The sequence below is a fragment of the Salvelinus alpinus genome, chromosome 4 (assembly GCF_045679555.1).
Source record: "Salvelinus alpinus chromosome 4, SLU_Salpinus.1, whole genome shotgun sequence".
In the NCBI taxonomy this organism is placed as follows: Eukaryota; Metazoa; Chordata; class Actinopteri; order Salmoniformes; family Salmonidae; genus Salvelinus; species Salvelinus alpinus.
In genome coordinates, this window is record NC_092089.1 from 48,237,698 (window position 1) to 48,381,876 (window position 144,179).

Genomic DNA, 144,179 nt, shown 5'->3' on the forward strand with positions numbered 1-144,179 from the left:
TACGTACGGTCACTGTTTGGACGACGTCATCGATGCACTTATTGATGAAGCCAATGACTGATGTGGTGTACTCCTCAATGCCATCGGAGGAATCCCGGGACAAATTCCCGTCTGTGCTAGCAAAACAGTCCTGTAGCTTAGCATCTGTTTCAACTGACCACTTTTTTATTGATCTAGTCACTGGTGCTTCCTGCTTTAATTTTGGCTTGTAAGCAGAAATCAGGAGGATAGAATTATGGTCAGATTTGCCAAATGGAGGGCGAGCTTTGTATGTGTCTCTGTGTGTGAAGTAAAGGTGGTCCAGAGTTTTTTCCCCTCTGGTTGCACATCTAACATGCTAACATGCTGATAGAAATTTGGTAAAACGGATTTAAGTTACCCTGCATTAAAGTCCCCGGCTACTAGGAGTGCCGACTCTGGGTGAGCGTTTTCTTGTTTGCTTATGGCGGAATACAGCTCATTCAATGCTGTCTTAGTGCCAGCCTCAGTCTGGGGTGGTATGTAAACAGCTACGAAAAATACAGATGAAAACTCTCGAGGTAGATAGTGTGGTCTACAGCTTATCATGAGATACTCTATCTCAGGCGAGCAATAGCTCGAGACTTCCTTAGATATCGTGTACCAGCAGTTATTTACAAATATACATAGTCCACCGCACCTTGAGCATATAACCAGCCAGCTGTATGTTGATAGTGTCGTCGTTCTGCCACGACTCTGTGAATAATAAGATAATACAGTTTTGAATGTCCCGTTGGTAGTTTAATCTTCCGCGTAGGTCATCGATTTTATTCTCCAAAGATTGCACGTTTGCTAGCAGAATGGAAGGAAGTGGGAGTGTATTTGACCGCTTACAAATTCTCAGAAGACATGTACAAAATAAGTAAAAAAATAAGTTACAAACAAAAAAGCACAATCGGTAGGGGATACTAAAACGTCAGCCTTCTTCTATGGTGCCATTGAATACATGTAGTAACATGGTGTTATGTAGCCTATAAAAATGAGTGAACAATACATCTGTGCTTAGGCTATGTCGTTTCTTAAACATAAACAAGCATACGGCCATTTGAACATAAACGTCTGCTTATCATAAGAGAGCCATTGATAGCCTGGTCCTAGATCTGTTTGATCTGTCTTGTCAATTAGTTGTCATTGTTTGCATAACATGGAGCGGCAAGGACTGGCATGATGATGGCACAAACAGACTGGTATCCAGGAGTGTATCTTTGAGTCGCATTAGAGTTTCTATTGAACACATTCAGGTAGGTCCCTCCGTTTCATTTTTTCTGCTTTGTTTGCATCAGTCTCTTCTGTTTGGTTTCTTTTGGTTGCTATAGCTAGTGAATACAGGCTACCGTCCATATTTGGCTGTCTGTAGACGTAGATGGGATAATGGCAGTTCATGTGCTAGTCGGAACTAGGAAACTGCATTTCCGATTTACTAACTGGTTGAACTAGTCTGAACTAGGAAACTGACATTTCTGACTTCCTAACTGGTTGTAGTTGCTCAGGTGCTGCGTTCAGTCAGTTAGCAAGTCGGAAATGCAGTTTCCTAGTTCCGACCAACACATGAACGCGCATTAGCCTGTTTTTACAAGTTCCAGGGAGTTCTGCCTTTAGTTGCATGTTCAACACATTCACAGTGTATTTTTTTTAATCTTTGGGGAGGACACATCATCTGTTTAAAATTGCAGGCTACTTGCACAAAATGTTATCTTAGTAGGCTTGTGTGACAATGCTTTATTTGAACAAAACACATTTAATATTGAACAGTCAACTCAATGTATTTGAAATAAAACGTAATAAAAAATTATAAAACACAATTCATACACCATGCTGCTAGCATAATCAAAAGCCACAGTTGTTCACGTTACGTTTTTGTCTTCAGTGTATCTGTAGTTTAATAAAAAACACAGGATTTGGCAAAGACTCCTACTCCCTGCATTCATTGGGAGAGTTAGGTAACAGCACCAAACAAGCATGTCCGACCCGTTCTAATTATACCAAAGTGATCCGACCTGATTGTTGTCTGGCGCGGAACCTAGTGGGAAATAACACTGTCTGAAACTAATGAGAAGATCGACTGTATTTGAATAAGGTTAGTGCAATTAGTATCTTGTTAGCTCGATGCTTTGTTTACCTAAAACGCGCAAAGAACGATGCAGTTAGCCATGGAGCTCAGCTAGCATGATTTAGCTTCTAGCTATCCGGGTAATAAAGATGACAGCTAGCTACTGGTGTTCGTTCATAACACGGGAATAGTTACTGTAGTCACCGATTACATGTATGTGAGGTTACATGCTGTAGCTTTAATGCATGTGACAGTAGGTGTCAAATTAAGAAGTGCATAATTCCATCAAATATTGAGTACCACCAATCTGTTTCTACTATCATTCCACTCCTTATCAATCCCTGGAAATGACATGGAGTACAAGGAGGGGCATGTTAGCAAAAGTGGTTCTGTATTTCAGACTAGACCACTACCAACAAAATGTAAACAATGGTTCAAAAGCATCCCATGACCTTTTCAAATGCATGCTATGCTTCTCTATGCTAACAATTAAGTGTGGGAACAAATACAACAAGCAACATCATGTTTCTTGTCACTGTTGGGCAGGTGTGTGCTTCTGCGTGCCACCAGCAGAGATGAGTTACGCCATGCAGCTGTTGATTCACCGTGGGGATTTCTGTCATGGCCACACGCTGATCCCCCTGGCCCTCCGGTCCCTTCTCCGCACGCTGAGTTCTGGTCCCCGTGTGAGCCACAGCCTTCGGGAGAGCTACCAGCTGCTACAGCTTGAGCTTCCGGATGAGGGCGAGAGTAGCCCTGCGCAGGTGAAAGAAGCCTACCTACGCATGGCCAAGCTGTACCATCCAGACTCGGGCGCTGCTACGGCAGACGAGGTGCTGTTTGCGCGGGTAGAGGAGGCATACCGCGCCGTGCTGGCGCACCAGTCCCGGCTTCAGAGCTGTGGGGGTTCGATGGAAGACGAGGAGGAGAAGGTGAAAGGCGTGGCTCCTCAGCACCGCCACTACCTGAGCTACGAGGGCGTGGGCTCTGGGACGCCTAGCCAGCGCGAGCGCCAATACCGGCAATTCCGAGTGGATCGGGCGGTGGAGCAGGTCCTCGACTACCGCCAGAAGGAGCATGAGACGGCGGCTGCAGCCGAGGGGGCGCTGGTGGAGAGGGACGTCCGCCAGCGCAGCCGGCAGATCAAGGTCACGCAGGCAGTGGAGAGGCTGGTGGAAGACCTCATTCAGGAATCCATGTCCCGGGGAGACTTCCGCAACCTGAGTGGCGCCGGGAAGCCCATCAACAAGTTTGAGCACAACCCGTATGCCGACCCCATGACCCACAACCTCAACCGCATTCTCATCGACAACGGCTACCAGCCACCCTGGATTGTCACGCAACGCGACATCAGAGAGGACATCGCACAGATCCGAGAGAGACTGCTGCAGGGCCGGGCGCGTCTCGTCGACCCCATGAACCCCAGGGAGCATGCTCAGTGGCAGCAGCTGTGTGGGGTGGTGGCGGATGACCTTATGAAGCTCAATAAAACGGTGGATAACTTCAACCTGATTGCGCCCATGCTTACCATGCAAATGGTCCACTTCAATTTGGAGCGTGAGATCGACCGCGCAGAGAAAGCAGCCATTCAAGGCAGACAGGAGAGGAAGAGGGAAAGAGTGAGGGAGTGGGAGGAGCAGAGAAGAGAAAGAGAAAGGGAGCGGGAGAAGAGAAATCAACACTCTTGGCAAGGCGGCCTGCTGGCATGGATGCAGAATTTACTAAAATGAGCAATGGGCCTTGAAGCAAAATTAGATAAAAAAGGATATTTCAAATCAAACTTTTATTTATAATTCATTTACACAGGTGTCAACACACTTCGAGAGGATAAGACAGAGGTGTTGAATCATTTGTCTTTTATGTCATTTGCAGTGTTTTTGCTACATTGGGTTGATTACAGTAGCATGTTATAACACACAGAAAACTAGAACAAGCCACTACTACAACACGGTTACTTGACCTTACTGTAACTCAACTGTGCTTTACAATAATGCTACACCGTGTCAGTGTCTGGACCTCAGGACACAATGGTAATGGTATCGGACTACAATAATCCATTTAATGAAATAGTTTTTATCTACGTTTATAAGCTAAGCGATTCTAATTACATTGATTTGTTTCTTTGCTGAATGAAGGAATGAAAGCATAGAGTACTCAATGTTCGTTATGAATGAGCAGTTGACTGAAACTGCCCTGAACTCAAATATGGGGAAACAGAAACCTCTGAAGATTTTTTCGCACACTTCCAGTCAGATGAAAATCTCTTTAAATAGCACGACTGACCGAATGCTAAGCTACGATGAGTGGAAGTGTGTAGTGACTTTTTCCAGTTTTGCATTTTGCCTCCCGCAACTTCACTAATCGATTATGGGTATGTGCGGTAGATTCTGCCTATGATTGCATTACAATAAGAGGTACTGTAACTCAATCTCTTTCTCACTTGTCATCGTGACTATAATATGTTATATTAGGATTGAGAACATCAACACTATTATCTCCTCACTATCCATCCCAACCTATCCTGGGAGCTGCTCCAATGCAGCAGGGTTGCAGATGACCATGGGGTTCTTCCCATTGTCTCCAATACGTGTGTCTGCCCCATGCAGTGCCTGTGTGACGGCCCGTGGGAGGGTGAGTCCTTTGGTCCAGTCGTGGGCAATGTACTGGTGATACGGATCGTGGGAGCTCTCTAGCTTCTTGGAGCGGATGTAGCTCAGCATGATACCAAACGTGAAGAAACTAAACATACCTACCATCAGTAGAACGTACACAAATCCCTGAGCTTGAGCCTTAGGTATAGCTCCGCCCACTGGGAAAACCGCATGTTGGGTAGTGTAGTTTTGAGAGCGTACTGGGACCAGTAAACCTGTGCCGTTCAGACATTGCTGTAGGAAGGATAGCAGGAGAGTCTGCAGCTCTGTGCCATTTAAGTGCAGCATTGCTGATCTCTGCTGGTTGTGGAAGGGAACTGCTGCTCTGTCAACTGATGAGGGAGGAGAGCCTTGGTCAGTACGCTCGCACAATGAGACACAAACAAAAACACACATTGCAGAAAGTCTTAACACAGACACAGCACAGCCAATTTGACACACACAAACACACAAACTAATGCTGCGGAACTCACTTCTCTGTTCTCTTGCTGTGGATAAAAATATTTTATCTCTAGTTGCTCCGATGGCTTCTGCCTCAGTTTCTGTTGACTTACCTGTGAAAACATGGTATTACACATCTAAGACACAAGTGTGGAACAAATTAGCAATCATAGAAGAAATATGTCAAATGAAGAGTGCAAATACCTTTGGAAACTCAAGGTATTGTTGCTCAAAGGCGCTAGTAGAAGAGGATGATGGTGACCTTTTTAAATAGAGTACTCCGTTGATTTCGAGGTCTCCAGATCCCATAAGGGTATAAACTGTAAGGTAATCTGGTTCCACCTACACTTCCACTCCAAGACTTGTCTTTCTCTCGCTCGCTCTCTCTCTCGCTCTGTCTCTCTCCCTTACACACACATACACACACACACACACAGACACAAAGAGCTTAACCACGTCAACACGTTTAATGAGCCATAGATGTCATGTCAGAGGTCAAGGTCAGAACCTCCGCATGGTATGGTAGTGGTGCCGTGTGATTTACTCTTATGACCGCAGGACACTGTGGTTCAGTTACGGACACTTCAGTACAGTTAAACCTGTGTGGTAATAACTCTGTTATAGTTGTCTCCATAGCTATGATCACCTGGTCAACATGCTTCAGTGTTGTAAGGTGTATGGTCAGTTTGTGGTCACTTCTGGATTGTCATATCTGTATGTATGGTGAGTCTTATGTTCGTGTGTGGTTGTGATGGAGCTAGGCTGTAGAACAAAGCGGCATTCAGACTGGAGGGAGAGTGGCGAGATTAAGTTACAACAGGAGCAAATCACAAATCACCTCCAAACGTCCTAGCTATCCCACTGCTTTTCCGTGTGTGTGTGTGCGTGCATGCGTGTGTTACATAGAGACTCACCTTCAGGGGCCTAAGCAGTCCAGCGAACATTCAGCATTGCAGACAGAATGAACAACATATAATTGTGTCAATAGTCCATTCTACATGATAAACATATCCCAGTGACTAGACCCCAGGCATTCTGCACCTAAGGAGTCCTTGGGACAATCTCATAATTTGCAGATAAAATATTATTTGACTATGCCTTTAGATGTTTGGTGTAAGCCTATACAAAACAAATATCCTATAATCCTATTGTATCTTTTTCTGTGACCTCTGGAATAATTGTATAACTTATCATTATTGATCATATCTTACTATTTATTGCTGAATATCAAGGTTGTGTGGTCTAAATTCTCATCCGTTAGCAGAGTGTGCCACCTGCTGGTTATTTTGGATTAGTTTGTGCCAGGACCGCTGGCTCAGTTGCAAATGTTCCATTCAAGACAGATACATCCTTCAAACACAAAAGGAAAAGTCCCGAGTTTGTGAGCACATTTGATTTGATTTTCCTTGCTCCATATATGACAGTTCAAATTCTGCCTACAAACACTATGAAGAAATATACAGTGGCAGGTCAAAACGATCACACTCAACACTTCCACTGCAAATCAACATTCATTACATTCCTATAGGTTGATCATGTCAAATACAATTTTTTTAATCACTTTGGTACTACTTTCACAAGTGTGTGATGAAATTTCACAACTCAAAACAGATCATCAAAAAGGCTGGGTTTTTTTTCCTCAAAACTTTAAGTACATTTTCAATAGACTAAGTAAAACAATCTTACAGTAACTTTTTCACCAAACCTAATCAGTGTTTCATCTAGAAATACCTTTCATATAAAGTAATTGCCTTTCACAATGCAATGCTCACAATACTTTTAATATGACCCTCTTCTCATTTGTGTAATGAATACGATGGGAGACAGAGTGCTGGTTTCAAGCGCAGGGTGCAGCAGGTGTTTAATTGTAAAGGACCACAGGAAGAGGCAGGTAGCTGGGTCCAGGGGCAGGCAGAAGGTCATACACAGGGGCTCCAAAAATGTAACAGTACAGGCAGGGAAAGGCTAATAACGTAGTCCAGGAGATCAGGCAAGAGGTTGATGACAGGAAATCCGATAGGCAAAAGGTCAGACAGGGAATAGGCAAAAAGGCGTCGTTAGTGAGGATGGCCAAAAACTACGATACACGGGAGGACTCATACGGGAAAAAACAGCGCTCCAAATATAAATGTGTATCAAAACAAACAATACCTCACAATGATGGGGTGCCAAGAACTGAACTAAATAGTGTGTGTAAATGATATGCAGGCGTTTTTTGACGAATTTGGCCTCTTATGATGTTTGTGCGGTATACTGTGTGTAATACAAGGCTGCAGGGAGGCTACTGCATCCATTCATTTGTCTGTTCAGTTGATGTGTATGGATTTGTCCTGCATTTATTTTAGTGTGCAGACATGCAGGGTGTGTTATATACAGACCTTTGAATGTGTATGTATCATTTTGTATAATATGCTTGGATTCTGTGCTTTCCATCTTGTAGAGTCACTGTGACTTCAGTTTCGAAAGGAGCTGATGGTTTACCTGCTTTGTTTTGTCCTTATTCAATAAAGGAACATAATGTTACACATTGTGTTTTTATATTCATATGGAATGTGTATTTGTTTATATGACAGAGTACTAGGGCCACACTGAAGAAAAAGGATAAAGTCATAAATTTATGAGGCTGGTTCTTTCTGCAGAAAAGCTACATATTGTTTTTACAGTTTTGATACTTATGACAATGTGATACTTAATATTCTGGCACATCAGCATGTCTTTGTTTATGAAACCATACTGAAGTACAATTTCACGAAATGCCCCACATCTGTCATTTTAACAACTGTCCTCCTTTAAAACAACTGGTTACAATATTATGACTTGTGTTTTTTTCCCCTCTGTGGCCCTAATATTCTATCATTTTATATATAGCCTTATAGTCTATGGGAAACTGTAAATTATCTAATGATAGCAACATCATCTAAAAATCATTTTTTATCCAAAATCATTGAAATTAATGATCACAAACGTTTAAATAATAACAGTGGGTCTAGTTATATGTGATAACAATGTATAGTGAGCAGTGAAATAACTATTGGTTTCCATTTGTGGTGACTGCTGACTGACATTAGGGATGAGATTAAATAGATCCTGGAATTTAGCCTGGTCTGGAGCAGGCTAGCTCCACAGAATAAATCTCCATGGTAATTTATACCATAACATATCCTCCTGCCCCCTATCCATCTTTAGTGCAACCGGATTACGGATCAATTGAGCCAGGATCACCAAGATATCCTGGCTTAATCCCTTATCCTAGTTTTGTGCAACAGGCCCCAGGTGTGTGAACAGGTAATCAGAATTCAGGTGATTGGGATCTGGAGAGTGAGCTGCGTTCAGGGGATCTATATGTTTGAGAGTGTGAGTTGGAAGCAGACGTTACAATTTGTTTTACAGACATGCCAACATGCACGCATTTTGCGTACCAACTACGCAATTCTCTGTCCATGTACGCAGTTCGAGATCCGAGTTAAAAGTACGCAGAAATGAATAGGGCCCGATTTTTATTTTTTATTTTTACATATATATATATATATATATTTACATGTTAATAAAAAATACATCCACTGAGTAAATCTAACACCCCGATTGTCGAGCTGCAACACACAGACATGTACGGAGTTTGTGTCAACGGACATGGAGATTAATACATCATTATTCGACGTAGTTACCCTGTGTCTGCCCCTCCTGTTTGTTGTGATGCTGAGTTTGCCAACTGTCAGCTGTACGTAAACACATGGACAAATCCCTTTTCGACTCCATGTGTTGTGGAAAGGTGAACACATTGTTTCAAGCTAACGTTAGCTTACATAATATGGACATTCAGTGGGCTCCAAAGTGCCAGCAGTTCACTCGCATTTGCTAGTTCAAGTAATGAAATGCAAATACGAAAAATAACTGGTCGCATTTGTGCGGTTGTGATATACATTTAATTCTGCGTCCCATTAGTTGTGTTTTCCACGTAACATTACGAGGATCACGCAAGCTGATAGACTGTAACTGTAATTATGATCCACGTCACAAAAATATCACAAAAGTATAATAAAAAATAAATATAAACATCTTGGCATTAATTAAATGGAGTCGGGTGTTTAGAAAACTGCGCGATGAAGAATGAATGAGTGTCCGGTTTTAGCTATAGAGGCAACGCTTCTAAAATGCCTTTGCAGGTTTTATACATTTTGAACATCTGAAATGATGTATGCGCTGCAAAGAAATACAATAGGCACCTTTACATAGGCTGAAACACCGGACTCTTCTAGCGAACAGTGCTCAGACCATCAGATGCAGGCATCATTAGCCCAATAAATTTAAAAGCAAATTATTGAAATGTATGCTCATTCAGCTGTGCTTCACAAGTAATACAACAACTGATCTATTACCGGTGTGATCATATAGCCTACCTCAAATTTTGAAATATAATTAAACAAATGTCTCCAAATACAATGCATTCACTGTCAGGGCAATTCAAGCAAGGCCAATATGCGGTGATAATGTATTGGGCCTATAGCTTACTGCACAAACCGCATTGCTACAGAACTGTTTTTAATTGATTAATGTTGCATAGGCTTACGTTTTTAATTCATGTTAAAAAAAATCTGAGTGGTAGATCTCGGCTTGCATTTTGACTGGGATTTTGACTCAGAAAAGGTTGGTGACCAGTGTTCTAGAGTTTTCCCTGTTAACACTATCAACATTTCCCTTTAATGTGGCAATGGTGATCGAATCAACGCAATATTAGCCACTTTCAATGCAACATACCTAAACAAAATGTACTATGCAAGAGATTTTGTTGTAGGCAAAACGCATCAGAGTAGGATTCTATTGCATTGACATGCAATACTCAGCCCGTTATTTACACAGACCGGTGTGGCATAAATGATCAGAGCTGCAGTAGGCCTATATGCAAATAGACCATTGCCATATATGGATCTATCCCATTTACTTTGAACTAAACTGTGATTACAGCGTGAGCGGTCGTGAGTAGATGCACATGTTTTGAGATCAAAGCGAGAGCTGCATGTAGCCATGTGCGCATTTTGTTCTTATGCTTTGCTAGTTAGTGAGTTATTAACCCATTTATAGATCATTTGTAGTCAGCAATAGGGGAGTGATTGCTTCCTACAGGAGCACAAAACCTGTATAACTTTGATAAGCGAGTCAGGTAAAGAGCTTTTTTTTTTTTTTTTACTTAAAGGGGCAGTATTATATTTTGAGACAAGCTTGAATAAGCCAAGTAGCCAATAGGCAGAGGACAGCATAATTTGTCTCATTCTCTGTAATAATGGTATGGGAATAAGAATTCATTTTATTTTGTAAAGTGGTTTCTTGCATCAAACAACACAACATTTTCAGTCACCTCCTTGTCTGAAGGACAAGTGGATAAACATCAAGCCTTGTATGTTTTTTCCCCCGAAAATCTCATGGAATCTAGGCCTACATTGAAACCCACACATTGGCTACTACTGTAGGCTGAATGATAGAACAGCTATTAAAATGTTAAAATGTTATGGGATGCATTTTCTCCTTTGTTTTTGATGGAAGGCCACTCTGGTAGGACTACATTATGATCAAATAGCTACAGTAGCCTACATTACTTGGATCCTACAACACTGCACACCTTATTGAGCAGCACGCCTGTCAAGGTGAAGGGGTCACCTATGTCATTCTGTGGGATAATGTCAGGTTCAGTGGAGATTTTAGCATGTAAATCTTGGTGGGGAAAACGCCCCAATTTTTTTTTAGATGCATGCCAGCAAAGTCACTGAACAATACATTAATTGCACTATAACGGCGACAAGCGGTGTCCACAAACTGTTAGGGCCTACATAAAGCTGTCCCCAGGGGCGAAGATCTGATATCAACCTTGGAGGGGACAATTACATTCAATTTTCTCAAGAGCAATTCCTGAGGGGGACACCAAAAGTAGTGCTGTAACACATAGCATACGTTGTTAAATGTACAGTGGGGAGAACAAGTATTTGATACACTGCCGATTTTGCAGGTTTTCCTACTTACAAAGCATGTAGAGGTCTGTAATTTTTATCATAGGTACACTTCAACTATGAGAGACGGAATCTAAAACAAAAATCCAGAAAATCACATTGTATGATTTTTAAGTAATTAATTTGCATTTTATTGCATGACATAAGTATTTGATACATCAGAAAAGCAGAACTTAATATTTGGTACAGAAACCTTTGTTTGCAATTACAGAGATCATACGTTTCCTGTAGTTCTTGACTAGGTTTGCACACACTGCAGCAGGGATTTTGGCCCACTCCTCCCTACAGATCTTCTCCAGATCCTTCAGGTTTCGGGGCTGTCGCTGGTCAATACGGACTTTCAGCTCCCTCCAAAGATTTTCTATTGGGTTCAGGTCTGGAGACTGGCTAGGCCACTCCAGGACCTTGAGATGCTTCTTACGGAGCCACTCCTTAGTTGCCATGGCTGTGTGCTTCGTGTCGTTGTCATGCTGGAAGACCCAGCCACGACCCATCTTCAATGCTCTTACTGAGGGAAGGAGGTTGTTGGCCAAGATCTCGCGATACATGGCCCCATCCATCCTCCCCTCAATACGGTGCAGTCGTCCTGTCCCCTTTGCAGAAAAGCATCCCCAAAGAATGATGTTTCCACCTCCATGCTTCATGGTTGGGATGGTGTTCTTGGGGTTGTACTCATACTTCTTCTTCCTCCAAACACGGCGAGTGGAGTTAGACCAAAAAGCTCTATTTTTGTCTCATCAGACCACATGACCTTCTCCCATTCCTCCTCTGGATCATCCAGATGGTCATTGGCAAACTTCAGACGGGCCTGGACATGCACTGGCTTAAGCAGGGGGACCTTGCGTGCGCTGCAGGATTTTAATCCATGACGGCGTAGTGTCTTACTAATGGTTTTCTTTGAGACTGTGGTCCCAGCTCTCTTCAGGTCATTGACCAGGTCCTGCCGTGTAGTTCTGGGCTGATCCCTCACCTTCCTCATGATCATTGATGCCCCACGAGGTGAAATCTTGCATGGAGCCCCAGACCGAGGGTGATTGACCGTCATCTTGAACTTCTTCCATTTTCTAATAATTGCGCCAACAGTTGTTTCCTTCTCACCAAGCTGCTTGCCTATTGTCCTGTAGCCCATCCCAGCCTTGTGCAGGTCTACAATTTTATCCCTGATGTCCTTACACAGCTCTCTGGTCTTGGCCATTGTGGAGAGGTTGGCGTCTGTTTGATTGAGTGTGTGGACAGGTGTCTTTTATACAGGTAACGAGTTCAAACAGGTGCAGTTAATACAGGTAATGAGTGGAGAACAGGAGGGCTTCTTAAAGAAAAACTAACAGGTCTGTGAGAGCCGGAATTCTTACTGGTTGGTAGGTGATCAAATACTTATGTCATGCAATAAAATGCAAATTAATTACTTAAAAATTATACAATGTGATTTTCTGGATTTTTGTTTTAGATTCCGTCTCTCACAGTTGAAGTGTACCTATGATAAAAATTTCAGACCTCTACATGCTTTGTAAGTAGGAAAACTTGCAAAATCGGCAGTGTATCAAATACTTGTTCTCCCCACTGTATATTGAGGAACCATAATTCCTACAACTGGATAATTGATAGGTACAGTAGTTAACTGAAGGGTTTTCCCAACTTGTTCAAATGTTTAAATCATTATAATTCTACTACTAATAATAGTTATAGCAGTGCTGCTTACCAGTCCAGTATGTATGCAGGTATTCGTACTTACAACCAGCAATATCAAGAAAGGTCAGTAGGTGACAATGGTACTGTACACTGTATGGGTGTAGTTTTCATAAATACAATGAACATGGTGAGATCACATCTAAAAGAATCTCCATTGAGAACCATCACAAAGTTGGTCTCCGTATTGAATTGACCTTTTAATTTGACTTTTTCTGATACATTTATATAGTCATTAAATATGTGAACCTGGCCTGAGTCTACTACAATATCTTTGCAAGAACAAAAAGCTTAAAATAAGTACAGTTCTAAAAGCAAAATAACTACTTCAATGAAAAACCCAAATAAATCAAACAAAATATCCTTCAGTCAGTGTCTCAACTCTTCAAACAGCAGCTATGGACAAGTATGTCGCACAAAGTATGCAATTTTAAATAAAATAACATGAAATAAATAATTTGTAAGTGTACTGAAAACTACTAAACAAAAGAACAAATATCAATTACACCAGGGGTTCTCAAACAGGGGTCCATGGACTAATTGCAAGGGGTCCGTGAAATAAAAAAGTGTAATGAATGTAGTCAGTACCACAAGGTTTCCAGTAAGTTTACATATAATATAGAGGGGGTGGAGGTACCCCAAAAAGGTTGAGAACCACTGCTATACACACTACTGAACAAAAGAACCGAGCATATGTTTGCGGGTTTCCTCAACAACCCATCAGTTGCCACTTTCGCAATGCCCTCGCCTGTTGTCTCCGACACCCTGTATAGCCCAATAAACTCCTTGTGAGGGACATGGTCATGGTCAACATAACGCAGACAGACATTCTCCTGTTCAGCACCAGAGACATCTTGAGTACCATCAACAATTAATGAAAATTGTACAATCGGAAGAGACCTAATCTCAGCTGCAATGCCTCGAATGACTATTGGCCATGATGTTCAGAATTTCATTCTGTGCTTTGGGGCCTGTGTACATTGTGGTACGCTCTGTTAACCACTTCAGTAAAATGGGATCATCCTCTTCTGCCCTAAGTTTCAAAATCTGGTATAAATTCCCACTGTCATCCGTGTGGCCTCTAAAGGCTTGTCCCTGTCTTACTACATGCCGCACCGAACTAACAATTTTCATCAAGCAATGCCTTGCGTCATCCTGCTGTTTACCCCACGCGCTGGATAACTGGACACTGATTGGATTTAGCTGGTGTGCTGTTACAATTACAAAGTGGCGTTGGGTTTGGCAGTTTTGATGTGCTGTGAATTTTTCAATGGCTTTTCTCCAGTTCCTAAATCCTGCACTAATGAAGGCAGCATCTGCTCTTTGGCCAAAAGATGGCTGGCTTGAAAACCCTTGGCTACAGTGAAAACACAACACTCCTTTTATTGATGGATTATAATGTAGCCAGGGGAAATCGCGAAACCATCTCTCTTGAAACGTCAACACTCTGTTGGCAAGAGTTTGCGGTTCTATAAATTGTGGGTGTGGCTGATATGGTTTTGTGCCATCACTGTGGTAACTGGACAATGCTGTGCCACTGTCCCCTATACTGGTGCTGCTGGCAACAAGGGTGACACTTGGTCCTGCCGTGGCTGTGACACTGTCCTCTGAAGTCTCTCTCCCTGGCTCTTTCCCTTTCACCACCCTAACTGACTCACAGTCTGTCTCCTAGAAAATAAATAAGGTGTTTGCCGTACTCCTAACTACCGGTACCCAAAACTACACAATTAATCACAACAGCAATACCATTGCCGTAAACAAATCTTAGTTTAGTCACCACTTTAAGTTGAGAGTGGGGGTATCCATGGCATTTTCCAATTATGTCCCTATTTTACAAGTCAAAAAAATTGAGAACCTTTCATAATGTTGCCAAACAAAGACTCAACAAACTTACCTGAGACTCCCTGTCTCTGCCAATCTGTCCCTGCATATCTGTCCCCAGCTCTGCTGTCTGTGTGCCATCTGTTGCCTGCTCTGCCTAATGACATCATTGTGAAACATTTCCATTAGCATTTCACTTCTTTCTTATGAACATTTTATCAACTAGTCTTTGAGATATTAGGCTACTAGAGTTCTTACTATGCGTTTTGGTGTACTGACAAATACTCTGATGTCCGTCTTCTTACTTTTTTTCTGCCATTTTTCTACCTGACTGGCTGGCCTAGCTGCACACACACATTTACACAACACATGCTGCAACCTTTTGTAATTTTAATAGTTTGTTTCATATTGGCTGGCTTCCAACAATAGCTGAATTTGTAAAGCTAGCGAGCACCAATTCCGTTTCTGTGTGTTTGCTATAATCTTTGCTACCTGGTTAAATAAAGGTGAAATAAAATAAAAAAAAGTTCACTAGCGATAATTTATATTTTGCAACGAGATCATTATATATATTTAAGACAATGGTAGAAGAGAGTGTAGTTCTGTTCTGTTCAGTTTGGACTTCAGTTTATCGCTAACCTTATCACAGGGACGTCGAAGCACTACAGCTGCATGCTGATCTTGGATCAGTGTGAACCCTGCCAACATAAAAATAAATAAATAACAGTGCTATGGACCTGCTATGGATTGACTGGATTAACCTCACGTCAGTTACGTACATGTCCCTTTCGGACAGTAGATACGAACCCTCGATTACCTTGCCAGCTAAAGAACTGGCAGTGGATCAAACCATTGTGAGGCAAAGGGCGGGGGGGGTCGCAATCTTTTGAAACTTAAAAACGCGCTATTAAGTGTCTATAATCAGCACAAGTGCTTTCATTGCGTATTATTAATATTATTGAAATTACATAGTTATGTTTACAGTGATATATTGGGGGGGACAAATCATATTTTTCCCAAGATGGGGGGGTCGTGTCCCCCCCGTCCCCCCTGGGATTTCCGCCTATGCCTGTCCCAACAGCAGAGCTTTCTTTCCAGGACAATGGAGTGAATCCTTTCCACCGCTACACCTTGCTATTAGCGGAGCCTTGTCTGGCAGCGAAACAATTAATTCAGCCTCGTTTACTGCCTTTTTAAAAAACATAGCTGATATGGTTGAGTTGCTTAAACAAATGTGGTTTCTACTGACAATTGTGATGTACAAAATTTAGCATACGGGAACGATGAGCGGACAAGAGGCATTTCCTAATTTTGATTATGTCACGCCTGCTCCCGCTCCCCCTCCCTTGCGCTCGAGGGCGCCAGGCTACTCGTCTTTACACGCATGAGTCACCATCATTACGCGCAGCACCGCTCATTGGACTCAGCTGGGCTCCTTCACGTGGTTGATTGCCCCTGTATATCTGCCTGTTCCTCTGTGGTGTTCCCTGTGTCTGCATTAATCGTTGTTATGTGTTCCTGTCCAGACGCTGTTTTGTGTCCGTCAGTTAATAACCCTTCACTCCCAGTACCTGCTTCTCATCTCCTGCGTCGATCCTTTCAGATTAAGACATTAATGAGACGGACATAGTCAATATAACTATGTGTTCAGCACTTTTGAAATGTACATCAACAGAATGCAGAACATGGGCTGCTCTTACAGTATTTTCCCTGTACACCAAGTCAGAACCGTATGATAAAGGGGGCATATAAGCTGACAATGAAACCTCTTACAATATTAAATTACATTTTTCAAAAACAGGTTATAGGCTACGTGTGCAGCACCACCGAGTCAGAACAGTAATGTTAGGTGAAATTAAGAGGTGAAAATAGACCAAATTATTAGGGTGAGGCACATGGGCTACTTACAGCTTACTACACAACATACACTTATGTATACTGTAGCTAAGAAAGTAAAACTATCTCCCTTGCATATTATGTAATTTATGCAGCAGCATACAATACATTATTGGACTCACCTTGGCTTGTGATGTGTTCACTTAAACATGAAAGTGGCACGGCGGTTCTTTGTGGGCAAATTTTGTCATCAAAGTCTGGCATTCTCTGGATTTATGGTGGGAACTCGGGAAAAAACACAGCCACGCCATTGAATAGCAGGCTAGAGGTTGCTTTCCAATGCTTGCAGTTAGCCACTGATTCCTTCCAAACGACTCATTGTTGAATTTGCAATTTTCAACTTGTTGTGTAATCTTTATATCCAATTGCCGATGAGAACCGATACGTTTTATCTATAATTTCTCTTCATTATTTCTCTTCACATGACAAAGATTAAAAATTATTTGCCAGTGTATTGTCGACTTGATTCATGATGATGACGGCGAGCTAAGACTTTAAAAGTAAGATGTTGACATGATCAGTCCAATCAAAGCTACTGTACATATAACGTGATTTTACGTTATTTTATCTGTGGCCAATGACCTTGAGCCATCTTGGACGGGCACTTGTAATATATATCTATGGCAGGACCCAAAGGCTGCATTTTTGGATGTCTACCCTTACTAAGGACTTAAACTTGGCAATGACGTAGTGTCCCCATGAGTGACAGAACACTGAGCCAATCAAGGAGCAATGCTCCTAACTTTTTGCTGGCTCGCCCCACCACCACAGAAAGCACTGAGCTAGGCTGAAACACCTACATTTTGGAGCTGCCTTTCTCAAGAAAACAAAAAAGAGACCATTTGTGTATGCGGCTTTATTGACTCAATGATATTTGAAAAAAAAGAATAGTTGTTTATATATTTTAGTATTCTTTTTTTTTTCTGCCCTGAATGACGGGTCGCCACTGGTCAGGTTCCAGCATGCAAAGGGGTTCCAGCATGCAAAGGTGGTCAGGCATGGTTTCGGGCCCAAACAAAGATGGCGCCGACAGAGATGGTCGCCTCGCTTCTAGTCCTTAGGAAACTATACAGTATTTCATTTTTTTTATGTATTATTTCTTACATTGTTAGCCCAGAAAATCTTAAGTGTTATTCCATACAGCCGGGAAGAACTATTGGATATCAGAGCAACGTCAACTTACCAACTTTACGACCAGGAATACGACTTTCCCGAAGTGGATCCTTTGTTCTGACCACCAACCAGGACATTGGATCTGATTCCAGAGGCTGACCCAAACAACGTCGCCACAGAAGAGGTAGACGGAGCGGCCTCCTGGTCAGACTTCGAAGGCGTGCACACCACCCATCGCTTCCGAGTATATTACTCGCCAAGGTCCAGATAACAAGGTAGACGCAATTAGGGCAAGGGTTGCTTTCCAGAGAGACATCCAGGATTGTAATATTCTCTGTTTCACAGAAACATAGCTCTCTCTGGATATGTTGTCGGAGTCGGTACAGCCACCGGGATTCTTTATGCGTCGCACTGACAGAAATAAACATCTCTCTGGGAAGAAGGAGGGCGGGGGTGTATGCTTCATGATTAACGATTCATGGTGTAATCATAACAACATACGGGAACTCAAGTCCCTTTGTTCACCTGACCTAGAATTCCTTACAATCAAATGCCGACCATATTATCTCCCAAGAGAATTCTCGTCGGTTATTATCAAAGCCAAGTATATCCCTCCTCTCAAGGAACTTCACTGGGCTCTATGCAAACTGGAAACCATATATCCTGAGGCTGCATTTGTTGTTGCTGGGGATTTTGACAAAGCAAATTTGAGAACAAGGCTACCTAAATTCTATCAGTATATTGATTGTAGCACTCATGTAGGCAATGCACTGGATCACTGCTACTTCTGCGATGCATACAAGGCCCTCCCCCGCCCTCCCTTCTGCAAATCTGACCTAGACTCCATTTTGCTCCAACCGTCCTATAGGCAGAAACTCACATAGGATGTACCCGTGACTAGAACTATTCAACGCTGGTCTAACCAATCGGAATCCACGCTTCAAGATTGTTTTGATCACGTGAACTGGGAAATGTTCCGGGCAGCCTCAGAGAATAACATCGATTTTATACGCTGATTCGGTGAGTTGAGTTTATAAGGAAGTGCATTGGAGATGTTGTACCCAGTGTGACTATTAAAACCTACCCTAACCAGAAACTGTGGATGGATGGCGGAATTTGCACAAAACTGAAAGCACGAACCACTGCATTTAACCATGGAAAGATGACTGGGAATATGGCCGACCTATAAACAGTGTACTTATTCCCTCCGCAAGGCAATCAAAAAAGCAAAATGTTGGTATAGGGACAAAGTGGAGTCACAATTCAACGGCTCAGACACGAGACGTATGTAGTAGGGTCTACAGGCAATTACGGACTACAAAAAGAAAACCAGCTACGTCACGGACACCGATGTCTTGCTTCCAGACAAACTAAACACCTTCTTTGCCCGCTTTGAGGATAATACAGTGCCACCGACGTGGCCCGCTACCAAGGACTACGGGCCCCCCCTCTCCTTCTCCGTGGCCGACGTGAGTAAGACATTTAAATGTGTTAACCCTCGCAAGGCTGCCGGCCCAGACGGCATCCCTAGCTGCGTCCTCAGAGCATGCGCAGACCAGCTGGTTGCTGTGTTTACGGACATATTCAATCTCTCCCTGTCCCTGTCTGCTGTCCCCACATGCTTCAAGATGGCCACCATTGTTCCTGAACCCAAGAAGGCAAAGGTAACTGAACTAAATGACTATCGCCAGTAGCACTCACTTCTGTCATCATGAAGTGCTTTGAAAGACTAGTCAAGGATCATATCACCTCCACCTTACCTGTCACCCTAGACACACTTCAATTTGCATACCGCCCCAATGGGTCCAATAATGCCACTTTAATAATGTTTACATATCTTGCATTACTCATCTCATATGTACAGTTGAAGTCAGAAGTTTACATACACCTTAGCCAAATACATTTAAACTCAGTTTTTCACAATTCCTGACATTTAATCCAAATAAAAATTCCCTGTTTTAGGTCAGTTAGGATCACCACTTCATTTTAAGAATGTGAAATGTCAGAATAATAGTAGAGAGAATGATTTATTTCAGCTTTTATTTCTTTCAACACATTCCCAGTGGGTCAAAAGTTTACATACACTCAATTAGTATTTGGTAGCATTGCCTTTAAATTGTTTAACTTGGGTAAATTGTTTTGGGTAGCCTTCCACAAGCTTTCCACAATAAGTTGGGTGAATTTTGGCCCATTCCTCCTGACAGAGCTGGTGTAACTGAGTCAGGTTTGTAGGCCTCCTCCTTCTGCCCAAAAATTTTGTATGGGATTGAGGTCAGGGCTTTGTGATGGCCACTCCAATACCTTGAATTTGTTGTCCTTAAGCCATTTTGCCACAACTTTGGAAGTATGCTTGGGGTCATTGTCCATTTGGAAGACCCATTTGCGACCAAGCTTTAACTTCCTGACTGATGTCTTGAGATGTTGCTTCAATATATCCACATCATTTTCCTGCCTCATGATGCCATCTATTTTGTGAAGTGCACCAGTCCCTCCTGCAGCAAAGCACCCCCACAACATGATGCTGCCACCCCCGTGCTTCACGGTTGGGATGGTGTTCTTCAGCTTGCAAGCCTCGCCCTTTTTCCTCCAAACATAATGATGGTCATTATGGCCAAACAGTTCTATTTTTGTTTCATCAGACCAGAGGAAATTTCTCAAAAAGTACAATCTTTGTCCTCATGTGCAGTTGGAAACCGTAGTCTGGCTTTTTTATGGCGGTTTTGGACCAGTGGCTTCTTCCTTGCTGAGCGGCCTTTCAGGTCATGTCAATATAGGACTCGTTTTACTGTGGATATAGATACTTTTGTATGTGTTTCCTCCAGCATCTTCACAAGGTTGATTTGCATTTTTCGCACCAAAGTACATTCATCTCTAGGAGACAGAACGGATCTCCTTCTTGAGCGGTATGATGGCTGCGTGGTCCCATGGTGTTTATACTTGCGTACTATTGTTTGTACTGATGAACACGGTACCTTCAGGCATTTGGAAATTGCTCCCAAGGATGAAGCAGACTTGTGGAGGTCCACAATTATTTTTTCTGAGGTCTTGGCTGATTTCTTTTGATTTTCCCGTGATGTCAAGCAAAGAGGCACTGAGTTTGAAGGTAGCCTTGAAATACATCCACAGGTACACCTCCAATTGACTCAAATTATGTCAATTAGCCTATCAGAAGCTTCTAAAGCCATGACATAATTTTATGGAATTTTCCAAGCTGTTTAAAGGCACAATCAATTTAGTGTGTGTAAACTTCTGACCCACTGGAATTGTGATACAGTTAATTATAAGTGAAATAATCTGTCTGTTAACAATTGTTGGAAAAATGGCTTGTGTCATGCACAAAGTAGATGCCCTAACCGACTTGCCAAAACTATAGATTGTTAACAAGAAATTTGTGGAGTGGTTGAAAAACGAGTTTTAATGATTCCAACCTAAGTGTATGTAAACTTCCGACTTCAACTGTATATACTGTATTCTATACCAGCTATTGCATCTTGCCTATGCCGATCGGTCATCGCTCATCCATGTATTTATATGTACATATTCTTATTCCATCCCTTTACTTAGATTTGTGTGTATTAGGTAGTTGTTGTGGAATTGTTAGATTACTTGTTAGATATTACTACACTGTTGGAACTAGAAGCACAAGCATTTAGCTACACTCGCATTAACATCTGCTAACCATGTGTATGTGACCAATACAATTTGATTTGTGACCCTATACCTGCTCCCATACTCTCCTTTCCTCAACCCTATTGAGGAATTATTTTCAGCATGGTGGTAGGTGTACGATCGCTTTCCCCAGGAGCGTGCCACCCTCCTTCCGGCCATGGATGAGGCAGGTGACAACATCATTTCAGACCAATATGAAGCTTGGATTTGCCTTACCAAAAGGTTTTTACCGCAATGCATGAACAATGACATTCACTGTGATGTGGATGAGAATTTATGGCCAAATGCACAAGACAGGCTTGATGCAAATTAATGCATGCTAAACGTTGTTTCATTTTAATTTAATTTGTTTCATTTAATTTCTTACATTTGATTACAGACAGTACATCTATGTTGCAATTATATATATTTTTAAATGTGCATGAATGATTGTAGAGGATGTTTTCATTGATCACACCTTTGGTCACACATTGGATACATTTTCTGTCAATTTTGTTGGGTAATGTAAGTGTATTGCCTAATGTGAAAACTGTGAATCTACTGTAATTAACAGTACTGTAACATATTACTTTCAGAACTTCTGAGTTGCATTGTTTGCTATTGGATTAACTGGTAATTAAAAACACTCATTTGAAAAGATATTGTTGTGTTTAGGTTATTTTCAACCAATAAACATTTCACAATAAACTTGAATCAATGGCTGTGTGGTGAGAGATGTTTATAATCCAAATGGATGCACAATGACAGGTTTTGAATGAAAGACTTGCTGCATTACAAGTGTGACCAGTTTGGTATTTTGTTCTAAGAGTTGTGAAAATATACCACATACTTGTGAAAATATCTCTAAAGCGATTACATTTTTTTGTAATAACATGGTTGCAGATGAGACCTATGTAGATGCACGGTTGTTCCTGCCAAAGCTTTCTATGTAGCTCAGGTGGAACTATCTGTAATCAGAGCTTTGTCAGAACTGTTGATCTATCACGTGATGACATTCTCTGTTGAGTTGACACACTAAGGATATTCGGCACCATCTGTTAATCTAATCACCACTCACATCAGCTGCAACTACCTCGTACAGTAAATCAAGTACATTGTAAACTGCATGTGTTACACACTATGCTAAGACATTCAAATTATATTTCTATGATATAATAGCCTTGTAGTGTAATGGTAACAGTTGCTTGTGACAGAGTTCTCCATCTTTGATGTTTACCTGTTAGATACACACAAACAAAATACATCAAGATCAAACATCTGCTTTAAGAATAGCAATGCAAAAAAGCTTTTGATTCCAGTGAAATGTGTCCGAATTTAGAATAGGGAAAGTAATAAAATGTATTCTCCACAGTCAGCGGTCTAAAATCATATATACGGTACAATCAAGTCTATAAAATCACACTTTCAATCATGTGAGAGGATTTCAAAACAAACTCACTGAAACAAGTCACTCCAGAAGCACTCCATCACAATTGTCCTTTGAGTCTAAAGATCTGGAAATGTCAAAAAAATTGACTGAGTTAATGGTCAGGAAGTAAAAGAGATGGAGGGATGACGAGAGAGAAATAATGACAGAGAAAGTGAAGTTACAGTATCTGGTATAGAGTAGAATGGAGAATATGTACCATAGACATCCTTTGATTCACAAATTACACAATCTCTATGGCGTGTACATTTGCACATTATAAAGTATACATTAGCAAATACTTAAGACTGGCTCTCACTCTTTTATTAGGGCCAGTTTTTGGGCCCTCAAGGCTTTGCGGGCATCCCGCGCCTCGTGTTCAGCCCAGATCTTGTTGTAGCAGTGAATCAGCACCACGATCATCCACAGCTGCAGCACCACGATTAGCACGTACATCATGATCTCTGACACCACCGACAACAGCTCCCGATTGGCTGGGAGGAGGAAAGGGAGTGCTTTGCAGAGATCATGTGTACTTTACTGTATACATTCATTTCTATAGAGTGCATGTAGAGTTCAAGGTGAATCTGAATACTTTTAAGTATGGTTAACGGGCCTCATTTTTAAATAGGTAGGGATGAGGAAGTAAGAAAAGGAAATGTGGATATTTAACAGTATTTTGGGGCTCATCCTATTATCACATAAACGTGTGTTACATAAGATGCATTGTTTTTTTACTAAGAGGGAAAAGAATCTAAATATACAGCGTGGTCAGACTGACTGAAAAACATGAAGGAAGAACTTCAGGAGTTTGTCACATACACAACAAAGACCATTAAAGAGAGATTGATTTAAAAAGCAAGAGATAGTAGAAACATTGTTCACTGGGAGGGATCCCCATTACCTTCGGCCACCACAGTAAGCTCCACCTCCTTTTCCACTGTGATATATTCATTATCCAATGGGAGGAAGAGGGTGCGCTGGAAGGTGCAGTGGTAGGTCCCTGTGTCATTAAACGTGACGTTGTGAATGAAGACGGCTCCTATCTGTACATCCTTACTCCCCATTGTTCCCTGCCACTCTAGCCGGTCACTAAAGTCCCCGTGGAGGGTGTTGGGGTGTGGGTGGTCATAGTGAAAGATCTTAAAAGAAAGTAGAACACCCACACAGTGTTTATACACTCCCAGATGATAAATTACGTAATATTTCACCCACGGTATTATACATGCATTCCTCTATACCAAATTGTTCCATATTGTCATTTTTAGCCTTTCTATTGTCTTGGTAGTCACGTCCCATTTTATTTACAGTGCATTTAACAAGTTTCATTACACTTTACAAAAACATTATACACTTACATAATACACACTAATTAATACATAATACACTTTACAGCTAGTCAGTATGTAGTAGGCCTACTTACGTGGATATACTCCTCCTCTCCTGTGGCTCTGAAGTGCCAGTCAACCGTGGTATGGGCCTGGACCTCCTCTCTCCTCTTACAGGAGATGCAGCCCATGAGGAAGCTCTCCCCGGCCACCGCCTCTGTCATGGAGTCCACCTCTGCACAGCCCCCATGACAATGTGGCACTTGGGTAACCAGGGGATCATGATGCCAGAGGCAGAGTAAGAGGAGTGGGGAGTTGGGGCCAGAAGAGAGAAGAGCAAGGAATTAGACAGCAGTTTGACATGATGATGAAATACTCGCCCAAGATCAGTGGGGTTATAAATAACAACAACAATAACATGATCAGGAACAATACATCGTATTGATAATTATAATTATGTATAATATAATAACCAAGCTAAAATTTTAAATTTTTGTCGGCTACATATCATTTTATAACAGCAGTACACACTTGACTTTTGCATTAGGCCATAGCCTTATAGTATGTTATGCAGGCTGATTCGTTATCTTTTTGGTCTCAATTTTTTTAAGGGAAAACTTACCACAAAGAACAAAGACCAGGAGTGACGATAATAACTGTTGTATCATTTTTCTTCCAAAACTCTTGCCAGCAAATGAATTGAATAAAATCCCCCTATTTTAATTTTCTTGCTTTACTCCCCACGAGTTTCTTCTTGCATGAAACGGAGTGAACTAATTTCCAATAGGTTGCTATGTTGTTAACTTCGCCATTGTTAATCAATACTTTTTCTACCTTATTCTGGCATGTTCTGATTTCCCGCTTAATCAGAGTTAGTTTGACATTTCCAAATGATAACTGTTCAGATCAAAACGGATTGAAGTTTATGTATGATCTCTATCAATTAATCGGAGTCTATTACTTATTAATTTGCTTCAAGCTACGCGAATAATAACAACACAGAAGCCATCGATGCAGTTTCCAGCCTACACTCTAGTCTACACAGTATGAGTTCGTATTTTACAATGCTATTTTTAGACCGTGTGAATACATGCCTGTCTTGAATGTCCAACAGTTTTAGCGCACCCAGGCTAAGGCCAAAGAGAAGTTGAAATCAATGTACTATTGCATGATAGCCAAGCCAACCAAACCTTTCTAATGCAAATCATAGCCAACTAATTACCATATGGGGCTGTTTCTTGTACACATCATTTAAGCTTTGTTTTAACCAACAACCTATTCTTATTTTATCAATCAATTAAATAGTTATTTGTTTGGATTCTTTCAGTGGCCTATGGTTTTGATTTAATCAATGTCAATGATCATTCTGGTTTTAATCTCTGAGAATAGATGGACCCTATAGGCAGTAATGAAACTGCAGTTGTAATGCACATTGCCCAATTAACAGTTTGGTTATGAAGGATGGTTATTTTGATAAACATTTTGCCCACACTCTAAGTTGAGAGAAAAAAATCTACAAATAAGTATTCATTTCACTATCACTGACCAGGAAATGTGACATAATGTCAAATTTGTTAAGCAAATGAGGCAAGATACAGACATGCGTATGTGTATTCAAATGTGTGCCTGTCTATAGTTTGCTTATAGGACACACATGATGCACAACTCTATAATGTTCCAGAATATCAAACAATCCATGAATGTATTTGTCATTGTTGGCCTTTCCTAGTAGTGTCAGAAGTGGGATGGAAAATGAAGTTATTATATTATATTTCTAATAACTTCCTTGGCAAAAGCAACACTTTCTTCAACTGTCAGTCTGATGCACAGGCAGGGTTGACTCAGCATCAACAAGATGTATCAGATGTCATCAGATATCTGTTATCAGGAATCTGAAGCTCATTCAATGCAAAATTACTTGGAAACACAAGGCTATTGCAATAGAAGGCAAGGTCCACAAAACAGATGACTGAAGGACAACATAATGACAAAAAGACCCAAGGAGCAGATAGCCTATGAGGATCTAATACCATGCCATCCATCACCTCTCTACCTTGTCTGTATGTACACATGTCTACCTCACATGTTTTCAAGTGTATTTGTTATGTGAGGAAATCTCAGCTGGTTAATGAAATGTGCTCTATGATGTACAGTAATTTGATATGGGCAAAAACAAGAGATTCATGCAATTCATCTCTGTCATCGAATGTCTAGGTCTTATTTGTATGTCTAGGACATTCTCATGTGATGCAACCACACACACACACACACACACACACACACACACACACACACACACACACACACACACACACACACACACACACACACACACACACACACACACACACACACACACACACACACACAGGTTTACTTAGACCTTGAGGGTTGACAACATTAAAGCTTTAAAGCAAATATTGACTCATGATAAACAGTTAACAGTTGTGTATGAAAACTGATGCCTGTTGATGTAGAGGGGGGGGGGGGTATCCATTTGTTATGTTGCTTTCACCACTCCTGTATAGAACACACACACACACACACACACACGCGCACACACACACACACACACCTACCCTCTATTCCAAACCACACATGCTGGTGTTTTTTATTTTTAGCCCAGATCTGGTTTCTAGTTCCCCATTCTGCGAAGGGAAGCGTTCAGCAACACATCTCTCCGTGACCTGGTTTGCGCAGGCATAAACTCGGATTCTCCTTGAGTCGTTGGCACCATGGAACTGGAGCTGTCCAGGTGTTTATAACCGGATGTAAAATACCATGAAGCGCGAAGATGTAAAACAAAGAGGGAATTCTGAAAATGCAAAGTAATTGCGACCACTATTGGCTATTCTTCTGAATAATTGTCTCGTAAAATAGTCTGATAAACTGAAGCTCGAGTGAAACTAATAAACCCCTGTGAGAAGAGCAGCTTTTACCAGCAACATTATTCAGGTATGGACGTATAATAGTGTGATAGATTTGTTTAAATTTAAAGTGGTTTATTTATCATATTAAATGTAACAAACGAACACACCAACGTATTTTATTGATTTGATATTTCTTTGCACTTTACATACAGCCCTGTAGCCCATTTGTTCCTGAAGTATCAATCATGATGTAGACAAAATGTATACTGAGCAGTCTATTTCTTGAAAAACTTTTCACAAGTTTTTGAGGTAACGGCTAAGACAACAATGTTATAGCCTAGTTACACAGGTACTTATATAATATATGCCTACACATGGAAACGAGGGTGAGCAGAGAGAGCATATTGTAAGTAAATATTGTCACGTGCATGAACACTGTCCATGTCTCTGCCCCTGTCTAGATGTCATACACAAATATTGACCTGTTGTTGACCATTGCACTTTCATATTAACCTAAATATTATACATTTATACATACATCTTGTTAGGCTTCTAAAATTCTCAGTTTTATTAATTATTATTATAAAACATAGGTTACTGTATTGTCTGTTGTTTCTCTGATAGAATGTCCAAGTGGTGAAACCAAATGCTCTTGTTCCTTGTCAATATCCCCTTCTTGCTTTCAGTCTTCTACCAGAACAAGGTGACCTGTCCTTCACCCAGGCGCCTGCAGCCGCAAAGTATTCGACTGCATGGATATCGTATCTCTCAGCTCGGCCCGAAATTAATCAGTTACAGCTCAGAGAGAGAGAGAGTAGCCGATAGCAGCATACACACACAAGCGTTGCAGCAATGGTGGACCACTGTGACCTACCTCATAAAGGTGAGATCCGGACTAATAAACCTATATTAATCAATAATATCAAGGTTGTTTCATAATAATTTAAATATGTGTATTTTGTTGTACTTTTCCTCTGTGTGAAATTTTAAGCGTGCTTAAGTCCATTATTTTGCATATCATTATTGTGACTGCACACACTTGAATCACAAGAGGGCGCAACAAGTCTATTCCCGGCCTTCATCTATACATTTCTATCTGCATTATTGGACATGGTTTAAACAGCTCCCATGGTATTAAGTCATTAATTGAGAGGCATTACAGATTGACAGATTGTTGTGGGCGCTATCCATGCAATTTGTATTCTAGTGTTGATCGTTGAGATGGCGTTGATTCAGTCACCTGCGGCTGAATAAAGTTTCACCGTTTTAAGCCCGCCCTACTAGGATATAGCTTCGTTTGATTCGCTTAAAGTGCTCCAATCATCATGAGAACCCGTTATTTGTCATCCAGCGTTCTTATCACCAGACTGTACCACAAGTTTTGGGGAAAGGGTTATAATTAAAAATTATTATGTAACAATGTATTATTATTTAGCAATATTTTAAAGCATAAAAATCAACCCACAGTGAGATATTTGTGTTGCTTCGAATCATAATGTTACATTTTAGAAGTAGTCAGGAAATATACTAATATATATGACTGTTGATGCCCCCCTCTTCAAAGTTTTTGTTTGGCTCTGTTGAGATTCCGCTTCGATCGCTTATTGTCTTGCAGAAGTTATTTAGCCAAAAGTGCTAGACACAAAAATGGGAAACATTAAAGTTTCCCCTATAAGACAACAAGATAAAAGCACAATAAATACCAGCAAGCAATGTAGCTAGTGTTAGCAAGCCAGTTAACGTCAGACCAGCAGACAACGAACCGCGTTACCCGGTACTTAGCTAGCTGGTTTACGACGTCGTTAGCATAATTAGCTAATGGTGTTGTTAGCTAACTAGCCAACAGTTAGCTCGCTTCAACTAGGCAAATGTTGGAATAAACAATACGTTGACTGCTTCTATGTTCCACCAGTAGCTAGCTACGTGTATATTTAGCAAGGAAGTTTGGTTTTAGCTAGCTACCTATCTTGTCAGTCAGGTCTATTTTGGCGAGCTGCCTGGTGTGTTGGCAGCAGGAGTGGAGGGTTTTATATTTCAAAAGGATGCTGCTGATGGGATCCTGTGAAAATGTGGATTTTAATATCGCTCCTCGCACTGTCGCTCGGCTTGTTTTCGAAGCCGAGCAAGATAATCGAAATGGGGGAAATTCATCAAATGGGAGGTAGGAACTGAATGCAAATGTTAACCGGTTAAAGTGTGTTTTGTGCAATCAGTCAAATGTATTTACAAAGCCCTTTTTGCATCAGCAGATGTCACAAAGTGCTTAGACAGAAACCAAGCCTAAAATCCCAAACAGCAATCAATGCAGGAGATGTAGAATCACGTTGTTGGCAACTTCCTCATAGGCTCTGAAGATATTGAAAGCTTGGCAAGCCAGTTAGCTAGGCTACTTTTAGCTAACTAAGTTAGTTACAATAGTGTATTTTTATTGTACCAACCAAAGACTAGATATCTAACGTTAGCTAACTAGACAGACTGTATTGAATACAGACTGGATAATGTTACTGTATTGAAAAGCTTTTGAAGTTGACGTGACGACGTTGAAGTTGTAAATAATAGCAACCCAACTGATAACTTCTTGGCCCTGCCTGAACAAAATTGTTGTCATCTATGCCATGATCCTATTTTACCCATGCGTTTTGTGTCATCATAACTTCTAAGACTGGAGCCAGGCTAGTATTGCACCTACGGAAACATGATTTGGGGAAGTCCTTGCTGTTGATGATTGTTTATAGCCAATCTGAATCTCTGTGGTGTGTTTTTATTGCTAGTTTACAAGATATGGCTGTGTGTGAAGCAAAGATTGAGAGTGTCACACGAGTATTACCATGGATTAGCAAACAAGAGCATGCCAAGATTTCTCTTATGCAAACAGATGACCAAATAGACTGTAGGGCTTGGGCCTTGACTAAAACGAGTGCCTGCACTGCCGGGCGGCAGGTAGCCTAGTGGTTAGAGCATTGGACTTGGACCGAAAGGTTGCAAGATCCCTGAGCTGACAAGGTAAAAATATGTCGTTCTGCCCCTGAACAAGGCAGTTAACCCACTGTTCTTAGGCCATCATTGAAAATAAGAATTTCTTCTTAACTGACTAAGTAAAGGTAAAAACAAAAAGGTAAAGGTAAAAACAATTATACAAATTGAATTGGTCAAAAGAAGCTAGATAATAAACACACACACATATTATCATGTCTGTGACAATATAACATATGTTCTGCATCATCTGTGCTGTCTGGCTGAGAGAGTTGATTTTTGTGTTTGTCATTGTCGATTAAAATCGTTCTGCCATTTCCTGGTCGCCTAATTTCAGTTTGTGACAAAACAAGTGAGTATAGTGTAGAGAATCATAGTACCATCTAAACCGCTGAAATATATTTTTCATACTCAAAAATATTGTATTTTCAGCAGTTTGAAGCTGGTGTACAAAACCAAAAGTAAAAGATGCAAAAAACGAAACTTAAGAACGGGGAGCATAGAAATAGTGCACAGATCTACCGCTTCTTAGACATCCTATGTGATTTTTTGTCGGGTCGCCCCAAAAGTTAGGTATTGCAGCTTTTAAGAATGAAAAGAGGGGATGTTAATGTGGTTGAGCTGGACCTTGAGATTTGAAGGAGGGGCGGTGTTGTTGGGGTGTTTGAGCTAATCTTTGAGATGGGATAAAGGATTGTTGTACGTATTGTGTATGTTTTTTGTTTTTAAAAAGTGCTTTAATAGCGTAATCTCTCAGCATTTGACTCCAAGTGCGCACTATAATCACTTTTACTGACTTAATACCAGAAGGGAGCAAAGCTGCAAAATCTGCCTCACAGCAATTTCCAACCAAACAATGCATCGAAAGCAATCAGACACCACTGATATTGGACACGGAATACATAACTTCCATCGATCTGTCTCTCTGACGATCAATAATTCAAAACAAGCTGTCTGTGTCATTCAGTACTTCCTGATACCATTTGAGGTCAGCTCTCAAAACCAATAGAAATAGACATCAACATGTATCAAAGTAACCGGGATCATCTTTTGTCCAGAAAATTGATCTTCTACAATGTTAGTTTTTTTCTGTCTATTAAGGGAGAATTAGACTGTTAGCCAATACTACAGTCTCTCTTCTCCTCAGCCCCCTGCTACAGCCGGACATAGATCGTTATTTCTCCCACCGCAAGTTCAACTGTTGCTATGATGAAACCAAATGTGAGACTGCACGCCCTGTGAACTTGGCTGAAGGTAAGAGGGAGAGCAGGCACATCGACGGAGACATCGGACAGAGGGGAGAGTTGCAGAAGAGGAGGAAGTGAGGAACAAAACTACAGACTACTGACAAAAAGATGCAAAGAATCCCCACGCACAGAGCATGAGGTGGAGAGTTGGAAAATATTAGAGAGGGAGAAGACTGCATTGTATTAGCTTTTTTAATTCAATGAGGGTCCCACCCTGGTTTCCTGCTGCAATATTATTGACTGAAATTAGCAGGAGAAGCTAAACGGCTATATCCTAGTGTAGTACTGTCATGCCCTGCACTACCATGGAGAATAAAACCTGCCTTCCATAATGGCATCTTTCATACTGCACCATCTAGACGTCACTGGAAACATGAGGTACATTCACAAATGTTAGCCTAGCAGGTCTAGGACCAGACAATTGATTTGTACCAAAAAGCAGAAGTTGTGATCGGATCTCAGACCAACTTCCTCAACATCCTGACTTGGTGTCAGCATCATTTGCTTCGCCACAGCAAACCTTCATTGGGGTGTTTTGAAGTAAAACAATTGGTCTGAAGTTGCTCTGAGAATGATGACCATGTCTGTGCTGGCCACCGCCGGACCAGAAAGCGGGGTGAACCAGCTCGTCCCCATCCCCACGCTGAACATCCTCCCCCCGTCCTCAGACACCGAGGCCTGGTCCCACTTTCCCAGCCCCCGGCCTCCCCGCCGCCACCGTAGCAGAGGCCGGACCAAGAAGAGGAGCGATGGAGAACAAGAGGAGTCATCCAAACCCCGGGGGAACGGCACTGAGGAGGAGAGGGTGAAGGGGAGCGCAACTCCTCAAAGAAGCCCCTCACCTCTCCCTTCACCCCTCTTGCCCCCCCATGTGGAGGACGCAGTCCTGGGCCCTTCCCTGGACCTCTTGCTACCCCCGTCGTCTCGCACCTCCTGGTCACGTAGCTCGTCTCTCGGCCATCGTTCACGCTGGTCCCTCAGGAGTCTGCTCAGCAGGGAGTCTGACTGGGACAGCTGCAGGTCAGTGCTCTGCTCTCTATCTCCTCTCTAGGACAGCCAGGCAGCCAGAGGCCTCAGGTTCCCTGCAGACTCACCTCAGACCCCCCTCAAGGCTCTCCCATCTAGGGATGGGCTCAGTTATTTGCAAGCTGCAGCACATTGGTTCATGGCCTTGTAATGTACTGAATCAGGGAACTGTAACTTAAGGCACTTAGTGTATTTTATATCTAAGCATTAGGTTAAATGAGAATTCACAGGCTACATACTTCACTGATATTACATTAGATGAGACTGATAATGGTGTGTCACAGATAAAATAAATGTCACTGTTGTTTGACAGCGATTGGAGTGGAGTTTTCTGTAATGGCACACCACAAGCCAACTATTTGGAAAGGGCACAGCAGAGGGCTTATTGGTTAAGCACTAAAACCCGCAGAGGGCAGATTATGCTGTTAGTCCTGGTGAACTCCAATCTGGGTTATGTCACAGTTTGATTTGTTCAGGCAGGCAGAGGAGCATGTTCATTATGCTCTTATAATATTTCAGAGAACAAAATCATTAGCCCAGGTCACAATATAAAAGGTGCTACCTCGCCATAATTGAAGTAAGCCTGCACCTTAAATTCTATTCTAGATAAATTGTAAAATTTTGAGGGAGAGAAATAAGCATATGAAGACAAAGGCATGAGGCTGAAAAGAGAGTAGGCTAAATGAAATGTTAGGGAAACGAGAGATCTATATGTTGTAGCAGAGAGGGAGAGACACTTCTGCTTGGTCAGTCACAAGGATCAGGGAGGCGGGTTTGTGTGCACCGCTCATCCTGCTTAGAATCCATGACATCACCGCCGGCCAATAGGAGCCCACCCTTCGTCTGATGTCACCTCTGTCCAATTGGAGGGGGTCTCTGGTGGTGCTGCAGTGTCCTCGGTGAGCCTGTTAAATGACCATCCAGGCAGGCAGAGGGTGTTCCTCTCTCCGCTCCACATTAACAGCAGTGCCCTTGTCCTGTTCATTTACCAACCAGTTTTATTGGCCCAGGTTTTGTTTAATGAAACATTACTTAGATAGACCTCTGACATTAATTTTACAGCTCCTTAATGATACTGCCTGTATTTTCTATATAAGGTGGTTAAAGCTATATTAATTAGTTGAAACAATAACAAAGTGGCCACCCCGCCTCTGATTTCATAAAAAGCTAAGGGATGGGCCTGGATAAATGTAACCACTTTTAAATTCATAGCCCGTGCTATGGATATAAGGACTGACCATCAATGCTATCAAAATTTATAGTTTTGCTTTTACATGGTTTACATAAAAAAAAAAAAAAAGCTAATATCAGTTCTAATGGGGTACGACATAAGTTGTAATCGTCAAGAATCAATGGCTATATATACAGTTGATCAAGTTGTGGTGAAATCCAGGCATTTTCTGTTTCATTCCAGTGTTTTGTAACACTGACTCTAAATTGGAATATTTTTTTTGCTGACCCTCTGAGTGGACACGTGAAATTATTAGGCCTGAGACTATTTGTACTCGTTCCCATTTAGCCTGGACGCATTAATACAATGAGGCACAGTATTCTTATATCATTAAAACACTAGCCAGTTCATTTCATGTCTTTTGGTTACCATTGTTTTTGTCCTGTTGCATGAAATAAACCCACAGTGTAGATGAGAATAATTGACCATTGACAGCCACACCCCGACGGGAACGGATGATTAAGGCCAATGAAGGCGTTTCAGTTATGGTTAGGCTAATGACTTCTGCGTGGCCGCTGTGGTGGTCTCAACAGACGGCTTATTTCCATGGGGATCTGAATAACGATTTGCATTGGAAGAACATGGAAGGATTCTAATGCAAATAATGAGTTTTAATACAGTTGAGTATTCAGGGTGCTTAGTGGGGGTGGCAGTTGATTCGAATCAGAGGCCAACAACTCGTGTGCGAAACAGTCTGACGTGGAGAAATGCGAGATATGTTATGCGAGGCATGTTCCTACAAGATGCTGTGTAGCCACATCTCCCAGTCATCCTATTGTAGAGACTTGATAGTTAGGCTAAATATTAGCCTTAGTCTACTAAGGTGATATTACCTATACCTTTAACCTCAGATAGGCTACATAGTCTATAGGCTCCTTTTGTCTTACCCCAACACTTTGTTGGTTGGGGACAGCTGTGTTGTGTGTTTATCTATCAGAGACCAAGTTGGATTCCTCAGTGGTTTAAAAGCACTTTCCCGTGGTGATCAAACCTCAGTCACTTGCACAACACTGACTGCACAACTGTCTAAGCAGTAGCATAATTGTAGCGATAGTCTGAGCGACGGTGCGGAAACGTCTTCCAATATAAGGCTAGTAAATAGCCAACTGTTGTGTGTTGGGCTATCAGATCTCAGCACCACAGTCATGAAGTCAGTTAACATCTTAAAGATTGCACTTTGACGGTTTAACAAAGTGCTAATGTAAGACAAACATGACGTGTAAATTTCCTAGTAACATTTCTTCTTAATCTGTTGGGTAACAGAGGATGGATGACAATAATATGGTGGGTGGGGGAGGGGTTCATGTTTTCTTCAGTTCCACCACTGTTGCATGCACACTTGATACTGAACAACTAAAACCCATCACATTTCAAAAGTAGGTTAGGCATATGTTCTTCACCCTTGGGCTGTTTTTTTTTTTGTCAACAGTTCGTCAAACATTACCTGCAGAGTGGGGTTAAGTTAACTGAGGTGAAGGGAAAACTACTAGCTGATACATGTCCTCCCTGTCTGTTTAGGCCTGACCTGCTTGGCAGACGGATATCTAATTGAGTAATTGCCGTTGTACCGTCCCCCCCATTCCCCTCTCTGCTGGCCACATAATCCCAGTTGATAATCCACCGACACAGAAAAACAACTGCAGATCAATTGTCTTTAGGCCAGGCCATTGTCTCTCTGTAGCCTATATTTGAGGTGTTTGGCGTCGCCCACTGTTCATATTTATGTTTGGATTAACGTTGACTAATGAGTTTTGGCTCAGGTCTCCTCCCACTCAGCCATTTTTCTGCTAGATAGTTTGGAACAGGGCCTCACCTGCAAAATGTGCGGCGCACAGGCCTAAAACACCACTCACCTAATTAGCCCAAAGAACATTGATCTCTCCCCATCAACGATGTGCAACCACTGCTCTTTGGTAAATTACTTTCTGTTGAATGGGCCAGGGACCAGATTTGAGCATCCCATCTTCTTTGCCCCCTCTTTATTTTTCTCTCTCGTCTTCACATGTTCTCGTTCTTTCTCTTGCTCCCTTCTTCACCCCCCCCCCCTCTCCTGCCTGCCCTATGAATTGAAGAGATTACAGCAGGCACTCCTGGACCTCAGAAAAGCAGATTACAGAGAGAGAGGGAGCGAGCGAGCAAGAGAAGGGGATCTGTACAGCATGGATTATGATGTATCCTACTCAGTGGGTCTCTAATCCAGAGATGGACAGAGCGATTGAGGGTTAAAGGATTGGGTGGGCTTCGGCCAGGTGGACACTGCGGGCAGCACTGTTTTAGTACTGGATAAGTACAGTCAGTGTGATAAACCATGTTAGCAAACAGCTGTGATATTTTATTACACCATGTTAGGCCTATATATAATCTGTTTACAACTGGCCCTAATTCATGCTTGGATTTTCTCTTTTATAACCTTTCCCAATACCGTCTTCATTGATTTTAAAATAACTCACAAGTACTCTAAAAACCTATTTTATTTGGCTCTCTCAGTTCAACGCTACACTCTTACAAAAAAAAAATGGTTCCAAAAGAGTTCTTTGGCTGTCCAGGTAAAACTCTTTTTGGTTCCAGGTAGAACTATTTTGGGTTCCATGTAGAATTCTCTGTGGAAAGGGTTCTACATGGAACCAAAGGGGTTATACCTGGAACCAAAAAGGGTTCTCTGAAAAACCCTTTTAGGTTCTAGATGGCACCTTTTTTTCCCCTTAAGAGTGCACTGCTACTGTGCATGGGCCTCTCTTGTGCCTCCTCCTCCCCCCTCTCTCTGCTGCCTGTGTGTTCAGTACGGATTACTTATGGGCGCAGCTTGTCAACGCTAGCTTGCCCAGACACAGAATAGGAGACTGGTTGAGTTCGGGCTATCTGCCTGCGAGGGAAGGGTGTTAGTTATGGGGAAGTGAAACAGGTCGCACATGAAGTGCTTGTTTCTATTCCGGGCCCGCTGTGCGTTTTTATATCCGACAAAACAGACATCGGGATGGACAGTGTAGCGTCGGCTGGCTCGGCGCTGTGCACACAGGACCGGTGCCATAGTGATACAGATACTATGAAGCAGCGTGTGGACATCACGTCCAAATTGAAAACACCTCATGACATGGTAGAGTAAGTGGCAATATTATTATTTACGTAATAGGGCAGTCTGCCCTCCAAATTGAAATATTTTGCCCGTTTGTCCTCGTATTTAAATGCCTTTCATAAAGGTATAGGCGACACTCGTATCCATGTGGGTGGGGAACTGGGAGGGTCAGTAGTTGTGGGCAGTCAGTGATTGCCAATTGAAAGATGGATGGGCTGGTAGAAAGGATATGAACGTCGTTTGATTCGAATGGCCATTTCGGAACCCGTGTCTGCCGTACGTTTGCGTCTATAGCAGTCTGAAATCAGCGAGATGACTTGGGTAATTTCTGACAGCATCTGTTATTGTACTTGTATAATTCATATCTCACGTAGACAGCGCGAGTTCACGGAGTTACATTCTATCGTTGTTTACGTTCTGTTGTCTGACAGGCGCTATGAATGGCGGTAACGTTAATTTTGCGCCTGACTCATTTTTACAGTAGGCTGTACTTGGTTGAAAGTAATCTTCTAAAAACAGAACTCTAAATAAAATGTATGCAATATTGTGGTAGTTCCATTTAACAGTCGTTTGCATCTCTACTTTGCATGATGTGTGATTTAGTTTGGAAACTCACTGACAGCTTGACACGAACAGGATAATGTCCGGTTCGGGTTACACCAGTGACGTATGATGGGTCACACCCCATAGAATTAGAATACTAGAAAGGACATGATCCTTCTTATGATGGGATAAACTTAAACCATTTTGGTCAGGGAGTTGGTCAACCATGGTTTTCTATTTCTGTGATAAAAAAATATTTACAATTGAATTTATCTGCACTGTATGTTAGCTAGCCAGCCAGCCTTTTTTAGAGGAATGATTCCATTTATTTGTCAAATCAACTGCCAATATTGTAACATCCCATTCACACAATGCAGTCAATCCACAGCCATACACTGTCTGAAATGAGTTGATGATAGGATTTAGACAAGTTGTAAATGTAACAAGTAGGCCTACTGATATTGTATCATATAATAGCACTCTCAGCCTCCTAGAAAAACACACATTTATACCGAAAAGTGCATAAAACCTTTAACTGTATAATGTATGATATGATAATATTTTACGTTGACATTAATTCTCTCTCAATTTTTGATATCACATACCGTTTATTTTCCTGCTTAAGAAAAATTAGGATTATGCCTCTACTGCCATTCATTCCAATTAGACTTGTTTGGAATTCTCCCTGACCAATATGGCTGCCATTTTCCATTCTGGAACTTTGAGTGTTCAATTACAAATCTCCTCTAGTAATTTAATAGGATCTCTATGGCACACACTCTCCCAGACTGAACACAACAAGCTTATTAGTGCCCCTGGGTAGGCCTGTATGTGGATATAATTAGGCCTACTGTACTTTGACTGTGCACACAATTTAGTTGCAATGTCACTGAATCATCACTCAACTGTACTGCAGGGTTTCCCAAACTTGGTCCTGCCCCCCCCCCCCCCCCAGCACTACACAGCTGATTCAAATAATCAAAGCTTGATGTTGAGTTGGTTATTTGAATTAGCTGTGTAGTGCTAGGGCAAAAACCAAAACCTGCACCCAGGAGAGGGGGGGGGGGGCAGGACCGACTTTGAGAAACCCTACTCTACTGTACATGGATAAAGTGCTTTGAGACCATTTCTGAATGCACAAATCTGGCAGCAGGCATCGCCTCAAGTGTTGGCTCATTCCTATGATTTCATTATTCAGAATCACAGCTACTATTGGTGGGTTATTTCACACGGGGGTTGTTACCTTGGCGATAATGCTGATATTAACCCCTAGCCCCCCCCCTACCTCTGGTCACCATGACAACTGGCAGTTGGACCAGTGTGGTTTTGGCAGTAATGAGAGAAGAGTTAGAGGAAAGGGAAGAGAGACTGCAATGGAGAAGGGGAAGCTGACTGAACTGAGGCTATGGATAGAAAAAACAATGGGGGGAAAAAGAAGAGGGGAACACTGAGAAAAGAGAAACAGAAGGTGCAGGAAGAGAAAAATAGAAACAGATGCAAAAGAAGGGGTGAACAATATGATCTAGAGGTTGTTGGTAGTGTATAAATGCTTGTGGCTGTATACAGTGGAGTGATTAGTCAGTGTCTGTGTGTGGGCTATGAGTTATTGCTTGAGATGAACAAAATGATCAAATGAGCTCACACAGTAGACCACAGTGTCTGTTGAAAGAGACTGTTTGTGTGTGTTTATAGCTAGTTAGTACGATATGATTGTAAGAGTCAAAACAGGAGGCGGTTGTCTGTTTTCACCAAACTGCAAATTAAGCGCAAGTCTGCAACCATGGAAACTTTTGTTATGGCATCAATACAGCCATTTTTATGGAGCCGTGACCTGAACTCGAACATGAGCTGCACATATTATGGCAGCAATATAGGTTTGACCTTGTCTTTAAGTTCAGAATGTCTGCTTTCACTAGAAGGAAGACAACAGCATGGTTGTGTAAGCACACTACACACCTAACTTGATAAAAGGGCTCTTCATAAAATCCTCCATTGAACATTTTCTGCCCTAATGCGTTTCTCATGTAGGCGTATTCAAAGCAGTGCTTTTTTCATTTATGTTGATGGTAGAGGAAGGATCCACGAGGTTCATACCACTGCACTGCCACAGGTAGGATATCTAGGCTATATAGGAATGGACAGTGTCTGACCGCTCTAATCGCCACCAATCAGTTGGGAGAAAGGTTAGAGTTAATGGTTGGTGATTAGTGCGTTTTTAGCTAAATACAAAGCACAGTTATTCCATCCTTTCCAGCATGGCCAGATAGGCTTAACTACTTACATCCTTGGCCACCGTGAAACCTTGATGATGACATGAACATGAATGTCCATACTCTTTCCCTTAGCCTACCACTAATCTCTCCTCCTCTTCTATCTCTCTCTTCAGTACCGCCAGTAACTCTCCGCGCAGCACCCCTGGCAGCTCCCCCTCTCTGCGCCGCCGGGTGCTGGGGGGTAGTGGTGGGGGTGGAAGCAGGACCAGCGACGTGGAGGGTGGCCCGGTGGAGCGCAGTGGGGAAAGGAGAGGTTCGGACAGCCCCCTGCCCTCCGCCGCCGCTTCCGCTTACCCCGTGGCCTCACGCCATTTCAGCCGCAACGCCAAGGTAAGGGTACCCTGTCTAATGCCACTCTCATTTTGTTATGTCAACAATATACCGGGGCCATATTCAGTAGGAAAAGGAGGTGGAACGTTGCAGACAAATGTCATGAGTAGAGCTGAGGTGATTCCTTTGTCTACATGTCAGAGAGGCATTTGTGTATTTCTATACTATATTTCTATCTGAACGTTCCACAACGATGTGCCCTGCTGAACACAGCCCTGCTTAGAGATAAGGACAGACATGACGACACAGCCACGTAGTCATTGGCCGTGTCCGAATACCCATAATTGCTTTGTAAATAGTAGGCGTTTTAGAAAGGTGAGAAAAGTAACTTTTATAGTATGTGGAATGTAGTGCTTTAAATGTCAGGATGTCATACTCATTTTGGAATTTAATCTAGTAGAGTTCGCTGAACACTTGAGGAAGTGAATAGTCTTTCGAGACCCACGTGTGTCTGATAATCAGCTGATGGGATGCGCTGTACCAAAATTTATGAATGAAGGGAATAAATGCAATTGCCATTAGATACATTATCCGTAGGATGCCTAGTATGCTGATATTCATTGCTTACTGCATTTGTTTTTACTAAACAGTACGTTCTAAATGGTATGTGGTACGATTAGTACACAGTATGGAGTTTAAGTAATGGCGTCAGCATGCTTCAGTTCGGCTGGCGCCTAGCTGAACTCAGCTAACCGAACGAGGACTCCCTTAAAAGACCTTAGCTGGAAAAACTAGAAAAAAGCGGCAATAGTACTGTTTGTCCATTTTGACACACTGTAGCCAGTATACATTTCCTCAAAATAGTCAGAATTAATCTAAGGTAACTCAAGAATCTGTCATTAATTTTGACCTTTTTGCAGAGGAGATCTGTCGTGCACTTTGACATCTAGATTTTGGACACGGCCACAGTGTTAATTGGAATTGGAATAGATTGACTGTGGGTAGATTGTCAATGCATGAATCATGGGCTAGAAGCCAAATGTTAAAGGCCCAGTGCAGTCAAAAACATGATTATTACTGAGTTTTATATATATATTTCCACATTAGTTTGGAAAAATATTGTGAAATTTAGAGAATGATGATGATGCCATTTTAGTGTAAGAGCTGTTTGAAAAGACCATCTGGCATTTCAACCTGTTTTGGTGGGATGGAGTTCCCAACCTCTCTAACAATTACAGTTTTTTTTCAGTTTTTCCCTCCCCACTCCTAGACAGTCTTAGAAAAAAATCTTGCTTAAGGAATTGCTCTTTGCTAAGAAGCCATTTTTGTTTGTTTTTAATAAAAATTGTAAAAAATAATCACAGTAAGGTACTTCATTTTTACACATGATTTAATATTAAGATAAAAACGGCTGCATTAGACCTTTTACACACATAAAAGTCAGAGATGCTAGAAACACACACAGCAAGCTTGATAAATGACCAGAACATCAAGGAACGCCATACAGGCCTAATGGCTAGTTTTTCCGCAGTGTCCCTTTTTAACCTTTACCCCAACTACATGAATGTCAAAATAGATAAGACTCTACATTTACTGTTTAATGATGGAGAAACCTTTTGGATGCTGTTCGTCACTGATTATCTGCTGTTCTTTCTTTCCCTTGCAGAAAATGCAGAGCTGGTACAATGTAAGTATACTCTTCAAGGAACTGTTCATTCGGGGCTCACACTCCAGTGCACTTTATTCTGCTGATGGTAGCTACAGTGTTTCCTGGTTGGAGTGCACAGTATAGTATGAAATAGCACTTAACAGTGAAATGACACCAATGGATGCCGAAAACGGTTTCTGTTAAATTGGCACCCCCCCATTTAACCATTTCACTAAGCTTTGAACTTTTAGCTGATTTAACTGTTCATTCACCTTAGTGTTCTTCTCATTTACCTCGTTACCTTTTACCTCAGGGACATAGTATCTGATGTAACCTCGCATGCCAGATGTACAGTGGGGTCCAAAGGAATTTGGACAGTGACACATTTTTTTTTGTTTTTGCTCATATAATTTAGAAATTCTACAATGACTGAGGTTAAAGTGTAGATTGTCTTGTTGGGAGTCACAAGCTTGATGTAGTCATTGCATGCTAGGAATATGGGAACATATACTACACTTTTGACTACTTTAATACACATTTGTGAATTTGTTCAAATACTTTTGGTTCCCTAAAATGGGGGGGACTATGTACAAAAAGTGCTGTAATTTCTAAACCGCACCTGATATGCATGAAAATATCCTCAAATTAAAGCTGACAGTCTGCACTTTAACCTCAGTCATTGTATAATTTCAAATCCAAAGTGCTGGAGTACAGAGCCAAAACAACATTGTTACTGTCCAAATACTTTTGGAACTCGATGTATATACAATATTCATAGACACGACTGGTTCTGCAAGATTATATTTGATAAAGCATAGAAGAGCAACAAAGTAATCTGTCTTTCTCTCTCAGGTTCTCAGTCCAACTTATAAACAGCGCAATGAGGATTTCCGTAAACTCTTCAAGAAGCTGCCAGACACAGAACGCCTCATAGTGGGTGAGTGACGCGCGCACACAAACACGTGCTTTGTGCGAGTTTGCATCTCTGTGCTGACACTGTGGAAGTGAAGGGCCGATGATGTTGCTTTGTCAGCCTGATGTTTCTCCTCCGTCCTCCCCAGACTACTCATGTGCGCTGCAGAAAGACATTCTACTCCAGGGGAGACTCTATCTGTCAGAGAACTGGCTCTGCTTCTATAGCAATATCTTCCGCTGGGAAACCACTGTAAGTTATAGACACGCACACACACACATTTTGTTCTTCTATCCTCGTCGGGACCTAAATTTGATTTCCAATAAAAATCCTATTTTCCCTAACCTTAACCCCAAACCCTCAACCCAACTCCTAAGCCTAAACCTAACCACTTACCCTAACCCTAATTGTAACACTAAACCTAACATCTGAGCTTTAAATAGCCTTAATCCTGTGTCTGTGGGGGGGGGGGGGATTTTAGGTCCCCACAAGGATAGAAGAACCAACCCTCCACATACACACACACACACACTAACCCTCATGTTCTGTTCAGATCACAATCCTGCTGAAAGATGTGACCACCCTGACGAAGGAGAAGACTGCCAAGGTCATCCCCAACGCCATTCAGATCAGCACCGACCACGACAAGGTGAGCCAAGGGGCTCGATATTCAGTCACACAGCCTACTATGACGGTTCAGAGTAGTAGAAGAACAGTAGTTAACAGGTGTATCAATGATATGTGAAGGAAAATAACTTTTATTTTAGATTCTTGTAGACAGTATAGGTATTGTTTAGCTCAGTGATTGTCAACTGGGGGGTGTATTTTGAAAGGATACCGCTGCAGCGCTTACTGTTGCTGACTTTACACGTGCAGTGTGTCCGCAGTGGTGAAATGGCTAGCTACTTTCGGACTCGGAGGGTTTTCGCCCTGCACTCACTCGCTGACCAATCCAATAATGTTCTCGCCCCCCCCCCCGTTTTTAAAACGTGCAGCTCCCTCTTCATCCACTGCTGCTTCCCATATGAACACCAAGATTAATTGAACAAGATTAATTGAACAAGATTAATTGAAGAACGTATGCACGGTACAAGAAAAGGCGCTTCGCATCATACCTTGTGGCCCAGCGCATTGCTAAGTGCAAAAAAGCCCACACCAGCGCAGAAGATCTCATACCCCCTGCTGTGATTGAAATGTGAACTGAAATCTTGGGAGAGTCAACCGCCAACAAACTTAAAAACACACCCCTATCCAATGACAGGAGAATCCAGGACATGTCTCGGGGCATAATGCGCAGCTTGATGAATCTACGGATTTGGCTCAACATGCAATTCTAATGGTCTACGTTAGACACGCCTGGGATAATAACTTTGAGGAGCAGTTCCTTTTAAGTGCTGATTGGCCCACCACCAACACGGCAAAGCCTGTCTTTAACACAATGGATATGCACTTGGGCTCCGTGGGACTGGCCTGGGATGGGTGTGTCGGTGTGACCACTGATGGGGCAGCTGCCATGTCGGGAAAGCACTCCGGGGTAGCAAAGTGGATCCTGGGGAGAGCACAGAGTGCGACGTGGAACCACTGCTTCCTACATAGAGAGGCATTGGCAGCGAAGGACATGGTGCCTGAGCTCCACGTCACTCTCCAGGATGTGATCAAGCGTGTCAACTATATCAAAAAGAGTTCTAGGGAAAGCAGGTGTTTCAAGCCTTCTGCAGGGATATGGGGAGGGAGCACCATCAGGTGCTTTATCATGCAGAGGTCCGCTGGCTTTCCAGGTGTAAAGTGTTGGGTCGCTTTTATGAGCTTCGAGCAGAGATTGCTGCGTTTCTTTTGGTAAACAAGTCCCCTCTGCCCGAACTTTCCGATTGTGAGGAAACGCTCGCGCAGGTTCCCTACCTGGTGGATATTTTGGATCTGAATTCTCTCAATGTGTCAATGCAAGGGAGGGGGCACAATCGATTATGAACACAGGGACAAAGTGGATGCCTTCAAGATGAAGCTTACCGTTTGTGCAAATCATGTTTCTAACGGGAGGATTGACATGTTTCCCAATGCTGATTTCGATATTCAGAATCCGATCAACAAAGCGCACGGCGAAACACCGTTAAATAGCATCTTGTCAAGCTGCAGGGAAAGTTTTGCAACTACTTCCCGGAAGAGAACAGGAGACAAGATGACTGGATACGGGGACCCCTATCGAGTGGAGATGGGAAGCATCACGTTGCCGAGCAACGGAGAGGATCTGCTGGTGGAGCTGTCATTTGATCGTGGATTGAGTATGCGCTTCCCGGAAATGACACTGTCACAGTTCTGGTGCAGCGTAATGGGAGAGTATCCTGCTCTCGCTTGTCATGCAATCAGAATCAAGGTACCGTTCAGCACTACCAATCAGTGTGTAAGTGGCTTCTCTGCAATGGCAGTGCTGGAAACAAACTAAAATCAGAGAAAAACTGGACAGCCAGCATGACCTCCGAGTTGCCTTGTCAACCATCACCCCAGACTTCAATAATAAATAAACTTATCAAACTAAAGAAACACCCCCAGCTTTCCCACTGATAGGACACACACACACACACACACACACACACACACACACACACACACACACACACACACACACACACACAATAAATAAACAGGTTAATGAGTTATTGTTCACTATGTTAATTATTATTGTTAATTCATTCTGATTTTCATATTACATTTGTGATCTGGTTAAAAATGTACACCTTTAAAAAAAAAAAAGTCGTCAAGGTTGTGAAACTGTTGACATAGGAATTCTTAATGATCAATTACAAATGATGGTGTTTTTTTCTATTTGAAACACTGGTTTGTGTTACTTTTCATGAACATTATTGGACTGCATGTTGTGAGTCTGACCATTTATTACTCCCCACTCCTGAACTGGTGGCCTAATTAAATAGCTTATTCTCTTCAATTGGTAAATGTTTTCTTAGTTAATATGTCTGTATAATGACTTTCTTTTATTACCGTAATTGAGAGAGTCTATTTAGCAAGTGAAACCTGCCCAAGAAGGCAGCTCCAATACAACATTACAAAATGTAATAATCAACATTCCATAATATTGGGTCGCGACTCAATTGTCATATTTGGGTCCCAAGGCAAAACCAGTTGAGAACCACTGGTTTAGATGCTTCCAATGCTTGACAAATAACATTTTATTTTTATTTTAATCATGGCAAAATAGACTTTCTGTCATGGTTTTTGACAAGCCGAATCACTAGCCATCATTCCATTGTTCACTCAATTTGTTTTCCTCTGTGCTTGCTCTCTTTCGCTCTGTCGTTTCATCCAGCACTTCTTCACGTCTTTCGGGGCGAGGGACCGCAGCTACATGATGATTTTCAGACTGTGGCAGAACGCACTGATGGACAAGGTACCCACCTCCTCTCCCTCCTCCCACCTCCAGCTCTCACACTCCTGCCAGTGTGACATTAACTGGGCATATATATCACCGTGCCGGAACGAAGGCACTTCCAAATACTAAGAGGCGGCAAACAATATTATTTATGTTGTTTATTGGATAATATAACTATTCAGTGATGAAACATAACAAAATGCAACTGGACCCAAAATGCATATAACACTGACCAACACTATCGGTTACTGAATGATTTAATTACTGATTGACGTTTTAATGTCCTACAAGAGGAAAATCCAAGAAGTTATTGAGAAATTGAGACGGTTAATGTCTGTTTCCTCTCAGCCTCTGTCCCCAAAGGAGCTGTGGCACATAGTCCATCAGTGTTACGGCACTGAGCTGGGCCTCACCAGTGAAGACGATGACTATGTCTCCCCCACCGACGAGCACATTAACGGTCTACTGTGAGTGTACATGTTCGCTGTGTCTGTGAGAGTCTGACGTGTGTGTGTGTGTGCGTGCGACCATTTAGTTTGGCGATGTCCATTAAATTAGAACTGTCGTCCGTTAACTTTGATGTCTCTGGATTATCGATCCCTTCAATTAAAAGCCACTACTGGGATTGTGAATTGTTAATCATGCTGTTTCTTTCTCCTTTTTCTCCTCTCTGTCTTCCCGTCCTTCATTCTCGCGCTCATTTTCGCCCTCTTTCCCCCATACTGCCCTTTTTCTGTCCCCTTCATTTCTCTCCGTTTCTCTTTCTGTCTCTGTCTCCTTATCCAACCCCCCCCCCCACACATCTCAGGCCAGTGGACGAGTCAGTCTCTATCTCTGACCTGTTGGACCTCAGCTCCTTGGGGGCCATAGCTTCTCTGGGCAGCTCGCCCCCCTCCATGGCAGCCTTGTTCCCCAGTGGCCCCCTCCTAGCCAGCGGTGGTCTGGGCTCCTCTCCCCCCTCCTCATCCACCTGTCTGCCCGTAGACATCCCCGGCAGCACCTCCCTCGACCCCCCGGACCCCAGCCCGCCCAGCTCCCAGAGCTCCCTGCCCTCCACCACACACACCGCCTCCTTGTCCGCCCCCGCCTCGGCTGCTGCCTCTTTCGTGAGTTTTATTTGATTTCATGCCAGGGAACTACAGGGTCGTATTCATTAGGGTAAAATGTTTCAAAACGTTGTCTTAAGTGAATATGACCCAGGGCATCGGGAGGTGGGGGGGTTATAACTTTGAACTGACTTTAGAGATAGTTTCATAATTATGACTGTTCCGTGGTTTATCTTGATAGGATCCGTGGTTTATCTTGATAGGATACATATACCTCAGTAGATCAGAGTCGCTTGTTGGCTCTAAACGGCCATCCGTCTCGGATGTAATGCTAATTCTGTGTTCCAAATGGCACCCTCTTCCCTATATAGTGTACTACAGGGAATTAGGGTGCCATGGCCCTGGTCAAAAGTACTGCACTATATAGGGAATAGGGTGTTATTTGGGACGTGACCCATGCTGTGCCTAAAAGAGCCAGTGTTGTTGTCTGACCAGGGCAGAGTAGAGAGGCTTTGAGGTCGTACTAAGTCCTCCAAGGCTCCTCAGTTATGTGAGGGTGTTGGAATTGCTGTGTTTGTGTGTGTTTCTGCCTTAATGACCTCACGCGTGTGGTAACTAACTACCCCTTTCTCTCCCCTCGCATGCCATTTCCTAGTATGTGGAGGAGGGCGGGGACAGCCTGTTGGAGTGTACCAATCACATGATGCCCCCGTCTGCCGCCAGCCTGGGAAACCTCTCCTCATTGGACCAGCTCACCAACGACGACGAGCTGCCCACCGACCCCAGCAACTCCTCAGACACACAGGAAGAGGGTGAGTTCCTGGAGCCCACAGGAGAGTAGTTTCATGGAAAAACATTTACGTTTAGGCAAACATAGAAAATACATTTTAATCTGATGCAGATGTAGGAGAGTTGAGAGGGAAAGATTGGATTGTAGACACTTCACAAAGGTGAAATTCGAATAGTCCATAAGGGGGTTTTGTCTCCTCATCTCCTTTCCTTCATTCCCACTAATCTGAAAGAACGTGACAGGTGAAAGCGATTGGTTTCCACTCTGCTGCTTTCAGCTATCTTTTCTTCTCAGATCAGTGCAGATGCAGAAGAGAAAGCCAGTTGAAACTATTGCAAATACTCCCTTCCTATTGATACCATACTAGTAGTCTACCAGAAGTCTAGTAGGACCTACATTACTGTAGTCATGGACTCTCCTGAGAACAGACTGTGTGACTTGCTGCATTAAAGGCAAAACTCAAGAGGAACTCGAGACGTTTTGACCACAATACTCATTGTGGTCAGATGACAGAGTACTAGGAGCAAAAAACCAATATATTTTCTGAAAAGATTCTGATGTTTTAGTGACTATGATTTGACCGATAAAGTGCAACGTTCACGTTACAGAAGTCTGAATTGTACTAATGTTAGCAACCACAATGTATTTTCTTTGAGGCCTGTAAAGTGGGGAATCTTTTACAGTTCTCTTCTGCTCAAACAGAACTGTGTTTAACTGTGTCTCTCGTCAACAAAAAGGACATTATCCTCCCCATTATCGCTGACGTTTTTATATTTTATTTAATTGACTTGAAAAGCCATTTCATCTGACACTGGAATTGAAGTTGATTGACAAGCCAGCTTATCTAGGCCACATTTGTCAATGCAGTTGCAACAAATCCTGGGGGATATAAAAAAAAAAATCTATCATAGAAATTCTGATGATTAGACTTTCTCAACTGTGGTATCTCTGCTAACTGGTGCGTTACTATATTTGTGACTGATGTGTAACTCTGTCCCCGTCCAGACGAGGTGGAGTCGTTCTGTGCGGACCTGGCTGGCCGGCTGCACATCAACATGGTGGTGCACATGAGCGTGGACAAGCTGCACGACCTGCTCTTCTCCGCAGACACACACTTTATCCAGCATCTCTTCTCCCAGCGGCACTTCACAGGTCCGTACAGCGCAAACGCGCACACGTGTACACACTCGCACACCTGCTCTTCACATACAGTGCCTTGCAAATGTATTCATCCCCCTTGCCGTTTTTCAGATTTTGTTTCATATTTTAACTTATTTGGATTTCATGTAATGTGACATACACAAAATAGTCCAAATCGGTGAAGTGAAATTTTAAAAATAACTTGTTTCCAAAACTTCAAAATGCAAAAGTGGTACGTGCATATGTATTCCACCCTCTTTGATATGAAGCCCCTAAATAAGATCTGGTGCAACCAATTAACTTCAGAAGTCACATAATTTGTCAAATAAAGTCCACCTGTGTGCAATCTAAGTGTCACATGATCTCAGTATATTTACACCTGTTCTGAAAGGCCACAGAGTCTGCAACACCACTAAGCAAGGGGCGGCATCATAAAGACCAAGGAGTTCTCCAAACAGGTCAGGGTCAAAGTTGTGGAGAAGTACAGATCACGGTTGGGTTATAAAAAAATATCAGAAACTTTGAACATCCCACGGAGCACCATTTAAATCTATTAGTAATAAATGGAAAGAATATGGCACCACAGCAAACCTTCCAAGAGAGGGCCGCTCACCAAAACTCATGGACCAGGCAAGGAGGGCATTAATCAGAGAGGCAACGAAGAGACCAAATATGACCCTGAAGAAGCTGTCCATAGGACCACTTTAAGCCGTACACTCCACAGAGCTGGCCTTTACGGAAGAGTGGACGGAAAAAGCCATTGCTTAAAGAAAAAAATAAGCAAACACATTTGGTGTTCACCTAAAAACATGTGGGAGACTCCCCAAACATATGGAAGAAGCTACCCCCGGTCAGATGAGAGCCAAAAAGCTCAATTTTAGTATCAAGGAAAATGCTATGTCTGGCGCAAACCCAACACCTCTCATCACCCCGAGAACACCATCCTCACAGTGAAGCATGGTGGTGGCTGCATCACGCTATGGGGATGTTTTTCATCGGCAGGGACTGGGAAACTGGTCAGAATTGAAGGAGTGATGGATGGCGCTAAATACAGGCAAATTCTTGAGGGAAACCCGTTTGTCTTCCAGAGATTTGAGACTGGGACGGAGGTTCACCTTTCAGCAGGACAATGACACTAAGCATACTGCTAAAGCAACACTGGTGGTTTACGGGGAAACATTTAAATGTCTTGGAATGGCCTTGTCAAAGCCCAGATGTCAATCCAATTGAGAATCTGTGGGATGATTTAAAGATTGCTGTACACCAGCAGAACCCATCCAACTTGAAGGAGCTGGAGCAGTTTTGCCTTGAAGAATGGGCAAAAATCCCAGTGGCTTGATGTGCCAAGCTTATAGAGACATACCCCAAGAGACTTGCAGCTGTATTTGCAGTATTGACTTTGGGGGGGGTGAATAGTTATGCACGCTCAGGTTTTCTGTTTGAATTATTTTTATTTTTATCGTGAAACAAACAAACAATAAATATTTTGCGTCTTCAAAGTGGTAGGCATGTTGTGTAAATGAAATGATACAAACCCTCAAATATATTTTAATTCCAGGTTGTAAGGCAACAAAATAGGAAAAATGCCAAGGGGGTGAATACTTTTGCAAGCCACTGTACATACGCAGAGACACACACACACACACACACTCTTTGTTGATCTTACACATGGTTGGCATTGGCAACGTTCTCGTTTTTCTTCCTCTTGATCCCTCTCCCTTTCTGCTCATTCTGTTTTCATTACCTTTCTAAATATCTCCTTGCATTTTTTAAGTAGGAGCATTGTTCCTAGAGTACATTCCTGTACACACCACTGTTTCCCAGTACTAGTGATAGTCTGCCTAGAAACATGGATAGGCTACAACACGATAGGATGCAAAATGCTTAGTTCATTCCATGTGACTGATCGGCCCTTCCTAAAGTCCACTCCTCCAGGGCTTGTACAGTAAGCTCTAGGGCTGCGTCCAAGATGGCACCCTATTCCGTATATAGTGCATTTCTTTTGACCAGAGCCCTGGTCAAACTTAGTGCGCTATTTAGGGAACGGGGTGCCGCTTGGGACGCGGCCTATGAGTGTTACTGCGTGAGACGCTCATTGCCGCCTCTTCCGACCGACTATCTCCTGATGCACTGGTGCTCATCTGTAGGACGTCTCTGCTGCTCCACGCAGTATGGTTGTTGTCATGTATGGGGATGGAATGATTGTTATTATCCTCCTAGTGCTGAGACTGGAGCTGTCCCAAATAATGGCATCCTGGCCTATTCCCTACATGAATAATAGGGTGCCATTTGGGATGCGGTCAGGGTCTCCCCCCTCCGCCCCCTTCCTTCCCCTCTCCTCAGACATAGGCCAGTGTGTTGTAGCGCTAATGAGCAGTCCACGGTGTTTGTTTACGCTGTGTTAACCTTCCTCCATCTGTCTCTCTCGCTCTCCTCTTCTTTTCTTCAACACCTGATATGCTATTGTATGTTCTGAGAGAAGCAGTACAGGGCTCTGCATATTCGTTGTTCTTAGCACAGTTCCCTAAAGTTGTCGTTTATTAGATGCTGCCATAGAGGCGAGGAGTTGGTTGGTTGATGGCCTCCCTGGTTTGTGCCCCTGCCAGCTTTTGGGGACATTGTGTGGCTTTAATTAGTGCATTTTCCTCTGTGAAAGCGGTGCTGTGTCCCTCTCGCTTTTCTCCCTCTGTCTTCCTCTCATTCTGTCCTCTCACTCCTACTTTCTCTCTCTTTCTCTCACTTACTGTCTTTCTCTCCCTCTCTCTCCCTCACACACACACACTCACTCCCTCATTCTTTTCCACGTCCTCTCTCTCTCTGTCCCTCCGTCAGACCTGTCAGTTCGTGAGTGGCAGCAGGACAGCTGCAGTGGGAACACCAACCGGATCCTGAGTTACACCATCGCCATCAACAACCCCCTGGGCCCCAAGACCGCCCCCGTCGTGGAGACTCAGGTCAGTCAGTCAGCACGTTGGATTTTGCAGTTTAAAAAAACCCATTTGGTCGACATTAGTGGTAGCTGGTGTCACGTTAAATCAGATGACTGGCTCATTGTAATGATTGGAACCGGATCAAACATATAGATTTGATGTGTTTGATAGGGTTCCATTCATTTCATTCCAGCCATTACAAATGAGCCTGTCCTCTGATTTTTTTAATGTGACACCAGCCTCCATTGTCCTCCATGTTCTGGTTTGAATATCCAGTTCACCCAAAAAATAAAAAAAATCTAGGTCACGGCACGGAGACGTTGGAGTTGGGAGTCTCCACTGAGTGGGAGAACAAGACTTGACTCGCCTTCTGAGGATCGAGACACACCCCCGTAGATCATTCGCTAACGCTAACACCTTTCTTTCCCTCGCTCCATCCAGACGCTGTTTAAGAACAGTGCGCCGGGCGAGTGTTACGTGGTGGACTCGGAGGTCATTACCTCGGGCATCCCCTACCAGGACTACTTCTACACCGTGCACCGCTACTGCCTCACCGCCATCAACAAGAACAAGAGCAGACTCCGGTATACCTACTTTCACCACCCAGCACACTGAAGAGTGTTTGACTGCCTAATAGTTTGTGTACGAGTCGCCTGTGCAGATCAAATGGCAATAGAAACATTTAGTTGTTTGAAACGACTGTTTTGTGTGCTAACCTACTAAATGTTGTATGTATCAGGTGAACTCACTGCCTTAGAAAACCGCGAGCCTCAGTTCTTACGTCACATAAAATACACCCGATATGGATGAAGTGTCCTTTTAAAACTGTTCTATGAGGTGCAGTTTAACTCAATCGGATTTATTGGTCACATACACGTATTTAGCAGATTGCTATTGCGGGCGTAGCGAAATGCTAGAAGCAGGACTGCCACGTCTGTCGGCGCCATCAGTTCAGTGGCGGATCGGTGTTCATTATGATACGTTTCTAGCTTCTGTCGTTGGTGAACCGTGTGATCCCTTTAGAGATGTCATATAATACTGTTATATAATATGTTCTATTTAATTCTGTGGGGATCCCAGGTATGTGCAGTACCGTGCATTATGTCTAGTGATACAGAGTGCTTCAGGGATGGCTTACTGGTTACAGTGTGATGGACTCTGAGTTGTGGCTGCTTGTGTGTCTGCAGGGTGTCGTCAGATATCTGCTACAAGAAGCAGCCGTGGAGCCTGGTGAAGGCGCTCATCGAGAAGAACACCTGGAGCGGCATCGAGGAGTACTACAGACACATGGGTGAGACTGACTTACATTGTAGTCTTATTCTCCTACTCGGGATAAAGTAGTGTGTGTTCTTATTGCTTACCTCCTCTCTTTTTGGTTCTTTCTGGTTATGTCTCCTACCCTCTCTCGGTCTCTCCCTCCCTTGCTCTCTCGCTCGGTCTCTCCCTCCCTCTCTGTCTCTCCCTCCCTCCCTCCCTCTCTCTCTCTCTCCGTCTCTCTCTCCGTCTCTCTCTCCCTCTCTCTCCGTCTCTCTCTCCCTCTCTCTCCGTCTCTCTCTCCCTCTCTCTCCGTCTCTCTCTCCCTCTCTCTCCGTCTATCTCCGTCTCTCTCTCCCTCTCTCTCCCTCTCTCTCCCTCTCTCTCCGTCTCTCTCTCCCTCTCTCTCCCTCCCTCTCTCTCTCGGTCTCTCTCGGTCTCTCTCCCTCTCTCCCTCTCTCCCTCCTCTCTCCCTCCCTCTCTCCCTCCCTCTCTGTCTCTCCCTCCGTCTCTCCCTCTGTCTCTCCGTCTCTCCCTCCGTCTCTCCGTCCCTCTCTCCCTCTCTCCGTCTCTCCGTCCTCTCTCTCTCTCTCTCTCTCTCTCTCTCTGTCTCTCTGTCCCTCTCTGTCTCTCTGTCCCTCTCTGTCTCTCTGTCTCTCTGTCTGTCTCTGTCTCTCTGTCTCTCTCTCTCTGTCTCTCTCTCTCTCTCTCTCTCTGTCTCTGTCTCTGTCTCCCTCTCTCCGTCTGTCTCTCTGTCTGTCTCTGTCTCCCTCTCTCCGCCTCCCTCCCTCCCTCCCTCCCTCCCTCCCTCCCTCCCTCCCTCCCTCCCTCCCTCCCTCCCTCCCTCCCTCCCTCCCTCCCTCCCTCCCTCCCTCCCTCCCTCCCTCCCTCCCTCCCTATCAGAGAGTGAGGTGTGTAAGCTGGAGACCCTGCTCCAGTCTGAGGTGTCAGTGGTGACCTCTGGGGATGTGGTGGGGGCAGACTCTGCCAAGACACCCCCGGCCCTGCGGCGACGCAAACGCACCTGCTCCCGGCGCCTGGGGGACCGGGAAAGAGAGGGAGGTGGAGAGCGCGGGGACCGAGGGATAGGAGAGGAGCGGAGAGAGGCGGGTGAGTCAACAGGGTCGTGGTGGCGTCAGGAGATGCATCAGTTAATTTTCTTCTGTTTGACACCTGATAAATAAGACCCATATAAAAGATTGTCAAGCAGAGTTCAATGATTACCTCAAATGTGTCAATCAAACTTATTTGTCTCCAGGTTTATGATGATTCATACAACTAAATGGCAGATGCCACTGGTGCTCCTCTTTGCTTTATACACTGACATCTGCTGGTGTGATTTGGAACTGCATCCAGGCTCTTCTGGCAGTAAGTAATGTGTTTCTTCCCTTTGACCAGGTGGTCAGTACAAGCACGGAGAGCGGTCGCGTGGCGGAGGCAACAGCATCTCTACCATACTGCTCATAGTCAGCTTCATGTGAGTTCTGACCTCTCGGCGTGTGTGAAAAGAAACACTGATCGTTTCCCCTATCCCTTAGTAGGAGTAAACCAAGGGAATTATCAATGGCCTAATCTTGTCCAGCGTATGAGCTTTAGGATGAATCCAGACTTGAGATACGCACGTTTCACACAATCCTCCCATTGACATCAATACATAACCCACACTAAACTCAAGTCGGGATTGGACCTTTTGTGAGTGATTGTGAAAGTGTTTTTTGGGGACCTCTCATCCCTGTAGCGTTACTGTAACCACCACCGTGTGAGTTCCACTGTGTGTGCTAGTGTACAAATGAGTGAGTGCCTGTTTCTCTTTTTCTGTAGTCCATGTCGTCACTGTTTTGTTTTGGGGGGGGGGGGGGGGGGTTCAATGACATGAATATCTCCTCTGCTTACTGACGGCCTCCCACTGCCTCTCTCTCTCTATCGCTTCGTGTGCATAGGATCTGTGTCAGGTACCGTATAATAAGAGACTGGGTGTCACATCGTCAATGTCTCGTTGAATGACTGTTCGGTGTTGTGAAGTCTCCGCTGTCATTTGATGGTCTAGTATGCTTTGTTGTCCCAGAACATTTTGTGCTGTGTTACAGTTTGAGATGCGCAACCACTTTTCCATTCCTCCTCCAGTTCTCATATTCCTGAATGTTGTCCCTTTATTCATAACCCAGTCGCGCTCCCTCTGTTTTTGGCCCATACTTACGTCAAATCATTTACCCTCTCTCTTTTGTTCTATGCTGTTTGTTATATCACCTCTCTCTCTCTCTCTCTCTCCTCTAGTCTGGTGGTGTTGGTGGCCCTCAACATGCTCTTGTTTTACAAGCTGTGTTCTCTGGAGAGAGCTGCACACACGCTGGAGACGTGGCACTCCTTCTCTCTGTCTGACAGGTAACCAAACCAGGATAGATCTTTATATTGTAGCCATTACTACTTACCCATCAGAGGACACTGTCCTGTTCTCCGTTTCATTGAAAACTAGATTTAAACTAGAACCGAATGCGCCTCTGATTCCCACTGTTCTGTTTTGTTCTATGATTTGTCCTCTTCCGTTGCTCAAGAACAAACCAGCACTTTCATTGGATATTACTTACTACCAGAGATGCATTTTTAGCATGTGAACTAACTCCTCTTCTCTCTCTCCCTTTCATTCTTCTCCTCTCTTCTCTCCATCCAGTCCTCTACCCCAGTCTGCAGGAGAGTGGGCCCAGGTGTTGCAGCTCCAGAGACAGTTCCACCAGGCCCAGCTGGGCAAATGGCAACAGATCCTCCAATCCTCAGTCACTCTGCTAGACCAGGTGTGGTGTGGTGTGTGTGTGTGTCCAAGCATGTGCACGCATCATTTACGAAGCGTTCCCTAAGGCTTACAAACGGCGTCACTGTTCTTCGTGAATGAGTCATCATGGCTGTCGTAATGACATTAGCCTCCTCCTCTGTCCTCTCTGTCTCTCCCTCAGATGAAACAGTCGTTGGAAAAGCTCCACCGAGGCGTCGTCACTCCAGAAGTCCAGCAGGATCCCCCCTCGAACCCCACTTCAGAGTCTCTCACTGAGCACTGATCCTCCCTCCCTCCACCCTCCAACCTCCAGCCCTCAAGTGGGTATGAATAGACCACGGGGGGAGAGAGCCAAGGGGGTCCAGCTGGGCCATTCAGGGAGAGTGACGCTCTCCCACACGATCCCAAGCTCCGCTCCTGCTTCTCTACTCAAAACAGACAGGGAGAGATGTGGGGGGTGGGGGGGTCCCCACCCCACGCCTCAGTCTGAGCAACCTGCAATGGGGTGGGTGGTGAGTGACCTTTGGGGGGTTACTACACTACCCATAACTCCCCACACCTCAGTCTGAGTAACCTGCAATGGCAAAGTTCCACCTTCCGTAGTCACCACCTTCTCTCACGTCCAGACAGTTAGACTGGGAATGTCTTCAGGGCTGCGGCAATAACATAGCATGGTGAGCCAACCATATCTCCCACAGTCAGGGCTAACGGCTGGCCAGTTTGTATAGTACCATCTGCTCCTCACATGCAACCAACCATGCTGCTCACCCTGAACCATCTCCCCTGCCTGAGAATCCAAGAGACATTTTCGAAAGAAAACGGACGATCTACTGCATTTCATCATGTGCAGCCCTGCTGCTTTCATAATGGACTGACTTGACTTGGACCGACTGGATTTCTCAAAATGGGCCAACCCAGATTAACTTTGCGTTTCGAAATGGATGGAATCTGACATTTGGGAAATTGGGAGCTTTCCCAGCCCTGATAAACAGCTATGGCTCTGTTCCCAGCTGAAACCATCCTAGGGGACTTATGTGCCTCGTTGTGAGGGGTCCGCTCAGCTAAGTCCCCCTTGAGCCTCTGGAAATGAGGGACACATGACGAGAGAGGGGAAAGCTCTGATGGATTACAGAAAGTCTCCTGTTTCTAACTCTTTTTTCTTTTCTTTTTTTTTTCGTTCTCTCTCTCTTATTCTCTCCATCTGGGATGGCTTCCATCTTAGACCTGATCTGCTATTGGAGAATCATTTCAAAACAATACTTTATTTTTTATTTTTTAGATGTTAATAGTATAAAAAGACTCCTAAATCCTCTACTAGCTCGTTTTTATCGTTAGCTGTTTTTTTGAGGGTGACTGGGTTGTTTTGAGAGCGAGCGAATGATGAGTGTGCGCGCTAGACCGTTACAGTATTTATTTAGCACGACTTTGATTTCGAAAAGTCCTGTCCCGCTCTCAACGCGAGTGATTTCTTTTTTTCCGATTTATGTTCTGTGTTAATACTTCAGCACGGACCAAGAAAGAGCTATTAGGTTAATCTTTTATATTTACTGGTCATAGCAATAATGATATTTGGTGATTTTTATACTACTTTTTACACATTCAAAAGTAGTGTATCTCTAAAGTGTGTTTAGAGCAAAATGAGACAAGCAAGCGAAGATCTGGAGTTGGAGAAGAAGACGGAGATATATATGTATTAGAAAGAAGTATCCTCAATGTTACATCGTCACTGTTACATTTGGTATTATTAAGATCAGTATGATTATGAGTTTGTTTTTGTCGGATACTTTTTTTGGTTTGTTTTTCGCACTTGGTCAACTTCTGATTGTGATATTGGATCGGACTTGAAGTGTTTCAGGGTTACTGACTACTCTGTAGACCAGGCTCTGCGTACCGAATAGCACCCCATTTCCTTTATAGTGTAGTGCACTACATAGGAAATAATGTGCCCTTGGGGACGCAGACTTTGCAGACCAGGTAAACAGAGAGATGCAATAAACTAGTGACTTTCTAGTGTAAACTGGGCTGGACTTAAAAAGGACCAACCAGAAGTGTAGGCCTGGATAAAGGGAAACTATTGCAGTATTGTTTTTGTGAGTTCAAATTGATGTTTATATGTTATTCCTTTTAATTTTATATCTTTATTTTGTAGTCTATCTTGTTTCTTCTTGTTTTTGTTTGTCGGAAGGTCATCTCATTTTATTTTCTGCTCCCCCCCCCCCCCCCCCTGATTTCCTCTCACTGTCTATCAAAAACCATCTTCTCTTTTCCTAATTATTTTCCTTTTCATCCCCCCTCCTGTTTTCTTTTTCACTCCTCCTCTCTCTCTTTCCTCGTTGTACTGCCTCCCCCCCACTCCTTCCGTCTCTTGCCTGTCAGCTGTGTAAGTGTGTGAGCCTTGCTGTGCACGGCCAAACAGTGAGTGATCAAAGGATGTACTATATTTATTAGGCTCAGGGGGGTGGGGGGTCGGGGGAGCAAATGTACTGTAAACGATTTGATTGTACACAACGCCCTGGAGAGAAATGAAAAGTTCTAAAATATGCAACATAACTCATCGGAGTCTTATTTTTTTTTTAAGTGTGTGTGTCGTCAACCATTTTCATAAAGTTTAACTAAAAAAAGTATTTCAAAACAGTCGGTGTAATTATGTCATCTTTCTGTCTTCCCACCGTGTCCAAATTCAAGCTGATCTGTTGGTTTGACCTGTTGAGGCAAAGCATTTCATTGATTTAGATGTCTGCCATTAACAGCGACTTCAGACAAAGTCCATGTAGATCGATACTGTCAATTGACCTACAAACACAGTTGATCTACTGGCCTACATCATTACCAAGGAGCAGGAGACACTGTTACGATCTATTAATGTCACAGGAATTGATCTGCCCTGCTATATCTATATGTTTAAGGGCGGTCATTGGGTGACTCCCACCTGTACTGCTTCCCCTCTTAGATAATATATCAGTACAATATCTGGCGTTTAGCAGATGATTTTACCCAAAGCAACGTAGTCATGCGTGCATTCGTTATACCTACGAGTGGTCCCGGGAATCCAACCCACTGTTCCGGTGTTGCAAGCGCCATGCTGTACCCACTGAGCGTCAGAGGACACGTTAGTTCATGGAGAATTTCAAACCTTGTCGTATTTTTTTTTTTAAAGGGAGACAACTTGAACTCTTGTTTATTAACAGAGACGGTATGAAATTAAGAGGAGACGGAGAGAAGGAAGATGCAATGTAGGGCTGGTAGTCGCTAGGATACGTACAATTTTTACGTTTTAGTCATTTAGCAGACGCTCTTATCCACAGCAACTTAGTGCATTCGTCTTAAGATAGCTAGGTGGGACAACCACATTTTACAGGTATAGAAAGTACATTTTTCGTCAACGTAGCTATCAGTCGAGTCAAAGCTAGAATAGGGGGAGAAGGTATATGTGCAGAGTATAGGGCCCTTAACTGTAAGGCCACCCTCAGGCACCTTGTACATTATGTTGAAGTACATTTTGGAAATTGTCAATTAAATATTTAATACGAGTGGTTTTAAAAGGTCATAAGGGAAAGTTTGTGTTTGACCACTGCCGAAGTCGGTCATGGTCAACGCCCTGGTCAACAGACTACATTATCTGCTATCTGGTCCTCCTGACTCCCAGTGAGCAGCCCGTCAGTTCCCTGGAAATGTGACATCACCAGGTTCCAGTCAGGTACTCTATCATGAGGTTAGCCACAGCTCAGTGACAGCCATACAACATGTGACTGCATGCCAGAACAACAGGCCATTTCTGTCCCACACTTCAGTTGCCTCTATGCTCTTCAGATTATATTATTACACTCTGTCTGTCTCTGTGTGCGTGTGAAAGAGGGTCTTTCTTGTCAGAGACCTGAAAAGTTCCCACAAACATAAAAATCTGATAAGGTAGAAATTGTTTTGATTTAATAAACCAGACATAAAGCCTACTCCATTCTCACATGACAATTGTATTATGGTATAAAGCTGACCGTTTTGGCAAGCAACATTTCCACAGTAGTGTGTACTGGATCAGCTCTCTTCAGTGAACATTTTAAATGACGGCAGAAGTCGACTATTCCCTATTATAAGCCTGTTGTTTTTTCCCAACATATATTCCGCTATTGAATGTAGAAGTTCTGTGAAAGGTGACTAGAATCTCTAATCTGACCAAATCAGCTTCAAGGTTTTTATAGGGAATTTTGAATATTTCAGAATCTTGAACATTAATTATAATTTGTTCATGTGTGGCAGTTATCATGCAATAACAATCCTATTATTCTTTCACTTTTCCGTACTTCAAATGTTGCAAACCCAGACCCCTTGGTAGTTAAACCCAGATCCCAAGGAAATTATACAAGAAAGTATGTGTGCAAGATTGCAGTCCACATTAGGCAGTGTTATGCTGCCCCTGGAGGTATAATACAGAATTGACTGCCAAATGGGAATGACAGGGATGTCAATTTCTTTTTCAATAGCAGCTCAATGTATTCTGCTCCGTAGAGATTTTGGTCTTTGACCAGTCAGACATTCCTGCTCTAGGCACACTGAACAAATTATGGTAGTTTCCCATGGCAGTAAAATGGTAGCTAATATCACAAGCCCTTGGTTGTTGTAAATATGGTAAGGAAAATCTAGCAAATAAAGCATTAATGAAATATGCAGAGAATGCAATTATACTGCAATAAATATATGTATGGATGTTGCATATTGAGGTTTCCAGTCACAACGGTAGAACGATAGTTTAAACATTTTCAAATGTTTAAACTAAAACATGCAGCTCTACTTAATGTACAATGCTATGTATGAACTAACTTATTATAATGTATCAGTATTACAATGAAGATTTGGATTGCATAATTAAGCATACGTACTGTATTTACAACTCTCTTTGATATTATAGTACTGCTAGATAGTACACTCGTGCTGTATAGTTGCTTTTAAATACAGTGACGTCCTTTTTCATTGGCTGTTTCACTTCTCATCCATCTGTTCTCTGGACAAGCCTCTTGGCTGCTTGTCCTCCTGGATGGGGTAATGAGATGGTGTCATAATGGAAGTCTGGAAGAAAGGGTGAAGTGTTGAAGGGCTATCGAGAGCTATTCGTCGTTTGGAGCCATTCTTTAACCTGAAATGAAAACAACTTGTAAGAAAACTTGGAGATGCCATGAGTCCACTAGTCTCTTGTGACTCCCATAAAGGTGAAGTTTCTCCTGGATTTATTTTAGGGGAAGAAACCATCTAATATCAAGTTATAAAATCCTGAACTTCCCCTTTAAAATGTAGGTGATTTGGTTCTGGGTGCTGATATGAGTTCGCATCAGTGACAGAACAAGAGTAAAGGAAAGAACAGACAACAAACGGCCAAGAGTCCAGTGATGGATTAGTAGTAGGGGAAACCTACCAGTGCTATTCTGTCACTGCCACCATTGCACAGTTCTCTTTACTCTCCGAAGCTATAGCTAAGTACTCCGCCCTGAGAGAGAGAGAGACCGAGAGAGAAGGTGAGGTATAAGAGAGAGGGGCAGTTAGAAAGTAGCAGTTTTCGCTAGGAAATTACATAGCAAGAAAATAATATTTTCAGAGGAAGATTGAGGGAAAACGTGTGTGCTCTTGTGCGAAGGTATCTGTGATTGAATTGGACCTGTGTGTTTGTGTCTACTCACGCGCTCTCTCTCAATGCTTCCTCGCCTTGTGCTGATATCTTCCTGTAGCAGTAAATCATCTCTACCACCAGCCATACCTGCAGCCCAATGATGGTGACATACATCATCACCTCAGACAAGATGGACGCTATCCCCCTGGTCACTAGAGAATGAGAGGAGGGGTTAAGGGAACGCCTTGGGCTTAATTAATTATTAATTAATTAGAACCTATTTCAATGAAAATATACAGGTTTCTGAATGTCTGATGCCTCCTAGAAAACATGATGGTACAATTATCCCCAGACATCCACAAGGGTTCAGTGTTTCACTGGAAATGGCCCAGTTTTTCAAGGTCAACATTAATCTCAACTAAAACTGGTGGAATGACCTCAAGTAGTGGGTGAGTTGACTAAGCTTGCTGCTAAGCCCAACATTCTAGAGACACTGTATCAACCTTTGTGGAAGCCTTTAAAATATTACTTAGGATTATGAAAGCTATTTAGCTCTTGGAAGTTTTGACCTCTCCTCTCTTGAGTAGAAAAATCATTCATCCAAATGCAGGTCCATTAAAGCAGTACAGTAGGTCTCTATGTATGTATGTACTCTACCGTTCAAAAGTTTGGGGTCACTTAGAAATGTCCTTGTTTTTGAAAGAAAAGCAACAACAAAAAATCCATTAAAATAACATCAAATTGATCAGAAATGCAGTGTAGACATTGCTAATGTTGCTTTATTTAACCAGGTAAGCTAGTTGAGAACAACTGCGACCTGGCCAAGATAAAGCAAAGCAGTTCGACACAAACAACAACATAGAGTTACACATGGAATAAACAAGCGTACAGTCAATAACACATAGAAAAAAATAAAGTCTATATACAGTGTGTGCAAATGGCGTGAGGAGGTAAGGCAATAAATAGGCCATAGTAGCGAAGTAATTACAATTTAGCAAATTAACACTGGAGTGATAGATGAGCAGATGGTGATGTGCAAGTAGAAATACTGGTCTGCAAAATAGCAGAAAAGTAAATAAAAACAATATAGTGATGAGGTAGGTAGATTGGATGGGCTATTTACAGATGGGCTATGTACAGCTGCAGCGATCGGTTAGCTGCTCAGATAGCTGATGTTTAAAGTTAGTGAGGGAAATATAAGTCTTCAGCTTCAGCGATTTTTGTAGCTGGAAACGGCTGATTTTTTATGGAATATCTACATAGGCGTACAGAGGCCCATTATCAGCAACCATCACTCCTGTGTTCCAATGGCACGTTGTGTTAGCTAATCCAAGTTTATCATTTTAAAGGGCTAATTGATGATTAGAAAAACCTTTTGCAATTATGTTAGCACAGCTGAAAACTGTTGTGCTGATTTAAAGAAGCAATACAACTGGCCTTCTTTAGACTAATTGAGTATCTGGAGCATTTGTGGGTTTAATTACAGGCTCAAAATGGCCAGAAACAAAGACCTTTCTTCTGAAACTCGGCAGTCTATTCTTGTTCTGAGAAATGAAGGCTATTCCATGTGAGAAATTGACAAGAAACTAAAGATCTCATGTACTACTCCCTTCACAGAACAGCGCAAACTGGCTCTAACCAGAAAAGAAAGAGGAGTCATCGGATCTCAACCCTATTGAGCTGTTGTGGGACCAGCATGACCGTATGGTACGTAAGAAGTGCCCATCAAGCCAATCCAACTTGTGGGAGGTGCTTCAGGAAGCATGGGGTGAAATCTCTTCAGATTACCTCAACAAATTGACAACTAGAATGCCAAAGGTCTGCAAGGCTGTAATTGCTGCAAATGGAGGATTCTTTGACGAAAGAAAAGTTTGAAGGACACAATTATTATTTAATTTAAAAAACATTATTTATAACCTTATCAATGTCTTGACTATATTTCCTATTCATTTTGCAAATCATTTCACATCTGTTTTCATGGAAACAAGAATTTCTGTGACCCCAAACTTTTTAACTGTAGCGTATGTATGTATGTATGTATGTATGTATGTATGTATGTATGTATGTATGTATGTATGTATGTATGTACAGTGCTTCAGAAAGTTTTCATACCCCTTGACTTATTCCACATTTTGTTTTGTTACAGCCTGAATTCAAAATGGGATTTAAAAAAAATCTTGCCCGTCGACACAATACACCATAATGACAAAGTGAAATCTTGTTTTTAGAAATGTTAGTAAATTTATTGAAAATGAAATACAGAAATATCTCATTTACAGAAGTATTCACACCCCTGAGTGTTAGAATCACCTTTGGCAGCAATTACAGCTATAAGTCTTTCTGGGTAAGTCTCTAAAAGCTTTGCACACCTGGATTGTACAATTTCCCATTATTTTTCAAATTCTTCAAGCCCTGTCAAGTTGGTTGTTGATCATTGCTAGACAGCCATTTTCAAGTCTTGCCTCAGATTTTAAAGCCGATTTAAGTCAAAAATAAAACTAAGCCACACAGGAATATTCAATGACGTCTTGGTAAGCAACTATATGTTTTAGGCCTTTAGGCCTTGTGTTTTAGGTTATTGCTGAAAAGGGAATTATGTTGGAAAGCAGATTGATCCAGGGTTTCCTCCAGGATTTTGCCTGTGCTTAGCTCAATTACGTTTCTGTTTATCCTAAAAAAAAAAGTCCTAGTCCTTGCCGAGAATAATCATGCCCATAACATGATGCAGCCACCACCATGCTTGAAAATATGAAGAGTGGTACTCAGTGTTGTGTTGGATTTGCCACAAATATAACACTTTGTATTCAGGACAAAGAGTTCATTCCTTTGCCACATTTTTTTTGCAGTTTTACTTTAGTGCCTTGTTGCAAACAGGATGCATGTTTTGGAATATTTTTTATTCTGTACAGGCTTCCTTCTTTTCACTCTGACATTTAGGTTAGTATTGTGGAGTAACTACAATGTTGTTGATCCATTCTCAGTTTTCTCCTATCACAGCCTTCAACTAACTGTTTTAAAGTCACCATTGGCCTCATGGTGAAATCCCTGAGCGGTTTCCTTCCTCTCTGGAAACTGTGTTATTAAGGACACCTGTATCTGTGTAGTGACTGGGTGTATTGATACACCATCCAAGGTGTAATTAATAACTTAACCATGCTCAAAGGGATATTCAATGTCTGCTTTTTTTCTTTAATAGTTGCCCTTCTTTGCGAGGCATTGGAAAACCACCCTGGTCTTTGTGGTTGAATCTGTGTGTGAAATTCACTGCTTGACTGAGGGACCTTACAATTATCTGTATGTGTGGCGTACAGAGATATGGTAGTTATTCAAAAATCATGCTAAACACTATTTTTGCACACAGAGTGAGTGACTTGAAACGTATTATGTGACTTGCTAAGCAAATGTTTACTGAACTTTAGTTAGGCTCGCCATAAAAAAAGGGGTTGAATACTTATTGACTCAATACATTTCAGCTTTAATTTTTAATTAATTTGTAGACATTTTTTAAAACATGATTCCATTTTCACATTATGGGGTATTGTGTGTAGGCCAGTGACATTTTTTAATTTTTTTTTCAAAGGGTGTGAAGACATTCTGAAGGCACTGTATCTGTCTCTGCATGTACATGTCTACTGTATGTCTTTCTTGATACAGTATCTACTTAATGGCCAGCTGTCATTGACAATGATGTGTTGGACAATCAATGGCGTGGCTGTGGCTGAGCCTTTGGATTGGAAGATATGAGCGTTAATGACAGCTGTGACCGCTCTGTGACAGGGCTACTACTACTAACCATCCATCAACAGCTGTATAGATAATGAGATGTATGACTGTTTCCTGTTCGTCCCTCTGTCATATGTCCTTGATTTTGATGTCAATGCTTCCATTTTGAAACATGGTCCAATCTACCATGGACTATCTAACCCTGACCCTAAATCAAAATCATATAACCCCTGCATAACCCATCATTCGCTCTGACAATATTGCAATTTTTGTCAATTCAGGCATGGACATCGAGTGTCGGTCCACTCTCGTCCTCTCTTCTAACCTTCCTTCCTTCCCTCCCTCTACCCCACCCAACCTCCTTCCCCAGCACCCTCTCTCCCCTCCATCTCTTCCCCCTCCCCATGCAGGGTGTAAGTAAGCCCATGTCATGTCACTACTTTCACGAGGGTGATCTTAGTGTACTATTTCCCTCTCTTCCACCCTCCCCTCTCTCCTCCCCTCCTCTCTCCCTCTCCCCTATCCCAAGATGAGGGTGTGTGTCTACTATACTGTTTGTGTGTGTGTGTTCATTTGTGTCTAGACCTAAGCCTAACCCTGTGAACCCTAAGCCAAAGCCTTACGTCTTGGCACCACGTTGAGGTGGACGATCTTGGTGGCGTTGGTGTGGAACTCGTAGGAGGTGAAGGTGAGGGTGCGGTTGAAGATGCAGCGGTAAGTGCCCGTGTCGTTCCACGTCACGTTCAGGATGTAGATGGAGCCGTCCTGCAGGTCCTTGGTCTTCTTGCTGCCGTTCCAGTCCAGACGCTCGTAGAAGCGCTCGTCCGGGATGTCGCTCATTAGATCCTCATAGCTGTAGATCTATTGGGAAACACAATGGGGGGGAAGTGAGACATACGAGCTTGCAAACAAACTAATATGCTGTTAAATGGAGCATATCAGTTAGGATTGGCCTTGTGGTTAGAGCATATGCCCTGAGATTGGAAGGTAGGCCGTTTGAACCTTGATTATGTCATACCAAAGACTGTTAAAGCATTAAGGAGATGTATTGGGGGAAAGGCCTTGCGATAGACTAGCATCCTGTCCAGGGGTGTACTTGTACATCGAGCTGCCTCACGCTACAGAAACAGGAGATAGGATCCTGCTATTCTGGCTTGGACAAGATTACTTCGTTTTTATTCTAGGCTATATGAGACAGGGTTTGGTGAGCCAACACACTCATCCTGGGCAGATCATATTAGGATATTAGAATTTGTACATTACTGGATGAAATCTGTGCAGCACTTTTGTCAAAGCACCAATGTTCTGCATCAACAAGGGCTCATCTCTCTGGACTAAGTGCTCAATCAGGCACTTTGGTTCTGTTATGATTTGATTATGGAGTGATTTCAAAACAAGATGAAGTGATTTCTAAAGCAGTTTGGTTGGTACAGTATAAGCAGTGGTGGAAAAAGTACCCAATTGTCATACTTGAGTAAAAGTAAAGATACATTAAGAGAAAATAACTCAAGTGAAAGTCACCCAGTAAAATCCTACTTGAGTAAAAGTCTATAAGTATTTGCTTTTAAATATACTTAAGTATCAAAAGTCAATGTAATTGCTCAAATATACTTAAGTGTAAATATAAATTATTTCTAATTCCTTATATTAAGCAATCCATACTCTACCATTTTCTTGTTTTACTAAAATGTACAGATAGCCAGAGGCATGCTCCAACCCTCAGACATAATTTACAAATGAAGCATGTGTTTCGTGAGTCTGCCAGATCAGAGGCATTAGGGATGACCAGGAATGTTCTCTTGATAAGTGTGTTAGACCATTTTCCTGTCCTGCTAAGCATTCAAAATGTAACGAGTACATTTGGGTGTCAGGGAAAATGAACGGAGTAAAAAATACTTCCAAGTATTTTTACGTCAATTTAAGTATCATTTGCAGTGTTTTTCCTGATACAGCATGCATGTCTATAACAGCATGCATGTCTATAACAATTATTGCTCTCAATAAGAGATGGTTTTAGTTTTCCTCAGTGTCAGATGTAAACATACACACGTTTCCCTACAAGGTAAGAGTGTGTTCCAACATCAATACAGGGCGGCCATCAGCTATTAAATCGCTCCAGCACATAAACGCATACATGAGGAGAGAGATCCCATCAGGAAGTGGTGCAGGCAGGCCCTGACTAATACAGCCTCAACAAGGGCTCCTGCTAGGAGTGGCCGCAGCCAGTTGCCTGGTTTGACACTACAATATTTGGAAACTGTGAAACAAAAGTTTGGATGTTAAGGGGTGAATCCGTTTTAGACCAGTGTGCATAACTAAAACAATCTCTTATTGACAGCATTGCATGATTTACATGGCTGTGATGCTCTTTCATGATAAATGATAGTGCCCATTTCACTGGAGAAGAGACTGCTTGTTCTGCTGACATAGAAATTGCCTACGAAATGTATGCATGCTTGTTTTGGTTGATGTGTTTTGTCTTTTTACTGAATGAGTTAAAATGATCTATCTTGATGTGTCTCCATTGTACAGCACCCATTGGTGTGATGTCTTGGTAGTCATTGTGATCAGTGGGGCTCTCCCATTCATGAATTGCTTATGAAACCTTGTTTCATAATCCAAATTGAAACTAAAAGACCTGCCTTTGTTGCTGATACAACAGACAAGTCAACCTGCTTGGCTACCCCAATGACCCCTTATGGGGTCGATCCCCACAGAATGAATGGGAACACTTTTTAAACTCTGCTGGGAGGGATCACTTATTGTGCACTTGCACACTCCCTGTCATGGATTTAACAGCGGTGGAAACTCCCTCTAGCCAATGTTAACACCAATCCAATCCTTTAAAATCCATGTCGGTGAGTGTGCAAGTGCAAAGTTGAATAATAAAAATAATTTATCACATTTCTATAGCGGTTTTCATAATAAACTAAGCGCTTCAAAAGCAAAAAACAAACAAGCAATACATCATGAGTAGCCTAGCTATAGTTAGTTAGGTCAACCAATAGAGGAAAAGTGTGGAGAATCTAAGGTGTGTCTCAACAATATTTATTTTCTCTTTAAGTGTGCACTCATTCACTACTTGCCACAGATCTAAAATCACTGGATTGGTGCAGTCATGGGCTAGTGGGAGTACCATATTTCTTCTACCAGTCATTTCCTTTCAAATCAGTGAAGGAAAGTGAACAGGTGCACATTTTGCGAGGAGGAGAGATAATTGGGATATATCCCACTACTGTCCCTATGGGCCCTTAGATCCGTGTCTACTCACTTTTGTGAACTCGCTCTCCCCTTTGGGCATGAAGGACCATTCAACAGTGGCCTCGGCGGGCACCTCGCCCCTCATCTTACAGGAGATACAGCCCAGCTTAAAGCCTTCATTGACCACTGCGTCAGTGTCAGAATCCACCTCCACACACGCTCCATGGCATAGAGACGCTAAGGAGAGAGAAAGTACAACAAACATACAGTTAGCCATGGATATTTGTCTTTACAGCCCACTGGGTGAATCAACGTTGTTTCCACGTCATTTCAATGAAATGATGTTGACCCAACGTGGAGTAGACGTTGAATTGACGTCTGTGCCCTGTGGGAGTGCACACTTCTTTTACAGTGGTCACATCCGTGCAGCACGATAATTTGATCACTATAAACGGTTGGTCAATATAACCACGTTCACTAAAAATGGAGTGCAGTGTACGAGTAAATCTGAAGTAGGCCTGAGAGCCATAATGGGTGTTGACCCTTGTGCATTGATCCATGGCTTGAGAACAGGCTGACACAAGGCCAATGCTCTAGTGATATTGCAGACAAACTGTTTCCTAATGCTTGTCAATTGAATTGGCAGATAATATGACAATGATATCATTCAGAGTTTTTGTTTTGCGTGCTTGCTCCTATCGCTCATAGCATGCTTGTCTTTTTTTCAATATCAGAGCAAATTGTTTTATTTATTTATTTCCACTCATAATTTCCATATACGTTTTGTTGTCGTTTTGGTCAATTGTGTTTTTTTTCTATCAGATTCATATAGTCTATTGACGAATTAGCTAAAAAAGCTACAATTGCTAAGGGTGACCTGGATGTAGAAATTGAGGGGAAATAAACAGATTGCAGTGAGCGAAGCTAGTTTCCTTGCAGCCTGTCTGCGAGGTAGATATAAGTAAGCTATTTGCATATATAGACGCATAAGTCTATATATGCCATCATGTCACATACTGTACATCGGCCGAGAGCAACACACCTGGAACTGCAAGTGTTTCTTTCTCACACTGCACCCTGCAGTTTCCACAAAGGCATCTGCACCTGCATCGCTCTCAACCAATGATCTCGTGTTATTTTCAGCTTTGACCTCTGGCGATGCTTTTTTGTTCAACCGCAATGAGATGAAGGGGACAGGATGCACAGGTGGTCAGATGGAAAGTGACTTGAAAATAAACCACTACATAGTTTGGTTGAATTTCATAGTCACCATTCATAATATACTACCTGATATGCACCAATGTGAGAACTCTCTGATAGAAATATTGCAACACTGAATACTGATACAGATGAAGACAGAGAGAGAATACTGCAGAGAAAGAGGAAGAAACAGAGGGAGGGAGGGAAGAAACAGAGGGAGGGAGAGAGAGAGGAAAGGAAGGAAGGAGGGAGGAAAGAGAGAGAGTTAACAGTCATTTCCAGGAGAGGCAGAGGAGGGGACAGGCATAATGCTTGCTGATTCACTGCAGAGAGAGGGGGGAGGAGGAGAGAAAGTTAACATCACAACAGTTTCATCACATCAGCTACTTCCACATGGGGGGGGGGGGGGGGGGTCGGGATACAGCCCATGCAGACAGACGTGGAGAAAGGGGACAGAGATGGCTGGTTTTGACTGCTCAGAAAGGAAAAGACCCGGAAGGAACACAGACATGAGGACACAACACTGTCACATTTCACACTACCACCATATCATCCAGCAAATGAGAGAGTTGGAAGGGGGTTGGGGGAGGTCACAAGACAGGAGATAATGCTGATGCACCATTGCTGCAAGACAGCAGAGGAAGGAGAGGGAGAGGGAGAGTGGTGAAAACTGACACAGTGCAGTGTAATTATAGAGTACACAAACAGTAGCAGGCCGTTGTTTGAAGAGGAATGAAGAGAGGAGAGGAGAGAGGCACAGTGGGGAGGAGTGGATACTGCTGCCGGCTGTTCATAGCAGAGACAGCGAGAGGAGAGGAACAGAACATGCAGAGTGTGTAGACTCATCCAAACAAAGTGCAGACTCAGCGACCTATCATCAACCTTCTGCAAACTCATTTCCGGTAATGTGACAGACACAGCACACAATATCCAAATCCATTGCGTAATCTGTTGACGGTTGGGCAGAGATTCGCCTTATGCAACTAATATTCCAGAAACTGCAGATTAGATTAGGAGAGGGGGCAGTGTGGGGGATTAGCCGTTGATATCAATTTACTGAATGCCCTCAGTCTGAATGCAACAATACAAAATGGTGAGTTATAGTTCAGTCCCGGAAACGGCTGTCTATCTGTCAGTCCCTACAGACTGATGTTGGTAAGTCAACTGTTAGGAACGGAAGGGATTGCAAGAGGATGGATGGTCATTCTCTGAGCCAGAGAGGAGATAGATAGAGGAACAAAGCAGAGAGAGAAAGTATAAAAGAGAGTGATCTACAGTAGAGTGAAGGAGGGAGAGAGAGAAATAGAGAGAATGAAAGAGGAATCTATAGAGCGAAGGAAAGAGGGAGAGAGAGAGAGAGACAGAAGGGAAACAGATCACGTCAGTTTCCATGACAAGGTTACCACCCATTCACAGTGGAGATGCACACACACACCCTCGACCTGGGGAAATAGCAAACATCCATAACATGTCCCTGGACACTAACTAAGAAAGAAACTTTCCATAGTAACAAATAGGTGTAATGTACTGTTTGTCACATTCATTTTCTCAGAGGATTTGACACATCTAGACCAGCGTTGCATTTGAGGATGCAAGAATTCTTGGATCTGTGTTGAAAATGGCCTATTGACACTCCCCTACGATTTTTCTATCTTTGAATTAGAATCTCCATAGTACTGTACATTGAAGTGTGGTCTGGGGACTTCTATCAGTTCAGGGAAAGAGAACACACACACACACACACACACACACACACACACACGCACTGTCTCAGATGTAATCAGTGCGTCACTGCTGAGTGAGAAGGCATTGTCGTGAGACACCCATCAGGAAATCACTTTGGAGCACTATCGTCCCTCCTCATTGGTCTCCCTGTCTCCAGGCCCAATACGCTGGCTGTTTGTGTGTGGAGGTTTTTGTGTGTGTGAACTGCTTCAACCTGAGGCTGAACTGCTTTGACTCATGGGCAGACCCAGAGAGAGAGAGAGGATCTATGACCAACAGTCAGTTTATCTATCAAATGTATGGCTACCACTGCAGATGACCCTGGGCATGTGTTTGTCTTGGGTTGTTTCTCTTGTCTCGTCGATTGTTGTAATTAGATCGAAACAAATATTTTAGTTCAATCCAAAAATAAAGCCTATGCATACTTTTCTGACATTTAATGGAAAACTTCTTTAATGTTTTTTAGAGTACTGTTTTATCAGTGAGTACATAACAGGTACAAACTTTCTGCCATTATAGTAGCTACAGTCAAGTAAAACCATACTTAAGAACGTGCAAAGAGCTTATAAAAACACTCCATTCACTGTGTGTGTGTGTGCGTGCAATTAGAACATTTGGTCATGGTCCAGATTAGTGGATTAGATTAAACGGATAGATTACAGCTTCCATCAAATTTACAGATTTGAATAATATATTTCATTTTGAGGCTATTCTGAACTCATAGGAGAAGCTTGAACCAGATCACAACTGCAAGGATTTGAATGATCTAAGCAGTGCAATGGCTGCTGCATTTCCATTTACAGTCTTCATTCCCAAGATGTTAGCACACACAACATGAGCCCATCAATCAGGGAAGCCTTTGGGAGGGCTATTTGAAATGGGCAAGTGAAGAAATTATGGTAATCTTAATTGAAGATATGAACTACTGAATTGATCTCATCTCCAAAGTGCTTGAGAGTTTGGAGAGGCTTGCCACTTCCAGTACGCCATTAACATTGACCTCGTCCTCTAGCAATTCCTGCTCGTCCATTTGACAGGCTATGGGTCTATGGGCCTGTGCAGGTCACTCTAACATTGAGGATGGTCACTCTAACAGCGAGGATTCCTCAAGGCTGCCCATTCTTTAGTTTTGATATGTCTTTATGTTTTACACTCTTGTCAACAGCAAGGACAAGCGAGGCAGGTAGTATGCAGTTTAGTCATATCGGGGGAAAACTGAGATCGGCCCATTTTGGTCTTCTTGTCTCACCATCTACTTGTCTCAATCATCTGCTTGTCCAACTCTCATCTACCTATCTCACTCTCCTCTACCTGTCTCACTCTCATCTACCTATCTCACTCTCATCTACCTGTCTCACTCTCATCTACCTGTCTCACTCTCATCTACCTGTCTCACTCTCATCTACCTGTCTCACTCTCATCTACCTGTCTCACTCTCCTCTACCTGTCTCACTCTCATCTACCTATCTCACTCTCCTCTACCTGTCTCACTCTCATCTACCTATCTCACTCTCATCTACCTGTCTCACTCTCATCTACCTGTCTCACTCTCATCTACCTGTCTCACTCTCATCTACCTGTCTCACTCTCATCTACCTGTCTCACTCTCATCTACCTTTCTCACTCTCATCTACCTGTCTCACTCTCATCTACTGTATTTGAAGACCAGGCTTCTTTGAGGATTCTGTCTGTCTGTCCTTATCATCACCCATTGTCTGTCCTCTCTCATTTCTTCTCCCTGAATGGGTACAGATGTGCACAGCACGCCAGACCCTGTCTCTCTTTGGGCTGCCCTCACTTGGCCCGGCCGGTCCAGCAGACAGACAGGCTGCTTTATTTACCCGTTGCAGAAGGGCTGTTGCATAACGCTCATACCTCCACCCCAACCTCTCTCTCTCTCTCTCTCTCTCTCTCTCTCTCGCTCTCTCTCTCTCCCTTTTTCTCAAAAACAATTTTTTTGTTAGCCTGGTCTCATTGTCCTCCATCACTCGGCAGCTCTCTTTGTGCAGAAACTCTCCATTCTCTAAATCCCTCCATTCTTTTGATGCACTGACATACTTTTAAGAGATTTGGCTGTGGTGCTGCCAGCAAGGGTAAACTGTGTGTCCTACAGATGGTAGCGCGAGGGCCGCGGTACTGCTAACGGGGGCAGGTTTAGATGGGGACATGGTGGGCATACTGTGTGTCCTACATTTGGGACAACGAGTGGCGGTAGCGGTTGTTTCGTTTACAGGGGCAGGGTTAGAGGGGGACAGAGGATGCCTGGGGGAGATAAGCTCTCCCTAAATCTCCCATTTAAGGAAATGCTTCCTTCATTGTATTCAGAGCCTCAGCATAATCAAAGCATGCCACATGGAAGCATAAGCAAAACCACAGCACGTACTTATACATACATACAAAATATACTGTACACTCATAGATCTGACCATGCATCAGCAAACATTCTCTTTGATTTGTGCTTTCACCACCGCTCTGTAATTGTAAGGGCCACGTGTGTGTACTTGCCTGACGACTCTGAATTCTTCCCGCTGCTCTATGTTCACTACATACTTCAGTCTGACTAAAATCACTGAAGTCGTTTGTGGTGACGTCAAAATGAAAGGTGTTGTACAAAACAAAGTCATCAGCGATTGGATCATCTCTAACCAATCAGAGTAAGAAAGCCAATGACGAATTTTCCAAATGCTGCTTTACCCACATGTGTTCTGGCTCTCGCCCAACCCATTGGTTTCTGGGACCAATCAGAATGGTAAGAATTTGTTAGCATTCTAGAAAATCGTCTGGGAGGTACTCAGATCCAGACTAATTGCGGGGAAGAAACTAACGTCCGTGGGCGTGGAGTAGCGTTTGGCCGCAGCAAGGAGTTTGGGTAGCCAGACAATGTGTGTACATCCATTCAAATAGAAACATGCATGTTTTTCACATAGGGCTGGGATCATGAACTAGATTCCGCATGGTGACGATTTTTTTCTTCAGCAAATGGTCGGGGAGCCGGAACATTATTACAAATAATTTGTAGACTGCAAATTGACTGCAAGAAGCCCAAACAGATACACTACATGAACAACAGTATGTGGACACCTGCTTGTCGAACATCTCATTACAAAATCATCGGCATTATTATGGAGTTTGTCCACCCCTTAGCTGCTATAACAGACTCCACTCTTCTGGGAAGGCTTTCCACTAGATGTTGGAACATTGCTGCGGGGACTTGTTTCCATTCAGCCACAAGAGCATTAGTGAGATTGGGCACTGATGTTGGGCGATTAGACCTGGCTCACAGTCCGCATTCCAATTAATCCCAAATGTGTGCGATGGAGTTGAGGTCAGGGCTCTGTGCAGGCCGATCAACTTCTTCCACACCAATCTTGACAAACCATTTCTGTATGGACTTTTCTTTGTGCATGGGGGCATTGTCATGCTGAAACAGGAAAGGGCACTCCCCAAACTGTTGTCACAAAGTTGGAAGCACAGAATTGTCTATAATGTTATTGTATGCTGTAGCGTTAAGATTTCCCTTCATTGGAACTAAGGGGCCTAGCCCGAACCATAAAAACAGCCCCAGACCATTATTCTTCATCCACCAAACTTTACAGTTGGCAGTGTGCATTGGGGCAGGTAGCGTTCTCCTGGCATCCGCCAAACCCAGATTCATCCGTCAGACTGACAGATGGTAAAGCGTGATTCATTACTCCAGAGAACGCGTTTCCACTGCTCCAGAGTCCAATGGCGACGAACTTTACACCACTCCAGCCAACGCTTGGCATTGCGCTATTGATCTTAGGTTTGTGTGCAGCTGCTCGGCCATGGAAACCCATTTCATGAAGCTCCTGAAGTACAGTTCTTGTGCTGACGTTGCATCCAGAGGCAGTTTGGAACTCTGTAGTTGCAACCGAGGACAGACTAATTTTACACTCTTCACAATATAATCCAGGATGGCATAGCAGTCAGACATGTGTTTTTGTCTTGTCCCGTGTATATATTGTTTTCTTCGTATATTTTTCGTATATATTTTAATCTCACTTTCCAGCTACGGACTGAATTTACTCTCCTGCAACCCGCCTCACCCAATGTTGTACGGATCTGCTATTTTTATTCTTTAGAACCGGAACCCCCTTCAGAAGCTAGCCAGCTAATTAGCTACTAGCTAGTAGTCAGTTGGCCACTGCTAGCGGTCCTCACCGTTAACTCGGACATCAGCCAGCCTCAACCTGGTCAATTCCTGCCAGTCTGCACAGTGCGATATAGCCTGGAGCCTGGAGCTAGGCTCAACTTCCGGCTAGCCAAAGAGGTCCACCAGCCAATTCTTGGGCTACAATACCTCTTTTGCCAATTGGCCTGGACCCTTTACTGCCGACACGGAGCCCCGCCGATCCATCATGACTCGTCTGCTGATGTAACCGTCCAAGGTGGTTTCAACAGGCTCTTCCGTTGCGACGTCGCCGGATGCCCATCTGCTAGTCCCGGCCAGCTAGCTGTCTGAATCGCCATGCATCCAGCTCGCCTAGCGTAGCAGCGACTATGGAATTGGCTCCCTGACTAGTGCTACTCATGACTAGTACTACTCATTGAACCCTATGATCACTCGGCTACACATGCCTCTCCCTAATGTCAATATGCCTTGTCTATTGCTGTTTCGGTTAGTGGTTATTGTCTTATTTCACTGTAGAACCCCTAGCCCTGCCCAATAATCATTAGAAAGCCCTTTTGTTCCACCCCCACACATGCGGTTACCTCACCTGGCTTAACTGGTGCCTCTAGAGACAAAACCTCTCTCATCGTCACTCAAATCCTAGGTTTATCTCCACTGTACTCACATCCTACCATACCACATCCTACCATAACTTTGTCTGTACATTATCCCTTGAATCTATTCTTCCGCGCCCAGAAATCTGCTCCTTTTACTCTCTGTTCCGAATGCACTAGACGACCAGTTCTTATAGCCTTTAGCCGTACCCTTAACCTACTCCTCCTCTATTTTTATGGTGATGTAGAGGTTAACCCAGGCCCTGCAGCCCCCAGCACCATTCCCATTCCCCAGGCGCTCTCATTTGTTGACTTCTGTAACCGCTAAAGCCTTGGTTTCATGCATGTTAACATTAGAAGCCTCCTCCCTAAATTTGTTTTATTCACTGCTTTTAGCACACTCCACCAACCCTGAATTCCTAGCCGTGTCTGAATCATGGCTTAGGAAGGCCACCAAAAATCCTGAAATTTCCATCCCTAACTATAACATCTTCCGACAAGATAGAACTGCCAAAGGGGGCGGAGTTGCAATCTACTGCAGAGATAGCCTGCAGAGTTCTGTCATACTATCCAGGTCTGTGCCGAAACAATTCGAGCTTCTAATTTTAAAAATCCACCTTTCCAGAAACAAGTCTCTCACCGTTGCCGCTTGTTATACACCCCCTTCAGCCCCCAGCTGTGACCTGGACACTATATATCAACAGAGTTCATACTGTTAGGTGACGTAAACTGGGATATGCTTAACACCCCAGCCATATTACAATCTAAGCTAGATGCCCTCAATCTCACACAAATTATTAAGGAACCTACCAGGTACAACCCCTAAATCCGTAACCATGGGCACCCTCTTAGATATCATCCTGACCAACTTGCCCTCTAAATACACTTCTGCTGTCTTCAACCAGGATCTCAGCGATCACTGCCTCATTGCTTGAGTGCGTGATGGGTCTGCGGTCAAACGACCACCCCTCATCACTGTCAAATGCTCCCTAAAACACTTCAGCGAGCAGGCCTTTCTAATCGACCTGACCCGGGTATCCTGGAAGGATATTGACCTCATCCCGTCAGTAGAGGATGCCTGGTTGCTCTTTAAAAGTGCTTTCCTCACCATCTTAAATAAGCATGCCCCATTCAAAACATTTAGAACTAAGAAGAGATATAGCCCTTGGTTCACCCCAGACTTGACAAAAACATCCTGTGGCGTTCTGCAATAGCATCGAATAGCCCCCGCGATATGCAACTTTTCAGGGAAGTCATGAACCAATATACTCAGTCAGTTAGGAAAGCTAAGGCTAGCTTTTTCAAACAGAAATTTGCATCCTGTAGTTCCAAAAGGTTTTGGGACACTGTAAAGTTCATGGAGAATAAGAGCACCTCCTCCCAGCTGCCCACTGCACTGAGGCTAGGAAACACTGTCACCACCAATAAATCTACGATAATCGATAATTTCAATAAGCATTTTTCTACGGCTGGCCATACTTTCCACCTGGCTACACCTACCCTGGCCAACAGCTCAGCACCCCCTGCAGCAACTTGCCCAAGCCCCTCCCCCCGCTTCTCCTTCACCCAAATCCAGAGAGCTGCAAAATCTGGATCCCTACAAATCAGCTGGGCTAGACAATCTGGACCCTCTCTTTCTAAAATTACCCCCCGAAATTGTTGCAACCCCTATTACTAGCCTGTTCAATCTCTCTTTCGTATCGTCTGAGATCCCCAAAGATTGGAAAGCTACCGCGGTCATCCCCCTCCTCAAAGGGAGAGACACTCTAGACCCAAACTGTTATATACCTATATCCATCCTGCCCTGCCTTTCTAAAATCTTTGAAAGCCAAGTTAACAAACAGATCACCGACCATTTCGAATCCCACCATACCTTCTCCATTACGCAATCTGGTTTCCGAGCTGGTCATGGGTGGTGCACCTCAGCCACGCTCAAGGTCCTAAACGATATCATAACCGCCATCGATAAAAGACAGTACTGTGCAGCCATCTTTATCGACCTGGCCAAGGCTTTCGACTCTTTCAATCACCACATTCTTATCGGCAGACTCAATAGCCTTGGTTTCTGAAATGACTGCCTCGCCTGGTTCACCAACTACTTCTCAGATAGAGTTCAGTGTGTCAAATCGGAGGGCATGTTGTTCGGACCTCTGGCAGTCTCTATGGGGGTGCCACAGGGTTCAATTCTCGGGTAGACTCTTTTCTCTGTATATATCAATGATGTTGCTCTTGCAGCTGGTGATTCTCTGATTCACCTCTACGCAGACGACACCATTCTATATACATCTGTCCCTTCTTTGGACACTGTGTTAACAAACCTCCAAATGAGCTTCAATGCCATACAACACTCCTTCCGTGGCCTCCAACTGCTTTTAAATGTTAGTAAAACTAAATGCATGCTCTCCATTGAAAGTGCCACATTGAAAGTCACAGAGCTCGTCAGTAAGGCCATTCTACTGCCAATGTTTGTCTATGGAGATTGCATGGCTGTGTACTCGATTTTATACACCTGTCAGCAACGGGTGTAGCTGAAATAGCCGAATACACAAATGTGAATGGGTGCCCACATACTTTGGTATATACAGTGTATAATATTTGACTGAAACATAATCATTTCAAACCATACTTACATTTTATACAATCACGTGTCTCTATTATGCGTGGGAACACTTGGGAACGATTTCCAAAATTAACATCACTTGGAGCTGATTTCTTGGGATTTTATGGTCGTTTATGTCCAACAATGAACCAGTTGGGGAAACCTGACATAGGGGGTCAGTTTGGCCTATTTATAACATATTTTATTGGGGAGAGATGGATGACTCAGTTCCACACAGGTACAGGTGTATGAATAGCACCATACGGGACATTCTTCAAATTACCAACTGGGGCATTAGCATTGTAAACCAGGACCTTTTTCCCCAAGAGCATGTTTCTATACCTTGCCTCCTGCATTGGCTAATGAGGTTGTAAAGGCTACTACAGTGCTGTGAAAATGTATTTGCCCCCTTTCTGATTTTCTCTATTTTTTCATATTTTTAATTCTGAATGTTATCAGATCTTCAACTAAAACCTAATATTAGATAAAGGGAACCTGACTTCACAAATAACAACAAAAAATATCTAATTATTCTATTTATTTAATGAACAAACTTATGCAACACCCAATTCCCCTTTGTGAACAAGTAATTGCCCCCTTACACTTGATAACTGGTCGTGACAACCCTTAGCTGCAATGACTGCAACCAAATGCTTCCTGTAGTTGTTGATCAGTCTCCCACATCGCTGTGGAGGTATTTTGACACACTCTTGCACAGAGAACTGCTGTAACTCAGCGACATTTGTGGGTTTTCAAGCATGAACTGCTCGTTTCAAGTCCTGCCACAACATCTCAATTGGGATTAGGTCTGGACTTTGACCAGGCCATCCCAAAACTTAAAATGTGTTGCTTTTTAACCATTTTCACGTAGACTTGATTGTATGTTGTGGATCATTGTCTTGCTGCATGACCCAGCTGCGCTTCAGCTTCAGCTCACAGGTGGATGGCGTGACAGTCTCCTGTAGAATTATCTGATACAGAGCAGAATTCATGGTTCCATCTATTAAGAGATTGAGAAACAGCTTCTATCCCAAGGCCATCAGACTGCTAAACAGCAATCACTAACTCAGAGAAGCTGCTGCCTACATTGAGATCCGATCACTGGACACTTTAATAAATGGTTCACTAGTCACTTTAAACAATGCCACTCTAAATAAGGCCACTTTAATAATGTCTACATATCTTACATTACTCCTATCACATGTATATACTGTATTGAGACCCAATCACTGGACACTTTAATAAATGGATCACTAGTCACTTTAAACAATGCCACTTTAATAATGTTTACATGTCTTACATTAGTCATATCACATGTATATACTGTATTTTATACCATCTACTGCACCTTGCTTATGCCGCTCGGCCATCGCTCATCCATATATTTATATGTACATATTCTCCTTCACCCCTTTAGATTTGTGTGTATTAGGTAGTTGTTGGGGAATTGTTAGATTACTTGTTAGATTTGTGTGTATTAGGTAGTTGTCGGGAATTGTTAAGATTATTTGTTAAATATTACTGCACTGTTGGAACTAGAAGCACAAGCATTTCGCTACACTCGCATTAACATCTGCTAACCATCAGACTACCACCACCGTGCTTGACCGTTGGTATGAGGTTCTTACTGTGGACTGCGTTTGATTTTTGCCAGACATAATGGGACCCATCTCGTACATGACCCAGCTGTGCTTCAGCTTCAACTATAGGAAGCGTTGGATTGTTGTCATTGCATCTAAAGGTGGCATAACCAGTTATTATTGAGTGTTAGGGGGGCAATTACTTTTTCACACAGGGGCGTTGGGTGTTGCATAACTTTGTTTGTGAAATAAATGAAATAAGTATGTCATTGTGGTGTTATTTGTTCACTCAGGTTCTCTTTATCCTTTATCTAATATTAGGTTTTGGTTGAAGATCTGATAGCAGTCAGTATCAAAAATATGCAAAAGGAGAGACAATTTGAAAGGGAGCAAATCATTTTCACAGCACTGTACATGTAATATCGATTCAGAGTACATTATGTGCATTTGTGCATACTGTAATATATTTGCTGTATGCAAACCGTAGAGAAGCACACCTCACAGCACAGTCCATTCTGTTTTCCATGATGCTAGGTGGGTAGACACAGTGGGCTTGGGTGACCGATTAAGCAACAATGAGTACAGGTAATAAACTACACTGTTCTAGACTGTTCCATGCTACTGAGCCCTCAATTTTAACTCCAAGGCATGGCCTCATCTCATCTCGTTATTCGCTCTGAAAACAAGAGCAGCTGGTTTAGGCTTTTAGTGAGCAATCCGGCAAAATGAGGCACGCACGCACGCACGCACGCACACACAGAAGTACACACTGGTCTTGTTCATTGCAGTTAATGGGAATGAAAGCTTGGTTAAACAGCGCACAGGACATTCAATATACTGTATCTCTATGATTTAACAATCAGTGTAACAACAGCAGTCAGAGTCCCTGTAACTAAGGCTCAAACAACAAAAGATTCACACACCCTTCTCCTCTCAAAAGCTGACCATGCACACAGTACTGGGCCCCTATGCTTATTGGCCCCTATAAGAGCAGACAAAGAGTGAAGACTGGACTGTGGCTGTGACAACCACCCACTGGCCACTCACCTTGCAGAGCCCACAGCGCTAGCGGGACCAGCAGCAGCTGAACTGCAGACATCCTGGCGGAGGGAAGGGAGACGGCTCTCACCGGTGCCAACCGACAAGCACTGTCACACACACACCACAAACACCACAGACAGGGAAAGACAAAGAAAGACTGTAGGTCTCCGTCTATTAGCAGCTACTCCAAGTAAAGGTACTCTCAGAGCAAAAACTTCTGGGTCTTCAAAATGTCTTCACTCTCTCACTCCAGTGAGGATGGGTAAAAAAAAAAAAACTCAAGAGAAAAGTATCAAAACACAACTGGAGCGTCTCAACCAGTCTGGGGGAGGAGATCTGAGGCAGGACCTCTTCTGGTGAGACGAAGCTCACAGTCAGAGTACATTTTTCGTCCTCCTCTTCAGCTGGTGCTTGGCCTGGGGGGTGTCCCTCTGTGGGGTGAGTGGCCAGGTGAGGTGGATGTCAGCTCTAGGCTGTGTCCTTATCAGGAATAAGCAGCCTCCTCCTTACCTCACCGGCCTCCGTTCTAAATCAGACTGGTGCCTGTCCAGCTGACAGTCTACAGAATCCACAGTCGCCCCACACAACCGGATTCAGTTACCAATGATGAGGAAATAATGCCCTGCGCCTCAGGTTTCAGTAACCCTGGCTGCTCGTTTAAAGCTTTTGTTCAACTGTTTATAATCTGGACGCGCTGTTTGGCAATGTGACTGGGTGTGCACAGAAAAAAAGCAACATGTGGTAAATAGACTAGCAGCTGATACGATCAATGATTCTTCGTGATGAGCTTTCTCAGGAAGACATGTTGAGTTTAGGCTCAGAAAGTAGAAGACAACATTAGTGTGTCTGATAGAATTTGTGCATTTCATGGAAGACAGATAATTGTGCAATGAGTTTGAGAGATGCAATGCACTATTCACCATAAGAACGTGTTATATTTGCAAAAATAAACATCATTCCACAACACTTATGATAATTGATGTTTTACATTACATTTTTGTCATTTAGCAGATGCGCTTATCCAGAGGACTTACAGTAGGCCTACTTAGTGCTTACATTTTTGTTCTTGTTCATACCAATACACTCGTGCACGGTAACACTAACCCCTACAGGTCGGGATAACAGGTCATTCCATACACAACAATTAAGGGTGATTGTGGCCAAGAAGGCATGTAGAAATAACTTTACAATAGGCCTATTGACCTATCTAACTTTTTACCATTTGTTATTATAGCAGTGGTCATATACATACCCTACTAAACTACATTCCGATATATTATTGGATATGACTATACAAAGCACGAAATTAATTAATCAAAATGCCTAATTAAAAACCGAATAAAATTCGTGACTTTCTCTGATTCTGGCAACTTCACATTTTAAAAAGATATGCTGCGTTTATGAGCAATATCTGTCGTTATGTACGGTACCCTCCTATTCCTTATTTTCTTTCCCCATGTGTTCCTCTTTAGATTATATTCTCCATTGCGTCTACTCCAAGGTTTTCGGTCGACTGTTGCCTCCCAGGCAATTCCGTGCGTTTGAGAGATCTGCTTCGGCGAGTAAAACGTGGCACAGAATTTTACCAATAAAAAGCGAAAAATCCCATTCTAGGCACTTTCAAATAGTATCCACAGTAGGCCTACGAACAGGCAATTTTTCTACATAATTTGCTATTGAATAGGTGACCAGAGCGCCGAGGAGATAACGGATGAGACTGCGAAATTACATGGTCTTCGGGAAGGCTGCAGCCTATTTAGGCTATATCACTCTTTGGGACCGGGAGCGCTAAGAGAGGTTGGGGAGTGAGGTGAATGGGAGGAGTAGTGTATTGCAGCAGTGGGATGGAGAGGGAGGATCGGAGAGGTATGTGGATGTTGTTGTGATGGCAACGATGATTTAATGTGCTGTTTTCATCCCATGCAAAATCCACGTGTGTTTCTCGAACACACTGTATAGGCCTATAGTAAGCGTAAAATGGTCAAATCAGAGCCTATACGCCTATGAAACGGCGCTGTAGCATTATTTGCTGACCAAACCGCGCGTGCGTCTGCCATGGCGCGCAAATGGATTTTGTTCATCCACACCAGATGCGATCAGGACACGCAGGTTGAAATATCAAATCAAACTCTGAAACAATTATATTAATTTGGGGACAGGTCAAAAAGCATTAAACATTTATGTAACATACTGGCGAGCGTTACATAATACATTTGCACATACATGTTATTCAATCATTGCACCCACACTGCTCTCATCAGCCGCTGCAAGTCCTGCTTTTCCCATCTCCTCATTGATTTTTAGAAGCATATACCCACGTGCCATCTCACCAGCCTCCGCTTTGGCTCCCCCTCATGTCCCGCTCACGCGGTCGGCGTTGCCGGCCTTCTAAAGCCTGACCCGTCTCTGCCCTTCATCATGGAGGTGGACGCCTCCGAGGTTGAAGTAGGGGCTGTTCTTTCCCAACGCACTGGATCGCCAGCTAAACTCCATCTACTCATGGAGCTGTCTCCCGCGGAGTGGAATTACGACGTGGGGGATCATGAGTTGTTGGCAGTCAAGAAGGCGCTGAAAGCATGCTGGGCACTGGCTGGAGGGTGCTAAACACCTTTTCCTTGTCTGGACGAACTACAGGAACTTGGAGTACATTCAAGCAGCGACAAGGCTGAACCCGCATCAGGCCAGGTGGGCCCTATTCTTCGCCAGGTTTGACTTTACCCTTTCCTACCGGCTGGGATCAAAGAACGTTAAGGCCGATGCGTTGTCCCGGGTGCATGACACAGAGGATCGGAGGGAGAAAGTGACACCCATTATTCCCCTGTACCGCATTGTGGCTCCTGTCATGTGGACATGGACATCCATCGAGCCCTGAACAGGAGCCTTCACCTGCCCAATGTCCCAAGAGGCATATCTACTTGTCCTCTAATGTGCGGGACCGTCTCCTCACCTGGGCACACACAGCACCTGTGTCGGGGCACTCGGGTATAGCCCATACTATCGACAGTCTCTCTGGTACTGGTGGCCCACCTTGGCCCGGGACGTCCGGGTTTACGTCTCTTCCTGCTCCACCTGCGCACAGAGCAAGACTCCTAGACACCTTCCCTATCGCAAACGCCACCTGCTGCCGGTTCCACAACGACCCTGGTCCCATCTCTCCGTGGACTTTGTCACAGACCTTCCCCCCTCAGAAGGGCACACCACCATCCTGGTCGTTGTGGACTGGTTTTCCAAAGCCTGTCATTTGATTCTTCGGCCTGGTCTCCCTACGATCCTGCAGACCGCGGAGGCTCTCTTGTCTCACGTCTTCCGGCACTACGGGATCCCGGAGGACATCGTTTCTGACCGTGGTCCTCAGTTCACCTCCCATGTCTGGAAGGCCTTCATGGAACGACTGGGGGTCACGATCAGCCTCACCTCCGGGTACTGTCCCCAATCAAATGGGCAGGTGGAAAGGGTAAATCAGGAACTGGGTACGTACCTTCGTAGTTACTGTCATGACTGGTCAGGGGAGTGGGCTGTGTTTCTGCCTTGGGCAGAATACGCACAAAACTCCCTCCGTCACTCCTCCACTAACCTCACACCTTTTCAGTGTGTTCTAGGCTATCAGCCGGCCCTGGCACCAGAGTCAGATCGAGGCTGCTGATGGCATGGAACACCACGCACACCCATCTACAGCGCGTCGTCCTCTGGCAGAAGGCACAGACCGACCGTCACTGCAGTGTGGTCCCGGGCTTTCACCCCGGTGACAGGGTCTGGTGTTCTACGAAGGACCTTCCCCTCTGCCTGCCCTGCCGGAAGCTGAGCCCGCTGTTTGTGGGGCCGTTCAGTCCTGAGGAGAATCAATGAGGTGACGTACAGATTACAGCTCCCCGTCAATTACCGTATCTCACCCTCATTTCATTTATCTCTCCTCAGGTCGGTGGCAGCTGGTCCCTTGGCTAGTGCTGGACCCCACGACGCACCTCTCCCTCAAGGGGGCCCTGGCGTACTCCGGCTCACAGCGTCGTGGGGGGCTTCTCCAGTACCTGGTCGACTGGGAAGGGTACCGTCCCGAAGAGCGATGCTGGGTTCCTACAGGGATGTCCTGGATTGTTCTCTCATTCGGAACTTTCACAGGCGTCGTCCCGACCGACCCGCACTGCGTCTCCGGGGTCGTCCACAATGTCGGCGGCACCCAGCTACTGGAGCAGCGCCTCGGGGGATGTACTGGCACACCAGCCTTCGCTTTGGCTCCCCCTTCTGTCCAGCTCAGGCGTTCGGTGTTGCCGGCCTTCTAAACTCAGAAACTTAACATGTGTAAATATTTGTATGAACATAACAAGATTCAACAACTGATACATAAACTGAACAAGTTCCACAGACATGTGACTAACAGAAATGGAATAATGTGTCCCTGAACAAAGGGGGGTCAAAATCAAAAGTAACAGTCAGTATCTGGTGTGGCCACCAGCTGCATTAAGTACTGCAGTGTATCTCCTCCTCATGGACTGCACCAGATTTGCCAGTTCTTGCTGTGAGATGTTACCCCACTCTTCCACCAAGGCACCTGCAAGTTCCCGGACATTTCTGTGGGGAATGGCCCTAGCCCTCACCCTCCGATCCAACAGGTCCCAGACGTGCTCAATGGGATTGATATCCAGGCTCTTCGCTGGCCATGGCAGAACACTGACATTTCTATCTTGCAGGAAATCACGCACATAACGAGCAGTATGGCTGGAGGCATTGTCATGCTGGAGGGTCATGTCAGGATGAGCCTGCAGGAAGGGTACCACATGAGGGAGGAGGATGTCTTCCCTGTAACGCACAGCGTTGAGATTGCCTGCAATGACAACAAGCCCAGTCCGATGATGCTGTGACACACCGCTCCAGACCATGACAGGCCCTCCACATCAATCCCGCTCCAGAGTACAGGCCTCGGTGTAACGCTCATTCCTTCGACAATAAACGCAAATCTGACCATCACCCCTGGCGAGACAGAACCACGACGCGTCAGTGAAGAGCACTTTTTGCAAGTCCTGTCTGGTCCAGTGACGATGGGTTTGTGCCCATAGGCGACGTTGTTGCCGGTGATGTCTGGTGAGGACCTGCCTTACAACAGGCCTACAAGCCCTCAGTCCAGCCTCTCTCAGCTTATTGCGGACAGTCTGAGCACTGATGAAGAGATTGTGTGTTCCTGGTGTAACTCAGGCAGTTGTAGTTGCCATCCTTTACCTGTCCCACAGGTGTGATGTTCGGATGTACCGATACTGTGCAGGTGTTGTTACACGTGGTCTGCCACTGCGAGGACGATCAGCTGTCTGCCCTGTCTACCTGTAGAGCTGTCTTAGGCATCTCACAGTACGGATATTGCAATTTATTGCCCTGGCCACATCTGCAGTCCTCATGCCTCCTTGCAGCATGCCTAAGGCATGTTCACGCAGATAAGCAGGGACCATGGGCATCTTTATTTTGGTGTTTTTCAGAGTCAGTAGAAAGGCCTCTTTAGTGTCCTAAGTTTTCATAACTGTGACCTTAATTGCCTACCGTCTGTAAGCTGTTAGTGTCTTAACGACAGTTCCACAGGTGCATGTTCATTAATTGTTTATGGTTCATTGAACAAGCATTTGAAACTGTGTTTAAACCCTTTACAATGAAGATCTGTGAAGTGATTTGGATTTTTACGAATTATCTTTGAAAGACAGGGTCCTGAAAAAGGGACGTTTCTTTTTTGCTGAGTTTAGCTGCTGCCGAACCTACTGCTGGCAAACGCCCTTTACTCATCAACCCCGGACTTGTCTCGTCATTACACACATCTGGTTCCAATCCCCACTCTATCACCGTATATATATACTCCCTCTGCCATTTGTCTTTGTCGGTCATTGTAAATGTTACTTGTTTTCTAGAGAGGAATCTCTCCTATTTCCTGAGTACTTTATATTTTGCACTTTGGGTTAGCCCTGTTCCTTTTTGTTTATGAAGATATATTTTGAGCACACGACTGTTTGAGTTTCGTCATGCTTTGATCTATGGTGCTTAAATAAATTCTGTATTTCTAAACCTGCGACTGCCTACTCCTCTCTATACCAGCGACATTTATTTTTAGGAGCATATACCCACGTGGGTGATTGAAAGATGAACTGAGGTCCACACTCAGTTCATCTTTGTGGTAATGCACCATAAAGTTGGTTGCCAACCGCCATATAAAGTCCAAAGAAGAAAAATAAGCCTGAAGGAAGGAGGAGAGATGACAGAAACACATTCGGTTTACCGTTTTCTGTGGATTAATTGTCGCATTTCAGGTAAAATAACAAACCAATATTTATATCCCAGGACAAATGAGCTAGCAACAGCAAGCTAGCTAGCTAAATTGCCATACATGTTTAATGCTTTTTGACCTGTCCCCAAATTAATATAATTGGTTCAGAGTTTGTTTTGCGTGTCCTGATCGCGTCTGGTGTGGGTGAACAAAATCAATTTGTGCGCAAATGCACGCACGCACATGGTTTGGTCAGCATGTAAGGCTGAGGCGGCTTTGGCACACACTATGCTCTTAATTAAACTCTTGATGGTTGCTATAGTGGCCCGTTAACCATCCTCCTGCCAGTTCTAAACCTTGCAAGGCATGTCTCTTCACATAGCCCACCACTAAGTATGCACTTTTCTTAACCACAACTGAATGTATCCATAAGTACATACTGTGTTAATAAATATCACCGAATGACGAAAGTATTGTAATAAAGTAGACTATTGCAATTGAAGGCATGAATGAAATTGTTACTTACTGACACTTCCAAAGTCATCCAATCATTGTAATAAATTTGAAGCAAAAGCATGTGGTCAACTAGACCACAATTTCAGTACCATGTTGATTGGGACAGCGCCATGGCGCTGCTTTGAGACAAGCGTGGGGAATCCTCTTGATAAATCAATAAATGTCCGATTTTTGGACATGTCCAAATCTCCGTTTGGACATTGGTTAGGCTACAATTAGGCTGTGAAAATGGAGTTGAGGTGAGTGCTGCCCATGATCCTCTTGTCTAGTTGGCTCATTTATTAGAACATTTTGACATGTTATGTACACTGAACAAAAATAGAAATGCAACATGTAAAGTGTTGAGCTGAAATAAAAGATCCCAGAAATGTTCCATATCCACAAAATGCTTATTTTTCTCCAATTTTGTGCGCAAATTTGTTTACATCCCTGTTAGTGAGTATTTTTTCCTTTGCCGAGATAATCCATCCACCTGACAGGTGTAGCATATCAAGAAGATGATTAGACAACATCATTACACAGGTGCACCTTTTGCTGGGGACAATAAAAGGTCACTCAAAAATGCACAGTTTTGTCACACAACACAATGCCACAGAAGTCTCAAGTTTTGAGGGAGTGTGCAATTGGCATTCTGACTCCAGGAATGTCCACCAGAGCTGTTGCCTACCATAAGCCACCTCCAACGTTGTTTTAGAGAATTTGGCAGTACGTCCAACTGGCCTCACAACCGTAGACAATGTGTATGGCGTCATGTGGGCGAGTGGTTTGCTGATGTCAACGTTGTGAATAGAGTGCCCCATGGTGGCGTTGGTGCCATTTATCTGCCGCCATCACCACGTTTCAGCAAGATAATTCACGGCCCTATGTTGCAATGATCTGTACACACGTTCCTAGAACCTGAAAATGTCCCAGTTCTTCAATGCCCTGCATACTCACCAGACATGTCACCCGTTGAGCATGTTTGGGATGCTCTGGATCAATGCGGATGACAGCATGTTCCAGTTCCCGACAATATTCAGCAACTTCGCACAGCCTTTGAAGAGGAGTGGTACAACATTCCAATGGACCACAATCACCAGCCTGATCAACTCTATGCAGAAAGAGATGTGTCACGCTGCATGAGGCAAATGGGGGTCACATTTGCCTGGTTTTATGATCCACGCCCCTACTGTTTTTTTTAAGGCATATGTGACCAACAGATGCATATCGGTATTCCCAGTCATATTAAATCCATAGGGCCTAATGAATTTATTTAAATTGACTGATTTCCTTATATGAACTGTAACTCAGTAAAATCTTAAACGCAACATGCAACAATTTCTATGTGTTCATTATAGTTAGTTTAACAAGTGGATTATTTCGCTCGTCTCTCGCAGTATCTTAGTAGCCTAGGCCTACTCCCGACCAAAAGCCTGTGACTTTATCACTGACACGTATGATAATCAATGTGGTTTTGTTACACTGAATCTCTGTCTGTAGGCCTATAGGCTATTTGGTTAATTCGTTTCTGGCTGGGAAAGTAAGTGGTGGTGGTATAGCTCATGTATTCCTTTGCTCATCTATCACTAATCAGGAACATTTAGTAAGCAATAATGTAGCCCAAATCAAGTGTAGGCCTATTATTTTGCTCTATCGTGTATAGCAACTCCAAAAGCCTGTGGAGGTTGTGAAATATGAACGAGACTTACATGGTTTTGGAGATGGGATTGCTATTATTTTCTATGAAGGCAAGACCCTACGCCTGCTCCCTAACAAAGCAGAGTGAGGGTAGGAAAGAGCTGAAAAGTGCAATAAAAAGCATGGGCTTGGGCACTGTTTCAAAATATCACTTTTTTTATGACAGCGGTTCTACACATTCCACAAGTTGTGTGGGAAAAATATTTGTTGTATTTTATTCTGTTATATTCTATTATATTGTTACTGTAAAATACACTAGGTTTACAAAACATTAGGAACACCTTTCTAATATTGAGTTGCACCCCCTTTAGCCTTCAGAACAGCCTCAATTCTTCGAGGCATGGACTACAAGGTGTAAGTGGTGACTCCAATACTTCCTACAGTTATGTCAAGTTGACTGGATGTCCTTTTGGTGGTGGACCATTCTTGATAAACAGTGCAAACTGTTGTGTGAAAACCCCAGCAACGTTGCAGTTCTTGCCACACTCAAACCAGTGCGCCTCGCACCTACCCCTTTCAAAGGCACGTCAATATTCTGTCTTGCCCATTCACTCTCTGAATAGCACACATACACAATCCATGTCTCAATTGTCTCAAGGCTTAAAAATCCTTCTTTAACCTGTCTCCTCCCCTTCATATACACTGATTGAAGTGGATTTAACAGGTGATATCAATAAGGGATCATAGCTTTCACCTGGATTCACCTGGTCAGTCTATGTCATGGAAAAAGCATGGAAATGTTTTATACACTCTGTGAATATATGTGTTGACTGTGATCGGATAGGTGTGTCTTGTGTGTTTATTTAACATAAGCCTAATTAAACTCAAAATATGCTATTCTATTATTTTGAAAATACATTTTATTAGTCGATTAATGTTTCTTAGGAGATGACCAAACACATTAATGATGGATTTATTTTTTATGGTGTGCATTCTCAATGGATTAGATGGCGGTAAAGAGAGAGCAGAGGGACATTCAAGGAGAGTGGAAGGAAAAGGAGAGAGAGAAGATGGAGAGAGAGATGGAGAGGTAGGAGGGGTAGAGAGACAGAGAGAGGAACGAAGAAGTAGAGTAAGAGTTGAAAATGGCTAATGAAAGGATTGAGAGTGCAAAAAAAGAAATAAGAAGAATGAAGGAGGTAGAGGAGAAGTGGATAGTCAAAGATGGACAGCGAAGAAGAGATGATGGAGAAATGGAGAAAGAAAAGAGAGAAAGAGGGAAAGGATATGGTCAGAAATAAGGAGATAGTAAAAGAGAGAGCTGAAATAGAAAGAGAGAATATTAAAAGGGAGGCACGAAGAGGGAAATAAGAAAGAACAAAGAATGATGGAGAGAGATAATGACACAATCAAGATTGAAACAATAATGAAACAACTGGAAGCCATTGAACGAGGGAAGACAAAAAGGGAATTAGAAAGGAAGGTTTTAAATGAGACACAGGACCTAGTGAGGAACAAGAAGGGTGGGGGGGGAAAGGAGGATAAAGGGGAGAGAGAGAGAGAAACCACAAAAACAAATTCCATCTAGACACCATTGCCCTAGAGCAGGTATTCCCAAACTGGGGTACGCGCAATGCAGTCGGGGGTACACCAAATAAAAAATACATTTGGGTGAGGTTTTTTTCTCGCATGAGTAGCCTCGTTTCACTGCCTAAAATAAAATTAACCATCTAATGTTCAGCATAATAACAACACAATGTCAAATACAGGTAGCCTAGTCAAATAATTAGCATCCAATCACTGCAACCGTTACTCTCTCTTGGGAAACCTTCACTCTTGCGCAGACATTTAGAAACGAAACATGACCATTTGAAAAATAAGCCACGGGGGTTTTTTGAGTGAGAATAAAGACGACTTTCGAGTAGTAAGATGTGTATAATAGCAACAGATACTATTAATAAGAAGGGTCTAGAAGCGTCTTATATGGTGAGGTACCGAGTGGTTAGGGCTGGCAAGCCCCATACTATTGTGGAGGACTTAATTCTTCCTGCTGCCGTGGATATGGCTGGGACAATGCTGTGGGAAAAGGCCAAAAAACTATACAGACAATGCCTTCATCAAACAACACTGTTTCACGACGCATCAGTGAAATGGCAGGAGATGTTTTGAAACAATTACTGCTTCGCATACAAGCCAGTGAATTCTATGCGTTACAGCTGGATGAGTCAACAGATGTGGTAGGCCTGGCACAGCTCCTGGTATATGTCCATTACGTTTATGGGGGGTCAATTAAGGAAGACATCCTCTTCTGGAAACCAGGAAAACATGAGAGGATATTTTTAAAGTACTGGACAGCTTTGTGACATCAAATGGACTTTGGTGGTCAAGATGTGTTGGTATCTGTACCGATGGCGCAAAAGCCATGACAGGGAGACATAGTGGAGTGGTAACCTGTGTGCAAACAATTGTCCCCAGACCACTTTGGTACACTGCAGCATCCACCGAGAGGCTCTTGCTGCCAAGGGAATGCCTGACAGCTTGAAAGACGTTTTGGACACTACAGTGAAAATGGTTAACTTTGTTAAAGCAAGGCCCCTGAAGTATCGTGTATTTTCTGCATTATGCAATGATATAGGCAGTGACCATTTAACGCTTTTACAACATACAGAAGTGTGCTGGTTATCAAGGGGAAAAGTATTGACATGTTTTTTTTTACTGACCATAATTTTCACTTGTCTGACCGCTTGCATGATGACGAGTTTCTCACACCTACCTGGGTGATGTTTTTTCTCTCCTGAATGATCTGAATCTAGGATTACAGGGACTCTCCGCAACTATATTCAATGTGCGGGACAAAATTAAAGCTCTGATTAAGAAGTTGGAGCTCATTTCTGTCTGCATTAACAAGGACAACACACAGGTCTTTCCATCATTGTATGATTTCTTGTGTGCAAATGAACTCAAGCATACGGACAATGTCAAATGTATATAGCGAAGCACCGGAGTGAGCTGGGTGCGAAATTACGCAGGTACTTTCCCGAAACGGACGACACAAACAACTGGATTCGTTATCCCTTTCATGCCCTGCCTCCAGTCCACTTACCGATATCTGAACAAGAGAGCCTCATCAAAATTGCAACAAGCGGTTCTGTGAAAATTGAATTTAATCAGAAGCCACTGCCAGATTTCTGGATTGGGCTACGCTCAGAGTTTCTTGCCTTGGCAAATCGCACTGTTAAGACACTGATGCCCTTTGGAACCACGTACCTATTTGAGAGTGGATTCTCGGCCCTCACTAGCATGAAAACTAAATACAGGCACAGACTGAGTGTGGAAAATTATTTAAGACTGAGACTCTCTCCAATACAACTCAACATTGCAGAGTTATGTGCATCCTTCAAGCACACCCTTCTCATTAACTTGTGGTGAGTTATTCACAATTATTTATGAACAAATATGGTTTTATATGTAAGATGGCTAAATAAAGAGCAAAATTATTAATTATTATAATATTATTATTTGTGCCCTGGTCCTATAAGAGCTCTTTGTCACTTCCCACGAGCCGGGTTGTGACAAAAACTCACTCATTATGTTTAATAAATGTATCGTATAGTGTGTGTGGCAAAAAACAACATTTGAGAGTGCGTTGACCCTGGTGCTAGAGGGAGTACGCAGCTGGAGGTTGAATGTTTGAAGTGGTACGGGACTATAAAAAGTTTGGGAACCACTGCCTAAACAGCGCCACAGGTAACTTCCACAAAGCTGTGAACGTGCTGAGAGACTAGGCAAGAAGGGCCTTCTATGCCATCAAAAGGAACATAAAATTAAACATACAAATTAGGATCTGGTTAAAAATACTTGAATCAGTTAGAGAACCCATTGCCCTTTATGGTTGTGAGGTCTGGGGTCCGCTCACCAACCAAGAATTAACAAAATGGGACAAACAACAAATTTAGACTGCATGCAGAATTCTGCAAAAATGTCCTGTGTACAACGTAAAACACAAAATAATGCATGCAGAGCAGAATTAGGCAGCTACAACCACCTAAAAGGAAGCGATTCCCAAACCAATCATAACAAAGCCATCACCTACAGAGAGATGAACCTGGAGAAGAGTCCCCTAAGCAAGCTGGTCCTGGGGCTCTGTTCACAAACACAGACAGTCCCCACAGAGCCACAGGACAGCAACACAATTAGACCCAACCAAATAATGAGAAAACAAAAAGATTATTACTTGACACATTGGAAAGAATTAACAAAAAAACATTGCGAACTAGAATGCTATTTGGCCGTAAACAGAGAGTACACTGGCAGAATACCTGACCACTGTGACTGACCCAAACTCAAGGAAAGATTTGACTATGTACAGACTCAGTGAGCATAGCATTGCTATTGAGAAAGGCTGCCGTAGGCAGACCTGGCTCTCAAGAGAAGACAGGCTATGTGCACACTGCTCACAAAATGAGGTGGAAACTGAGCTGCACTTCCTTGTCACAGTTTGTTATTTGATTGTTGTTACCTTAGGTTACCGCTGGAGGGCACCCTTACCCTGTTTTCTAGTTTCCAGGTTACCCTGATTATTACTTATTGGATTCACTTGTGTTTAATTACTTTCTCTGTTCACCTGGTTGCCTTGTTAATTAGGTTCCTCAGTTGGCCTGTATCTTTGCTTAGGTTTCATGTTTATTAGTGTGCTCTTAAGCGGCTGCCTTGTTTTTGTTAAGACTCTACTAGCACTATTGTTACATTCCTAATCTGCTGCCAAATGTATGACCATATTAGAGACACATATGTCCCTGAGATTACACAGATACACAAAGAATTCGAAAACAAACCCAATTTTGATAAACTCCCATATCTTTTGGGTGAAATACCACAGTGCCATCACAGCGATGTATTGTTTACTGTTCATTTTTATTGTTTATTTCACTTTTGTTTATTATCTAGTTCACTTGCTTTGTCAATGTTAACATATGTTTCCCAATCCAATAAAGCCCTTAAATTGAAATTGAATTGAGAGAGAGAGAGAGGTGTCAGTTGCTGTTAATTAACATTGTATCTAAACATGGTGACTGTGTTTCCTATAGCAAATGAATAAACCAGGAATGGATGACAGCTCAGTCGTAAGAGGAGGAGGAGGAGGCAAAGGAAAAGGAATAGAGAGAAAGGAGAGAAAAGGGAGTGTTGGTAATTAGTTGTATTACTGGACCCCCAATATAACACAACTTATTCTATAACTGTGTTATAATAGCTAATTTGTGAAGAATACTCGCCAGCACGCACATCGATACACACACACACACACACACACACACACACACACACACACACACACACACACACACACACACACACACACACACACACACACACACACACACACACACAGATACGCTCTGAACACAGGTCAACTAAAGCAAATCTAGTGCACACTGGGACAGAGAACATCAGTCAAATGAATGGCTCATATCTCATTTTTCAATTGAACAATGACAGTAGACTCTAGGATTATTGTCCCATGTTTTGGCTCACAGGGAGACACATGTACTCATCTCATCCAGTCAGTCTGACCTGACCTCCAAATTGTTTGTTCCTCTAACTCCAGTCATTTGTATTATTTTGTATGAGGATAACACTTTATAAATCACAGCATTATCAAATGAGGGAATGAAAATACGACCCATATTCAAACAGAAATGGTGACTTTCCAGGGAGCAAAGCTGTGAGAATATACTTTCGTATTCATTTGATGAATGAGTGCATTTTAGTTGACCATTTACAATAGATATAATATTGCTAAAACAATGAGCACAACAAAATACACATTTAATACAACAGATTTCTGTAGATATGGTTAGTTGGGACTCTAACAACAAGAAGTCAGTTTTGTGCTTGGTGACAGTGATGAAGTTGCTGATTCCTAGTACTCAAGTGTTATCCCAGCAATACTGCAGCAAGTCACAGATGTTACTCCAAAGTCTCCTTAAGACATTGGCAGCTGCACAGTCACTCGACTGACTGGTTGTTTACTTCCAATTTGATTGGTGCTTGTATCCTGGGGCCTTGTTGCTATGCCATATGTTTCATGCTGTTTGGTAGCGCGAAAGGGTAAACACTCCATCTTATGTAAGCGACGTGGAAAAACATTCTCTCAAGAAAAGATTGATAATCTTGTCTGAAGACATATTTTACACAAGTTAGAAAAAGGCACTTTAATCTGATACTGTCACACCCTGATCTGTTTCACCTGTCTTTGTGCTTGTCTCCACCCCCCTCCAGGTGTCGCCCATCTTCCCCATTATCTCCTGTGTATTTATACCTTTGTTCTCTTTTTGTCTGTTGCCAGTTTGTTTTGTTTTGTGAAACCCACAAGCGTTTGTTCCCCTTCTCCTGTCTGTTCTTGCTCCTGTTTTCTAGTCCTTCCCGGTTTTGACCGTTCTGCCTGCCCTGACACTGCCTTCCATTCTATACCTTGCCCACCTCACTGGATTATTGACCCCTGCCTGCCCTGACCCCGAGACTGCCTGCCGTTCTGGACCTTTTGCCCCCTCTCTGGATTACTGACCTCTGCCTGCCTTTGACATGTCGTTTGCCTGCCCCTGTACTAGAAAACATGTTTGTTTCTTCGACACTGTCTGCATCTGGGTCATACCTGAAACCTGATAGATACGACTACAGTATTTTCAGTTATAATCAAAATGTTCATGATTGTTGACAGGGTAATATATTGTTGGCTGGTATATAGGAGCACAAATGTCCCCTTTTAGAACTTCCCCCATTTGGGCACAAGAAAACATTTACTGAAATATGGGATGTCAAAACAGTGAGGAAGCAAAAGAGTTAGAATTTCCCTCATCACGCAGTAAAGTTAATTTTATAACAAAAGTCTATCACACGAATGTGGTGAAAAACTTGATTTGATAAAATAAATAATACAAATATTAACAACATCCACCGCTTTCATGAATGGCTTTCAATGTGTTGTAGAATGAGCCAGTGGCAGTCAGTCTTACTGTCTGACCTGCATAGGACAAGAAGTCATCATAGATGTGACCCACTGTAATCAAGCGGCTGTTGGAAGGGCTGGCTCATTATCATGGTGGAGCCCAGGTAGATTTGACACTCATAGTTCTTGCCCTGATCCAAGGGGAGGATCACAGACAGGGTAACAGACAGTGGAATGTTGGGGTGAAGAGGATGAATGGTGTATACTTTAGATCCGTCCTGTAGCAAGGATAAGACAAACCGATAGGCCCGGGAAACATTCACATCACACATGATTTGGGTCTCATTCTCATGGAATCTGGATTAGACATACAGAAAGACACGCGCACACACACACACACACACATTTGTCTCATAACATGGTCTGGTATAGAAATTGAAAAACTGCAATTAGTGGACAACATGGCAAAAGCATAGAAATTGTATCATTACCATGTATCAACAGCTTAACGCGGCTCCCTTTTGTCCTCTTGTCCGGCGGCCCTATAACAAAGTTTACACTCGTACTTTCCTCTGCAATCGTCCCACTGGACATTCTTCAGAAGTACAGATCTGTTTGGTGAGTTGCGGTCTCTGTCCAGAACATCCACACGATCCTTGTTCGGTGACTCTGGGTCAGGCCACAGTCTTGTCATTTGGGTCTGACTTGTAATTTTATGCCAGTGGAGAATGGGACTCTTTGCTACCTGCTAGTCTGGGATGTGGAAGAACTGACAGACCAATGTGGTATTCTGAGACAGTTTTACAATCTCATCAGGTCTCTGGATAAATTTAAGGGCCCAGGTTCCTGAGAAACATAGAGGATAATCCAGAAAAATCCAGTGTTTAGCCTACTACATACCTGTTACTAGCCATGGTATTTAATGGATATTATCCTTTACTCGTGACAGACTGTTAACATAGTGGGTCCTGTCTAATTCTTTCTGCAAGTGGTTGCTCTAAATATAGTTTATGGCTATGTGTTCATCATGGTTTAGTAATGATGAAGCAGTCAGACTTATTTCAAATATGAATTCATCTTGCTATAACATTTTTAATACAATAATAACTGAATGGGTTGAATAATCTCACCTATAGAAGTGAAGACAGTAATCAAAATGTTCCACAAATCTTTTTTTATATTTGAGGATATCAAAGACTTTGCCATCTTCCTTTTTACCACAATAATGATCTGATTATTGTGGTCTTCTGTCAACACAGACTAAAGTGAGAATACAAGCTGTGCAGAACAGTTTTTAGGTATCATGTCCTGTATCTATTGTATGGTTAAGTTACGTAATATAGAGAACTTTATAAGAAACACACCACCTCTTCTTTGTTTTTTTAATAGAATGAAAACGGTAGTTTTTTTTTGTCTGTGAATAATTAATCCCTTTCAATTTAACTTTGGCATATGAGTTGTGCAAGTAACTTGACAAAGTTGACTTTTTCTATTCAAACTTTGGAAGCCTTGAACTTTCCAGCTGAAATAATACATTTAATAAAAATATGATATAAATATCCTAAAGCAGAAATATACACAAATAATAAATCTGATGAAATGTCTTTAGAAAGGGGCATGAGACTGGGTTGTCCTCTCTCCCTTCTCCTGTTTGCACTGGCATTTGAACCACTTGCAGAAAGAATTAGACAGGACCCAAATGTAACAGGTATCAGTATTGGTAAACATGAATATAAACTAAACTTATTTGACACCGATCTTGTCACGACTTCCGCCGAAGTCGGTCCCTCTCCTTGTTCGGGTGGCCTTCGGCGGTCGATGTCACCGGCCTTCTAGCCATCGTCGATCCACTTTTCATTTTCCATTTGTTTTGTCCTTGTCTTACACACCTGGTTTCATTTCCCCAATTACGTGTTCATTATTTAACCCTTTGTTCCCCCATGTTTGTTTGTGAGTGATTGTTGGTTTGTAATACGGTCCGTTATTGTGGGCTCGAATTATTGTATTGTATTTGTGAATATTTGTAATTACGTTTACTACTCATATCTGCTGTCCTGTGCCTGACTCCTCTACACCAGCTACACACAGGCACTATTACAGATCTCTTGATATACCTGACGACTAATATTGAAAACTGCCCCCTTGTAAAGAATATTTTCAGAATACTCTTAAATCTCAGGATATAAAATGAACGTGGAGAAAATTGAAATAATGGCAATAGGAAAAAGAAAAAGAATAACTCATGATCTACAGCAATCCTTTAAGTGGACCACAAAAACATATTAAATACTTATGATGCTTAATGAGCGACAACAAACAACAAATATATAAAGATAACTTTATCCCATTACTCAACAATATGAAAGCAGATATAATTAAATTGAGAAATCTACCCATAAATCTTACCGGTAGAATAGACCTATTTAGAATGGAAGTTTTTATATTTATTTTTGGTAATACCAATTACCCCATCGAAGAAACTCTTTAAAAAAGTATACTTGGACATAACAGACTTATTATGGGCAAATAAAAGTCATAGAATAAATAGGAAAGTTTTACATGTCCTTAAGTTTGAGGGTTGTTTTAGCCTTCCAGACCTGGAATTTTATCAACTCGCCACCCAATGCCTTTACTTGTGACATATAGTTAAATACACTAAAGAGGAACAATGGGTACATATTGAAGATGCGCATGTTCATCTCCAGAATATTTTCACGTGACTGTTTTCAAAGGATGAAGCTAAGAACATTAACAACTTCATAGCTACGAACACCATGACAATATGGAAGAAAATGAAGCGTATTCTACAAGAACCAATTTCACACCCTAAAAACACCCCTATGGAACATAGCTTTTCAGAATTCGGTTTTGACGAGTTTGTCAAGGCGTCCCGTGCCAAGCGGGTGGAGAGGGTTGGCTTCATCCTGTGGGGAAATTGGGGCCAAAAGGCCAAGAGGAGAAGCAAAGCTTTGGCTTTGTTGGCAAAGAGGTGCTATATTACTCTGTGCCCTGTGTAATCCCTTACTCCCCAACCCTGACTGTCTGACCATTACTCCCCAAACCTGACTGCCTGACTGTATCTAAACATATCATTTCTATCAGTAAGATGTGGTCTTTTGATATAGTTGATGACAATAATTATCATTTTATTTTTAATATGCTCTTATCTTGTTGTCGATACACATCAAATATGAATATTTGTCAATGGTTGACATTGTACTTTATTTATTGATTGCATGTTTGGATTTCTGTGACTTTAAATGTTAATATAATTAATTTGTATTATTATTATTGTTAATATTACTATTATTTATAATAGAATACATTGGACAGGAACCCGTGAAGGAACATTTTATGTTTGTGCTTTTCGAATAACCAATTCGACTCGGTTCATGCAAGTGAATGATTGAGCTTGCCTGGGAGGAATCCTCACTATCAGTATAATGCAGTTTGGCAGTACACCTAGAACATTGTTTTGAGAACCGAAAGGGGTGTCTCAGTTTCAAGGTCTCAGCTTAGAGAGAAGAAGCCTTGTGAGGTATTGGTCAGTCACATGCATGAACCAAAAGTTAATGATGAATTAATCATGAATAATGTAAATCATACAAATATAACTTGTCCCTGTAAGCAAGTATATAAGAGAACTCATGGGACTGCCCCGACAGAGCTCCTGACAGACTTGGTGCATTAAGTTTGTTGGAACCTCTCAAGCTTGCTGATAATAAAGAATTATTTAAAATTTACTCAGTGTCCCTGTGTTGAATTTCCACAACAAACCTTAAGGCCCTATGTTCCTAGAAGGTTCTTTAAGGAACCTTTTTAAAAGGTTCCTCAGGGAAAAGGTTCCACTGGTGTTGCAATCTGAGGAACGCCTAAAGGTGCCTCCAGGAACCTTTTCATTTTAGAGCCCTCAAACCCAACTCTGGACCTCGAAGCCAGTTCCCCATGCATTGTTTACATTGTTCCCCTCTAATCAGGGACTGATTTAGACCTGGGACACCAGATGTGTGCAATTAATTATCAGGTATAACAGAAAACCAGCAGGATTCAGACCTCGTAGGGTAAGAGTTTAGTACCGCTGTTTAGAGTATACTGTTTGCTCAATACATTTTGATAACTAAAAGACTAATTGAGGGCCTTTCTGACTGTAGGCAATGCGATTTAAAACAATCCACATCTTATTTATTTCAAAGACGCTAATGACCCTCTGTGGCCAAATCATGCTTTCTGGTGTAGTAGCCTATTTTGAATGATTTTATTTGTTTCTGTATAGACAGGAGTAGGCTAATTAGGCTATATAATTTTGGCAATTTTAATTCAATTGACTTTATTGGAAGCTTAGCCTATGTGGGACAGTGATCCATTGAAAACAACTGAATGTCGTTGTGATAGATTTGGTATAAAGCATCATCTGTGGACAGATTTAATACAAGACAAAAATGAAAAGCAATGCAACAGAGGAAAGATGCAACAGACTATGCAGCAGCAGTAGTCATACAGCCTATTATAGCCACCAGCTAACTGGCAGGAAATACACAAACCTCACCTATTGAACGTCACTGTCAACATAATTTGCCAAACTGTTCTGTACATAAAACTAGGATTCTGCTAAAGAGAGCGTGAGCAGTCATTCACCTGCTATCCATCATATCTATCATCAGTATTCATAGTGATGTGAGGGTGTTTGCTTACTATATCAGATGGAGGCAAGGTTTAGAAAACAAATTACTCCGAAGATCACAAAACATTGTATTTGTGGAGCAATCTCTCAATTCATTTGCATTTGTTGATAATGCTTGTCCACAGAAACTTCATTACCCATGAATCCCACAAATGTCGCTTGGGTCCTTACGTAGAACGTCAGTACGTCACATGATAGGGAATTCAACATGGAGGACATTGGAGTAACTGTTGAAAAAATTCAGGTATGATTCATTTTGACTGTGTACATTTTCACCGTTGTTTTTGGTTATACGAAACTTGAAAAAGTATAGACAACTTAAAACGTACTATCTTTAATCTAAAGTGTTCTTTGAATACATTTAATTCGTCCGTCATCCAACTAAACGTGCCAATTCATTCACGGCACTGTAAATGCTCTGTCATGTAAGCTAACATGCTATCTCAACTGGAAAGCTAGGTAACTTTAGCATTTTGGTGTAGCTACGTTAGCTGACATCTGCCTTGGCTAATAATTAACAATAAGGCATTTAGAAAAGGCTAACGTTAACATTACATTCGGCTCAGTCATATCCAATCTAATTCGGTTGTTATCCGACTTGTTAACTTAGCTAGCTAACCTTAGCTGCCGGCCGTTGACTTGTGTTATTTTGTTTGTTGTAGCTTCAAGCTTACCAATACTACACTCACAACATTAATAGCTAACGTTACCTACCGCAGTAACGTACTTATCCTTTACGGAACGGCACTAAAACAATGTCGTGGATTGAAATATCTTCCGCTCCTCTCACTTTTTCTATCGGTCATCACTCACCCAACATTAGGCAAGTAAATTAACAAGCTAGCTAGCAACACCACAAACAGTTAGCTAGTAACGTTAGGTAACGTTAACATTTGCTACAGCGTTTTCACATGTTTGTGGTTATGCTTACAACGTAGAATTTGTGTAAATGCTTGTGTTGTCTTATGTCTACACAGGACGAAGTGCCTGCCATGCTGAACTCACGACCCCAGACGGGGCTTTCTTTCTTGGCCCCAGAACCAGAAGATCTTGAAGACCTTTACAGCAGATATAAGGTCTGTACTGGGAACAGCTTCTGTCTGTATATGCTTGACTGTTGAGGTCTATTTCTGTCAGCACAACAAGAAAAGCAATTTAAATCATACAGGCCCTTTCTGTGATTTCTTCAATCACAGTAAAGATGTTGACTAATACAGTGCCTACAGAAAGTATTCACATCCCTTGACTTTTTCCACATTTTGTTCTTACAGCCTGAATTTAAAATGGATTAAATATAGATTTTTTGGGTTCTCTGGCCTACACCCAATACCCCGTAATGTCAAAGTGGAATTACATTTTGAGTTTAAACAAATTAATAAAAAATGAAAAGCTGAAATATATTGAGTCATGTATTCAACCTCTATGTTATGGCAAGCCTAAATAAGTTCTGAAGTAAAAATGTGCTTAAGTTACATAAGTTGCATGGACTCTCACTGTGCAATAATAGGGTTTATCAGGAATTCCGAATGACTGTACCCCGCACACAATTATCTGTAAGGTCCCTCAGTTGACCAGTGAATTTCAAACACAGATTCAACCACAAAGACCAGGGAGGTTTTACAATGCCTTGCACAGAAGGGCACATATTGTAGATAAACAAATACGGACATTGAATACCCCTTTTTGAATACTAACACAGAAAGACTCACAGCTGTAATCACTGCCAAATGTGCTTCTACAAAGTATTAACTTAATGGTGTGAATACTTACAGAAATATAACATTGACATATTTCATTTTCAATATTTGCAAACATTTTTATGAACGTTTTCACTTTAATTATTGGGTTATGAAGGTAGATTGAGAACATTTAATCCATTTTGAATTCAGACAAAATGTGGAATAAGTCTTAAGGGTATGAATACTTTCTGAAGGCACTATTTCAATCAAATGTATTTATAAAGCCCTTTTTACATAAGCAGATGTCACAAAGTGCTATACAGAAAACCAGCCTAAAACCCCAAACAGCAAGCAATGCAGATGTAGAAGCACAGTGGCTCAGAAAAACTCAATAGAAAGGCAGGAACATAGGAAGAAACCGAGAGAGGAACCATGCTCTGATTGGTGGTCAGCCCTCTTCTGGCTGTGCCGGGTGGAGATTGTAACAGTACATGGAGCCCAGCTGTTGGCTGGGCTCCCTGCCTGTGCCATTAAACCCCTACAACTCATCCAGAACGCCGCAGCCCGTCTGGTGTTCAACCTTCCCAAGTTCTCTCACGTCACCCCGCTCCTCCGCTCTCTCCACTGGCTTCCAGTTGAAGCTCGCATCCGCTACAAGACCATGGTGCTTGCCTACGGAGCTGTGAGGGGAACGGCACCTCCGTACCTTCAGGCTCTGATCAGGCCCCAAACAAGGGCACTGCGTTCATCCACCTCTGGCCTGCTCGCCTCCCTACCTCTGAGGAAGTACAGTTCCCGCTCAGCCCAGTCAAAACTGTTCGCTGCTCTGGCACCCCAATGGTGGAACAAACTCCCTCACGACGCCAGGTCAGCGGAGTCAATCACCACCTTTCGGAGACACCTGAAACCCCACCTCTTTAAGGAATACCTAGGATAGGATAAAGTAATCCTTCTAACCCCCCCCCCCCCCTTTAAAAGAGTTAGATGCACTATTGTAAAGTGGTTGTTCCACTGGATATCATAAGGTGAATGCACCAATTTGTAAGTCGCTCTGGATAAGAGCGTCTGCTAAATGACTTAAATGTAAATGTAAAATGGCCAAGATGTTCATAGATGACCAGCAGGGTCATATAATAGTCACAGTGGTTGTACAGGGTGCAACATGTCAGCACCTCAGGAGTAAATGTCAGTTGGCATTTCATAGCCGATCATTCAGAGTTGGAGACAGCAGGTGCGGTAGAGAGAGAGAGTTGAAAACAGCAGGTCCGGGACAAGGTAGCACGCCCGGTGAACAGGTCAGGGTTCCATAGCCGCAGGCGGAACAGTTGAAACTGGAGCAGCAGCACGACCAGGTGGACTGGGGACAGCAAGGAGTCCTGAGGCATGGACCTAGGGCTCAAGTCCTCAGAGAGAGAGCATACATACTAAATTCACACAGGACACTGGATAAGACGGGAGAAATACTGCAGATATACAGACTGACCCTAGCCCCCCGACACAAACTATTGCAGCATAAATACTGGAGGCTGAGACAGGAGGGGTCGGGAGACACTGTGGCTCCGTCTGACGATACCCCCGGACAGGGCCAACCAGGCAGGATATAACCCCACCCACTTTGCCGAAGCACAGCCCCCACACCACTAGTGGGATATCTTCAAACCACCAACTTACTATCCTGAGACAAGGACGAGTATAGCTCACAAAGATCTCCCCCACGGCACGAACCTCGAGGGGTCGCCATCCCTGACAGGAAGATCATGTCAGTGACTCAAGTGACGCACCCCTCCTAGGGACGGCATGGAAGAGCACCAGTAAGCCAGTGCCTCAGCCCCCGTAATAGTGTTAGAGGCAGAGAATTCCAGTGGGGAGAGGGGAACCGGCCAGGAAGAGACGGCAAGGGCGGTTTGTCGCTCCAGTGCCTTTCCGTTCACCTTGTATTTGTATTTAAACAAAGCAGCAGCTTCTCTTCCTGGGCTCCAGCAAAATTAAGCCAGTTTATACAATTAAAAAAAAAATAATTACAATACTTTCACAGATTTCACAACACACTGTGTGCCCGCAGGCCCCTACTCCACCACTACCACATATCTACAGTACTAAATCCATGTGTATGTTATTGTGTGTGTATGCATGTGCCTGTGCACGTGCACATTAGCCCTAGCCTTAACAGGAAGCCAGTGTAGAGGAGTAATGATTAAAACAAATTGGTTCACCGGGATTCATCAACAAACATACATTCTCCATGACACCGTTCCCACCCTCTCCTTTACTATTGTAGAAGCTGCAGCAGGAGCTGGAGTTTCTGGAGGTGCAGGAGGAGTACATCAAAGATGAACAGAAGAACCTGAAGAAGGAGTTCCTCCACGCCCAGGAGGAGGTCAAGAGGATACAGAGTATCCCCCTGGTCATCGGCCAGTTCCTGGAGGCTGTGGACCAAAACACAGCCATCGTGGGCTCCACCACAGGTACAGTATTTTTACTCTTGTCTGTCCTCACATAGATTGTGTAGGTAAGCCTCTGGTTGTTGCCTCCAGAGACTGGAGACTTGAGTCCGAGTCGATATATCGGTCCGATTATTGGCCCTTTTCTAGTCTATCGGCCCTTCTCTATCGGTTTTGCCGATAGTCCCGCTGCATAGCAATACTGCTGCTATGCCAGCCGCCACTCACTGCCTGAGCCACGAGCACTGCACAATGCTGATGAATGTCTAACTGGGAAAATCAGCAGCAGCAGCGGTAAGCTAGCTCATCCTCCAACAGAAAAGTGCAATTTTGAGAAACGGATGAATTGACACAGTGACCAAGATTGCAGATGTGCTTCCCTGTGACGGTTTTCTGGCAGTTTGTGCAGAAATTCTTCGGTTGTGTAAACCCACGGATGCATCAGCTGTCCGGGTGGCTGGTATCAGACAATCACACAGGTGATGAAGCTGGATGTGGAGGTCCTAGGCTGGCATGGTTACACGCGGTCTGCGGTTGTGACGCCGGTTGGACGTACTGCCAAATTCTCAAAAATGACATTCAAGGCGGCTTATTGTAGAGAAATAAACATTAAATTATCTGGAAACAGCTCTTGTGGACATTCCTACAGTCAGCATGCCAATTTCCCCATCCCTCAATTTGAGATGGCTGTTTAATCTTGGGAATACCCCCCCCCCCTCCCTTCAATTTCCGCCTGAAGACATACCCAAATCTAACTGTCTCTAGCTCAGGCCCAGGAGCAAGGATATGCATATTCTTGGTACCATTTGAAAGCAAACACTCTGAATTTTGTGTAAATGTGAATTGAATGTAGGAGAACATAACACAATAGATCTGGTTTAGATAATACAATGAAAAAAACATACGTTTTTTCATTTTAATTGTTGTATCATCATAATAAAAATGAACAAGATAAAACAAACATCTAGATATGAATGTGGGAACAATTTCAGTGCAAAACATAAGAAGGCAACAGTGCTTGTGCAAAGTTTCAGAATGATAACTTCCAAAATGAGTGTGCTACATGACATTTATCATGAGGTCACCCAGGTGTCCCACACAAGTAGCCAAAATGTACCCAAGTGGCCAAATTGGTGAAGGTATACATTCTGAAACAAATAACTATATACAAAATACCTAAATGGTATTCTAACACCCCCCCAAATAAAATCTATGAAAAAAATGAAAAAAAATATTTGGATTTTTTTTTATAAAAAAAATATTGGAATTTCTCTTATAAAAATGTTTTCCAAAAAATGAATAAAATATACATTTACAAAATAACATGGTTGACTATTTACACTTTCAATACTTGGAAGACCCTCAGTCCTCTATCAAATCAAATGTATTTACATAGCCCTTCCTACATCAGCTAATATCTCAATGTGCAATACAGAAATCCAGCCTAAAACCCCAAACAGCAAGCAATGCAGGTGTAGAAGCACGGTGGCTAGGAAAAACTCCCTAGAAAGGCAAAACCTAGGAAGAAACCTAGAGAGGAACCAGGCTATGAGGGGTGGCCAGTCCTCTTCTGGCTGTGCCGGGTAGATATCACAGTGGTTGTAGAGGGTGCAACAGGACAGCACCTCAAGAGTAAAAATGAACAGTTTAGGTAGGGTTCCATAGCTGCAGGCAGAACAGTTGAAACTGGAACAGCAGCAAGGTCGGGTGGACTGGGGACAGCAAGGAGTCATCATGCCAAGGGGTCCTGACGCATGGTCCTGGGGCTCAGGTCCTCAGAGAAAGAAGGAGAGAAAGAGAGAGCATACTTAAATTCACACAGGATAAGACAGGAACAGTACTCCAGATATAACATAACCCCACCCACTTTGCCAAAGCTCTACACAATATTCTGCTGCTGATGCCAGATGCCATAGCAGTCTCTCTCTGATGTAAAGCAAAGGGTCACCGAGCATGTGGTGCATGTGATGGGCGACTTCATCTTGCAAACAACACAGCAACGCCTCCATGCTGTGCCCTTTTGGCCCTTAGGCACATTCATGTCTGCACAAATATATCTGGGCAGATGAACACTTGTGGCAGGAGCAGAAGGAACAGGGCTTGGTGCAGTGGTGCTGTAGCCAGCAAGCTCCTTGATGAGCTGCTCTCTGAAGGCTTTCTGTGTGAGGAAGGGCTTTCCACAGCTCTTAGCCATTTCCTTATGTAGGATGAATGCATTCACCACAGCAATGTCGACAAAATGATAGAAGAAAGTCTTGTACCATCGCATTGTTTTATGCAGAACATTATAATAGCCTATTAGCGCATCTGATAGGTCCACACCTCCCATGCTCTTGTTGTAGTCCTTCACTGCAGTTGGAATGGGGACATTTTTGGTGGTCCAATGCCCAGTACCATCCTTGATACGCCGGGCAACATGATCCCCATTGAAGGACTTGTGTATAGTTGAACACATCACGACTTCCCTGGTGTCCATCCACTTTACAAAAAGCAGACCATCTTCGCGTATCCATCGCATGGCCCCCCGCTCAGCCCGCTTCGGCATGTCGTTCACCTTGGTCTTCGGAAAGCCCACCCGGTTGGTGCGAATGGTGCCACAAGCCCACACTTCCCGCTTCCTCAGGTCTGTGAACAGGGTAGGGCTTGTGTAGAAGTTATCCACAAACAGTTTGTAGCCCTTCCCTAGCAGTTGGAAATCCAATAACTCCATCACAGAGTCATAGCTAAGTCCCTTACCACTTGCACAAGTGTTCTTCCCCTCATAGACAAAGAAATTGCATGTGTAGGCACACACAGAATCAGCCAAAACAAACAGCTTGTAACCCCACTTGGTTGGCTTGTTACGCATGTATTGTTTGAGGCCAATTCTGGCCTTTGAGGCTACCATCCTCTCGTCGATGGACAGGTTCTGGGCTGGCTGAAAGTAGGTCTTGCAGGCCTCAACAATGCTGGAGTAGAGAGGTTTGATTTTGCACAGTCTATCAAACGTTGCTGTGCCTTTCTTCTTGTCATTCTCTTCATCAACCTTTGGGTCACTGATGTGAAGAGCCTGTGAAACAACCAGAAACCTTTTGCAGGACATAACAGCCATGGGGAAAGGCAGTTGGTAGAGTGATGACGTCTTCCAGTAGTCAGTCAGGCTTTTCAGCTTCACCAGCCCCATGTAGATGACCAGTGAAAGGTAGCAGTAAAAGTCTGACATGGATACGGGCTTCCATGCTACCTTTTTGCCTGCCTGCTTCTTCTTCCCAAACTTATTCGTGTTAGACACGAGTGAACCTACAACAGAATGGGTGAAAAACAACTGGAAAAGCTCAAGTGGGCTGTATGTTGTGCTCGCGTTCACCTGAGGTCCAGGCTCCCTTTTCGGTCGGAAAGTTGGCTGGGGTGGCTCCACATCATCTTCCAGGACAGTGTGCCAACGCCCTTCTGTCCCTTCTCTAGCAGGTGGCACACTTCCCCTCTTCCGCCTCTTTGTCGGTGCCCTCACACCGGTAGATGGCCCTGAGACAGCAGGGGTCCGGCTGGAAGAACAAGTTGGCGCTGGGGGCTCTGCTGGGGGCTCTGCTGGGGGCTCCCAGTCGGAATCAGTGCCACTGTGAATCAATTAGAATAGTTTCACATATGAGCCCTGTATCAACAGGTATAATAAACATATGCATTTTTATTTATATATATATAGAGAGAGAGAGAACAGGGAATAAAAGACACACTGGTCTCAAAACATATGTGGCCATGCTACCATAATACTATCAAAGTACAGTACACATGCTGGCTAGCTGTTTGTGTTGGCTGCTACATTCTACAGAAAGACATTTTTATTTAGAGAGAGAACAGGGAATAAAAGACACACTGGTCTCAAAACATATGTGGCAATGCTACCATAATACTATCAAAGTACAGTACACATGCTGGCTAGCTGTTTGTGTTGGCTGCTACATTCTACAGAAAGACATTTTTATTTAGAGAGAGAACAGGGAATAAAAGACACACTGGTCTCAAAACATATGTGGCCATGCTACCATAATACTATCAAAGTACAGTACACATGCTACATGCTTACAAGCGTACCCTCACAATGAATAGGCCACGTGTACGTTACAAATTTCATAACATTTGCATATATTGCAACTAAAACGTAAATACTATCACAAATAACATTTTATATTACAAACAACGGCATTAGCATGACAAGAACTTACCAATCCAAAACGATATCCTCTCCTTCCAAGAAATATGCCTCCGTTTCAGAATCATAAGAGGCAGCTCCCACAGATTCGTCGTCAGATAACATTTCTGTATCCGAATCACGATCAATTTCTTCTAAAATTGCCTCTACATTGCTATATCTGGTCTTGGACTTAGCTTTCCCAGACTTATTCGCCATGATTTTCGATGAAAATATAGTTGAAGATGCACGTTGCCGAAATAACACTGCGCGTAATAGCTTTCAGTCCGTCGTCGTTGAAATGCGATTTCAAAAGACTCCTGTTGCGCACACGTTCTCCAAGTGAGTTCGTCTCCAAACAAATTACCATTTGATAGTGCCTTTTACCTCTGTTCATTGGCTATCTAACCAGCTAGATTTCAAGACGATGAGTGGTCATTGGGTTAAAATACAGTCAATCAAAGAGACAATGGTCATCCGATTGGTGAGCAAATGAGGTCGGAGGTCGTTGTCTTCCAATCGTTTTTTTCGGATCAATACGTCCCGCAAAATGGCCCATCATGTTTGGTTGTGTTACAAACAAACAGTTGATTTCAATGAAACGTAACTTGACTGGATAACGTCAGGTTTAGTCAGTGTATTTAGTTCGGATGTTTCGCCAAAACTTTTATGACATGAAATTCAACGACATAAGCGTTCACAAAATGTTTCGTTTTAGGCTATAAAAAATGGATTTAACCGAACAAAAGACCATTCAGTGTGTAACAATGAGCCTTGGGATTGCAACCAGAGAAGATTTTCCACAGGTAAACCATTTCTTTCAATGCAATCTGTGATAATGTTACGCTTGTGCTGGTTGGAAAAGTATTTATTTATGGAGCGCTGAGCTCAGATAATCACATCCTATTCTTTCGCAGTAAATCATTTTTTAAATCTGACAACGCAGTTAGATTAGCAAGATTCAAGGCTTTTGAAGCATGTGAGACACTTTTATTTTCATGAATGTTTAATATGACTATTTGTGGCGATCACCGTAAGTTGTCTATTTTCAAACCCGGATCCGGGATCCGTACTCGGTAGAAGTTAATCAGTTTCTTGATATTCCACACCTGTCAGGTGGATGGATTATCTTGGCAAAAGATAAATGCTCACTAACAGGGATGTTAACAAATTTGTGCATACATTTGAGAGAAATAACTTTTTGTGCATATGGAACATTTCTGGGATCTTTTATTTCAGCTCATGATACATGGGACTAACAGTGTATTTATCATAGTAGCAGTAAACAGCAGCAAGTGATATGAGCGATGCAGAGATGTGAAAGGGAGCGGAGTTACAGCCTTGCTCTATCCAAATGTAGCAATAGAATCACGTTATAACCCGCCCATTTCTTGACAGATAGCTGGAATAGCCAATTGAGTTGTTTCAAATTTCATCCTGAGTTCTTAAGAGAGAATATTTTTTCCCCGATCCCGGAAAATAACAAATACTAGTTTCGTAAACATCCGTGATCACAAATCATAACTTTTCGTATGTCCCATTTGCATTAAATAGATATTTTATTTTCTCAAACTAACAGCAGTGCCTATATGATGTCATTCCATACAGGCGTGACATGCTGGCGTGATACTTTCATGCGAATGTTGTTGATCACTTGGCTAATATACTCTAAGTCCAAAATGAAGGGCAAACAGATTGTCATCTTTAGCACCATAGACTCTACTGACCAGCCAAAACAAGCTCAATAACTCAATGCATGCACACACTTCTATTGAATATGGATTCACCTGTATTTTGAGTATGCCTATAACATCTTAATTTACCATTCAAATACAATTACCATTATGTTATTTAGTTTGGTTAAAAACAGTCAAATTTATTGTTCGGTTTTAAAATTGATGTATTATTGCATACATGGCTGTCTTTGGGAAATGTTATGATATTGTATATCTGCCTAAAATATCAGCCAACTGCCATCTTTGACCCCTAAAAAATCCATATCGTTCATTCTCTAATAGCCACACCCATAAGCACCCATATTTTGCACAGTAACACCAATGCCTCATTCTTACTGTAATGCTAAACATGTGGCTCTAATATTCACTAATGACATTTCCCCCTCTTTCCCTGTGCCACCCTTTTTCTCTGCTTCTCTCTGTCCACCCCCTTTTCTGTCTTTGTCCACCCCCTTCTCTGTCCACCCCCTTCTCTCTGTCACCCCCTTTTCTCCTTCACTCAGGCTCAAACTACTATGTGCGTATCCTAAGCACCATCGACAGAGAGCTGCTGAAGCCCAATGCGTCGGTGGCCCTGCACAAGCACAGCAATGCCCTGGTGGACGTGCTCCCCCCAGAGGCTGACAGCAGCATCATGATGCTCACATCAGGTACACATTTTTTTTTTTTTTTTTTTTTTTTTTTTCACCTTTATTTAACCAGGTAGGCTAGTTGAGAACAAGTTCTCATTTGCAACTGCGACCTGGCCAAGATAAAGCATAGCAGTGTGAACAGACAACACAGAGTTACACATGGAGTAAACAATAAACAAGTCAATAACATGGTAGAAAAAAAGAGAATCTATATACAATGTGTGCAAAAGGCATGAGGTAGGCAATAAATCGAATAATTACAATTTAGCAGATTAACACTGGAGTGATAAATCATCAGATGATCATGTGCAAGAAGAGATACTGGTGTGCAAAAGAGCAGAAAAGTAAATAAATAAAAGCAGTATGGGGGGTGAGGTAGGTAAATTGGGTGGGTAGTTTACAGATGGACTATGTACAGCTGCAGCGATCGGTTAGCTGCTCGGATAGCAGATTTTTAAAGTTGTTGAGGGAGATAAAAGTCTCCAACTTCAGAGATTTTTGCAATTCGTTCCAGTCGCAGGCAGCAGAGAACTGGAAGGAAAGGCGTCCAAATGAGGTTTTGGCTTTAGGGATGATCAGTGAGATACACCTGCTGGAGCGCGTGTTGCGGGTGGGTGTAGCCATCGTGACCAGTGAACTGAGATAAGGCGGCACTTTACCTAGCATAGCCTTGTAGATGACCTGGAGCCAGTGGGTCTGACGACGAACATGTAGCGAGGGCCAGCCGACTAGGGCATACAGGTCGCAGTGGTGGGTCGTATAAGGTGCTTTAGTAACAAAACGAATGGCACTGTGATAAACTGCATCCAGTTTGCTGAGTAGAGTATTGGAAGCTATTTTGTAGATGACATCGCCGAAGTCGAGGATCGGTAGGATAGTCAGTTTTACTAGGGTAAGTTTGGCGGCGTGAGTGAAGGAGGCTTTGTTGCGGAATAGAAAGCCGATTCTTGCTTTGATTTTGGATTGGAGATGTTTGATATGAGTCTGGAGAGTTTGCAGTCTAGCCAGACACCTAGGTACTTATAGATGTCCACATATTCTAGGTCGGAACCGTCCAGGGTGGTGATGCTAGTCGGGCGTGCGGGTGCAGGCAGCGAACGGTTGAAAAGCATGCATTTGGTTTTACTAGCGTTTAAGAGCAGTTGGAGGCCACGGAAGGAGTGTTGTATGGCATTGAAGCTCGTTTGGAGGTTAGATAGCACAGTGTCCAAGGAAGGGCCGGAAGTATATAGAATGGTGTCGTCTGCGTAGAGGTGGATCAGGGAATCGCCCGCAGCAAGAGCAACATCATTGATGTATACAGAGAAAAGAGTCGGCCCGAGAATTGAACCCTGTGGTACCCCCATAGAGACTGCCAGAGGACCGGACAACATGCCCTCCGATTTGACACACTGAACTCTGTCTGCAAAGTAGTTGGTGAACCAGGCAAGGCAGTCATTAGAAAAACCGAGGCTACTGAGTCTGCCGATAAGAATATGGTGATTGACAGAGTCGAAAGCCTTGGCCAGGTCGATGAAGACGGCTGCACAGTAATGTCTTTTATCGATGGCGGTTATGATATCGTTTAGTACCTTGAGCGTGGCTGAGGTGCACCCATGACCGGCTCGGAAACCGGATTGCACAGCGGAGAAGGTACGGTGGGATTCGAGATGGTCAGTGATCTGTTTGTTGACTTGGCTTTCGAAGACCTTAGATAGGCAGGGCAGGATGGATATAGGTCTGTAACAGTTTGGGTCCAGGGTGTCTCCCCCTTTGAAGAGGGGGATGACCGCGGCAGCTTTCCAATCCTTGGGGATCTCAGATGATACGAAGGAGAGGTTGAACAGGCTGGTGATAGGGGGTGCGACAATGGCGGCGGACAGTTTCAGAAATAGGGGGTCCAGATTGTCAAGCCCAGCTGATTTGTATGGGTCCAGGTTTTCCAGCTCTTTCAGAACATCTGCTATCTGGATTTGGGTAAAGGAGAAGCTGGGGAGGCTTGGGCGAGTAGCAGCGGGGGGGGCGGGGCTGTTGGCCAAGGTTGGAGTCGCCAGGAGGAAGGCATGGCCAGCCATTGAGAAATGCTTGTTGAAGTCTTCGATTATCACGGATTTATCGGTGGTGACCGTGTTACCTAGCCTCAGTGCAGTGGGCAGCTGGGAGGAGGTGCTCTTGTTCTCCATGGACTTTACAGTATCCCAGAACTTTTTGGAGTTAGAGCTACAGGATGCAAATTTCTGCTTGAAAAAGCTGGCCTTTGCTTTCCTGACTGACTGCGTGTATTGGTTCCTGACTTCCCTGAACAGTTGCATATCGCGGGGGCTCTTCGATGCTATTGCAGTTCGCCACAGGATGTTTTTGTGCTGGTCGAGGGCAGTCAGGTCTGGAGTGAACCAAGGGCTCTATCTGTTCTTGGTTCTGCATTTTTTGAACGGAGCATGCTTGTCTAATATGGTGAGGAAGTAACATTTAAAGAATGACCAGGCATCCTCAACTGACGGGATGAGGTCAATATCCTTCCAGGGTACCCGGGCCAGGTCGATTAGAAAGGCCTGCTCGCAGAAGTGTTTTAGGGAGCGTTTGACAGTGATGAGGGGTGGTCGTTTGACCGCGGACCCGTGGCGGATACAGGCAATGAGGCAGTGATCGCTGAGATCTTGATTGAAGACAGCAGAGGTGTATTTGGAGGGCAGGTTGGTCAGGATAATGTCTATTAGGGTGCCCATGTTTACGGATTTAGGGTTGTACCTGGTGGGTTCCTTGATGATTTGTGTGAGATTGAGGGCATCAAGCTTGGATTGTAGGACTGCCGGGGTGTTAAGCATATCCCAGTTTAGGTCACCTAACAGAACAAACTCTGAAGCTAGATGGGGAGCGATCAATTCACAGATGGTGTCCAGGGCACAGCTGGGAGCTGAGGGGGGTCTGTAGCAGGCGGCAACAGTGAGAGACTTATTTCTGGAGAGATTAATTTTTAAAATTAGAAGTTCGAACTGTTTGGGCATAGACCTGGAAAGTATGACAGAACTTTGCAGGCTCTCTCTGCAGTAGATTGCAACTCCTCCCCCTTTGGCAGTTCTATCTTGACGGAAAGTGTTATAGTTGGGTATGGAAATCTCAGAATTTTTGGTGGCCTTCCTAAGCCAGGATTCGGACACGGCAAGGACATCAGGGTTGGCAGAGTGTGCTAAAGCGGTGAGTAAGGCAAACTTAGGGAGGAGGCTTCTGATGTTGACATGCATGAGGCCAAGGCTTTTTCGATCACAGAAGTCAACAAATGAGGGTGACTGGGGACATGCAGGGCCTGGGTTTACCTCCACATCACCCGAGGAACAGAGGAGTAGTAGGATGAGGGTGCGGCTAAAGGCTATCAAAACTGGTCGCCTAGAGCGTTGGGGACAAAGAATAAAAGGAGCAGATTTATGGGCGTGGTAGAATAGATTCTGGGCATAATGTGCAGACAGGGGTATGGTGGGGCGTGGGTACAGCGGAGGCAAGCCCAGGCACTGGGTGATGATAAGAGAGGTTGTATCTCTGGACATGCTGGTCTCAATGGGTGAGGTCACCGCATGTGTGGGGGGTGGGACCAAGGAGGTATCAGAGGTACGGAGAGTGGAACTACAGGGTCCATTGCAAACCAAAACAATGATAATGATAACTAGCCTGAACAACAGTATGCAAGGCATATTGATATTTGAGAGAGACATACAATAAGGCATAAAGTGATTGCAGGTCTTGATTGGGAGAGCTAGCTAAAACAACAGGTAAGATAACAGCAGCAATAACAGGGTGCTAGTCTAACACAGCAACAACAGGTAAAAATGGCGACGACTAGGCAGAGAGGGTCGGATTAACTACACACAGATCCTGAGTTAAAGCACAGAGCCGACAGATAAAACACAAATAAACAGAATGGAGTACCGTGAATTAATGGACAGTCAAGCATGCATCAGCTATGTAGCCAAGTGATCATGGTGTCCAGGGGGCAGCCGTAGATGGAGCAGGGAGGCCTCCACTAAGCTAGCACGCGGCGTTTAAAGTTAGTAGCCCGGGGGGTGGTCTGCTCAGACGGAGGGGGTCTGCTCAGACGTGGTCGTGTCGACAGAGAATCCAAGCCAGATGGCGATGGCGAAAGAGAGGTTGTGAATTGTAGAATTGTGTTTGCTAACTGGTGCTAGCTTCGTGGCAGTGGCGCTAGCTGCGCTAGCTACAAGCTAGCTGTGAGGATCAGAAGTAGTGGCTCAAGGATTACGGCAGGAATCCGGCGTTGTTGTCGAGAGACAGTCCGATGCTGGTAAATTGGTGAGTAATATCCAGGCTAATAACAGGGCTGGTGTCTGTGCAGAAGGTAAAAACTACTAGCAGCGGCAAAAAAAATGGCTAAATTAGCTTGTAGCTGGTATTGTAGCCCAAGAATTCGCTGGTAGACCTCTTCAGCTAGCCGGCAGATGGGCCTAGCTCGAGGCTAGCTCAAGGCTAACTGGTGCTTGCTTCGGGACAGAGGTGTTAGCCAGTAGTAGCCACTCGGTTGCAGCTAGCTAGCTGTGATGATACGGTGTAATTGTCCAGAGCTTGCGTCAGGAATCCGGTGATGTGGTAGAGAAAAAGCAGTATGCTCTGGGTTGATATCGCGCTTGCAGACTGGCAGGTATTGGCCCGGTATTGAAGCTGGCTGTGTCCGAGTTGAGGGTGAAGACCGCAGCAGTGGCTAACTGACTACTAGCTAGTAGCTAGTTATCTGGCTAGCTTCTGATTGGGGTTACGGTTCTAAAGTATAAAAAAATAGCAGGTCCGTACCACATTGGGTGAGGCGGAATGTAGGAATGTATATTCAGTTCCTAGATGGAAAGTGAAATTAAAATATATACGAAATGTATACGAAAAATACGAAGACTATTTACACGGGACAGGACAAAACAAAGACACGTCCGACTGCTACGCCATCTTGGATTCTCACATGCACACTATTCTACCCCCTGGTATACAAATCCCTTTGTAATATATATTGCACAGTCATGAGTGGAACAAACATGCATTCATGCGTGCTTACATACATTACATGCATATTCCACTCATTGATACCATTTTCCTGTATCTCTCCGTGCAGACCAAAAGCCGGATGTGATGTATGCTGACATCGGAGGGATGGATATCCAGAAGCAGGAAGTGAGGGAAGCAGTGGAGCTTCCACTCACACACTTTGAGCTTTACAAACAGATTGGCATTGACCCGCCCAGGGGGGTTCTGATGTATGGGCCTCCTGGCTGTGGGAAGACCATGCTGGCCAAGGCTGTGGCTCACCACACAACAGGTAGGCCATTCACCATGTTCACCATTATCTATAGGATGCACAGGTGATTAGACAATGTAATTTTTTTGGTAGCAAAATATTGTCATGTTACAATATCAGTATTTGTTTTTTGACCAATGCATATGATTTGATATCTTGGTCTCTCTCTCTCTCAGCGGCGTTCATCCGCGTGGTAGGCTCCGAGTTTGTGCAGAAGTACCTGGGCGAGGGCCCCCGCATGGTGCGTGACGTCTTCCGGCTGGCCAAGGAAAACGCCCCCGCCATCATCTTCATCGATGAGATCGATGCCATCGCTACCAAGCGTTTTGATGCACAGACTGGAGGTATGAGCCATTGTGTACCTTTTAAAATCAGCTGCACAGAATAGGCTATGGAATGGACTGGTCATTGGCTAATCACCAGCATTGCACATAGCAACCAAATCCAATAAGACAAGCAAAATAGAGCAGATTTACAGATTGGCATTCCTGATATCAAATGTCTCTACCTGTGATCTTCAGGGTTCTCACAAGGTGCTTAAAGTACTTGAATTTGGTACTCTGAAATTCAAGTACTGGAAAACCTTGAAAATCTGATTTTTTTTCAAGTTGGTACTTGAAAAGTACTTGGAATTAAAATGAGAGGAGAGGGCCTCCCGAGGGTCACACAACCGGCTGTGATCGGGAGTCTCATAGAGCTGCTCACAATTGGCCCAGCGTTGTCCGGGTTAGGGGAGGGTTTGACGGTGGGGGGGTTTACTTGTCTCATCGCGCTCTAGTGACTCCTTGTGGCGGGCCGGGCTCCTACAGGCTGACCTCAGACGGTGTATCCTCCGACATATTGGTGCCTCTGGGTTAAGTGGGCTGGTGTAAGAAGCGCCGTTTGGCGGGTTATGTTTCGGAGGACGCATGACTTGACCTTCGCCCTCCCGAGCCTGTTGGTGAGTTGCAGAGGTGAGACCAGATCGAAATTGGGGAGAAAGGGGGGTAAAAAAAATATATACACTGCTCAAAAAAATAAAGGGAACACTTAAACAACACAATGTAACTCCAAGTCAATCACACTTCTGTGAAATCAAACTGTCCACTTAGGAAGCAACACTGATTGACAATAAATTTCACATGCTGTTGTGCAAATGGAATAGACAAAAGGTGGAAATTATAGGCAATTAGCAAGACACCCCCAATAAAGGAGTGGTTCTGCAGGTGGTGACCACAGACCACTTCTCAGGGCCTATGCTTCCTGGCTGATGTTTTGGTCACTTTTGAATGCTGGCGGTGCTTTCACTCTAGTGGTAGCATGAGACGGAGTCTACAACCCACACAAGTGGCTCAGGTAGTGCAGCTCATCCAGGATGGCACATCAATGCGAGCTGTGGCAAGAAGGTTTGCTGTGTCTGTCAGCGTAGTGTCCAGAGCATGGAGGCGCTACCAGGAGACAGGCCAGTACATCAGGAGACGTGGAGGAGGCCGTAGGAGGGCAACAACCCAGCAGCAGGCTAGAATGCCGGGAACATTTTGATTCAAGCCTGCCTTTTGTGCATATGAAACATTTCTGGGATTTTTTATTTCAGCTCATGAAACATGGGACCAATCCTTTACATGTTGCGTTTTATATATTTTTTCAATATAGTTTACCCACCTTTTTTACCACTACATCACTGGACCCAACCAACCGACACCATGTAAGGTGCAAAAAATGCGTCAGACTTTGACATTGCGAGCACGGATAAATCGGCCCTGAAGAGCCACATAAAGGGGTAAAGACACAACACTGCATCCTGCACTGGTGCCAGTTCTACATTGTGACTTTTTCTCTGCCATGACCTCTAGAGCTTTTTTTGCCAATCGCCTCATTCACAGGGCGCAAGCGATATTCCGCTTTATCAAGTGGCAGCTGTGCTCCTGGTGGTCGTTTACGTATCGTTTTTCTGACACAGCCCACCTGCCCTTCTCCTGACCGGCGACCCTAAAGCTGCCAGTCAGAAGCAAGACTCTTTTTCGTCGCTATTAACTAGTAGATTCCTAAAGGCCCAATAAAAACAGTCATTAAGCTGGAAGTTGGTAGTAATGCGAATAGGAAATGTGTGTTCACCAGTAGGCATCTCCCAAAACTCTGCTCATCGGTAGTCAAATTACAAAATCATCAGTACTGACTTACGTATGTAGTGAAACAATGCGTTATTGAGTAGAACTTGTAAGGTAGTGATGAATACTAAGTTGTTTTTTAGGTTGTGGTGATATACTGCCATCTGGTGGCGACTAGAAACAATTGAGTAGTATGAAATATTACGAATTGATGGTCCTTAAAAATAAATATTAGTGCTTGGAAAAAATACTTAAGTCATTGAATTTGACTTGCCACTGTACGAACCCTGGAACTTGTCATGCCAACACACATTCTAGCTGTTTACATTGCAGTATTTCAATCAAACAATGTTGAAATCAGCCTCAACTAAGCAGGTGAAACATGTTTCTGTAAAGGCCCCCCTGTGAGTGTTAGCTAGGCTATGGTTTATCCTTGGCCCAGATGGAGACACAAGGACACATGACCATGGTCCGTCAGCTTATCAAGAGCAATGGGGAAATAAATAACCTTCATATTTTTGTGTGGCCAAGTGATTTGTTTTGACTGCCACCACCATAGTTAGATAGGTTTTTAAGGACAGGGTAGTTGCAGTTAACTTCAGGTTAGAGTTGGGAATCGGAATTTACCCACAAAACAGAACTACCTGTAAATATGGCAGTAAATGTCATCATTGTTTAAAGCATCCAGGCAAACAGATTCACAGAGATCCACAATAGAGACAAACTTGGTTGTGGCCTTATTATCTTGAGTGGGATTGATTATTAGGACTGAAAATAAGACCAAGCAGTTAATGGTGTGGTTGAACCCTGACATTGGTAATCCCTCATTGTATTATCTCCTTCCCAAACAGCTGACAGGGAGGTGCAGAGGATTCTGCTGGAGCTTCTCAACCAAATGGACGGCTTTGACCAGACCGTTAACGTCAAGGTGAGCTTTGCCTCTGTGACATACTTTGCCTCTGTGACATACTGTCTAGGGCTTATTGTATGTTGTAGTCTCATTAATGCAGCTAGCCTGTGACCTTGTGTGTCACATTGAGAATATGTAAAAAATAACATAAAATAAAAATGTAGCCGCACTTAAGCTAAACCTATACAGTGAGTGATGTACTACTATGGGTCTTAAAGCCTCTGGTTAAGCCTTTGTCATATGACTTCCTGCCTCTGTCTGACCCACCTGTTTGTTCCCTTGTCAGGTGATTATGGCCACCAACAGGGCCGACACCCTGGACCCCGCACTCCTGCGCCCGGGCCGTCTGGACAGAAAGATTGAGTTCCCACTACCTGACCGCCGGCAGAAACGCCTGGTCTTCTCCACCATCACCAGCAAGATGAACCTCTCTGAGGAGGTGGACCTGGAGGACTGTATCCTTATAATGCCCTACCCACAAGTCTCTCATGACGTGTGTGTGTTAATGGGTGCAGGTGTGTTTTGTATTAACTTTCTATCAATGTGTCAAGAAAAAACTAGCAGCATCATGCAATATTTTCCTTCTCAGAACAAGGCAAAGGAGCACAAATCCTTTTCTGTGTCCGGTTCATTGTGTGCTTTAAGTTTTCATTAAATATTTACCTCCTTGAATACAGCTCTGATCTGGAACAATATTCTCACTTAAAGGTCAAATGAACCATGACTTTAGTACTCTACCTGAATGCCTTCTTTGTATAGTCTAATGCACTTTCCCATACTGTCCCTTGGTTGCTAAGTAACCGAAAGAACACTACATTGTTCAGTGTCGTATGAGTTTGTATTTGCGGTTGTCCTTAACCAGTGTGTAGATGTGGCCAGACCAGACAAGATCTCCGGAGCAGACATCAACTCTATCTGCCAGGAGGTGAGTGGGACCCCGTGCTGTTGGGAGGAATTCTTCCATGGGGGGTCAACCTACTCCAAAAGACTCAATGTCAAAGAGTAGCAAGTTATTGCGTTCGCTAACCCTTGTTCCAAAGATAACTGAATATCCCCTGTTACATCACCTGTTGTCGGTGTGAGAACTTGAAACGCTCTGATAAATGTGCTTATAATTCTTTCATTCCTCTCACTCAGGCTGGCATGCTGGCTGTCCGTGAAAATAGGTACATCGTCCTGGCCAAGGACTTTGAGAAGGCCTACAAGACTGTTATCAAGAAGGATGAGCAGGAGCATGAGTTCTACAAGTAGAAAGTAACCTCACCCCCCCTTCCCCCTAAAAAAAGAAAAAGGCATTTAGACACAAATTTTGTGATTTGTGTGTGTTTGTATCTACTACCGTGTCCATTTGTGGTTTCACAGACTCTAACATTGACCTTGGACTGAATTTTGCTTTATTTACTAAAGGGCCATTGTCAACTCAGGGGCTGTGATTCCAAACTTGAACACACATAGTGAATGGAGGGTCTTTTTATGTGCTCTGCAGGTTCTTAAGTATGTTTTACTTGACTGTAGCTAGTATAATGGCCTGGAGTTTGTACCTGTAATGTACTCACTGATAAAACAGTACTCTAAAAAAAAAAGTTTTCCATAAAAATGTTTTAAAAAGTATGCATAGTCTGTCTTTATTTTTCACACGGACTGAAATATATTGGTTTAAAGTTTAGTGATGTGACAAGACAAACACACTAACGTGCCCAGGGTCATCTGCAGTGGTAGCCATACATTTGATAGATAAACTGACTGTTGGTCATAGATCCTCTACTCTCGCTTGGCACTCCGTTCCTAGTCAGTCTAGACAGACAGGCACCACTGATACGGGGTCCTCCGTAAGAGGGGACATGGCGGCGTCTCTGCCTCCCGCTTTCCCTCTCTCTCTCTGGGTCTGCCCATGAGTCAAAGCAGTTCAGCCTCAGGTTCAAGTTCAGCCTTACACCACAAGGGGAGAAAGGCTTTCTGTTAGTCAAGCTCTCTGGAGATAGTAAATGTCTATCAAGGGCAAGATTTTGGTTTAGATAGTAAAAGGCCCCTCATACAGTATATCAAATGGAATAGTACCCACTTGTGTCCCAATGGGAAACTGTTGGGCAGGTGGTCAGTGACTGGGTCAAAGTAGTTGGTGTAGAGGGGCATGGTTGCAGACTCCAGGTCCTGTGACAGCTTGGCGAAGATTGGTCCCAGGTCATGGTTTGGTAGTATCCTTTGACCCGGGCAGAGACTGCGCCACATTGCTGATACTACAGCATCCAAGGTGGACTGGGGCTTCCAGGGATGGAACGGAGGACGGTGAGGTGGAAGCTTGGACATTCTGAAGAAAGCTTTGGACAACCAAATTAAAATGTGTCTGTGTGATCACTAATGGCCATAACTATTTATTTGTCCATAACTACAGTTTGAAGATCAATCCATCACCTTAAAGTGCCATGTAGTTTGTCAGATTATTAGAAATATATTTAGCTTAGATATGTTACTGATCATGAAAAGGCAATTCATTTCGGTAACAGCTTCATTGCCTTTGTTTAACTGCTGCCAGTGGACCAGTAACTTAACCTACATTTAACAACTACCCAGTCCTCTAACTTTGAATACTGAGTGGGAAAATAATTCCTTACCTTTTAAATAAATAAGACTGTGTTGAAATATGGCAAAAAGTCAGTACTTTGGCTTAGACTGCAATTTGTTTACACTTGATTTTCAACAGAGATGAGTGATGCACCATTCTAGAATCTAGAACACATTTATTACAATAGAATATTTTATTTTCTCCCAGCCTGGGTGTACCATTTGGTATAAAATCGATATTTTCTTAGAAAGTACAATTACTACATAAAAGCACAACTCAGAACGTGTACGAAAGATACAGTAGTAGGTCTAAATAAACAAAAGTAGTTTGTATTACACAATTTCTGTAATTTATCTTTGTCCGTCTCATCGAGTCAAGCATATCGTGTTTTCCTCGTTCTATGTTCAGTAAGCCATAACACAAAAGGATGGTTATGTCACTGTGTAAACGTCACCCCATTCAATTGTATTGCCGGTGCATTCATTGAATTCTTGTGAAACCAAACTAGCAAGTTGTGCTGAAATTCAGGACATGCATACAGCACGAAGAGGGTGGACGTGCGCTAAACTAACTCTTAAACTCTCTGCCGACCGTACTATTCATTACTACAAGCAACAGCAAACAGCTGGTACATCACTTCCTGTACTAGTTCTACATGTGAAGTGTGGCTGAAGAAGCTGCATTTCAACTTCGAAACGCAACTCGAATTGTGAAAGGGATGTTTAACAATGCCGTTGCCTGGAATAAAGTAGTAACGGAACCATTGCGCTATCCACGAACAAGAGGATTGGATTGGTAAACACCATTTCGTGCGTTTAGTTGGTAAGCTGGCCACAGTTTATTTGTGTATCAAGCTAATAATGCTAACTAGATAGCCAGCTAACGTTACGTTAACAAATCATGCCAGTGTATGAAATAAGTTAGCTAGTCGTTAGCAAGCTAGCAAAGTAGAATGAAATGGAGTCAGCGTTAGTTTGCCGTATTTTACAGCTTTCTCCGTCACAGTTGCTAGTTGGTGCGTAGCTAACGTTGTCTATCTAAAATGTTAAGTATTTATTGTGGCCGCTTTAACAATAGTTGTTTAGGCAAGGCTCGAGCCCAGGTAAGTTAGCTACGCCAGAAATGGTGGAATCTTTGGTTACATCATCATGACTAATACAAAATCTAAAGTAAGACTTGAATGGTCTAATAATGTAAAAACTGATTCGTTTACTGGACACCATAGTGGGTGTGTGTGTGTGTGTGTCTCTGTCTGTAGGCTACATGCTATTGTTGCATCTGTTCAAGCAAGGAATTCTTATTCCAAGGGAATAGCTGGGTGATTTTATTTATTTAACCTTTATTTAACCAGGCAAGTCAGTTAAGAACAAATTCTTATTTACAATGACGGATTTAGCAAATACGTTAGGGTCAGATTTTAAAGATGTTTTATTTATTTTATTAATCACCCTTTAAGTAAAGACTAAAACATGTCTGGATTTTAAGAGTCAACTGGAAACTATATACATATGTGCATAAGCCATTTGCTACCATTTAAAAAAAAAATTACACACACAATATTCTAATCTAAGTATTTTGTCATTACCACCACGACAAGCAAGTTATATTAACGTTTTTTCAAAAGTGTGTGTGTGTGTGTGTACGCGCTTGGTTACTATGTATATGAATAGTGAATAAATGTGAATAGGAAATTCACATTTTGGTGCCGGGAAATTATAGAAAAATAAAGGTAAATATGACTTGAGAATATATTTTTATTGAACGTCATTACCAAGTAGGCTATAATTTAGGCAAATTATGTAGACCATTTTATTTATGTATTTAGGATACATTGTATGCTAGCTGTTCAACTGGAGTTAGCATGCTAGAATCCCTGCTATTTATGACTAAATACTGTAAAAATGTCATGATGTTAAGGAAAGAATGTGGTGATAATGACAAGGTATTAGTTCATATATTTTTACTAACCTTAAGACCTGAAAAGAGAAATTATACATATGATCATGATTTAAGTTTATATTGGAAGCATTTGCTAAATAAGACCATTACATTTTGTATTATGTTAGGATGATTGAGGGATTTTGATGTCTATTTATGTGACTTAATATGGTTATTACTGACTAATTATTTATTCTATGAGATGCCCACTAAATCAACCAAGGAGAGGACAAGGACATACACTATATATACACAAAAGTATAAAAATAGTGGATTCTGCTATTTCACCCATTGCTGAAAGGTGTATAAAATTGAGCACACAGCCATGCAATCTCCATGGACAAACATCGACAGTAGAATGGCCCTTACTGAAGAGCTCAGCGACTTTCAATATGGCACAGTTATAGGATGCAACCATTTCCAACAATTCAGTTCATCATAATTATGCCCTGCTGTTATTGTGAAGTGGAAAGGTCTAGGAGCAACAACGGCTCAACCGCAAAGTGGTAGGCCTCACAATTACACAGAATGGGACCGCCGAGTGCCGAAGCTCATAAAAATTGTCTGTACTCGGTTGCAACACTCATTACTGGGTTCCACACGGTCTCTGGAAGCAACGTCAGCACAATAACTGTTCGTCGGGAGCTTGATGAAATGGGTTTCCGTGGCCGAGCAGCCCCGCACAATCATAAGATCACCATGCGCAATGCCAAGCGTCGGCTGGAGTGGTGTAAAGCTCGCCGACACTGGAGCAATGGAAACGCGTTCTCTGGAGTGATGAATCATGCTTCACCATCTGGCATTCCGACAGACGAATCTGGGTTTTGCTCAATGTTTGTTCTTGAACAGACATTGAGGTACGTTTGCTCCGTTTGCTCCTGTTTTGGAGGGTGTGGCTTGAAGCAATGAGTGCTGTATTTAAAGGGCAGTGGCCATGCTGACAGCGTTCCCGAACCCACAACCCAACCCCTTCCTGTTTTTCAACTGGTCGTTCAGTACAGCACCGTTTATGATCAATTTAATGTTCCAGAATGTAAAAAATGTACTGAGCTCTGGCCTGTTCGTACATGCATGCAATGTGATACTTGGAGGTGTCTCTCCGTTTGTGGAAGAGACCGCAATGACATGCTTCACCTATTTGGGCTTTGATGCCTTCAGTTTGATGCTAAACGTGCAAAAACAGGATTTTAACAACATACTTACAACCGTTAGCAAACTGTTTACACAAGCAGCCAACCAGTGCTGTGTGATTATTCATTTAATTAATTTCAACAGGTATTGGACACTTTTATTTTTTTTAAAGGACACTTCAGTATTTTGACAACAAAGCCCTTCATCTACTTCCCCAGTCAGATGAACTCATGGATACCATTTTTATGTCTCTGCATCCAGTATGAAGGAAGTTGGAGGTTGTTTTGTGAGCTAATGCTAACTAGCGTTAGTGCAATGACAGTCTATGGTATCTACTAGTATGCTAGCAGTTACCATAGACATCCAGTCATTGCACTAACGCTTGTTAGCAATTGTGCTAATGCTAGTTAGCAACTTTCCAACTGAACACAGGGCCATAGAAATGGTATCCACAAGTTCATGGGACTCTGGGGAAGTAGATAAAGGCTGCCAAAATCCTGATGTATCCCTTTAAGGTCTGAAGTGTACTTGCCCATTAGCCAAGTAAGGAGTAGGCTATTGGTTGCCTGTCAGATATGATCACTTGCATGCAGAAATTAAATATTCTGTCTTTTATGTGAACATAATGAAAGAACCACACATTTTTATGTTGTATGGTTTTCAGTATAAACTGTTACCTGCCCAATGGAACAACCACAGAGCAGGCTCAATTTGCATGGCTGCTCAGTTCACTTGCCCCAGGTGATAAGGCAACCTGTTATGTCAATCCCTGTTGATACTTGTGGCTGTTTCATTAGTTAGCCTTCCTATTTGTCGGATCCATTGCTGACCCTGCTCCCTTTCTGTCCAACCAGCGCAAGACGTTACATTTTGCCCCAACACAATCTAATAATGATGTTGAATCTGTCCCAGGCTGCCATCTATTTGTTTTCTGCCCAGTACTCTGGAATGATAGTAGCGGTGGAAAGGCAACACATTTGCCGTTCATGTGTCTGTGTGACTCTTAGTGTCCATTTTGTTATATGTTTACGTGGTTATCCTCAGTTTTTCTGGTTGGTCCCTATGGTTGTCATTGCTTAGCTACTGAGCCGTGCAGCTTGTCATCATGGTTGCAACGAGGGCTGTCCCAGAGGTGTGTGGTGTGCTCGAGCCACAAATGAACTCTGCACTATGGAAACTACTCAAACTAGTAACTACCCAAGCAGCAGCAAACGGTAAAGGAGAACCAGAAGAAGCTATAGAGATTTTTTTTCTTCTCTTCAGCAGTGAGCCTGTCCCAGTGGACTCGGACCTGAGGGAGCAGCTAAAGAGACATGTACCAGCTGCACTGACGATGAATGGACAGTGTGTTGCTATGACAAGGGCGCTAGCCCTCATTAATATGCTGACACTTTTTTTCACACTGTATGCTAATGTTTTAATTGCCTGGACCTGTTTGGTTGGAAGAGCTAGCTACTGTAACTTTGTTGGCAATTTCATGTATTTTTTTTTTTTTTAATGTTGGGTTGGCCTTGTATAAATGAAGTGGTTATCCAAGTATAAACAGGTTCCCCTCGTCTTGGCAGTCAAGTAAAGATAATGCTGTTGTCACGAAGCACATTTTCTGGTGCATATTGATGCTCAGAGCAGTGCAAACTAAGCTGGTCTCAGGAAAAGAGGCTTGAGCCAATGTTGATACCACAGACTCTGGGAAGGAGCCTAAGTTTTTTAAATGTCCTAGGCTATATCACAATGGTCATATCACATCCTCAGGAGTCAGGAACTGTCCTCAAGGATTTCAGTTGATCAGTTTAGTAATTGAATACGGATAGCTTGTTGTTGTGTTGTCACCTTACACCTGAGAGTGGTAGTGAGCCGAGGGGAGGGGGAGCTGTTTCGTCTACTCTTTCCCCTCACATGGTTTCTGTTAGCTTTGTTCATACCGTATCTTCTTTCCTCCTATACGCTCCCACAGGGTGATAACGGGTTTGTTGAGCAAGAGGTGACCCATGGAGATGTCTTGTGACTCATGGCAATAGATAAAGAATGAGCTAGTGACACTTTAGATAATGCAGTGGATATGATCAGTAACTTCATCAGACAAGCTTGACAGGTATAGTATTTGCGGCAGTTTGCTTGGTAAAGGAACCCTGTCGGCAGGTGATATGTTGGTAAGCTTCTTTTGACAATCTGAGGTGAAACGTAGCAGAAGTCTGCATGACTCTCAGTGGAGCCTATCTTCAGTGTCTAGAATTGAATGTTTCTGAATAGAGTGCAAGGATTTGATGGCCTTTTCCGCCCAAGCTCCAAAGCTGTGTTGGAGCAGATTTGCAGACTACAGAGAACACAAGGTTAAAGCTGGAGAGCACAGTCTTCCACAGCTGACGTATGAATGGATCGATGGATGGATATAGTACGCATTCCCCTAATCAGTCGAAAATGGCAACTCTCCAGTCCCTCACCCTTCTCTTCGTGTCTGGCATCCCGCTATGTTCCGGCGGGTTAAGGCTTTGATTCACAGGCGGCAGACTCTAACGAAAGGCCTATCAACTGTTTCTACCCCATCCTCTTCCTCCCACTGCTCTGCAGCTCTCCTTTGGGACAGATGCGCACCAGATGTTTTCAAGTACTTGGCTACATATTTCCACTTTCCTCTAATCTCTCCTAATGCTCTGCCTGTCTTTGTTTTCTGCTGGGGGGGGTGCCGTCGTTCTATATTTCCCAGCAGTCTTTTGAGCTGGCTGGCTGACTGCTCCCCTCCCCGTGAATGCGTGTCTCTCAGTGGGTCCCCTGTGCCTGGCCGACTGACTGGTCGCCTGCCTGGCTATGGGCCACGCATGCATGGGATCCTGACAAACCAGCACGCTAACAGAGATTTCTATATACATTTCGCATACTTCTCGCTCTCCCTTTGCCCCCCTTTCCCACCTCCCCATTTCTCTCTCTTCCCTCGGCCCCCTCGCTGACTATTATTCTCGCATCCATTCCAGTGAGTGCGTGTATGCATGTGTACGTACAGTATACATGTAATGTTGATGGCTCCAGGCAGAAAAGGATTGTCCCATATCTGGCCTGTAATCTTTCATAGCTGCCATCACTCAGTCTAAAGCGTGTGCTGCTGTACAGTCTGAAGAGGGGCGATGTGAGGAGGTGGAAGATGTTTGTTTTGGCTGACTCGGGCATGCATGAACTAGTCATGCTAGTTCTACCTCTTTGACTTTCAAATGTCGAGACTCGAGAGAGCGAATGTAGCCTAGATTGAACGCTGGTGAGACGAGGGAAAAAAACTAAACTAGCCACTTGCATTGGGCCTACTCTCTGCTTCCTCTCTCCCTCTCCTTTTGTCATTCTCAGATTCCCTCACATAACATCACATAGCCTGAGGAACAGGGACATCTAAATCAAGTCCCTGGCTCTTTTTATATGCATGCTAAGAAGGCAAGGCCCTGGCTTTGTCAATGGAGGTGACAGCTGCCAAGTTGTTCTTCTACACTGTATCCCAGGCAGCAACCCTATATCCCATTTCAAGTCGGTACTGCCCCCGAGAGCCATAACCGGGCTGGGATGATACTATACAGACCCTGTTGATCAGCCGATTTATTCATGTAAACACCTGTGAAACTGCAGTAGACATTGGACATACGGTGGTATAGTATCTATTTAAACCATAGTAAAGGAATGGTATCGTGTTTGTTCAAAGGATTTAGCCTCTACGCCTATATGGATGCTGTTGGCTACTCATTTGAGAGGACTGACCTGAGAAGTTCAACCTTCCATCTGCTCATATTTCTAGTTGCTAAAAAAAGAACTCTTCAACTTCTCACTCCCTCCCTCTTTCTAGCTCTCTCCTTCCTGTCCAGTATCTCCTCATTTTGCAGACTCTTTTTGTACTCTCACCCTCTTGTCTTTCCATTTCTCTCTCTGTGTTTTAATGAACTTGTTTCCTCCTGAGTGTGAGGTGGCTTGACTGGGGATTAAGGACTATGGAAGCTGAAAAGGCGGGGTAAGGGAGATTACTGTTGAAACTGATGTGCTCACAGTTGCAGATCACACACATATCACACATATCATTAATTCCGTTATGAAAATGTGGCACCGGACATTTTGACCAGCAGCACTTTAATTTACCAGACATTGGAGAAATGTACCAAACCCATATGCATTGGGTGCGTAACCTGATTAGGGTGTCCACCCACTGTGCTCAGAATCACATTTAGAATATGGTAATATTAATAATATTAATCTTAACAGAAAATATAAGTTGAGGATGCAAGGACGTGTGTACTTACCGTGCAATTTGAAGATGTTAGATTAACTGTCCACATTTACTTTTTCTCAGCCAACAAGATGAGAAACGAACAAAAATCACTAGCATAGGCCGAGCATGAGTTTCAAGTTTGGGGAAGCACATTTTCACCATCAAAATGCACCATTATAATAAAGCATTCCATGCGTCATCGCATTTGCAGACTTATGTAAGAGAGCCTACAATTCGTAATGTGACTGGATAGTAATTTAGGCTAACAATATAACTCAGACTGCTCAATGCATGGCTGAGCGCGTATGATGTAGAGGCCTTGGCTATAGGCTATATCGGATACTTTTTTTTTTTTTTTGCATGGGAAACCCATTTCATGCACTTCTACTGCACTTGATATGACTGGAGACATTAGCAGAAATATATACACAAACTCAGCAAAAAAAGAAACGATTTAAAAAAACTTAACATGTGTAAATAGTTGTATGAACATAAGATTCAACAACTGAGACATAAAACTGAACAAGTTCCACAGACATGTGACTAATAGAAATTTAATAATGTGTCCCTGAACAAAGGGGGGGTCAAAATCAAAAGTAACAGTCAGTTTCTGGTGTGGCCACCAGCTACATTAAGTACTTTAGTGCATCCTCATGGACTGCACCAGATTTGCCAGTTCTTGCTGTGAGATGTTACCCCACTCTTCCACCAAGGCACCTAGCCCTCACCCTCCGATCCAACAGGTCCCAGACGTGCTCAATGGGATTGAGATCCGGGCTCTTCGCTGGCCATGGCAGAACACTGACATTCCTGTCTTGCAGGAAAGCATGCACAGAACGAGCAATATGGCTGATGGCATTGTCATGCTGGAGGGTTATGTCAGGATGAGCCTGCAGGAAGGGTACCACATGAGGGATGAGGATGTCTTCCCTGTAACGCACAGCGTTGAGATTGCCTGCAATGACAACAAGTTCAGTCCGATGATGCTGTGACACATCGCCCCAAACCATGATGGACCCTCCACCTCCGAATAGCTCCAGAGTACAGGCCTCGGTGTAACGCTCATTCCTTCGACGATAAACGCGAATCTGACCATCACCCTTGGTGAGACAAAACTGTGACTCGTCAGTTAAGAGCACTTTTTGCCAGTCCCGTCTGGTCCAGCGATGGTGGATTTGTGCCCGTAGGCGACGTTGTTGCCGGTGATGTCTGGTGAGGACCTGCCTTACAACAGGCCTACAAGTCCTCAGTCCAGCCTCTCTCAGCTTATTGCGAACAGTCTGAGCACTGATGGAGGGATTGTGCGTTCCTGGTGTAACTCGGGCAGGTGTTGTTGCCATCCTGTACCTGTCCCCGCAGGTGTGATGTTCGGATGTACCGATCCTGTGCAGGTGTTATTACACGTGGTCTGCCACTGCGAGGACGATCAGCTGTCCGTCCTGTCTCCCTGTAGCTCTGTCTTAGTCGTCTCACAATACGGACATGGCAATTTATTGCCCTGGCCACATCTTCAGTTCTCATGCCTAAGGCAGGGAGCAGGGACCCTGGGCATCTTTCTTTTGGTGTTTTTCAGAGTCCGTAGAAAGGCCTCTTTAGTGTCCTAAGTTTTCATAACTGTGTCTTAATGACCGTTCCACAGGTGCATGTTAATCAATTGTTTATGGTTCACTGAACAAGCATGGGAAACGGTGTTTAAACCCTTTACAATGAAGATCTGTGAAGTTATTTGGATTTTTACGAATTCTTTGAAAGACAGGGTGGGGGGGAAAATAATATATATATATTAACAAATTACAGGGTAGCCTACTCTGCTGACACTAACAATCAATATCAACTACGTTGTCCATATAGGCCTATGAGAAGGGGAGGCACAAATAAAATATGACATCCATCTAAACTGGAGGAGGAAATTCACCAAAAACTTCCAAGTGGCAGTGACCCAACAATGATAGTGAATATGCACGGTGCACACTCACCAGGGATATGGCTGATGCTCTCCGCTGGTCCCAATAAGATTAGGCTATGGGTCTACTGTTGTTCTCTCAACTAAAAGACAGCTTAGAGTCTTTTCATTGTCTTTACAGCATTAGCCATTTGCTTTCCACACTATTTTCCCATAATTTGTATTTTGAAATATTGCGATATCCCTGGCTGGGCCCCTACTTTTCACTGACTGTCGCAACTCAACAATCATATTTTTCCTTTTAATTTATTTAGCACATTTTTCATACTTTTTTGAAACTCCGCATTGTTGGTTAAGGGCATGTAAGTAATCATTTCAAGATGAAGTCTACACCTGTTGTATTTGGAGCATATGATGAAACATTTGATCTGAAATTATCTATTTGGTATTTGCAGCACGCACTGCCAAAATTGGGTGGGCTTCCTTTCCTTTCGACTGTAGGCAATGCGATTTTTAAAACGACCTACAACTTGTTTTTTAAGGCTCGGTTCAGCTAATGATCCTCTGTGGAATACTTGTCCCGAAGCCACTCCTGCGTTGTCTTGGCTGTGTGCTTAGGGTCGTTGGAAGGTGAACCTTCGCCCCAGTCTTTCATCAAGGATCTCTCTGTACTTGGCTCTGTTCATCTTTCCCTCGATCCTGACTAGTCTCCCAGTCCCTGCTGCTGAAAACATCCCCACAGCATGATGCTGCCACCACCATGCTTCACCGTAGGGATGGTGCCAGGTTTCCTCCAGACGTGACGCTTGGCATTCAGACCAAAGAGTTCAATCTTGGTTTCATCAGACCAGAGAATCTTGCTTATCATTGTCTGCGAGTCCTTTAGGTGCCTTTTGGCAAACTCCAAGCGGGCTGTCATGTGCCTTTTTTACTGAGTGGCTTCTGTCTGGCCACTCTACCATAACGGCCTGATTGGTGGAGTCCTTCAGAGGAGCTCATTGCTTATTTAAGCTGTTGCCATGATATGGACTTTACCCAAAGAGGGCCATCTTCTGCATACCCCGCCTACCATGTCACAACAACTGATTGGCTCAAATGCATTAAGGAAATAAATACCACAAATTAACTTAAGGCACACCTGTTAACTGAAATGCATTCCAGGTGACTACCTCCATCAAGCTGGTTGAGAGAATGCCCAGAGTGTATAAAGCTGTCAAGGCAAAGGGTGGCTATTTGAAGAACCTCAAATATATATATATTTTTTTGGTTACTACATGATTCCATATGTGCTATTTCATAGTTTTGATGTCGTCACTATTATTCTACAATGTAGAAAATAGTAAAAAATAAAGAAAAACCCTTGAATGAGTAGGTGTTCTAAAACTTATGACCGTGTGTGTATGTGCACGTTAAAACTATTTTTAACAGGTTGCATTTTGTGCAATGATTGGGCTTATAATAGTGCTACTTAACAGATTTTCCACTAAAAGGCTGTATCTGTATGTTGTGCGTATGATACAATTTAATTCTACGAAGTTATGAAAATTAACCCATAGACCAATAAGCATGACTGGTCAAATGTATTATCATCAATGAATTGGCTAAAAAGCATGCAAAGTTCATTTATCAGTGTTTCGATTCTTTACTATTTAATTTTTTTACGCCAAAAGCCGGCTATCAGAAACCCTGCTACATATATTATTATACACGCACACACCCTAGTCCGTTGACTCTCATCCTGTTTTCTGCAACTCTGTATCTCTCGACCATTCTGCCAATCCTCGGGCTCTCCATGTGGGATTAGGATTAGAGTTAGTCTGAGGCTGGCGTCTTTAATGAGCACTAATTGATCCATGAGTGCCGACGTGTCGGGTATTCTCCAACAGCCATTGCAAGGACGGAGGATTACGTGAGCACAAGTAGCAGGACCGTTTAACTACCCGCGATCGTTCTATGGTCTGTCTGATGTGGTAGTAGTAGTACCTAGCGCTAGATCTCCCACTGCTTTTTATCTTGATTCGCTTCAGCTTCTATGAGCTTGTTTCTTTCTGCTCCTCGGTTGCTGTCAGTAGTCTGTCTGCGAAGGCGTCCGTATTGGAGCCCCAGTTATGCCTGATTCCTCCTGGCTCTGTTTTAGCTGAAAACAAACAAACTGATTGTTCCGGCTGTGCATAATTTGTTGTAAACAGTTAGTCTAATTGGGAAAGATGCTAGCAGCAACAATGGATTGTTTATAGGATTTAAATCGTAACAACTTCTTAACCACCTACCCCTCTCATTGTCTTTCAGAGCACCATTCTCGTGATTTGGTCCGAGCCCCTGTCCGTCAGGCCCGGTGGACCCCTTCCCCTTGGAAGCGTCTTTCAGCCCAGTGTGTCAGTCAGAATGGGACAATAGCCGCAGTCGCCATCGGACCTCCCCCTTTCTCTTTTTGTTCTCTGTCTGCCCCGTCCCCACACCCTTCCCCTAATACTCACCTACACACACACACACACACACACACACACACACACACACACACACACACACACACACACACACACACACACAGACCCAGCCAGCCCCTGACCACTCCTCCCACTACTGGTTTTGGTCCACTCCCTCTTCCTACCTCTCTAGGCAGCCAGCCTTGTCAAGCCAAACGAAACCATTATCCTCTGTAAAAGATAGGCAGCTGTATAGGCCCCTATCCTCCCTTTGTTGGTGGCTGTTTGTTTAAAGGGCCCCCATGAGAGTAGCGGCTAGAGAACACAAGGCAGCACAACAGCACCCAGTCAGCCTTTTACTGGAAACAAACGAACTGTGGTGGTGGTTGGGACACTGATGGAATTCTAGTAGCATGATGTTGGGCTGGCATCGCCACCACACGCCATCGATGAACCAGAGGGCCACCAGCAGACTTTGGAGATCGACACATCTCAACTTGTGGTGGGACAAGAGGTTGAAATAAAAACATTTTTTTTTCAGGATATTTTTTTGGCCTTTTTTTGCTTCTCCAGTGATCAGCTAAACCAAAGTGCCTTTCTTGGTTTCTCACTGTGCTTTTACTATAACCTTGATCTAACTTCATATTACACTCCAATATCTGAAAATAATATCTAAAAGAAACATTTGAAGGATTTTGCACTTTTCATTCATATACCGCCATACCCATTGCCTGTTGCACTTGTCATATCATACAGTTGCACAGTACTGACAGTGCACACTTGTTTACAGTAAAAATATACACCTCCGTACCGACTTGACAATCCCACCCCGTATTTCACCCAACCACAGCGTTCCTCTAGTGTAGGTTGCTAGGACTAACGAAGCCAAACATATCACCAAACTCTCTTCAAGTTCCTTGTTGCGACACAGAGCCGGTAACATGGCGACGTGGCTACAGTCAAAATGGCGCTACCTGTTCATGTTCCTGGGTGTCCAGCTGGTTGTCATGGCGCTGCTGTCCCGCGAGGGTTACCACAAGCGAGTGTCGTACTTCATCAGGATTTTCCGCAAGCTGGAGACCACTGCGTCGGGGACGTCCGGTGCCGGCTCGCCCCACGCAAGCAATCACACGGGCGGTGACGTCTACGCCAACTTGTCCCTCCTGGCCAAGGCCCACGGCCGGGGCGAGGACATGCCCTACTGCCCCAAGACGTCTCCCCTGATAGGTGAGTTCACACACAGAAGTGCTAGAACTGGCAGCCCTATCTTATTTCTGAGTTCACCAGCCGCTGTCTTCAGTTATCCTGCCCTCCCCCCATATCTCTTACTTCATTCCCTCTTCAGAAAGAAACTGAAGAGGGAATGTTTTTTTATAATGTACGCCAGAACAATACTTTCTCGTAAAATAAAGTGGCTCAGATACTTGATTAGTGTGCCAGAAAACGTAATGTGAAATGTGGGCAGTCAGAAAGCCTCGGTTGGTTTGTTGTAGAGGGGAATTTCCGAATAATTCCACACATGCAACTGTCCTTGCTAGTTAGTTGGCTACTGATCTGACCAGGTTGGATGGGTAGCGGGCTTGCCAAATCCTGGTTGGAGAATTCTGTATTTCCTGCTCATTCTGTTGTGATTCCGGGATTCCTTCAACTAGGATTTCTGGGAAAGTTACCAGAATTTTGAGTAGACATGATATGGTGGAACCTTGGCTTCACCTATACAGTCAGGATTGGATCAATGTTCAATGATGACTCCTAGTAAGGGAAGGAAGGATGTGTTTTGACTTTGAGATCATTCAAACTGAGCCGAGACTTGGTGGCGGCTGACCCAACAGGAGAGTTTGTTGTACGCTTCCACTAGAGGGACTGAATATACTTGTGTTCAAATGGTCAGTTTACCTTGTGTCCAACTTCCTACTTTTTTTCATTGAAATGTGGATATACGCACTGAAACCAAGAGATTTGCCTACAGGAAAGGCTCCTACACTGTTTTGCTGTGCCCTTTTATGTTCCACAAGTATTTGTTTGCTGTGGTTACTGACTTTGAAGTGACAAACTTCAAAGCACATAGGCTACATAGCCTAGGCCTACGCTCCCCTACATTTATTTGGACAATGAAGCTAAAACTTTTGTCTCTCTACTGCAGCATTTTGGATTGGAGATACAATGTTTTTACATGAGACGACAGAACAGCATGGATAAAAGGGGGCAAGCTGCATTCTGTACTGTCTCATGTAAAAGTTTTAATTTTTTTCCAAAAAACCCTGTTAAAATGAGTATGCTAGCATGGACAACCTACTGATTTTGAATTAATTGGTGTGTGTTATGATAGGTCTAGCAATAAAATGCCGTTATGACATCTGGCTTCTTCTCACCCCGTTTCTCTTTTCAGGTGGACCGATCCACGTCAACTTCCCCTCCGGGTTGACACTGGCCCAAGTGGCGCGGAAGAATCCTTTGGTGGTCCGCGGGGGGCGCTACAGACCGCCTGACTGTGAGGCGCGGCACCGCACCGCCATAATAATTCCCCACAGAAACCGGGAGCACCACCTGAAATTCCTCCTCTACTACCTTCACCCATTCCTACAGCGACAGCAGCTCAACTACGGCATCTACGTCATCCACCAGGTGAAATGCATATGTGCAGCCACACACACACACACACACTTTCAGAAGGTTCATTTTTAAAGGGGCAATCTTCAGTTGCTACATACATTTTTGGATGTACCCATTTGATTCTTGAACAATATAACTTATAAATACCTCATGAGCTTAGTTCAACTGTCACACTCCATGAGAACCCAAAATATAAGCTTGTTTTACTCCAATGTTTGTAAACAAAGTAAATGTAAACAAACACTGTCTAGCCTCAAAACATGGTTAAAACTATGTCATGAATGGTCAGTCCTTGCATCCATAGCTCTATGAATTGGAGTGGTTACACACTTCTCCAGCCCCCTCCTTCAGCCTTTTACCGAAATGGGTTCATGAAAAACACTATTGTTTCAACTGCTGATTGCTGTTTTTAAAGACAATTTTAATGTTATCAATTGATTGTGCAATCTGTAACACAGCCTATCCGTATGAAGATGTTCTTTACATTTCCTACAATTGACCAAAAAAACATATTCAATTGGACTACCTTCTAGCTGTAGTGGTGAGGCCAAGTATACATTCAGCGTAGATCAAAACCACCCTCTGGTGTCCTAACCATGGAATCACACACAGCGTTGTGGTTGAAAGATGCTCACCTGAAGGCTTAATCTTCTTAACAACTTGTAGCAATTCCTTTGCTTACACATTAAACAGGCACTTTGTCTTACCCTCACACTGTTAGTCAAGTTGTCACTGCCTGCTTGTTGTTTACCTGCAACATATGAATGCCAAGCTAACCTCTACCAAGTTAGAGCCAGGTTCATTTTGAGATGCGAAGGCATTTATCATTAGAAAGATGTTACAGCATCATGTCTAAAGCATTTATTCATGACTCTGCATGTGTGCAGTATTTTTGGATAACCAGTGCCAGATTGCACTCCGCTCAAACAAGATAATGCAGGCTAGTAGCAGTTCAAGCATCTGCATGTCTTCAGCTGTCATTGTTTCTCTCTCACACACACACACACACACACACACACACACACACACACACACACACCGAACCACAGGGACAAATACTACTCATGCTATTGACCTCAGTGATGCTCTCAAATGTCATATCTTGCCATGGATTAGGTGTAATCCTCCTGAGATGTTTTAAATCCTAATTTTGTGAATATTATTAAACCATTTGAGTTTATGCTGTACTATTGTATCAATTTACAGTTGAACAGTTGTACTGTAAATGATCAGACTATTGATTTCATTGTATGTAGACTACACAATTCATTTCCATGTTGAATTGTTGCGGGTGACTAGGGTCTGGTTTCAATGATGGACTCTTCTGGCATAGAGGAACTAGTAATTCGATAAGGGGAAGAAAAAAAATCCGGACACTCCCCCAACAAATCATGAGGCAGACATGCCAGAGCGCTGTATATCATTAGTGGATACTTTCACTGCTCTCAGGGCAGGTCTGCCGGCTTTGACTAGAGGAAGTAACTTTTCATAGCAGGTTAGGAGCATTAACGTAGCAGGTTAGGAGAATTAGGTTAAGGTTAGGAAAAGGGCTAGGGTTAGCTAAAACGTAGAAATTGTCCCTGACGTGACTTGAAAATATGTAGCTACAACCAGCCCTGAGACCAGTCTTGGTTTCCACTAATGCGATCCACGGTGCGATTCAAAACCAAAGTTTGCAGGCAAAACCTTTTGCAGTGGTTTTAATAATGGTAGTTGATGCAAACTAGCCACTTGCGAAATGCACTCGTTAAAAATAACCTCAATGATCTCCTTCTTGCTAGCTACTATGTAGTATTTTTTTTATTCAAGCAGATAAAGTAGTAACCTGGGCAGTGACGTAGTTCCTCTATGCCAACAGAGTCATTGAAACTAGACCTGTGTTGCCCAGGGTCGACTTTACGAGACCACTAACAGAGAGTAAACTGTATAAAAATGAAGTCGCACACTCCATATATTTAATGGGTTAACCCCATTACCCATTATTGTTGTATGGACACTATGTCATTGTGTTGTCATGTATGGAACCACCGTCAGTGTTTACACTATATTCATTTAGCAGCAGGGGCCCAAATATGATATATGCACCAAATGGTCAAAAGTATGTGGAGACCCCTTCAAATATGAATTCGGCTATTTCAGCCACACCCATTGCTGACAGATGAAATAATATTGAGCACACAGCCATGCAATCTCCATAGATAAACATTAGCAGTAGAATTGCCTGTACTGAAGAGCACAGTGACTTTCAATGTGGCACCGTCATAGGATGCCACCTTTCCAACACATCAGTTCATCAAATTTCTTCCCTGCTTGAACTGCCCCGCTCGACTGTAAATGCTGTTATTGTTAAGTGGAAACGTCTCGGAGCAACAATGTCTCAGCCGCGAAGTGGTAGGCCACACAAGCTCACAGAACGGCACCGCAGAGTGCTGAAGCACGTGGCGCGTAAAAATCGTCTGTCCTTGGTTGCAACATTCACTAACGAGTTCCACACGGCCTCTGGAAGCAACGCCAGCACAAGAACTGTTCGTCGGGAGCTTCATGAAATGGGTTTCCATGGCCGAGCAGCTGCACACAAGCCTAAGATCACAGTGCGCAATGCCAAGTGTCGGCTGGAGTGGTGTTAAGCTCGCCGCCATTGGACTCTAGAGCAGTGGAAACGCGTTCTCTGGAGTGATGAATCACTCTTCACCATCTGGCAGTCCGACGGACGAATCTGGGTTTGGCGGATGCCAGAACGCTACCTGCCCTAATGCATAGTGCCAACAGTAAAGTTTGGTGGAGGAATAATGTTCTGGGGATGTTTTTCATGGTTTGGGCTAGGCCCCTTAGTTCCAGTGAAGGGAAATCTTAACTTTGTGGCAACAGTTTGGGGAAGGCCTTTTCCTGTTTCAGCATGACAATGCCCCTGTGCACAAAACGAGGTCCATACAGAGATGGTTTGTTGAAATCAGTGTGGAAGAACTTGACTGGCCTGCACAGAGCCCTGACCTCAAACCCATCAAACACCTTTGGGATGAATTGGAATGTCGACTGCGAGCCAGGCCTTAATCGCCCAACATCAGTGCCCGACCTAACTAATGCTCTTGTGGCTGGATGGAAGTCCCCGCAGCAGTGTTCCAACATCTAGAGGAAAGCCTTCCCAGAAGAGTGGAGGCTGTTATGGCAGCAAAGGGATGACCAACTCCATATTAATGGCCATGATTTTGGAATGATGTTTGACAAGCAGGTGTCCACATACTTTTTGTCATGTATATCTTTATCTATTTATCGTTCTGCTGAGACAAGCTTTTAAATGGATAGTCATTAGCTCAATGACTGGAAGTCTATGGGAACAGCTAGCATGTCATTGTGCTACCACTTGCAGCAATGCACCGCGCTACCCTTGCCACCGCTGCTAAAAAATAAATCCTAGGGGAAATACTGAACGTTCATATTGATTAACCTATTGTTATTTGTATAGAAACCATGTCAAGATTTTAATATTTTTCGGTTGCTGGCGTAAGGGTCTCTAAAAATAAATAACTGTCTGTTGTCCCTCTTTAGGCTGGTAACTACACGTTTAACCGGGCCAAGCTGATGAACGTTGGATTCCGAGAGGCCATGCGGGAGGAGGACTGGGACTGTCTGTTCTTCCATGATGTGGACCTCATCCCTGAGGACGACCGCAACACCTACATATGCGACGCCAACCCCAAGCACACCGCCATCGCCATGGACAAGTTTGGATACAAGTCAGTCTATTCTATTTATTTTATTTTGACTTTTTCCCCTCATGGTTTATTAGTTACTCTTTTCACTGTAAGTCTCTTTTGGATTTTCACAAGTTTATTCAACACAAAATGTATTCCATTTTAATTGTGAATACTCTAGTTCTTTCATTGTGTGGCTTCACTAATTTCTGATTTCACTTGTTCCTTATCTGATCCTTCATTTTTATTTGAATCTGCTGTCATTCTCCTAGGCTGCCATACAAGATGTATTTCGGAGGGGTGTCAGCGTTGTCTCCACTGCACTACCTGAAGATGAACGGCTTCCCCAACAACTACTGGGGCTGGGGAGGAGAGGACGATGACATTGGAGTCAGGTGAGAGGGGGTCCTTGGGAGTTTTGGGGGTGGAACATTGAGCCAATTCATTGAGCTATGGACCAATTGTGGTTTGTTCTGTCTAACAAAATGATACAATTTAAAGACACTGAATAACCCTATTTATAATTGATAATAACTCAATTAAAATTCCTTTCCTTCCCTCTCTCCCATTCTCAGAGTATCCCTCGGAGGGATGTTCATCTCTCGTCCATCGGTGAAGGTGGGCCGATACAAAATGATCAAACACAAGCTGGACAAGGGAAATGACGTGAACCCCAGGAGGTATGGTACAGGACTGACACACATGTGTGTGCATTGCATGCATGTGTTTGTGTATGGCTGAGATCCATTCAGTAGTGTGACACGTTCAGATTCTTTTAAATAGAATGTGCTGCCTATCTGTACATTTCCATCTGCTCCCCTCTCCCTGCCTCCCCCTAGGTTCAACATGCTGGCCAAGACGCGTCAGACGTGGAAGCTGGACGGCATGAACACGGTGGAGTATGAGGTGCTGTCACGTGACTACTTCCCCCTCTACACCAACATCACTGTGCACATCGGCACAGAGGCAGGCCTGCATGCCACGGCCCCCAAGATCCCTGCCAAAGCCCCAGCAAAGCCGCCGGTCGAAGCCCACGCTAAACCTCTAGCCAAGCTCCAACAGAAACAACAGAACCACTGACTTGGACCAACTTTACCCACTCCACTCCCATCCACCACCCTCTTGCCGCCGACTCTCCCCACCTAACTTATGCCTGGGAGCAGGGATGTGACAGAGGGGCCCTGGGCCCTTAAAGCGCTCCTTTCTTTGCCTTCACCCTTCAACTGAACCTCATATCAATGCCTACAGGTGGCAGGTAGCAGGTAGCCTAGTAGTTAGAGCGTTGGGCCAGTAACCGAAAGGTTGCGAGATCGAATCCCTGAGCTGACAAGGTAAAAATCTGTTGTTCTGCTCCTGATCAAGACAGTTAACCCACTGTTCCTAGGCCGTCATTGTAAATAAGAATTAGTTCTTAACTGACTTGCCTAGTTAAATAAAATAAAATCCAGTCGGGAGAGGTGGGTGGCTCCCCCTATTGGACTAGAGGCCATTATACACACACATGCCTTTTCCTTCTGTTCCTTCCTCTGATCTGATCAGCATTCTCAACTGAAACTTTATCAATAGTATAGCAGAGACTCTGAACTGAATACCAATGCTCTCCACTGCCTAGATAGAATCTATGGGCCGAGGCTTTGTCTGTCAGTGTCTGTCTGAATGAATTACTGTAGCATTCTCCACCCTAGTTCTGATTCTCCAGCTATATCTCACCACTCCACTGACTTTGACTCTATGAAAGGGACTTATGGTAGAGGGGAGGAAAAAAGACGGACTCTATGAGTTTATATCGCTGCCGAAAACCCCTGTTGCCTTAGAAAACCTGTCTTGTTCTATTTGTCCTTTTTAGTAGAACTTCAGGTCGAGAGTTATGAATGGAACCGGTTTCTAGTGATAGATAGCGAGATTAGGGGATAGAATAAATAAATGAAAAACCATTTTATGCTACTGATATTGCAATAGCATATGGGTCTTTCTGCCAATTAGGTGCCTTTTTGAGTAGTGTAAAACTTGATTTCACCCAATTTTAACATTCTGCCATAAAGAGCACATGTTCAAAACACATTTTCCCATCTTGAGGTTAAATTAAATACATTACCATAGTAAGTGCCAAATAAAGTAACAGGGTTGACCGTAACAGGGTTAAATTAGCCATAAATCCCCTCGTGACTGAGGGAATGGAAGCTTGTTGTGTGCAACAGGGAGGGGCAATGTAATGCAAATTAAATTGTTCAAACATTTCTAGCCTGTCTATTTATGGGTAACAGGGTAGACGTGTTATGTTCAACCTGCTCTGTTTTCCACAAAAAAACACCAGAAAATTGCCAAAAAGAGTAGAACCAGCTCACCTGCTTGTACGCTATGATTTGACTAGAGAAATATTTACAAAGGAATTTCACCATATTAAAACGAGAGTTTTTACTTTAAAATGAATCACTAATCACATGAAATAATGAAGTCTTCAGAAATTACTTTGTCAAAGCAACAAAATAACTAGGGCTTTCAAATTAAGTGGGTTAAAATCTTCCTAGAAGTCACAGGATGCTTAGAGGGAAATGTCAAAATGCAGAATTTTGGCAGTTTAAAAAAAATAGTCTTTATTCATATTAAATCAGATTTATAAAATGTTCCATGTGGTCAGTATTAAAGTGCACTTCATTTAATATTACAGGCTTTTAATATTTGTAACAGGCACTAATTTCGGAACGACCCATATGTAACTGATTTTACAGTTTAATATGATACGAAGTGAAGCTGCTATCCTGAATATTGACAGGGGTAAGTGCTGTTTGCAGTTAGCATGGTAGTCACCCCCTGGGCCCATCTTCATAAAGTGTCTGAGTAGGAGTGCAGATCTAGGATCAGGTTCTCTGTGTTCATATCAAATTCATTATGACCTTAAAGGCAACCATGATCCTAGATCAGAACACCTAGTCTGAGGCACATGCACAATACAGGCCCTGAATATCAGGCTGATTTATTGACGGATTTTCTAACAGTAGGTTCACAGTTCTGGCACAGCTTTTTGGTATGGTTGGGTTTCATCTTATCGCTACAATCAGAATGTGTCTTTTCTCCAGTTATCTCCTTCAATCTCTAGATTGCATTGATGTGGGGTTGCATTTTGCCTTGTGTCAAATAGAATAGGTGCGGGTGAAATGATCAATGCACTGCTTTCAGGTGGGCTGGCTATATTCACATCAGAATGGTGGTTTGTCTTTTCCATTTGTGTTTTTTATGTTATTGTTTATTACCTTATGGAGCTTTTATGTTGGTTTCCTATGATTGTCAATGTAGCTTAAAACTGAGGAATTCAAGTCCTAGTGGGCTCTCCAGAGTCAGAGACTTGGGATCTATTTCCATACTCTAAATTGGCTGAAAGGTTTGACAACCAGGAGAGCTGAAAACCAGGAACTTTGTCCATGGATGACCAGAAACCACTATAACTAATTAGGTCTATAAACGGAATCAGGCACTGGAAAGTGACATGAAAACCGGTGCCCGTTGACTGTGTAGTACACTCATTGGTTGTACTTATTCTGCTGAAGCACTGATTTAAAGATTGATGTAGGTACACTGGGTTAGCATTTACAGCATTTCCCCACTAGCCATTCTTTCATTTTGTGCTGTCTAAAATCTGTCACCCCTATAATTCCCCAGTGCAATGTCCTCCTCACTGCATGGCTTGTCCTCTGACTTTCCTCTTTGCACACTGTCTGGACCCCCTGACCAATATGATTGTTTAATCTAGATCCCTACTGGGAATTGAACCTCTGTGTGTGCGCATCACATAGAGGACTCGGGCCTCTTGGCTGAAACCAAAGATGGCTTAGAGAGAAAGCATTGGACGCCTGATAGTTGTGCTGGCGGATGCATGCTGACATGGGAATAGATGGGA

General features: G+C 43.3%; 7 protein-coding genes and 1 long non-coding RNA gene across 10 annotated transcripts in view; 4 read left to right on the forward strand and 4 right to left on the reverse strand.

Annotated features, from left to right (window-relative positions):
* Positions 1-1,930: 1,930 nt before the first annotated feature.
* dnajc28 (DnaJ (Hsp40) homolog, subfamily C, member 28) lies at positions 1,931-5,233 on the forward strand. Its single transcript, XM_071397700.1, has 2 exons — positions 1,931-2,095; positions 2,615-5,233. Exon 2 carries the CDS (start codon positions 2,644-2,646, stop codon positions 3,796-3,798), a length of 1,155 nt encoding a protein of 384 aa, XP_071253801.1. The 5' UTR covers positions 1,931-2,095; positions 2,615-2,643; the 3' UTR covers positions 3,799-5,233.
* LOC139573810 (uncharacterized) lies at positions 5,022-5,606 on the reverse strand. The gene is made up of 3 exons (XR_011674658.1): positions 5,365-5,606; positions 5,193-5,273; positions 5,022-5,051 (listed from the first exon to the last, which is right to left on the reverse strand). It is a non-coding gene; the product is annotated as an uncharacterized lncRNA (long non-coding RNA).
* Positions 5,607-22,045: 16,439 nt separating this feature from the next.
* On the reverse strand, positions 22,046-25,143 carry LOC139573811 (sodium channel regulatory subunit beta-1). The gene is made up of 6 exons (XM_071397701.1): positions 24,700-25,143; positions 24,173-24,339; positions 23,654-23,891; positions 23,069-23,243; positions 22,783-22,837; positions 22,046-22,560 (listed from the first exon to the last, which is right to left on the reverse strand). The coding sequence occupies exons 1-5, from the start codon at positions 24,743-24,745 to the stop codon at positions 22,792-22,794; spliced, it is 672 nt and encodes a 223-aa protein (XP_071253802.1). The 5' UTR covers positions 24,746-25,143; the 3' UTR covers positions 22,046-22,560; positions 22,783-22,791.
* A 1,606-nt stretch (positions 25,144-26,749) lies between these two features.
* Positions 26,750-58,087, forward strand: LOC139573812 (protein Aster-A-like). 3 transcript variants are annotated; one of them, XM_071397702.1, is made up of 21 exons: positions 26,750-27,032; positions 27,634-27,830; positions 31,068-32,187; positions 39,427-39,643; positions 41,250-41,270; positions 42,084-42,168; positions 42,293-42,396; positions 42,698-42,793; positions 45,464-45,544; positions 45,875-45,993; positions 46,335-46,632; positions 47,228-47,384; positions 48,368-48,514; positions 51,335-51,456; positions 51,874-52,016; positions 52,620-52,723; positions 53,590-53,796; positions 54,085-54,163; positions 54,961-55,068; positions 55,355-55,475; positions 55,635-58,087. In XM_071397702.1, exons 3-21 carry the CDS (start codon positions 31,739-31,741, stop codon positions 55,734-55,736), a joined length of 2,760 nt encoding a protein of 919 aa, XP_071253803.1. In that variant the 5' UTR covers positions 26,750-27,032; positions 27,634-27,830; positions 31,068-31,738; the 3' UTR covers positions 55,737-58,087. The 3 variants fall into 3 exon arrangements, with proteins under 3 accessions (XP_071253803.1, XP_071253805.1, XP_071253804.1); XM_071397704.1 differs by lacking the exons at positions 26,750-27,032; positions 27,634-27,830; positions 31,068-32,187 and adding an exon at positions 28,521-29,108; XM_071397703.1 differs by lacking the exons at positions 26,750-27,032; positions 27,634-27,830; positions 31,068-32,187 and adding an exon at positions 36,166-36,523.
* Positions 58,088-59,358: 1,271 nt separating this feature from the next.
* Positions 59,359-82,673, reverse strand: LOC139573813 (sodium channel regulatory subunit beta-1-like). Its single transcript, XM_071397705.1, has 6 exons — positions 80,871-82,673; positions 68,044-68,210; positions 65,396-65,633; positions 61,120-61,261; positions 60,858-60,929; positions 59,359-60,581 (listed from the first exon to the last, which is right to left on the reverse strand). The coding sequence occupies exons 1-5, from the start codon at positions 80,920-80,922 to the stop codon at positions 60,863-60,865; spliced, it is 666 nt and encodes a 221-aa protein (XP_071253806.1). The 5' UTR covers positions 80,923-82,673; the 3' UTR covers positions 59,359-60,581; positions 60,858-60,862.
* Positions 82,674-100,741: 18,068 nt separating this feature from the next.
* LOC139573815 (26S proteasome regulatory subunit 6B) lies at positions 100,742-121,392 on the forward strand. Its single transcript, XM_071397708.1, has 10 exons — positions 100,742-101,103; positions 101,837-101,935; positions 104,817-105,003; positions 111,387-111,533; positions 116,602-116,805; positions 116,961-117,128; positions 119,723-119,799; positions 120,068-120,236; positions 120,651-120,706; positions 120,919-121,392. Exons 1-10 carry the CDS (start codon positions 101,068-101,070, stop codon positions 121,030-121,032), a joined length of 1,257 nt encoding a protein of 418 aa, XP_071253809.1. The 5' UTR covers positions 100,742-101,067; the 3' UTR covers positions 121,033-121,392.
* LOC139573814 (piggyBac transposable element-derived protein 4-like) lies at positions 105,728-109,717 on the reverse strand. Its single transcript, XM_071397707.1, has 2 exons — positions 109,182-109,717; positions 105,728-108,575 (listed from the first exon to the last, which is right to left on the reverse strand). The coding sequence occupies exons 1-2, from the start codon at positions 109,364-109,366 to the stop codon at positions 106,859-106,861; spliced, it is 1,902 nt and encodes a 633-aa protein (XP_071253808.1). The 5' UTR covers positions 109,367-109,717; the 3' UTR covers positions 105,728-106,858.
* Positions 121,393-122,770: 1,378 nt separating the features above from the next.
* Positions 122,771-144,179, forward strand: part of LOC139573816 (beta-1,4-galactosyltransferase 3-like) — a 21,952-nt gene continuing 543 nt past the window's right edge. Inside the window, exons 1-7 of the mRNA XM_071397709.1 lie at positions 122,771-123,166; positions 133,843-135,206; positions 136,369-136,604; positions 140,139-140,326; positions 140,557-140,679; positions 140,860-140,964; positions 141,124-144,179. The exon at positions 141,124-144,179 is cut by the window's right edge and continues 543 nt beyond it. Coding sequence (XP_071253810.1) covers positions 134,921-135,206; positions 136,369-136,604; positions 140,139-140,326; positions 140,557-140,679; positions 140,860-140,964; positions 141,124-141,364 — 1,179 coding nt within the window. The 5' untranslated portion in view covers positions 122,771-123,166; positions 133,843-134,920 and the 3' untranslated portion in view covers positions 141,365-144,179. The remainder of the gene's footprint in view (positions 123,167-133,842; positions 135,207-136,368; positions 136,605-140,138; positions 140,327-140,556; positions 140,680-140,859; positions 140,965-141,123) is intronic.

Bases quoted from the DNA above. Each gene is read 5' to 3' on its own strand.
- LOC139573812 (XM_071397702.1), top strand. From the start codon at position 31,739: ATGATGACCATGTCTGTGCTGGCCACCGCCGGACCAGAAAGCGGGGTG. The intron at 54,164-54,960 runs GTGAGTTCTGAC...TCTCTCCTCTAG, and splicing joins CTGCTCATAGTCAGCTTCAT to TCTGGTGGTGTTGGTGGCCC. The intron at 55,476-55,634 runs GTGTGGTGTGGT...TCTCTCCCTCAG, and splicing joins CAGTCACTCTGCTAGACCAG to ATGAAACAGTCGTTGGAAAA.
- LOC139573815 (XM_071397708.1), top strand. From the start codon at position 101,068: ATGGAGGACATTGGAGTAACTGTTGAAAAAATTCAG. The intron at 111,534-116,601 runs GTACACATTTTT...CTCTCCGTGCAG, and splicing joins CATCATGATGCTCACATCAG to ACCAAAAGCCGGATGTGATG. The intron at 119,800-120,067 runs GTGAGCTTTGCC...TTCCCTTGTCAG, and splicing joins ACCAGACCGTTAACGTCAAG to GTGATTATGGCCACCAACAG.
- LOC139573814 (XM_071397707.1), bottom strand. From the start codon at position 109,366: ATGGCGAATAAGTCTGGGAAAGCTAAGTCCAAGACCAGATATAGCAAT. The intron at 108,576-109,181 runs GTAAGTTCTTGT...ATTGATTCACAG, and splicing joins GAGGATATCGTTTTGGATTG to TGGCACTGATTCCGACTGGG.
- LOC139573811 (XM_071397701.1), bottom strand. From the start codon at position 24,745: ATGATACAACAGTTATTATCGTCACTCCTGGTCTTTGTTCTTTGTG. The intron at 23,244-23,653 runs GTAATGGGGATC...TCCTCCTCCCAG, and splicing joins GCTTACTGTGGTGGCCGAAG to CCAATCGGGAGCTGTTGTCG. The intron at 22,838-23,068 runs GTGAGAGCCAGT...TGACATTTCCAG, and splicing joins AAACTGGCCCTAATAAAAGA to ATCTTTAGACTCAAAGGACA.
- LOC139573813 (XM_071397705.1), bottom strand. From the start codon at position 80,922: ATGTCTGCAGTTCAGCTGCTGCTGGTCCCGCTAGCGCTGTGGGCTCTG. The intron at 68,211-80,870 runs GTGAGTGGCCAG...CTCTCTCCTTAG, and splicing joins AGCGCTGTGGGCTCTGCAAG to CGTCTCTATGCCATGGAGCG. The intron at 61,262-65,395 runs GTAAGGCTTTGG...CTCATTCTCTAG, and splicing joins CCTCAACGTGGTGCCAAGAC to TGACCAGGGGGATAGCGTCC.
- dnajc28 (XM_071397700.1), top strand. From the start codon at position 2,644: ATGAGTTACGCCATGCAGCTGTTGATTCACCGTGGGGATTTCTGTCAT.